At 49.0% G+C, this 143,182-nt stretch overlaps 4 protein-coding genes and 3 non-coding genes across 8 annotated transcripts in view; 4 read left to right on the forward strand and 3 right to left on the reverse strand.

The window, feature by feature from the left end:
- Nucleotides 1-13,669: 13,669 nt before the first annotated feature.
- On the reverse strand, nt 13,670-13,743 carry Trnat-agu (transfer RNA threonine (anticodon AGU)). Its single transcript has one exon. It is a non-coding gene; the product is annotated as a tRNA-Thr (tRNA).
- A 1,158-nt stretch (nt 13,744-14,901) lies between these two features.
- On the forward strand, nt 14,902-29,309 carry LOC144174901 (alpha-tocopherol transfer protein-like). 2 transcript variants are annotated; one of them, XM_077703879.1, is made up of 6 exons: nt 14,902-15,258; nt 22,572-22,755; nt 23,452-23,694; nt 24,779-24,972; nt 25,660-25,770; nt 28,963-29,309. In XM_077703879.1, exons 1-6 carry the CDS (start codon nt 15,250-15,252, stop codon nt 29,146-29,148), a joined length of 927 nt encoding a protein of 308 aa, XP_077560005.1. In that variant the 5' UTR covers nt 14,902-15,249; the 3' UTR covers nt 29,149-29,309. The 2 variants fall into 2 exon arrangements, with proteins under 2 accessions (XP_077560005.1, XP_077560006.1); XM_077703880.1 differs by having other exon boundaries at nt 14,907-15,258; nt 22,572-22,749.
- Nucleotides 29,310-46,071: 16,762 nt separating this feature from the next.
- LOC144174902 (alpha-aspartyl dipeptidase-like) lies at nt 46,072-47,165 on the reverse strand. The gene has a single exon (XM_077703881.1). The coding sequence runs from the start codon at nt 46,911-46,913 to the stop codon at nt 46,155-46,157; it is 759 nt and encodes a 252-aa protein (XP_077560007.1). The 5' UTR covers nt 46,914-47,165; the 3' UTR covers nt 46,072-46,154.
- A 6,103-nt stretch (nt 47,166-53,268) lies between these two features.
- LOC144174903 (uncharacterized) lies at nt 53,269-112,660 on the forward strand. Its single transcript, XM_077703882.1, has 21 exons — nt 53,269-55,054; nt 65,265-65,663; nt 67,379-67,621; nt 70,048-70,290; nt 72,246-72,552; nt 75,593-76,068; nt 78,029-78,154; nt 79,210-79,383; nt 81,639-81,788; nt 82,814-83,068; nt 84,897-85,169; nt 87,399-87,560; nt 89,321-89,707; nt 91,893-92,060; nt 94,131-94,397; nt 97,076-97,378; nt 100,334-100,419; nt 102,485-102,779; nt 102,973-103,111; nt 109,395-109,555; nt 111,219-112,660. The coding sequence occupies exons 1-21, from the start codon at nt 53,459-53,461 to the stop codon at nt 111,396-111,398; spliced, it is 6,390 nt and encodes a 2,129-aa protein (XP_077560008.1). The 5' UTR covers nt 53,269-53,458; the 3' UTR covers nt 111,399-112,660.
- On the reverse strand, nt 93,096-93,168 carry Trnav-aac (transfer RNA valine (anticodon AAC)). The gene has a single exon. It is a non-coding gene; the product is annotated as a tRNA-Val (tRNA).
- Nucleotides 104,393-104,466, forward strand: Trnat-agu (transfer RNA threonine (anticodon AGU)). The gene has a single exon. It is a non-coding gene; the product is annotated as a tRNA-Thr (tRNA).
- A 12,521-nt stretch (nt 112,661-125,181) lies between the features above and the next one.
- LOC144174904 (solute carrier organic anion transporter family member 4A1-like) overlaps nt 125,182-143,182 on the forward strand; it is a 119,446-nt gene continuing 101,445 nt past the window's right edge. Inside the window, exon 1 of the mRNA XM_077703883.1 lies at nt 125,182-125,959. The gene's annotated coding sequence lies outside the window, so the exon portion shown is untranslated. The remainder of the gene's footprint in view (nt 125,960-143,182) is intronic.

A 143,182-nucleotide genomic window follows, 5' to 3' on the forward strand; every position in this document is an offset into this window, starting at 1 on the left:
CTAGTGCCTGCAGCGTCAACTACCGCCACGGCGTAGCGGCTGCCGCCCGCGTATTCTGCAGCGTCGACGAAGCGAGCGCCGGGGTCCTCGCTGAGTTTGTCCGTGAGGGCCTTGGCTCGGGCTTGGCGCCTGCCTTTGTTGTGTTCTGGGTGAACGTTCCTAGGTATTGGGTCTATGCGTAGGGCTTGGCGAACTTCGTTGCTGAGTGTGCTCTTGTTTCCTTGCTGTCGGTGGTATCTGATATGCAGTTTTTCGAGGATTTTGTGACCTGTCTTTGTTGCTGATAGCCGTTCGAGTTGAGACACTCTCTGTGCTTCTGCTATTTCTTCGAGCGTATTGTGGATTCCTAGTTGTAGCAGCAGATCGGTGTTCGTGGTATCCGGTAGGCCGAGAGCGATCTTGTGAGCCTTGCGTATCAGTATGTTGATCTTTTTCCTTTCACTTTGGTACCAGTGGTGATATGCAGCCACGTAGGTTACGTGACAGATCACAAACGCTTGAATTAGGCGGACTACATTGTCCTCCTTCATGCCTCCCCGTTTCGAGGTTAGGCGTGGGGGCGTCTTCACAGTTTACAAGTACAAGCGTCGGTTTTGCACGTCTCCTCTTCGCACCCATCATGGAGGGTTCTGGCCGAGGATCTTCATAGAAAAGGGTGTCAACTGTCTGGACACCAGCTCACGCTTCCCTCTGCGGTAATGTCTTTGCTCATGAGACTGCTCGAGGTCTAACCAGCCGAGCGCCGCGAGAAAGTTCGCTAGAGACAGCGACCCCCGTAACTTCATACCAGGAGGTGACCCAATTCTACAGGCTCATCAGGCTTATGATACCCGCTGGCCACCCCTCCCTCAGCAAGGCGGAGGAGCGCTCCTGGCGTCTCCTCCAAACCAACACGTTCCCCAACCCGACCAAACTCCACTTATTCTGTCCAACGATATACTACTCACAGTGCCAATTCTGCAACGCGCCCTGCACCTTGTATCACATGGTGTGGGAGTGCCAGCTTAACCCCTCACTTTCCCCGATATCTAATCCCTCGATTGAGCAGTGGGAGGAAGTGCTGGCCAGCTCTAGCCTCGAAGAGCAGCTTCGTCTGATCCACCGGGCTGAGGCGGCTGGACGCTCCGACGGGGTCCTGAAGTGAGGAAATTACCCGCTTGACTCCTCTCATTAAATAAAGTTTATTCTCTCTCTCTACCATCATGGAGGATGTTTTTTGCCACTGCGGTGCCATCTTAAGGTCATCCTAGCAATGGGGGGGGGGGTGGCAATGGTAGTGGGATGTTTCAGGGGGATTCACCAGGAAGAGAGAACGCTCAATGAGCTAAGAAATAATGGCCTTTAAGATGCTGTTGAAAATTGTTGCGATGAGATTTAGGTTGGCCCTGCCGCATACCTCACGAATGAGTGCTATTAGGTAGGGTTTCGTACTGCCCCAATAAACCCGACAGCTACCCTATATCTACCAACATATATGCCCAAACTGAAGCGAACATCTCACACTGCACCTCACCACCTGAGTGTGCCAGAAGACACCAGCAGCCCCCATTAATCACACCCAAACCCCTGAGGTCGCGCTGACCAGCTGGGACCCGAAGGACCAGCCACAGTTGCTTGACCGAACACGCAGTACAGCCGCTGCAAAGGAGCCCAGGAGCGCGGAGGGCTTCTCCCGCTTTCGACCGCGAACCTCCTCTCTCTTGAAATCAAGTTTCACGACCAGCACCGGCCCCATCCCATTTGTGGTGCCGTCTCAATGCCTTCTGCGACACCTGAGTACATGTCCCTAAACACGTCTCTAAGTCGAAGGCCCCAATGCATCTTCTACGTTCACATTTAGTTAGATAGAGCCAAGAATCAGCCGCGGTATAGGGGGTAAGGGATGCGGCCTGGACTCGCACTCCTTATACAGGTCCCATGAACCCGAACTTACCAAATTATATTTTCTTCCGCTATTTTAGGAACCATCATTAGGCCACGCCTACGCCGAATTTTCACGTAATAAGGCATACGTTGCATTCGCGTTGAAACTGAGTATTTCGCAATGTTAGTGGTAAACAACGAGATTGCTGCTTTCGTGGTGCGTGACTTTTGCGTAGATCAAGTATATGAACAGCGAAGTTGGGTGCGATAAGATGTGCGCATTGCATACACAGAGTAGCCCATATTCAGAAAAGTGGATTGGCCAGCGGTTAGTAAAACTGTTAATTAAGTATATAATATCAAACAATCGATCACTATCAGTTTTAGTTCACGACTATACGTCTTATCAACCAGTACGGGCCAATAATTTCATCCCAAGCATAAATAAGTAAGATGCCTGCAGAGGGGGAGAGTCCCATATTTTAAATCAGATAAACCAATAAACCATTAAACCATTTCTGTTAGCAAATGATAAAATTTAGTAATTTAAAGCTGTCAGCAAACTCTGACAAACTTGAAAGATTCGTGGAACGGTCGGGGATAATTTCTCTTAAAGTTAGCCAATGTAGTTATTCGAACCTTTGGTTCCGAGGGTATATAGCCAACAGGAGTCATGTCAGGTCCATATCGGAGCCATATGTTGACCATTTACAGTTCAACTGCTTTGTTCTTGGGGAATGATACCCTGTTCCATCGGTCGAGCAGAGGCAATGCTCAACGTCCGACAGTGAATCCACTTGAGCGCGAGATCAGTGAGAAGGAACAGATGAAACGAAGATCAACGCTGTCCAAGAGGTGAGCCCGATGCGCACAGTGCATAGTTGCAGGCTATACCTGAATTGGAAACGCATCTTCTGCAGTCTGTCTCAAATTTTGCGAGTCTTCCGAACCCTGTGAGTCTCTGTAGACCCTCCAAACAACACCAGCTCGTCTGGTGTTCCAGACAGCAACACACGTTCCCCAAATTGACTCAGCTGCTGTCGACCAGCCCCGTGTTTGTTCTGTATGGCCCTGTTAAAACAACAGAGCTCTGGCGTTGCGTCTTTTGCGCCAAATGTCTCTTTTTCCAAACCAAAGGCGAATGATGTGCCAGCAGGCAACAGTCGAGCATAATTTTAATCATTTAATGAATGAATTTATCAATCAATCAATCAATCAATCATTTCAGTCACTAGTAACTTTGGCTTTGGATTACTCATAAACTCACAGCAAATCTGAACGGTTTTTCTTTAGTTTTGTTTGTCGTAAATCATGAAACTCTAGCTTAGATGTTCTATATATGCCTCCATGCAGCATGAACATACATGCGAACCGGCCAGGGATATGACCTTTAATCACCGCAAAGCGCAGAAAAAATTCATCCAAACTTTTTGCCATACCCGTGACACGGAGGTACAAAACAAACGCTGCGTTTTCAATGCCTAGGAAACAGGAAATTCGACAATACGCACACAACACGGGATTGGAAACGTTCGCATGTCGTCCAGCGCCTTTCCTCCGCGTAATGCTTTAGGGCCCAAAGCCAGACACAATAGCCTACTGCCACGTGAGGAAGCCGCTTAAACCGACACCGCGTAATGCCCAACGGGTGACCCGGAAAGATCCGACCTTGACCTCGAATTAGGAGCCCCTGGAATGAATGCTCGGCGGTTATCGCGGTGCGGACGCGAGCGATGATCTATGACCGGGCCAGGCTCAGTTGCCGATCGCCGACAGAAGCAGGGGGGGAAGGCTGGGGGAGGGTTCAATCTCGGGGTGCACTTATCCACCTGCGTGCATTAGCGCCCCCCTGCTTATTTCCGCTTAGGTAATCTGGCGAGCTTGCAGCGGCAACGGCAGCAACATCAGCGGCCGGCATGTCCGCCTGCTGCTATATAAGGGCGCCTCGGGTAGCGCAGCATCCCCTCCCTCCTAAGTGGGTCAATGGTAAGAGCCGCCACGGGCTGGAATTTCTGGATGGAGCCAGTCGGCGGGTCGCTGCCGCACCGGCCAGCAGCGACTGCATGAACAAGACGCGGCCCGCAGGCTGAGGGCAGATGTGGGTCAGCCGTTCCTCGTGGATGCACCCAACGGCGGCGGCGGCGGCGGCGGCGTCTCGCCCGCCGAGACACCACCGCGCCTACGACGTTCGGGCAGGGATTTAGCATCGGCACCCCTTCTCCCACTGCGGCGGCACCCGCAGCCCGTTAGCGCCGGTGATCAACACCGATTTGCGGCTCACACCGTCGCCCAAGAGGAGCAGCCTGGTCGTCGGAGGAGACGGCACCTCGTTCTCCGAAACGATATCGGTGAGTTTGCTTCCTGATAGTCGTTTCTCTTAAGCAGATGTGTTCGCAGTTCTAAACAAGTTGTACCGTTGGAGTAAGGTTCATGTAGTACAGCGAGGGTCGAATCCGGTACCACAGGGCGACAAACTGACAGTCATGCGGGGATGATCGGTCTGGACGGCATTGTCTTTCGGCCGTGAACCGGCGTTGTGGTTGGCCCGCACACCTTTCACTTTCTGTGTTGTTGCCAACTCGTTATTTTTGGTACCTTGCGCAGCAACATCGATGTGACAGGAAGTTGGTGGGACACGTGACACATCATGTGCACCGCAGTGGAAAGCCCCTTCCCACCCCCCTCCCCTTCCCGCAACCACCCGTTCAAGCCACTTACTTAAAAATATCACCTCATACAGTTGTAGCCAAAAAGTTCAGAAGCCACAGCGCAGTCAGCATGTAGCTTGTCAACAAAAATTACTGTAAATTCCTCACACCACGACATCTCTCGCGTCATCATCACCATCATCAGCTTATTTTATGTCCACTGAAGGACGATTAACCATGAAACAGTATACTATCTATATTTCTAATTATTGCACGAGATATTGTTTCTTTTGTTTGTGTTGTGAGCTGGATTTTTTTAGCATAAGCAAGAAGCACGCTATGCCTTGCTTCTCGAGCTGGCAAAGCAAAGCGAAAGCCTCAACGACCCGAAATTATTTCCGTTCGGGTATCTAAGGGCACTGGCGTCGCTTCGCTTTGTTAACGCGGTTCCTTTCCGCAAATAAACCATACCGTTATATTCACTTTCGGAACTAAATTTCCAACTGTACGCATTTAAGTTCTGTTTCCCTTTTTGTTCCCCGCTTCATATTTATTTTTTCGATTACAGCAAAGGGTGGCTTTCTCAGATTAAAAAAAAACGTGGCGTAAAGAAAAATAATGCACGGATATTTGAGCTTATCAACATGCCCTCGCAATTCCACGTGCTTTGCGAAGCCACAAAGCCGAGATCATTGCCCGCGGTTAACCAAAAGAAAATCTGCGAGTCATCAGATCTGATACTCCAGCGGCGGCCGGCCGCTTTTCAATTGGCTACAACGCGGAAACTGTGCCGCCACTGTCAGTATCGAACCTGCGCTGCTGCGCCGTCTTAGCGTGGTTATCGTAAATCGCCAGAACGATGTCCTTCCTGATCGCTGGTGTCTGTACGACGGCGAAAACGCTTCGAGTGAACGGTGAACGACCCAGGCCTGTATCGCCCGATCAAGGACGGTGACTTTCACAAGCTGCTGGACTGAGCTGTGGGTGACCTCCCGTGCCTTCAAGAGGACTTTCACGATTGCTGTCTTGATGAGCAAGCAGCATTGAAAGCGCTTACGTGAAGACCGTGGCACGAGTTTCACTTCTTCCCAAGGTCAGAAGCCAGCTGCGATTTAGTTGATGACCCCCGAAGCACCTCAGTCTGTGGCGAGAACCGTTGAGAAAATACGTGGCTCCCGTGCACTCTAAAAAGACGGTCGGTGGCGTCGTACTGGTACATGAGGCAAGGGCAGTCAATAATGCAATAAATCAACGGTAGCAGTCGATTGCAGGCGTTGGGAGGAAATTGGTAGGCGAACTTTAGCACCGATTAATGCAAACATGAGGCCAAGCTGCGCTGATGCTCCGACGACATTGCAATGAGGCTGCGACATTGCGAACAAGATGTCATATCACAAGCACGTTCAATACCCGCCCCCATGTCTCGTGCTGCCCACCGTTTTACGCATCAAGCAGCGTATTTGCATGAACCGCAACACGTAATGATACAGGGTGTTCGCTCGCAATGTTCAGGGGTACGTGGGTTCATTCTCCCTCTAGAAGCCGGGCACCTTGCCGTTCCGCAATTAATGCAAACATATATTGCACGCACGACATGTGCTCACATCCGCTTTTTGCATGCGAACGACGCCTTCAGCCTAGGATCGACACATCTTGCGACAGTTTCAGATCCTCACGGAACCAAATCCGGTCACATACAGTACATGAATATCTATAGTTGACTGACCCGGAATTGCTTCTGAAAGACATTGGTCGATATATGTTGAGCGATGAGGACGCCCAGTTTTTCTACAACATGGGAGAGCGTCCGTTCCCACTCTAACTCCGCGGAACGTTGCCTCTGACGTCTTCGCGATTCAATTCGTTGTGTTATCACTAACCAGATCCTCCCGACATCGCTGTCGCGAATCCTCAGCCGGGAACTGCAGCTTCCAAGGGGTCAGCGCAGGTCGTCTACCCTAACAGCCCTGAGAGATATTTCAATAACTTCCACAATAATGGTTACCAGTCAGCGAGCTATCGCGTTGCTTGATAAGGTGGAGTAAATAAGATTCATATCCAAGTGATAAGACCTAGAGGCTTGATCTCTATATCATGGTTTGAATGGCGTGTGACTTTTCTTTTCTATGAAAAGAACATAAACTTCACTTCACTTCACTTCACTTCACTTTGGTGGTGACCGTGCGCGTTAACATCGCACACACACCGGCAAGTTCCGTTTCCGACGCCGCGTGCTTCAAAAACACGCGGAGTCACGGGAGTGTTTGTTCTCGGGCGTGAGAAATACATAAAACGCTAGCCATATGCTTCAATTAAGAGCAGCGAGAGCACCCTTGCGACAAGTTCTTTAGAAAAAAAAGCTCCTAGAAGGCTAATTCGCAAGCTCGTGCAACGTCTGTGACAGATTAAAGTCTCTGCCCGACGTCACAAAGGCGCAGTCGAATCACTTCGACGCTCTTCGTGAGCCATTTCCGGACGCTTCAGGATAAATTAGGAGTAACGCAAAAACCACAAAAGAACTTTGTAAATAATGTAAAGTAAATACAGCATCTGCCTAATTTAGAGATGCACCTTCCCATTTGCATCCCGCCAAGTTCCTCTGGAAATTTCGATGATGCGTGAACATTGCTACCAGACTACCAGTGGCATTTTTTTTTTTTTCGTGCTCTCGTCTTGTACCTAGGCGTTGTAAGCGAACCGCTTTCGAAGTTCTCACCATTCTTCGGCTGTAGTGTGTTCTTTTCCATTAAGCTGCACACCACGGCATACGACAAACACCAGATTCCTAGCAAGCACTCCGCATCATTAGTTTTCGTCAGTTTCTGCCCGCTTTTTGCCTATAGAGCATTCTCTCGGGCGGTGAGACTGCTACATATAAAGAGTTGCAGAAGGACAATTTTTTTTTTTCCACTGAGAGCATTTAGAAATGCTTCGTATTTGAAAAACGAAAGGCCACGAGAAACGGCAGCAGCTCACGTCAAGGGCATTGATGTCGGCATCCCGAACGGCGGAACGAGTCGCGAACGGTGCCGAGAGGCGTCGGTCGAACGAGACGCTCGCCGGGCAGCGTCTGGTAAAAAAAAAAAAAAAAAAAAAAAAAAAAAAAAAAAAAAACATCGATGGGCACTTCAGGCAGTGCGAATATGCACTGCGGACGAGAAGGAAATTCCTGCTTGAATTAAATAAGAGGCACGTCGACTTTGAAACACGGTTGCGACTTTAGCAAGAAATATATAAACTCCAAAAGGAAGTTCAGAGGCAGTGGGGAGAAATTCTGGACGGCTGCCTGTTCAACACCCGCAGGTAGCCGGGCAGGGCCTGCTAGAGGAACAATCTAAAGGAAACATCGGTGTTCTTACACTCTACGACCAGGAATGCCAAGACGCCCTGCGGCCGGGACGGATATTTCACCTGGAATTACAACAGAGGCGCGCCGGTTTTGAAAGTTTGCCACAACTTTAAGAAGTGGAGAAACTCCGAAACGACTACAGACGGTAAGAAAAATCCTAGGCAGGCAGGCAGGCAGTGGAGACGATAACTGCATAAAAACTGCTTTAATGCATCGAGTGCTGCAGATTGAAATCACCGCAGCAATCCTTTGACGTGCCACATCGTGCGCAACAGCAGCACTGCAACAGAGAATCTGTTCCGGTCAATCGCAAGCACCGAACCACCACAGTTCGTTCACTGCTCAAGCGAGGCTAGTGCAAACGCTGGAAGACACCATGGTGTAAATGGTGATGCAACCGAAAATCCGAACACCGAGGACCCTTCGACTTTGGTTAACCAACTCCTGCAGACACAGCACATATATACAGGTGAAGCAGCAACAAATGAACGAGCAGCAAACCACCATCTAGTTTGACGGCTCGCTCGATCAGGCACTGCAATTGGTCATGTCCCGTGGGGTAACACGGTGAATTGTGCCTATGACACTAGTCCTACTAAGTGTTGCAGCGACAGAGCAGCAGCCACCAGTAAAGCGTAGACAGGAGCTCGACCAGTGAGCAGCTGAGCTCTACGAGCTCTTCAACAATGTCGGCAGGCCGGCAATATCCCTGCTGTACGAGAAAAGGTAATTTGCGCCTGGCATTTCGCGATAAAACCGCCACTTCCAGCCCACCATGAAACATCAAGAGCCAAGAAGTCAGCAATAATCGGACATGGTGGAAGCAGAGTCCGCTTTGAGCGTAAGGGCATTCTACAAGCGCAAATCGATACACGACTCCTTTACTCGCTCCAATCAATGGTTCAACGCTGTTCGTTCTACTCCGCTAACAGTTTGAGTACCCTGCGCACTCCTCGTAGGTCTAAATCTATACTTGCTGCTATTGCAGAGCGATCGCGAGTGAGTGACAAGATGCGAGCGACAGGAACAAATGAGGTTGCTCGGCTGTTTACGGAAAGCAAAATCCGACTATCTCCAACTTGTTTACCCAATCTGTGTAAACGGCATGTTGGGGTATACATTGACGCTGTGTGCATCTCCCTAACCCCAGTTTTCCAATTTCCTCGTGCAGTGAACGTGAACCCGGGCGCAAGCTTGTCGCGTTACCGTTTATTATTTGTCGCAATTGCCATGTTGCTGAGCGCTGAAGGAATTTGACGTCGAAAGATGATCCAGATTTTTAGAACCGACGATGTCCCGTACAAGAGCCATAGCATAACACACTGATACGCGCGTGAAATAATGTAGCTTTTCCCAGTGAGCCCCTTAGTAAAGTACTATACAACAGAACCTTGTATCTTAGCGTGGGCACCACCCTTGGTTTTTCTGCGACTGTCATTCCAAATGAGAGAAAGAAAAAAAAAAAAACACCCACGGCGGGAGATTCAAAACCGCGTACACTTTCTTTCGAGTGCGGCCTCCAAAAATAAAACTGTGCGTTTAGGATTCGTGCCTAACCTTCCTTTTTCGGTGTATTATTTATGATTATGCAAGGTTCGAAAATAAAAAAGAGTGCCGAGGTTAAATAAGTAAGTCGACAAAAGCTGGACTCAGGGGGCCAAGAAAGCAAGCCGCGGGGAGGGAATTCAGGGCACGCTTGAATTCGCGTAAATGCGGTACACGCGCGTGCGCCAGTGAAGGGTGTCCCTCACGCACAATACAGCTCGTAGTCCGTAGCGCCGCCGAGACGCTGCAGCTTGATGTGGGAGAGCCTCGCATTCGCGTCATGGTTTTACGTAACCCAGTTTGGACCGCGGGCGACGCGAAAAGGACGGGCGCTGAAAATGCCGAGGAAAATAGGAGACGAGTCGCCGTGGCGGTCGGGAATAGCAATCAAGGGCGGCACCCCGAATGGGGTCAAAGTCGTCCAGAAACAATTTCGACCAGATCGGCTCGTCTGACCCACGCGGTTGACAGCACGCACACCCGCACGCATACACGCATGCCCTAAAAATCCCCCCCACGTCAGTGCTCTCGATTCTCAGGGCTTTGTTTCGTCTTTGCTTGTATGTGTGCACCTTACTCGATGTCTGCAGGCGTAAAAGCGTATGCCTTCTTCTGACGAGTCATACGTGATTGAAGCGGCGAAGGTGTGATGCATGCGCTGCTTGCCAACACTGACGAGCCCGCTCCGATGTTTCCCGCACCGGGAAGACACGTGTATGAACTGTAGGCTAGCGAGCGGCCGATGACAGCAGCAGGTTGCAATGACTCCGTTTACATGCGTACTGGGAGAGCATATTTTGCTGAAGCAAGGTGTCTGTTGACTGCGTGAAGGACTTTTGACAAGTCTCCGAAGTGTTATCCCTCCTTGGCCGTAGAGGGCGTTCAATATTTCATCTACGTGAGGGTGTAAGAAAGCGGGAAGCACATTGAAGCAAGTCTGTGCTTGTATTCGCCAGTCTAGAGGTCACTCGAGAGCAGTTGGGGCTCAGTTTTCAGTCCAACGTTGCAGGGAAAGTAGTTTTGCAAACCTAGCAAGAAAATTATGAATTTTCAACAACGCTCACTGGTAGAATGACCCACTAAATGTGACAAAACAGCAAAGAGCAGTTCAGAAACGCATGAATGATTGAATATGCATGGTTTACGATACGTCCACTTCATCATCGTACATGGGAGCCAGGTGTTTGACTGGTGCAAAGTGTCCATTGAAGATGACTCCCTCACTGGACGGCCTGTTGAAGCGGTGTCTACAAGAATGTGCAAGAAAGTTGAGGCCTTAGATTTTAAAGTCGATAGTCTTTCTTTGGCTACGTAAACCCGAAGGTGTCTGTCTGTCTGTCTGTCTGTCTGTCTGTCTGTCTGTCTGTCTGTCTGTCTGTCTGTCTGTCTGTCTGTCTGTCTGTCTGTCTGTCTGTCCCTCTATTTATCCTTCCGGCGAAAACTAAAAGAATACCGGAACGAGAAGTTTATATATGTAGAACTTTTTTAATCCACTAAATCGGGAAACACACTTCATACTTCTGAACATTATTGAGCAAAAAAAAAAAAAAAAACACCAGGCGTATACTGGAGGCAAAGCATCAATATATAAGTGTTGCGGGCAATGTTCTGTTTTTAATTGAAAATAAATGTGTGTTGGATATTTGCGATAGCAAGTAAAAAATGTGCACGGAAAACAATGTATTGACGAAATATAAAGAAAGAGCTCGCGGCCGAGCATAGGCCACGTGGCGCCATTCCAAATCCAACGGTAACAAAAAGATTATAGATGGCATGTGAGCAGCCAAACGCGGTAAAATTAAAATGACTTTGAGAGACCGCCGCTGTGTTTATCGTGGAACGGGACAAGAGGGGGAAGCATGAGAGGGGGGGGGGGGGGGGGGGGGGGGGTGCGGAGAAAAGAAAGGCATTTACGCGGCAGGAGCGGCAGAAGACTACCGTCTAAGAGAGAGTAGTTTTAGCATATCGTTACCGCGTTTGCGCTACCGTTTGCCGGGTTTGCAGGAGTCGACTGCGCATGCGCGAGAGTTACCGTGAACGGTAACTTACCGGCACAGGCTTCACCGTCGCCAGCGAGCTTCCTGAGCAGACGAGGTTTACCTTCGCGTATTGATTACAGAAAATGCAGTGCGGTCGGCGCTTTATGCTTGGTACGGCCGAATAAAGTAATCTTACTTGATGCTGTTTATTACGTGTTTCTTCCTAAATAATGCCCAGGAAAGCGACAATCGACCATTTTTCTCGGATGGGTGAGCAAAATGGCCGTCCCTACTGGTTCTAAGCCTTGCCCGCCTCAAATAGGTTCAGATAGGTTTCTGAGCTCGCAAAGTGCTTTTAGGCCTCCAAACTGTGCTAGGCAAGGTAGTGTAGGCTACTGAGTAATTGCTACGACATATTTCACTCATTTCTTGCCTAAATAATTAGCGCGGGGGCAAATTCTATTTCACCTTGATTCTAACTCTCCTCAGTAGATGGCGCCACCAACTCGTTTTCTTTTTAAAGCTCTACAGGTGATGGCTACACTATTCTCAAAACAACTACAGTTAGTGTGAATGCTTTACCTCAAAAGTGAAATATTTAAGTTATTTTAAACGAATGCAAATAGATATGAGCAAGAAAATTAGGCAGTTTTTAGCATATCGTTACCGTGTTTACGTTACCGTTTACCGTGTTTGCGGGAGTAGACTGCGCAGCGCGAGAGTTACCGCGAACGGTAACTTACCGGCACAGGCTTCACCGTCGCCAGCGCTTCCGGTAACACGGGAAACGGTAACGCAAACCCGGTAACGATATGCTAAAATTGTCTATTATGAGCAGAGAGCTTGCTCCGTGATTATGAGTGATTTGCTTTGAGACTAATTCATCAGATGGCGCTACCTGCTCCTCGGCGGCCGGAATGGCCGGAATACGCAAACCGCAAACGGTGCGCTAAAACGTGCCCTACCGTTTTCAGCGGTAAACGGAAACTCAGGCTTCCGATAACGCGGTAAACGGTAACGCAAACACGGTAACGATATGCTAAAACTGCCTAGTTTTAGCACTCCGCATGTTCCGTGTTGTACGTAGTTACCGTGCTGACCGGGACCCGTCTGGGCACTTGCGCATTAGTCGCGATAGGGGGGTTAGTTCCGCGGACCGGCCCTCGCCATGCCCGTACATTCGTCACAGTGGGGAGCGCCTCCTCGCCCTTCCCCGCGCGCAGGCGCAGTCGGGTCCCGGTAAACACGGTAACTACGTAAACGACAGAACAGACGGACTGCTAAAACTCTCTATATTCAGCGAAGTGAGCAGATACGCGGCCAATTTAATTTTTATACTAACGAAATACAGACATACAGACCAAAATTTTCGCGTTTAAGTACCCAAAGGAAAACTATCGTCTTTAGAATGTTCCCTCAGACCCCTCGCGTTTGGGAACCCCAAGAAAAGAAAGTTTGAGGGGTGTACTGTCAAAAGAAAGCGAGTGTGTCGTGTGTGCGTCATCGCATTTATTAATATGCCACCGTGCGTCGGCGAAAATGGGGTGGCTCGGTAAGGCGTGAGCTGTAACTGGTTTTTTTTTGTGTGTGTGTGTGAACGTGAGCAGGTTCATGAAGTTCACTGCCCAGAAGGAAAAGCAATATTGACAACATAGTTGCGTACGCAGGATGTCATTGGGGGAAGGGGGGAGGAAGGGGGAGGAAAGGTGTAAACAACAAAACATACAAAAATAAAAAAGTGAGAAAAGTACTAACTTTAGGATGACGCCGCACTCTGCATAACATCCCGATTGTCTTGTTCATTTCGCAAAATGGCAGACCGTCCATAGCTCTGTCAAATAAAGAACTGAGCTTCCTACGCATCCGCCGCTGATTAACAAGTAGAATACACAATGCTACTGCGCATATTATGTATGTGTGTATTTCGTTTTAATAAACCGTTGGTCAGCGCTCGTGTGTAAATAGTCGTCGTGTGCCAGCTGCGCTGTCTTTCCCTTGTTCTAGTTGGCCTTGCGCTGTTAGACACCGACCATCATCATCATCATCATCATCGTTGTGTTGAGGGCATACATCGAAGCTGCATACGGTTGGTGCCTAGCTCGTGGCAGATAAAACAATCATCCGATAATAGGCACAGTTATTGCCCTTCTATCGTTCTAATTTTGTCTGTCTATCATTGTATTCGTTAAACCGCCCGGCCAAAAACACGTAAAAGAATGTTTGAACACACGGTATATAACATAGGCAAGACCGGAAAATAAAGCGGATTCCTAAATTTAAAAAAAAGGCACCGGTGAGATTCGAACTCACGATCTCCTGTTTACTAGACAGGCGCTTTAACCAACTAAGCCACGGCGCCGACGTGCCGGAGTGTCAAATCCGGCAAGGCGGAGTGTGGCATGCCTTGCTTGAACCGGTTCCGTTTGTGCTGTATTCCGTCGGTGTGCTTCGTTGCAGCTTATGCCGTTTGAGCCTGTTGCACGCGGAGTTTTCTTTTAAGTTCCAGGTACCAGCTCTGTCTACATTTCTTTCTTCGTGTACCCTACCGGGAAGAGAATACGATATAGTTGGTCTGTCCGCCCCCCCCCCCCCCCCCCCTTCATTAAGCTGCCCGGCCTAAGTGAAAGAATCATTGAACGCAAAGTGTATGCAGACAGGGCCGTTTCGAACTACTAAATCTGCGGGCATAGCTAATACGCGCCCAAATATTTAGCGCAGAGGCAACCTCAGGCATATTTGCAGCAAAATCTGAGTGCATAACCGAGGGTACTTGCATTCTTGCAGAGAGGCGAGAAAACAACAAACACTGAAACAAAAGATGTTGCCACACAACGTTGCTACACAGAACAGAAGCAAAGGGTACCAACAGATGGCTCGCGAGCAGCGCAAACGCGGGAAAATTGAATTAGATTGAGCAAACCTACATTGCATCTATCACGGGTGGAATGAGAGGGGAAGGAAACGGGGAAACGGCGTGAGGGTGGGAGGAAGATGGCGTTTTTTGACATTTGCAGTGAAGCAGGCAGATAGGAGGCCCTTTTTTTTTTTTTTTTTTGCCTGCTGACAGCTGCAAGGGGTGACACATGGTGTCTCAGGCACGCGGCGTAGCCAGTCTGGAGTGCTCTGAGCCGCGTAAGTCAAAAGGAAAACCGGTGGTTGACCAGGGAGCCGAAGATAAACGACGCTCTTGTCACACAGCCTTCTTAGATTTGCATGCCTTCTGCCTTGAAACAGCAGAGGGAAAGGGGTAAGAGGGGCGGGGGTGCTAGGGGGGGGGGGGGGGGGGGGGGGGAGGCACTGCATAGCTTGTGTAGCACATATAGACAGCGTATGGCCTGCGTATCTACAATGACCTCGCCCTTGAAGGTGGCATGAGATAAACGTTCAAAACAGGAAAGTATAAGCTAAAACGAAAAAAAAAAAAGATCTCTGCTTGGACACGTGATTCCCTGTAGAACCCAGGAAACTAGCAGTGGTTAGAGGGTGGCTGGAAAGTTCCCCTTTCCTCATCCGCTTATCTCCCAAGCTTGTGCCTCTGTGTGCGGCAGCCACCGCCACAATAGAAGCCGGAGGGGGCGGCCGCTACCGGCCCTGCGTTTTCTGCTGCGCTTACTTCTCGGCACCTGCTTTCAGGCGGGTCCAAAAGCATGAAACGCCACGTGGGGACAACAGCGATCCTTCCGAGGAGTGGCGTCTTCCGGCGAGCAGACAGCGACAGAAGCTAGCCCCCTCCGCTGTTGACCAGGCCTGAAGTTTGGGCGCACTGCTCCCACAGCCGCCGACGCAAGACACCACACGCCCCGGTGTGGTCATCCACACCGTTTCACTGCCTGGTCGGGATACCTTGTCTGCAGCTGTCGACGTCATGACAAAAGTAAGTGTTTTCACTTAAGCGTGCTGTCCACCATTGTACTCGCGTGGTTGAATTTTGTTTCCTTACTTTTTCCCGCGCTGAACTTGTTTTCCTTTTGCCGTCGTAAAGCATTCGGGCCCATGAATTTCAAGAGCACTTGGTGACTGAGGTGCTTTTTTCGTCACGTTCGAATCCTAATTACCAGGCTGGCCCTACGTGCTTTTCTATGCCCTGGTTTATTCGCGCTGTAGTTTGCAGGCTTTCGTGAATACTTATTGCGGGAAGAAAACCGAATGCCCTTTAGGGTACCCGGTCTGTTGACATGCTTTTAATGCGAAAGCATTGTCGCAGTATGAGTTGAACCGGCCGTCGGCTCCTGAAGGCAGCTGTAATCATAATTGCTAGTCTCCTTGAGTGGGTATGTGGAAACACTAGGCAATTCTTCAGCCTTAACGCTCACCATACCGACGCTCGAAGAACGTCACTGATTGTATGCCAAGCTGCGGGTACCACGACGTTTGTCCCGGATGGCTAACATCAGCAAATCGGATACCAAATTGGATTTACAGGCCACCCGTCGTTGGGGCGTGTTTTCCTTCATACTCTTTGGTTACCAGTCCTAATACTATTCGGAAGTCAGTTCCGAGAAACCAGTATGTATTATGGCAGCGTCATGGAACAGCGATGTAGTGGTATCTTACCTTCGAGGGAGCAGTAATGCTTCCGCTTTCAAAGCACGTATGCAGACTTGTGCGTTTCAAAAGCAGTGTTCTGTGTGGCGTAGCGGTACAGCAGGGGTTACACCTTCATCGTGCCTCCCCGGGTTTGGTTCCTGTTCTGGTAGCGGCTTTATTTTTCTGCGAGGTCGTGTAATTTGACGGCCACGCTCTCCTTCTAACGTCAGGTTTATCGCCTCGCAGTAGCATATAAGAAACTCAGCTCACGACCACTTAGCAGTTGTGTGCCTCACTCGTGCCACGCGCTGAATGTTGGGACTCTGCTTGGTGTACTACATACGTATACCCCTCGATTTTGTGCTGCCGGCGTTGCTGTTTCGGGGGTGTGCAGTAATGGCTGTTAGGAAGCGTGGCAGATGGTGTCCCAGTTTTTGGCTCTGATCTTTTCTTTTTTTCTCTCTCTGCATGCTCTGTTCGTGCCTATCACGTGTTTGTTTAAAAAACTGAAACCAAGGTTGGTCGTCTACGTTCTGATATGGCTCACTTCTTTAAGATGCCTTCCTGCAGTTGTGGGCGTCAAGCGAGGCTGGGAAAGGAATTTTAAATTCATATTTTAGCTGCTTCGAGAGCTGCTGTAGTTTAGCAGTTCTGTGAAGCGAAACCGGTCTCTAGAGGCGTCGCAGAAGAGTTGGTCGCACACAGAAGCTTCCAGCCGGTTAAACTTGCAGCGCTCCGTCCCCTCCCTCAGGGGCGTCGTCGAGAACAAATCCGACAGGAGCGCGGACGGCAACAATAACAAGGTTTTGTGGGCCTTGTCGTGACTTCTGTCCCGTTTCGCCCCCAGCCACCGGGCCCTGTCAGACCTGCTGAAGGCGGCGGGACTAATCCATTTTTGAGGCTTTGAGTTGAGGGGAAGGGGGGCAAGGAGTCGTATGACGTGGCCGTGTAGGCTTTTGAAGCCAAGGCTGGAATCTTGTTTGGACCATTGGCCGCTAATCTGCTCCTTCCCTGCAAGCCTCGTGGGATGGAAATAGTTATCTGCCACCCCTGTCACATAACACGCTGTTCCCTCCCTCCGCTCAGTCCTCCTGTGATGAAGGCAGTGGAGGTTTGATCAATTTCTTATACCTCTCGCCCTGCCGTGCAGCTTGGTCCGGCGGGTTCATTTTTATTGGTTTTGTCTCGCCTTTCTTCGGCACAGATTTTTAACGCATCTTTTTTATCTGCCTGTCTATAAACTAATCAAATTGTGTTAACTAATGCTGTGTTCGGGTGGTCGCTTTAGAGCGCTCTGGAGCACTCCGGAAAGCGACTCAGTGTTCGGGTGGTCGAAATCGAGCGCTCGACGTATGTTCGGTTGGTCGTCTCAGGGCGTCGTCTTCCACTCCGAGCGCCTCCGACTGCTGACTCCGAAGTGGGAGCGCCGCCGAAATCTGGAGGCGATCGGGTCACGTGACCCCGCTCGCCCATACTCGCCTGCCTAGTCGGTGCCGTTCCCTGAGGCCTAGCCAGCGGTCTGTTGTGGGAGTATTTCGACGTTTTTGCTTCTCGTGCTATTACTGAAGACATCTCCGCATCATGTCGAAACGGAGACGCCCATTGAGTGTAGGGGAACCGTCTCCGCTGCTTCTGCAGCTCGAACTCGACGCCGAGGAGGACAGCAGCTCAGACGACGACGACTCGCACGTTTACGCGACAAAGTTCGCCGAACTGTTCGCCGCACCGCTTCCTGTGTTCAAAGTGCAGGAATACGTTCGCAATTTTGGCTTGGAGCGAACGCGTCCGATCTGGAGGCCTCAATTTGTTGGAACACCACAGAACAGGGAGGAAACACCTTGGCCGGCCTGGCTGTTTGCAGTTGCCGTGTTGGCCGCGCCACGGTCTCGTGCTGCTCTAAGATCGGGTACGCGTTCGGTTGGGAGCAGTGACTCAGCAAAACCCAGCAAATACATTCAAAAGTTTGTGATTTTACAGCCCTATTGGGTAATAAAAAAATGCATTATCCTCACGTCTTCATACTTACAGACGCTGCGACGTGACTAATGCAGCAGGCTAAAGCGCTTTCAGGGGGTGCGCCCGCTAAACGCACCAAGTGCGAGAACGCGCTAGCCCCTCACCAGGCCTCACTAAATCTATTGATCGGCAGGCGCTCCCGTGTTTACTGTCGCAAAGCTTTTGAGTGTATACGTTTTCTTTGCAGTCGGCGGCCGAAACTGACTCCATGGATGAATTACACGTACTATCGCGCCAAATTTGACCCGCAACACGCCAGCGACGGCCAAAGCTGCTCCTAGGACGCCGATAGCACCGTGCGGTGAAGCACTACCGAACTAAAGAGGGGGTTCGCTTTTCCCATTACCACTGGAATCCCCCGCGGCTTTTGTAGTTTTCGAACGACCGAATGCGCAATGCTCGGATGCGCCCAATGTAGTGTAATTGCGCGCAGCTTCGTGCAGCCGATCAAGAGTTGTGATGCATCGCACTTTATTCGCCATTATCGCTGAACTACTGCAGATCGGCTGTCATACGTTTTGATTGCTTGAAGTCGTTTGTGTATGCTTGAAATTTTCGTTTGTTCTTTGAGCTCCGAAGTGCGGGATTTCCAGCTCTATTGCGTCACTGATGGCCCACTATTATCCGTAATTTAGCTTCTCTTCAGCCGTGAAAACGTAAGGCAGCCGATCAAGAGTTCTTTATGCGATAGTAGCAGGGAAGCCACCACGTATCGCAATGCTGCGCTTAGCTGAACCACATCGGCCGCATCAGAGCGTCGCGCATTGGGTAGGCCATAGGCAGTACGACACAGAGGGGTGCTGCGCCACTTATCACAAGAGCTTTACTCCCTCTCTCGTTAGGTCACCAATGACTCGCTGCGCGGTGCAACAGCCGTTCGGGTAGATTGAACTAGGATATTCTACTTCACCCTAATTCGGGAATCAAGCTGCGGCCGCCACTCGCTTGTTGCGAGTATATTTCAGCGCGATAGTACTCGTTCAGGGCAACATATACATAGCTTGCACTGACGTCACTGTAGCGGCCATCTTGGAGCACCGCTTGCACGGTGGAAGGCCGTGAACTTATCTCCCCCTCCGATCTCGAGTAGCAGTGGGAAAGTGGAGAGCGGTACTCCAGAAAGGGCTGTCGGGACGTCACATGCAAGCTATGTATTGACCGCTCTTAATTCTTGAATTATAATTAACGGGTCTAACATTGACTCGTAGAATACAGCAAAACGTTTAGGGTTCCTGTTCTTTTAGGCCAGAAATCGGTTACTATAGCTTATCACGAGTAGTAAAATAGTGCGCCGATAACGCTTGCCTCTTAAAAAGAGGCGCTCGTCACTGCACGGCTGCACAATCCACTCCTTCCATCCTAAAAAGGACACGGCGAATAATCGTCACTAAAACTGTCGTACAAGTTTCCTCGGAAATACCCCCCGAACTACAACAGACCGAAAAATCTGCAGTTATAACTGTGAACGAACTGCATTGACGCAGTGTCAGGGTGTATTTTCGTACCTTTTTCCTTACGAGGTCAACTTCCTTGCCCCGTTTCCTTTGCCTCTCGATTTGCGCTTTCTTGCAAAGCAGGATGCTTTGAGTGTGTCGCGGTCGTACTCTGCCCATTTCCCGACGAGAACCTTTTCCTGAGCTGGCCGTGTCCCTCTGACCCACCGTGTTTATTTTCCTCCGCACAAACAGGACACCGCTGTCACAGCAAACTCCGTTGCCCTTGAGCCCCAGCAAACAGCCTGCTGTCTCGCGCGCGCGCCCCTTCCGCGAAAGTTTCCGGGCGGTCTTATCAAACAAGGAAGCTGTCGTGTACGAACAAGCGGCCCTAGTCACGCTTCCTGCTGCAAAGCGCGTGTCGCGGCGCCCGGCCACTCTGGCCGCACGCGCAGCCGTGCATACCATCACACCTGGCCGGCGCGCGCGTGCGGCCTATCCTGTTCATCCATCACCCGTTTTGCGCGGAATGACGGAAGTCCTTTGCTCCCGCTAGCCGGTTTTGTGCACTGCCGTGCGGGGGCTAAGTGCAGCGCACTGACCGTACTTACCCGGAACAGCTGATCAGGGCACGTTTGGACGCTTGCTCCCATTTTCGCGGCGTCTTTCGAGATTTGTAAGGGCTCTTCGAAGCGCCCTCTAGAGCTCTTTATGGCGACTCAGAAAAGGCGCGTTTTTGTTTGTTTGTTTGTTTGACCAAAGCTTCTTTGGAGGCAGTTCGGTGGCCATTCCGGTAGCCTGCCGTGTCAGGAACTACGCTTTCCAGCAACGGGCATTCAAGAGCATCGGTTTAACATGTCATACAGTTAGCGTCAAAGAAAAAGAAGCTATTTTCTAACCGTCGTGGCAGCTGGGAAGTTGCGGTGCTGAGTACGATGGATTGGTTCACTGCCAGGAAGGCTGTATGCTTCCAAAGAAGACAAAGCAGAAATGCGCCGCAGTGGTCGGTTCAATTGTAGTCGCACTTCAATAGCCCCAGGTGGTCTTAATAACCCCAAGCCCGAGGTGCCGTCTCGTAACGCCGGCCAGCATTGAACGGTAAAATCCAAAGAGCGTTTCTTTCAAGCGATGTGGGCGTTAGGCTACTTGATAACGCATCAGGTTCTCTTAAAGTGCGTCAAGCGATCAGATTCCCTCCGCACGAAACGCGCTGCATACAGCTGAAAAACGTGAAAAGGAATGCCTTATTTATCTTTTTCTTGAACTGCGCTAAGCCCAACGATCTTTTTTTTTAAAAAACAAAATAGGATCGAATTGTTTTTTGAGCGCTGTCACCTCGCTTTGCGTAAATTGGCGTTTCTATTCATTTGAGCGCTGGCACTAACAAAGCCAACTCTTTGTACAGAACCCGCCGCGGTGGCTCAGTGGCTATGCGTTGCGCTGCTGAGCACGAGGTCGCGGGTTCGATTCCCGGCCGCGGCGGCCGCTTTTCTGATAGAGGCTAAAAGCAAAAAAACGCCCGTGTGTACGAGATTTCGGCGCACGTTAAAGATCCCCCGGTGGTCAAAATTAATCCGGAGCCCTCCATTACGGCGCGCCTCATCGCCTGCGTTGCGTCGGCGCGTTAAACCCTACAATCAATCAACTCTTTGTACCTTTCGGTTTCGCTTCGAATTCCGTTTTCAAGCCTCGCACAGACGGAAGCTTTGACGCTCCAAATACTTTCAGATGTGAGCCTCCGCTGTGGAATTGGTGCAGCCAATACCAGGGCTAAATTTTAAAACCCTGCTTACCTTACGCGTCTTCCTTTCCTCGTATGGAGAGGCCTTCACGTTTCCTTCGATTAAACACCGTAGGAGGAAGTCATCTAACCTCAAGGTAAGCGCAGGGAAGGGGTTCCTCGAGTAAGGAAGCGCAGTAATAAGGAACCGCTTGTGAACGTCTGGTGTCGAGAATGCGCCTAATAATGGAAATAAATCCGCCTAAAGCAAAAAAAAAAAAAAAGCAAGCACACATCTCCAACGTCCTCCGTGTTCTGAGGTACGCGTGTTTGTTTATGTACGCTCATTTCGCGTTTTCCGCATTTTGTGCCGATACTCTAGATGTCTTGGCGGCAAAATAGTTTGTCTGGCAGCGTTCTATTGCATAAACTGCGGCAAATGCGAATGTTTGTTTGGTTCTGGAACTTTCCATTCCAGGTAATCACTCCTGCCTCCATTGCATCTGTACCGTATAGAAGCGAAGCCCAATGAGCAGCTTGAGCAACGACGAGAGCTGCTGCCGTCGAGTCGTAAATCCTTCAATAGCTCCAGCGCCGATCTTTTTAAAGATCCTAATTGAAAGAAACTCTATCCCTGTACGGTTTCATAGGGTAGCTGTTGTCACTAAATCTGGCACCCGCCGCGGTGGCTCAGTGGCGAAAACGCCCATGTCGAGATTCCAGTGGACATCAAAGATCACCAGGTGGTCAAAAGTAATCCGGAGCCCGCCAGCGCTGCACGCATCATAGCTTGTTGTAGCCATTCAACGCCCCCCCCCCCCCCCCCCCCCCTCCCCACAATTTAAAAAAATACCCATTTAAGCCCAGTATTCCCGCAGTGGTCCTCTCCCAGTTCTGATTAGACAACAACCAGTTACCAACCGTCGAAAAGGTTTGAAGCGTATACGCTCTGTGTAGTTGGGGGTGATTGTATTCCAGGGACAGCGCAGATATTCTTCCTTGGCCCGGCAGTTCCCTTTGCGTTGTTTCGCACAGTCTCAAGTGAAGAGATTATTACCATGCTTAGGCTAGGAATAATCAAACCACGTGACCGCTATAGGCCGTGTACTCCAGTCATTTTTATTTATTTATGGGTGAATTCGGTGTTTCGTAGACAAGCGCATTTACATTTGAGTAGGCCGTGGCACCTGCACGCGCAGGGTGCCGGACCTACGCAAACACGCAAAGAGAAAAGTTCGGAAGCACGCAAAAACCTACAAAAATAAATTTCACGGATTATCGTTTAGTTATACTTCCGGGGCATTCAGGGAACAAGCTTTTGCTGCAGCTGCAAAATCTCGCCTCCCCGTGTCAGACTTGTCATGCGGTCGTTCTTCCAATGCGTCCGTGAGAAATCGCGCTACATCGTAATTTCAAAAACATGCACCAACTAAACAAGTTCCTCGGCTGTCACGGCCACCCGCGTTAAGTCTCTCCCTGTCTCCCACACAGACGGAGAGCCAGCTGCTGGACCCTCCGTCGACGACGACGTCTGACGACGACGACAGCGGCAGCGACTACCCGAGCGGCCTGCCCAAAGTTAGCGTGTGGCAGCTGGCCGAACAGGAGCTGCGGGAGACCCCCGCACGCCGCCAGAGGGACCTGCAGATCCTCAGGGACATGATACGCTGTGAGTGTAAGGACACCCTTTCCATACAAGGCGGCACCCTGCCGCCACTGCTCTCCAGGAGTGTGCGCTGGCAACGGGCGGGCATGCTATTGAGCCTGAATCTCGTAGAGTAACGTTTGCCCAACACGCCGAGGTTGCTGTGAGATACCTGCGTGGCAATTTACCCGATTCATTGTGCGTGTGGGCTTCGGTTTGTTCGGGCACAAGGCTTTTACATTTATCATAAGAAAAAAAAAAAAAGGCAGCTAAGCGCAAGCCGCTGAATTCGCGCCAGTGTAATCAAGCGCACAGGGGATAAGGTGGCCGGAAGCCCACTTTACCACAACGGCAACATGGCATGGTCGTTCACCTGTACTTCGTCGGAGGTTAACGCGCCTGCAACAATTTCCTTTTTGCTTGCTTGCTTGCTTGGAAGGTTTGCTTCGGCACAGTTTCATGCAAGCGCCTACTTTCTTGAGGTAAGACCAATATCAAGTTGCTGAACTACATCGCTGACAAAACAAGAGTTCACCTTTTCTTAATGATGTATCACTGCGGTCTATTCGGTCCTGTTGGGCGAAGGAGTGGTTGGGTTAGGTGGCGTGCCTACAATGGCGGTGATTCTCTTTCAGGTGGCTGAAAGCGCTAAACCATGCGGTACTAAAATAACACACTAGGCAATTTATAACTACTCAGCTTTATTCGGTTTGGTTTGTTTCGTAGGCGACCGCGACCTGGACTGCCGCATGGACGACGCGTTCCTGGTGCGGTTCCTGCGCTGTCGCAAGTTCGACTGCAGCCGCGCCCACAAGGTTCTGCGGCAGTACTATCGGCTGCGCCACAACAACACGCAGCTCTTCCGCGACTTCTACCCGACCTTCCTACGGGACATCTTCGATCGGAACCTGCAGACGGTGCTGCCCGACAGGGACCCGAACGGGTGCGCCGTCTTTATCTTCAAGGGCGGTGAGTGCTTACACCCGCGCGGTGGAACGAGCAAGCGGCGGCGTGTGGATCCGTACGCTCTCATTTTATACTCGGTTACAACTCAAGAACGGCACCACCTCGTGTAATGTATCACTCCGCCAAAGCGCCGGACCCGTGGCGTCAGTGCGCGCGCGTTTTGAAAGGGGTTTGCTCTGAATGCGTGATATCGTCTGCCTTGTCTCACGCAGTTTGTTTGTCGTCACTGGAGTCATTTATAAGCATATTAAGTCCAAAAAAATCACGGGAACGGCTCACGCCATGTTCAAAATATTCCCAATAACGCCCTACTTGCGCCGCGCGGAGAAACATCCGGCTACGGTGATAAGGCACAGCGGCAGCTTCCGGTGCCGTTCTTAAGTTGTCACCGAGTTATAGAAGATTGTATTGCCTTTAAATACTGCTGCCGCGTTGCTGCTTCAACGCTCGTCTAGTAAACATTCCACGTAGAGTGCGTGCTTTACCCGCAATCCCTTGCTTGCGAGGATAGAAAGGCCGTATGATAACTGTCGCCGGGATCCAAATCAATCCTAACCCCCATCGCGGCGCACCAGCCGTTGTACATACAGCCGCGTTTTGTGGCTAGCTGAAGCCGTGCAACAATCGTGGCCGGTTGGGCCGACTCTTTTCCTGGAGTTATCAATAAAATACCCTCGTTTGTGTGAGATACATATACGAGCGGAAGGCTAAACTTGCGCAGCACAGGGCATTTGCTGGGTAGCAGCCTTTGTGCATGACGTACGCATTGCAAGAGTCCGACACGGGAGACTTAGAGGACGCGTTTATTGAGGACGGAACCTCGCCGAGAGGCAGTCACAAAAAGGCATGATGATGAAGGAGGGAGAGTGGGTGTTTAAGATGGTGTAGCTTGCAAGCAACATGCTGATGAGTTTCTCGGTGGGAATGATCACTCCAGTAACAGCTTGGCACCAACGATGACGCCTGTGCTCACACTATACTTGTTTCCACAGCCTGCCTCTTTGAACGGTGCCACCTCATTTGTTCCAGTTAAGCAGTCAGGGTCGTCGTTTCGCTCACATGCCATTCTCCGTTCTCCCCCCCGCAGGACAGTGGGACCCGTACACGTGCAGCTCGGAGGACATCTTCCGGGCCAACGTCCTCTGCCTGGAGCAGGCCATCATGGACCCTGTGACGCAGGTGACGGGCCTGGTCGCCATCATGGACATGAAGGGATTCGGTCTCACGCACCTTCGTTTCTGCCCGCCCGGCAATCTCCAGAAGGTCGTCTCCCTTATACAGGTACACTACGCGCTGCGACCAGTGCGACGTCCGTATGACCTCACTGCAGTGGTATGGGCTATTGTACCGACGGAATTTTTGCGTACTGCTCGCCCTCAGTAAGGTTGGGTAGTGTACCTAGAATTTAACAATGGTCTTAATTCCGAGTTGGCAGGCTTTTTTTTTTTTTTCGAGAAGATTGCCGCTAATATTCTGAAACCCTCCCAGGTACATTGAATCGCATGTCCGGCGATGGGCACGTATGAAAGGAAGTCGTTGGGAGGATGAACCTCGCCGCATTTATGCTGAACCTCTGCTAATGATTTCGGGATGTTTGAGAGTAGTAGTAGAAATGGGGGAGGGGGAAAACGAATGAGGGGCTGTGCGGCTAAAGATAGTTAATTGCAAGTTGTTGCCTGTTTTTTTCGCTGATTCCTTGCTGAGGCGCATGTCATTTAACGAGACCGTCACGATGTCATTATTTCCACAGGCCATGAAGAGATTCCTGACAGGCTACCATATGAGCAATACTTTGGCCGTGACTAGAAGATTGAATAGCTTTGAAGTAGTTAAGACTTGTATCTAGCAGGGTATCGCACCTCCTCAAAGATTAAAGGCTGCCACGAGCAATACAGCCGCTTTACAGGCACCCTGATAAGTGCCGATTGCATCTATCTTAACGTCTTTCTTTTCCCCGCCACCAAACAGGATTGTTTCCCCGCGAGGTTCAAGGCGATTCACATAATCAACGAGCCAGCTGTGTTCGGAATGCTGTTCAGCATTGTGCGGAGATTCCTGAATGAGAAGCTGCAACAAAGGGTGCGTGTTCCGCCTTTCTCTTTCTTCTTGCACAATGACTGTGCTATTGGGGTCCGGTATGGCTACGGAAAGCTGCACAACACCGAGTACTCGTGTAGCAGCAGGTGTTTCCCTCATCTTTCCGCCCCAAGCACCCGTCTCTTCTCCAAACGAGCGTTCTCGGGAGGTTTAAATTTAAAGGAGCCATGAAGAGAAAATACAACTTCGTTTAATTTGGAAGAACTAGGATTCAGTATCTCACTCAGCTCCATTACAGCCACAACAGGTTATTTTTTAACGAAAAAAAAAAAGCAAGGACTATTTAAAAACTTTCAAATTTGGCGCCACAGTGACGTGTTTTGAGCAAGAATGACGCCATACGGGTCAACAATAAAACGTAATTTTCAGTGCGTTAACTGCACGTTAGCATTCAAGTGATGCGGTCAAATGGAACTAGAGGCCCCATTACAGACGTCCAGTCATGTGTCGTCGCGACAGGTCAGTTAGGCGGCCGCCAATCGCACAAACAAGGTTCCGTCATGACGTCATAGAAAAGTTGCGGGAAATTGGCTAGGGGGGGTCGCGACTGCTTCACACGTTTTCTTTAACATCTCCGTTATCTGATTCACTCGCCTTGTTCTCCGGCGTCGTCGTCGGCGTTGTCCGCCCCTCACCCATTCTCCTCGCCGGGCCAGCTGCGCTCTCCGCCGCTCACCCCCACTGCTCTCCGATAGCGAACACTCTCTCGCGAGGGGCATTGGATTGGATTGGCTTGGATTAAAGATGATTGTGTTGGATTGTGTTGCGTCATAGCCGCGGCAGACGCGCTGGGGCCGGCGCATGTGCAGTACTCTCTCTTCCGCGGTTTCCTCTCCTTCGGGCGCGCTGCGCATATAACCGGTGTGCCGTTCTCCGGCGAAGCAACATCCACGCTTGGCTCAAACACCTACAGTCCACGCCGCTTTACAAGTACGCCAACGTCGTCATCGACTGGGACCGGCTTACGCAGTCCCCTCAACGTTATGCGCGCTATAAAACGCGGTCCCTTCGCCGCTCCGCCTATGCGTCGCATCTACACAGGGGTTCCCGCGAGGGGAGGTGGGAGTTTTTGTTCGAAGATTGGGATGATATTGGTATCATTGTTATCGGGGCTAAGCAGTCTTTCTAATAAACCCAACTTGTATTTTGTCTTCATGGCTCCTTTAGGGCCAACTGCAACGAAATTTTAAGCCGCTTAAAGGCACTGTTTTCCGGTAGTCTTACTTTAAAAGGTTCTACGTGTTAAATGAAGACGGCGCGCATTCGATGCATTTCAGGTCGTCCATTTCCTTAGAAACTTCGTGCAACCGTAATTGCTTCACTGTGAGCGGCTGAGAAGTCATCCATAGAAGGGAAACACGGGCATCACGAGGCGTCGTTGTGGAGCTGATAGCTAAGAAGTAGGTGCTCATAAAGCATTGTTGAGCACTAGATGGGCGTGGCACAGGGTAGATAGTCATTTTGCGTTTGAGAGAGAAGAAAACAAAACAAAAAAGCTACCGTTGGAGGAGAGCGCTGAAACATGCCGGGTAGCGTGTAAAAATTGGTTTCGCAGCACATTATCGAAGTTCAAATCCAGAATTTTTTTTCTTTTTTACCCGGGCAGCTTTGCTCCTCTTTTCGCTAATGATGCCCGCCTAAATACAAAGCCGCGCAGCGACGAAGGCACTGCAGTTTCTGCGCTGGCGTGACGAAACAGACGAGAGTAAGAGCTACCTTACCTGAGACTCAATGTACCCAACCTAGTACTTCCCCTTTCTGCGAAATGTGGCCCCCTTTGTTATTTTTTTCTAATGTTGCCAACAGAGACTGGTTTCTATTATTTTGCGACATTGTTTGAACTGGATCAATACCGTGCGTTACGCCGTGTAGCTGCTGCACTTCGCGCCCCGACCGGCCGCGACAACAGCGTATGGTCTCGCGTCGGCCGTTCTCGCGCATTGCGCACTCGTAGAGCCGCCCGGCCGTAAGCTTGCAGTACGGTCCCTATGAGCATACTCGGCAGACCGTACTTGCAGTGCGCCAACAACGTATCGTCTCGTGTAGGCCGTACACACATCTCGCATGCTGGTAGAGTCGACCGAGAGCCTGCTGCCGCCGTCGCGACCACGAATTCAGCCGTTGTGCAACTGCCGTAGTCGCTCGCCGACCACGTATCGCCTCGCGTCGACCGGCCCCGGCGCTCTGCTCGTTGCAATCCAGAGCTCCATCAGCTCCTCGCATTACGGAAACGCGTGGAAGCAATTATTCATTGAAGAGGCACGAATTACGCTGCTCACTCGCGTGAAACCGCACGTAGAGGGCTACTGGGGAGAGACGATGGCAACGACGGCCGCACGTGAGTCCTGAGTCTCACGTTGCACCCTGAAGTCAGCCCCAGTGGCGACCAGTTATGGCGACGCTGCGTCTGCTGAAGTGGCGTGCTTTCGAACTGTACTAATTAAAGTACTGCGCGCGTGTGGAGTCTAAAATTAGGCCACAAGAGACTGTTGAAACATGATTTGGGGCAGGTGAATTTTCGTTGCAGTTTGCGTTTAAATTTGACATTAATAAGTGAGGCGGTGTTAATGTGCATGGTTGCGAGGATCATAGGGGTGTTTTGTTTTCGTGTGGATTAGTACTAAGTCCTGGCGAAAGAAATTTCTTGCAAAGAGACGGTAAGGGCATATAGCAGGAGCTTACTCAATGCGTCATTCCTCGGTGGCCGCCAGGTGACCAGTATACGGGTTGATTCGAGTGACAGACACATGCGTAAAGTTTCGCGTTTGGGTAACCCAAAAAACGCGTCTTCAAGAAACGCGTACGGCTGATGCCATGTGCTGCTGCTCTCTTGAGCGGTGCCGTTGAATGCGCTTACCGATGTCGTGCGTCACGCAAAAAACGTCCAAAATAGCTGCGTCCCACCTTTCACCGGTTTTGGGTGCAAATCTCCTGTCGGTTCTGCCGGTTGGTCTCCTCCAGCTTCAAGTTCGGGGATGCTTGGACGCATGTTACGGCTTGTGGAAATATTGGAACTTGTCATATTTCCTCTACTCAACTTATCGAAGTTGACTATTTCTCACGGCGGGTATGCTAACGTGATTGAGTAAATGTAGCCTGGCAGCACTTTAACGACCCTCGGAGTTAACTCTGAATGTGTTTATCCTTCCCGATGTCCCTTCCGTTCTTTTCCAGATACACTTTCACGGATGCAACCCCGCATCCCTGCACAAGTTTGTTCCCGCCGAAATACTGCCCGAGGAGTACGGAGGTTTCGGTGGCCCCATGGACAACTCCGAGTTTGTGGCGCGCATGTGCAGGAACGACGAAGTCTTCAAGAACGACGCCGAGTACGGCTACAAGAACCGCATCAAGGGCTGACCAGTCGTCGGCGTTTGGACGTTGACCCGCCGCCCGACAGTGTTGCCTGTGCCCTCCTGGATGGTTGATGACAGGTCCACCGAGTATTTATTTGACGTGAATGACGAGCTAGTGTACAAATTAGCGAGTGAAATAAATGTGATTCCCTGCGGGCTGCCTTACATCGCGCCATACCTACGAGTTCTTTTGTATCTGCAGCGTAGAATTCGCCAAACTGTATACCAGTATCGCAGCCTTCCGTGAAAATACACCTATTCAACAGAACGAAAGAAGCAACCATCACCAATTCAGTTCGTTCTAAAATTTGTGCGAGCACCCAAGTGAAGGTGTTTATAGCGCTCCTCCTTGGATGCTTTTCCTAGGATGTTTTCTTAGTCTTGTCTTAGAGAAGTTTCCTTAGAAACGTTTCCGCTTAGATGCCTGTATGTGCTTCAGTAGCAGCTGAACGCTTCCCGTTTTCGTATCTGAATTTAGCTTTAGTGCCCAAATGAGTCTAGTAAAATGCAATTTCGCACAGACCGCAGCAGCTGCCCAGCGCATGCACAATGGAACATGTGCACGCTGTGGCAGCCCATTTCCTGCTCCGCTATATAGCACACAACCTGCTGCCAAGCGCTACAGGTGATCAAGTTTGAGGGCATTCACACCGTACACGTTCCTGCGTGAGCGTTGTTACGCCCGCAGGTGGCGAAAAAAAACGGCTGGATATAGGCTCTCGCTGTGCGGCTGTGCCCAAATCCTTGCGTCCCAGCAGTAGGCTTCGGTGACCAAAACTACGTCAAAGTTTACTTCAGTTTAGCGATCAGCCTGTCTTAAAAAGGAATATCGAACTCGAAATAGCTCGAGCGTCTTGAGGGTGACGTTGGCTAGGCCATTGACCGTTCACACAGCGAGTCAGGAAGGGTGGTCTGACGAAGAAAAAAGGTTTTTTTTTTTTTTTTTTTTTCTGAAGGGGTATAAGGAAACAGTTTAGGCTGAAGGTGATTTTTACAGGCAATCATATGAGTACAAGAACATTCGCGTCAAAATGGCGAGAAATACTGCATATTTTGCAAAGGTTACTGTTTGTCTTCAAATATCTTGTGCTGCGGTACCTCACTTACGGCGCAAATCTTGCCCAGCTGCATACGTGCGCATGGAGCTAGCTTTCATTGGCCCTCGCGTTTTGTTGGCATCAGACAGACCCCACGAACACCAACTGTTGGCGTTTAACTATGTTATTTGCGCAAACTCCGGTATGTGCCGGTATATATACTTGTATGTAAGCAGCACCCGTACGTCAGACCCCGTTACACATAAACATTGGCTTATGAACCCGGAGGAAAAAGTGAAATAGGGGGAGTGTGTGTCCCTTCCACTTCCTCAACCCCTGAAAAGCACACTGCACACAGGAAAGTATTGTGCGCGTTTCGTATGCGCAATGTTTACTAGGTGCGGAGCACCTCAGGACCTCGCAATGTCCGTCCGCGTCCGTGCGCATAGCATTTACAATTGCAAAAAATCGCACAGGCCCCGGCAGGATTCGAGCCTGTGTCTGGTAGACCAGACATTGTTAGTGTCAGTTGTCCTACCCATTGGGCTACGACCGCGAGTTAGTAGCCGCGAGTAAAACGGCTTACTCCCTCGCCGTTAACGGTACGGAGAACCTTAGGACCTCCCAATGTCCGTCCGCGTCCATCCATGCGCACACCACCATCAAACGAAAATCAAGCGAAATTCGATTAGAGCCGTGAGTTGCCGTTTCATTTATGGAATAATTAAGGTGCGACTCACGGTTCAAATCGAATGACGGTCGGGGAGCAAATGGGATGTCACTCGGGGCGCAACTTGGATGTCATTTCGACTCCCCGTACTCCGCACCCTCACCATCATCCACGGAGTTGATGCTGCCATTTTTTTTTTTGTCTTCTGTGTGCTTTTGCGGTCAAGACAATAGCCATCACGACGCCGCAAGGCGTCTCCGACGGCGACAAACGTAGTAGTTACGAAACAGAAGTAGTGGCACGACTTTATAGAGCCTCAGTCCAAACTGTGCCAATTAAATAAATCTGCAAACTAAACAAAGGAGGAGAAAGAAGAGCTAAAGGAGTAACGCTCAGAACCACACATTGTTGTGGTTGTGCGTAACCACGTAAATGAAAACGTAACTAATGTAATTAACGTAAATGAAAACAGCTCGTAAGAGATTGAACAAAGAAGTGCCTGTGGACCCGGGACCCCCTCGTTTGAGAGCTGAAGCAAAGCAAAGGACCTGAAGCCCACCCATGCTGAACGGGGCCCTATAATCCGCCTCTTTCACAACCCCACTGCGCATGGCCAAGTCCCTAAGCAGTCCAGTAGGGGCAGCAGACGACATTCCCCACAGCTCCCGCACAAGCGGGAAGGGGTCGTGGTTGTATTTACATCGTTTGATTTTTTGTGTGTGCTCGTTGTGCGCGGAACAATGCCCACAACTTGTGCTGTGTTCCGCTGTAACTCGGAGTGCCGAAAAGGGAACGGTGTCGGCTTGTATCGCTTCCCGTCGGCCGCACGCGATCGGCTACGGCGGCTTGCGTCGCTCGCGTCGGCTCGGGTGTTGGGAACATTAGGCTTCGCATCCTGGCGGATATTTGATCGCTGCTATCTGTGCAACTGCGAATAACAATCCGCAACACAACTTTTCACTACACTGTCATCCCCATTCTCGCATGTGGAACTCTATTTAAGTTATAACTGCCGTTTGAGCGATCGGCGACCAAGACATCTGCGTAGCCTGTTTCGATGCTCCCGCGCAGGTATCGCCATCTCTCGGCCGCTCGGCGCAACGCGCGCCGCGGCGACCGGTCAGCGTATACGCTTGCATCGCGGCAGATATATCTGATCGCCGCTTTTAAAATAAGCCCTGACAACAATCCCTAGCACAATTTTTCACCACACTAACACCTACTTTCTCGCATGTGGAACTTTTTAGCGATCAGATTGATTCAGAAGAGCAGCGACAAGCGCGGTTGCTACCGTGGTCTGCGCCGGTTCGAGCCGCTGAGTGCGCCGAGCTGGCAGGCGCGGCCGGCGTGTGCGCGGACTGTTTCCGAAGGCAGAAAACGCTTCACGATTGCTTGCTTTATCCATTTCTTGCGAACAAAAGCGCAGAATCTACAAATTCAGCTCAGCGATCATCGTAGTTGACCGTGGAGCAAAAACAGTGGGCGGAGCGACGCCGACGACGCATCTCATGCGCGCATCGGGCCGTCTCAAATTCACGCGTACGACTAGTCGTGGCGACAGTCGTAACGATCAGTCGCATGCGAATCGCGTGTACCAATCGTACATGTGTCCAGCGCTTAAAGGCATTTTGCGAACTGCCGGCCTTTGTTGAGCTGGCGATCGCACTTCATGCCAGGCGACTCCAAGTACTGCTCGCTCTGCTACTCGGACGGCACACCGGGCACACGGATCTGTCCGAGATTTCTTTGCCAGCCCTCATTCAGTGATAAGAAGCCGCCTGGTATTATGTGATGACCAGGGGCTGTCATCTTAAGGCGTTATAACACCAACACAGAAGAAAAACTTCGGCTGCTCCTCGCCGTAATGTGGGATTGCCGTGCATACAACGAGAACGCAGCCGGAGGAAACGCCGGCAAACCCTACGGCTTCAACTTCCGCTAGGCACGCTAGGTGGCAGCACACCGCAATGAAAGAGGCGGATTACCTCGGTCACGGTGTAATAATATTCCCTGGGTCTACGCGCGTAGGGAAGGGAAGGTGCAGGGACAGAGCAGCTTCAGCCTCGTCGCTTGCTGACTTCTCAGTCTGCGTGTAGTATCACAAGGCCCACTGTGCTCCTGCCGTTGTTACGTTCTCCCCCTTTCGTCCCTTATCCAACTGCTTCTCATGTAGAGAGCGGCACCCTTCATCAATCTCTTGCTGAAGTCACCGGCCTCCTTTCCTCAGGAATTCATGCTTTCTTCAGACCACTGCTTGTGATGTCGGCACTAGGGGCATTTTTTTTACCTGAACTGGTGCAGATTAGTGCAGTGTCGTGCAGAACAGTGCAGAGTGCTACTGAGGATATCAATTAGTAAAAAAAATGAACATATGCTGCACTGCTTGCACCAGTGCAGCCAGTTCAGGTAAAAAAAATGCCTCTACTTTTGCCTTTCAGCGATTGCAACCCATGGATGTGCCTGTCCGCGTGTGCGCGCTTGTATACGGGAAGCGCCTTTTCAAAGGGTGACCATAGTGCAAAACTTTAGACGACTTCCTCCACATTCGGTAACAACTTACCTTCGCTGGAGCGATCGTGGCCCCCCTCCCGCCCCATTTTTTTCTACAGCGCTAGTCGTGTAACAACTTTTAAAGACGATGCATGGTCTTGGGCTACTTGAACGGGAAAATTTTGTTCTGTCTGTATGTCTGTCTGACTGTCACTCGATCCAGTCAGCCGGCCAAAGTGAAGCGGATGCTGCGCAATATTCTTATATACCCACAGGCAAATCTAAACGTCTAAGTCCGGTGGCAATGTTCATAGTTGTCAACATTGTTGAACAAGAACAAAACATTACGCAAATAAGAGGCAAAAAATCAATCCACACGCGATACTTGCAGTGTTCCTTTACGGATGCTTTATTTTCGCGATAGCAAATGAGATACTATGTGCGCTGCAGAAAAAAAAAAAAAAAAAAACTTCCGTCGCCTGCTGTCACCCGCGCCACTATAACTTCTGGCGGCATTTGAAGAAATCAAGCGGCAACCGTTACAAAAGGTTCCACTAGACCGGTTTCCACGTTCCGCTTGGAACGCACTTGAAGTTAGGAAATGTTCTCTATGTATACGTTGAAGTTGGCCCCTCGATTCACGCGCGTCTCCGCCGTACGGCAGCGCTGAAATCGAGACATTCGACCTGGAGCAGTGAACGCGGTAAATGTAAATTGACTTGAGCAAACCTCTGGCGCGTATAGGCTCCGGACAGCGCCCAGAGGGCGACACGGAGCCCGCGACACCCAGCGCCCCCTTCGGCAGTATGCGCAACACTGGGTCGGTCCCCGCAAGCCGGTACGCTGCTGTCTCGGGGGCGCTCTTCTTTTTGCAGCGCGGATTAAGCATATTGTCACCCCTTTTGCGCTTAAAACAAAATAAGAGATTGTAAAGTAATCCTGCCACATAGTGCATGTGAATGGAGAAGGATTTATTCGGTTGAACTCGCGTATGAGAAGGCATATAAAGGCCGCATAGGCGTGATTCTCAGAAGAGAAACGCTTGTACAGCCTGCCTGCGGGGCAAACCTTTCTCAAGATCAGCATGTTTCGCTTCAAAAGAAAACGTAATTTATATTTTTGACTCCACAAAAGAGGAGGCTTTGTCTGCAAATATATCAGACGTTGCACGATGTTTCCGCGCGGGGTATTCCATCCATGTGAGTGCACTTGCATGCGACTGCAGAACTACGAACTGGACCACACGGGAGTAATTACATATAGGTCTTTGATCCGAATGTGATGCTCCATACATATAACAGTATGAAATTCACGTTTGTTGGGGTATAGCGAAAGTGCGGACGTTAATAAGTGCCCGCGCTTCGCCGAGAAACTTTTGGGCTTCCAGTTGTAGCCCAGTACGTTAGTTGCATTTAAGTAAACACGCCCCCCAAAAAGAAACTCATCACGAGAAGGCTATCACAAGAAATTCCTTTGGGCAGGGATGGTATGGGGAGGGGTAAGCAGAAAATCTAATAGGCGTATCGGAATAAATTACGGAATATTCATATTCGGGTATTTTTTTTTCTCTCCACGCCAACGGGTTCGGCAGGAGACCTCCGTTAGGAAGGAATAGTAGCGCTTTTATTACCATCAACAACTTTTGCAACAAAAGTCATGGGAGAAAAAATTTAGTTCCCTGATTACACCCCTCACTGGTCCGGAGTGACCGCAATCACTACGGATATGATAAATAAAGTTAGTCCTCCTCCTCCTCCTCCCCGAACGCGAAAATTTTTTCCCTGTGTACATATTGTTGCAAATTTGATTGCGGCATGTCTTAGCTCTATTTTTCTTTGCTTTTCAGTGGCTTAGACAACAATTTCATTGTTTCTTTTGCAAGAAGAGGCGGTGATTTTATGCTATCCACATGCTCGCGAAACATTTGGGAACATTAACGCCTATAAGTGTCCGCGCCCCATATGAGGTTATATGTATTTAACTCGGCGGTATAAGCACGTGGAATATATGAAGCAGAGTAGAACCGCTGGGTGATAAAGCTACAGTGCTATAACTGTGCTTGGGGGCCCTCTTTGTTACCAAATTCAGAGCGCAATTATGTGTATTGACCGCATATAACCAGCCTACTAACAAGCTGATCGTACACCACGGCAGCATGTAATCCGCTTGCTTAATGTGGGCCTTTCAAAATTCAGTAACCATGCTCGGTAACTGCGAAAAAAAAAGCAGAGAAGAAGAATCTCGAAAGCGAGGCGACAGCATTTTATCAGTGCCCCGTTCTATTTGGAGGCTTCCCCCGACTGTATAACACTTGCATGACTTTGTTGCACTATGTAGTACATATACGCGCAAATAACGTTATAACAAACGTTTTTTGCTAAGTTGCGTTCACTGGCGCTGAAGGCGGTCGGCGCGGTGGGACCTACCCAGAGTTGCGCGTGTATGTCGCGGCTGGCGCTGCGCTCGCGCGGCAAACTTCGCTGTCCGGAGCCTATACCGGTATCTTGGGAGCAGTGCGACGGGAGAGGAACAGCATGAAAGGTGAGCGGGAAAGCGAAAAGAGGCATTTACTTGTCAAAGGTCGACGAGAGAGAGCGAGAAATATTGTTTATTTACATAGTGGATTAGGGCGCGGTAGGCCGGTCGAGTCACGAGCTCCTTCTGGAGCTGGGGGTCCGAGCGGCCCAACGCCTCCATCCACTGGTCAGGGCAATTAATGGTAGGGAATGGGTCCTCTGCACAAGCCCACATTTGGTGTTAGACCGTCGACGAAAGACTTCTCTTTCGTCAACATTTGCAACGAAAGGAGCAGATACGCGGCCAATTTTTTTGTAACCCCCGTGTCGTCAGACACGCCCTGCCTGTCTTCAACCTGGACCCGCCGCGGTGGCTCAGTGGCTAGGGCGGTGTGCTGCTGAGCACGAGGACGCGGGTTCGATTCCCGGCAGCGGCGGCCGCTTTCCTAATGGAGGCGAAAGGCAAAAACGGCCGTTTTTGGCGAGATTCCGGCGCACGTTAAAGATCCCCACATGGTCAAAATTAATCGAGAGCCATACGGCGCGCCTCATCACCTGCGTTGCGCCGGCGCGTTGAGCCATACAATCAATCAATCAATCAATCAATCAATCAATCAATCAAATGTTTTCGAGATGGGTGAACACGGCTCTTTCTCGCCTTGGCTGCAAGGCACGGCTTACAACACTCCTGATCGCATCAGAGACGTTGTTAGTGGTGTGGCGGTTGACGCGGACGTTCCATCAAGCGCAGAAGCTCCAGCGCAGAAGCAGAGACACGGTTCTACTGATTGGTGATGACTGCCGCGCGAGGAATGAAACTGAGAAACTCTGGTGAAACTAAGAGGAGTGAAATGAAGATAAGGAGTGAAACGAAGTGAACATGAGCTGAATTTACGGTCCTGGCTGACTTTTAACCGAGTCACGGGTACGCTCTGACAGTGAACAAACGTATAGACAGCAACAGATTCCACCTGTCTACTCTTGTCCCCGAGGTCTCGCAAGTTCACTGCAGGGAAACAGCTGCTGCTACATCCCAATAGTGAATGGGCACAGTGACGAAGTAGCCATAGTTCTTTGTTCCAACTCGAGCTCAAGTTATTGAGCGGAAGCGGTGCGAGAAACCAATATGTTCAAAACAATGTTGAAGCCTCAGAATGTGATGATATATGCGTCAGTTTTCAATAAACCTGAATGAATGAACGACTTTATTTACAAACACGGCTGAGGCCCAGTGGGGTTATTGGAAGAATTAGTTTATGAAACCCATTAAATGACGCATATTGTCCGTTTGCGGGCCTTATTAGGGCTGCCAGACCGCTCTCTACACTGCATTGTAAAGACCACTGGTAAGCGAATAGATTCCAATGTGTTCGAGCAGAGTAGCATGGGATCGAAGGAGCTCGAGGTGCGCCGTATTCATCTAAGTCACAAGCATCACGAATTAGGTGCACAGCCTTTGTCAAAATTTTCTAGGCCAAGCCGAAAGTGAGCAGGCCACAAAAAATTCATTGTACAGGTTTATGTCCCCAGCGAGGCTAACGCTTTATGCCGGAAACGTAGAGAAAAACTAATTTATTTACACTAAAAATTCATTTTCCTGTATTTAACACGCATTCAACTGACGTGAAAGGTGTATTTAACTGACACGTTTAAACCTCCTTAGAAACAAGCACCAAACCTGGAACTAACAAATGCCTTGTACCGGGAAGGTATGGCAGATGTTTTCCATGTCAGAATTTTAGGCGTCCGCAACGACGCCGAACGCTGTAGCTCCTTTTTACACACACACACACACACACACATATTTATATATATATATATATATATATATATATATATATATATATATATATATATATATATATATATATATATATATATATATATATATATATATATATATATATATATATATATATATAGTCGTGAAGTGGAGTCCTTAGTTGCTGCAGGAATACGCACAAAGTAGAAGTACGCTCTTCGGAGACTTTATTTCCAACGTTTCGACCTGAGACAGGTCTTCCTCAGGAATCCTCAGGTCTTCCCTGAGGAAGACCTGTCTCAGGTCGAAACGTTGGAAATAAAGTCTCCAAAGAGCGTACTTCTACTTTGTGCGTATATATATATAGCCTGTATTCAATTACTAGGCACGCATGCAGGCAACCATCTGAGTGCGCCGTCACTGGTTTCTTGGGGCTCCGCGGGATGGCGGTACTGGTCCGTGCTACGCGCATGATATGGATCTGACATTCCAAGCTCTAGCCCGCCGAACGCAAAGTAATGCCTCGACTCCAATGTGGGTGCGATTAACAAGTCTGTTGACACCACCCTTGAGAATCGGGTTGAAATGGAGGAGACGACGCACGCCGGTGTTATTTTTTTCTTCGGCGTGCGGCCGCAGTGGCACAAGCCGCGCCATGTCCGTGGCCATTTCAGTGTTGCCAAGCGAAGAAATTTACAGCTAAACTTTTCAATGAATACCACCTATATATATATATATATATATATATATATATATATATATATATATATATATATATATATATATATATATATATATATATATATATATATATATTGCCACGAGCCATGTTTTGGGTCTGTTTGTTTGTTTTGTTTTTGCCGAACGGCTGCGACGGGCTATGTTATCTGTGTTAAGCGTGGGCCAAGTGAAGCGAATGTTCTATTCTTTATGCCGCACGCGTTATCTCTTTTGATAGAGAGAGTGTCGCGAACGTCACCAGCCTAGAATAATCTTCTGTGATCTACAGTGTTTTGGATGCAATTCGACTGTTCGAGAAACCCTCACGCCGAGAGATAAATGTCCGCAGAGCAGACGCTGCGGCGTTCGATTCGCCGACACAAGTCTGCACACGTCACTTTGTTGACTGCTGTTTCGCCGCCTGTGTATTCTCTGAGTTGTTAGGGGAGCACAGTTCGCTCCAATAAACTTGTATTTTTTTTCTTCAAGACAGCTGCGTCGTCTTTGGCTACGTGACAATATACACACACAGGGCTGGTTTCAGGTGGCGTGAGGGGTTAAAAAAAGTAAATAGGTATACACTGAAAAGCACAAAAACGACACTACATTATGTTTAGAAATGCCACGCAAATTTAGATTTCACTCATATTGGAAACAAATTGCCCCGTCTCTGATATGCATCTGCGGAACTACACACGTGACCACTCTGTTGCTTGCGTATACCTGAAGTTACAATGCAAGCAGCTGGCATTCGAACATGGCGTTGAACCCCTCCACAATACCACTTTTGTCGATAGCACAAATTTAATTTCCTGCTAAACAAAATAAAATGCGACATAGAGTGCCACGGCGTTTTTGCTGCCTCGTTGAGTAAAGGAAATTTGTCGTGGGTTTTAATTTGGAATATCCCCGCTCCGACCGGTGACAATGCATGTGTCTTGGCGGGAACAACAAAGTGCCAGGCTCAAAAGCACCTATTCGCCAATTGACAGGCACGGAGTCTGTGACCAAATTAAGGCGGGAATGTAGGTAGAAAGTTTATTCAGCCAGAAATTGAAAAAAAAAAAAGAAATCCCGGGCCATCTCTACTAACGTCAAACTTGGGGAGAGGCGAGGCATGCACTGTATAAAAGTATTCTTGGGCGCCTTGGCGTTTTACCCCACGGAGATGAAACCGTTGGGGGGTAGAGGTATACAGCCTTGCTGTAAGTCTCGTGTCTGATGCACGAAGTGTTCAAGCGCTAGGCGTCGGAAAACGATTGTCCCGGTCTATTAGCACCGTCACTGCATGATCCTACGACGACATGACACGCCGACAGCCCGAGCCCCTAAGGGCTTGGTTCCTAAGGCTAAAAAGTGGGAGGCCTGCTCCGTTCAGAAGGCGCCGAGGCTTGGATGGTCGGATGGGGCAGGCTGCGGCGATCCTGCAGCCGGTCAACGCGCATTCCCGCTGCTCTGGGGTACGTGAAGGGAGAGGAATAGGGTGTTGGGGGCCCAGGAAGACGAGGTGGGCAGTGGTGGCAGGGGCATAACAGTCCGGGAAGTGACAGGTGAAGCGTGAGCAAGAGATGTGGAAGGGGATGGTAGAGTTATGTGCTAGTTCTATTCTTTGATAATATGGGAGATTTCCCGTCAAGCAGAGAAACCCTGAACGCCCAAGACAAACCCTTCGAGCCCCGCTTGCTTCTCTGTCATCCCCCACAGTCGATATATACTTCGGTTCGTTCTTGACCCGCCACTGACCACCCTCCAATGACTGTTTCCAAATTCTACATCAAGGAACTTCTCCATACATTCCGAACTGGGACCCTTAAGTCTGCTGATTACTTCGTATCTTCGTCGATGAGCTGCATTCTCTACTTCGCGGAGTTCCTCGTTTTGCTGCGCGTGACGTTCGCGGTGGCCTTCGTGTGAAAGTGCGTTCATGTCCCTGTGCTGCCGAACATGACGGAAGCGCTCGCAGGAGCACGACTTCGCTCCGTAGCACGATCACGATGTCGTCAGGCACTTGCACGCCTCTGTTCCACGTTCTTCGAATGCACGTTCTCTTCGGGAGTGCGCACAATACGTGGCTACGCCGTATCACAACCCGCGCACGCAAACACATACAAACTCACTCTCTTTCTCTCTCACACACACAGACAGACAGACACAAATGCAGTCGAACCTTGTTATAACGAAGTAGCATCGGGGCAGTAAATTCGTTATATGCAATATTCATTGTGACCGTAGAGGTAAAAAAGGGGTCTTATAAATCGGCATTCTGGCTCGCGCAACAATCCTACACTCTTAGGCAAAAAAGACTAAAAGTTCGTCCTTTCGGGGACTAACGGCCTCTGCCACAATCATTAGTCCCTTTGGGGACTAACTGCGAGGGGACGAACGGTTAGTCCCCCACCCGGATGGTCCGTTCCGATACTCCCCAAGGACGAACTGCGTAGAGTGCAGAAAAAAGAAAAAAACTCCAGGGATCGAACCCCTGACGCCCGGAAATATGCACAAGGAACCCGACGCGCTATCCGCTAGACCACGCCGCCGGGTGCTAGCGCAGGTAGATAATATTCAAGTGTACAGCGTGTAGTTCTGTGCATTGCAACTGCAACAGATCCATTGCAACTGCTGCCTGAATTTCTATCTGTGCAAGCGAACGTGACCGCGTGTCGCGCCTTGCACTTAGCGCTTTGCTAGGTTTAGGGACTATTGCTCAGTTCGATTCGAAGTAGAGCCTCACAACCATAGTTTTTTCTCGTAAATAACAATCAACTCGTCGTCGCCTAGTTGAGATAGGTAGCTGGGCGATCGGACGACTCATTTGTTTCCGCACAAATTAGCGCAAGCTAAGTGCTTTCTTAGTGTTCGATACATATGTTAAGTGCTCTATGTAACGTATGTGAAAGGTGTCGTCTGTGTGAGTGTCAGAATAAGGAAACATGCCATATTTTCCTGCATCGGCGAAAGCGAATTCGGTATTGCTTAGCCTGAATTCTTCAAATTCGCGTCGCTAGACGATTGCGACTGAGAAATGCAAGCGGGTTTTACAGCAGTTGCAGCATTGTCATAGCTTTGGTGCCCAAGGCAATTATGTAGTGTAAAAGATAACTTCGAGACGCTTACCTGTAGCGAGCATTTTTGTTTTGCAGTTGTCATCAGCAACATGCGTTTTTTCTCATCTGTTAAACATATACATATTCATTACGCTCAGGAATCCACTTTTGCTATTGTCACTAATTTTTGCGTTACTGTTAAGGCGCTTGAAAGCTTTAATTGTCCGTTATTACCTTGCACGAATCGTATGCAACACAGCGTATCAACATAACCTCGCCGAGAAGCGTATGGCAATCGCGCTTCGCCGCTCCTTGCCATTACCCGCCGCTCTACTAACCCTAGGCGATTTTCTTATAACTAACATCAATAGTTTCTCCCGTGGCACCATCTAAAGCACCCAGTGACTGCAATGGCTTGTGTTTTGGAAATATAAAACTGTTCGCAGACATATGCGCGAAAGGGCAACGACGACGCCATTAGGGGATTAACGACGCAGCAAAGGGACTAACTGCATGCGTTTCGTCTTCCCGTTACTCCTTATAGATCGGCGGGGACGAACAGTTAGTCCGCATTTATGCACACGGCACGTTCTCTGCCGCAGATACTCCCCTTGAAGATGAACGGTCACCCGCGAAGACTAACGGCTGTATTTTAGTCCCTATTTTAGTCCTTTTTGCCTAAGAGTGTAGATAAGAAAACGTAATGTTCTAGGCTTCGCACCCACTATAAACGAGGCAATCCTTATCTGTCTTCTTGTGGCATTTTAAACTAAACAGACCGGAACGTGAGGTCGTGAAATTACAACACAACAAAGTTCGTTCGGCAAAACAGGCCTGCGTTCTTGTTTACTTGAAGGAGGATGTGGCCATCACCTGGTGGCTTTTCACAGTTTGAGTGGAACGAAGTTTTTCAATGTCCACGCAATTAAGGGCCATTTCTACTTCTGCAGTTTTTCAAGCTAGTAAAAATGATTGTTTTGTACTATTTTTTTCTTAAATTTTGCTATTAATATGCTAGCTGTCGAGTTTTGAGCCTCGCGGAAACCACATATTTCTTCGTTACAGCCGATATCGCGTGGCTCTCGAGGTTTCGGTTTCGTTATAAGAAGAGTAGGTGTCATTGAAATGAAGCGTGAACAACAAACTTCGTATTTAGTTCGCTATATCCGATAATTCGCTATGTCAGTGTTATCCATTACCAGGTTCGACTCCTATCGCTGTTGCGCTATGCCCTTCACTGTTGAAATTGCTCTTTGTTCAGAAGGTCCCGCGAATAGAGCCGGGATTGCTGTGTTCAGCCACTTTCGAGGAAGACGAAGTTTTTTGTGGCGCATGATTTTTTGTACGCGGGAGCGCTCCTTTTCTGGCCAATCCCCCCCAAGTTGGTATGAGCCATATATCTTCTGGCCCCCCCTCCACGGGCACGATTGTATCATTGTGAATGCTCGGCCAGTGGCTCCACTGCGAAAAGGAATAGTAACGGTTGACCCTGGGTTACTTAGAGCGCATTTGCGCTCTGTCCCCCGGCGGAGGCTAGTGTCGCTGCCTCGCACACCTAACGCTGACCCTGCACGTATGATAGGCGGTTCCGGCATGCTTCTCAAGGGGAAAAAATATCTTGCCGAATGCAATTGACCGCCACATTTAATAACGTGAAATCCACCAACCGGTTTCACTTAAATCAAACTATGGGTATTGCTCACGAATTTAGCCTTGCCGTATCATATCCAGAGTGCGTTTGTGCAGATAGTTTCGTTTCTTCCTGCAGCATTATGTTCTTGTTTTGTTGTCATAGCAATGCTATACATGCCAAACTCAAATATATCACCGGCATGGTCCGCCTGTCAGAGACACGGTACGTCAATGACAAACCAAATAAAAGATGACTTCGCGTGGTGCGCCATGTGTAACGCCGAAGTGCTGTATTTATCGTTGTAAACTTGAGTGGGATGTACCCGTACCGACCGCATGATCCCCAACTATTGGGCGCCCCTGTCACCACCCCTGGAGGTATACCAAGAGCTGGCCCATTCTTTCGGCATTCAACGAAACTTTAGAAATTCTCTGCACTTTACAGCGAAGCCGTAACAACACCTGGCGGCGGTCGATGTCTATCCGTCTACGCGTCGCCCGGATATAGAAAAAAAAAACAATTCGTCTTCAGTCTGTTGCGAATGCTCTGTCGCTGTCAATATAAGTAGGTATCATTAAAAAATGCTGAAATTGGCGGCTGAGACGACTCTGTCATTACGCCGAATTTCATCTCTTTGTCCTACATCACTGGTTCCCAGTGAAGTTGCAGATGTTACAAAATTCTTGGCTACTCTGAACAGTTGGCCGTGTACCGAGAAGGAACAGTTGCAGGAAGGCTGCGTCTAGAGTCCCATCCGACGGCACTATAACCACTCCACTAAAGCGACGTCCACTGACTTGTCCCAATAAAATATCCCGTCTGGCACTACACCGCTTTCCCTGACGTAGCTTAACGTAATCTAACAAACGAACCTTCACGAACAAAAGGCAACCATTTAAAACGCCGAAAACTAACCTAAGCATGTGAAAATTACAATTCAAAGTGAAGATGTAAAAAAAAAATAGAGGAGGCAAAAGCCGGGTTCGAGCCACCGTTTCCGGTATCAGGAAGCTAGGAGGGAAACCTCTACATCACAACAGCAGACACTTTGGTCGGTGCTAGCATAATCCTAAAAATTCGAATGTCGGCGGACGGCAATCTAGCCATGGCTGCAGCACTGAGTTAAAGTGCCGTCGGACGGCCCTTTAAACACTTCGTTGCAGAAAGTTTGCAACTCTTGCTTTATCGAAACTATCCTGGAACGAATAATATGACGATTGGCCGCTAAGGCGACTCCACCGATAGGCCGAGGTTCATCTACCTTTCGTAACTACGTAGTTCAGTGAAATTGTAGCTATACCCGCCGTGGTGGCTCAGTGGCTAAGGCGTTGCGCTGGCGAGCACGAGGTCGCGGGTTCCATTCCCGGCCGCGGCGGCCGCTGTTCTGATGGAGGCGAAAAGCAAAAACGCTTGTGTGAACGAGATTTCGGCGCACGTTAAAGATCAGAAGGTGGTCGAAATTAATCCGGCGCCCTCCACTACGGCGTCCACTACGGCGCGCCTCATCGTCTGCGTTGCGTCGGCGCGTTAAACCCTACAACCAATCAAATTGCAACTATTGTGAAATTCTCGCCTGCTGTCAACACATTGGCTCCTTTGGGACGGAAACGGACAGCCCCAGGTTTGTCCCACAGAATAATACCTTAGTCCTTCCCAGTTTAATGCAATTTACTCGAAATAGTCAAACGCAAACTACAAAAGAAAAGTTTCGTTTCGTCTGTAGATGCGTCGAATAAAGCAATATACACCACAGCTTCGCTGTTCGTCCTTCTTCACTGAGTGGAACAGCTGATGAAGTCCCCGCTTCCCTTTCCCTCCCTCTCCATTAGTTTTTTTTTCCCATGGCAACCAGTGGCCCCCCTTTTCGAGTTAAAATTTCTACCACTCTACTTCGTTGAGAACCGTCAGTTAACGGATAAATAAAGTGGGCGTGGTAACTCCTGAGTAAGGAGAAAAAAAAAATACCCATGGTCCTTAGTGGTGCAGGGTGGTAGGTGATTCGGTCGTCAGTAATGACATAACATAAAAAGTTTACAATTAGTGAACGAAATCTCAAAGCACTGTGTGCGCATTACCCTTATTGTCGTAGCTTTTAAGCGTAACGAAAATGTAAAAAAAACACACACCAATACGTGAAAAAACATGCAGTGCGAGGAAGAAAGGGAGGGATGATGCGCAGCTGTTTGCGGATAATTAATGACTCCAAAACCTGATCGTGGTGCGTGGAGTCAGCTTTTGACGCGGATGAAAATTATGGGCTGCGACCTTCTACTCAAAAGAACATGCATACTATTAACACCAAGGGGAAAAAAAGTGCAGACCCAGGTGCACCAGCCTAAAGAAAAAATGGGGCCACTGTATAAGGCAGTATGAATTGCATGTTATGTCTTAAAATCAGACATAATGCAATATACATTATACAGTGACCGCCTAAGCCAGTAGATCATGTTAAGCAAGCTGTCAGCAAAAAAAAAAAAAAAAAGGTTTGTCAGAAGCACCGAGAATCATTACATTTTCAATAGGGCGAAAAGCGAAAACGACGGTGTGTTCGAGATTTCAGCGCACGTTCAAGATCTCCAGGTGGTCAAAAATTAATCCGGAGCCCTCCACGACGGCACGCGTCATCGCCTGCGTAGCGTCGGCGCGTTACACCCCACAATCAATCAAATCATTTTATATCGCTTTCTGAAGAGTTATCTGCGTTGCAGGGTTCCAAACTCACAACTGGCTGATAAGTTTTCGCATTCACTTTTTACATACCTCTCTCACTAAAGCTTCATTTCAGCGAACGTATGATTAGTTCAAATACTCATTTTCACGCAGACCGGGTATTTTCGAGAGGCCGCAAGCACAGTGGCTATTTAATAACGCGAATAAATCTCACTGCAGCTGCTCGTGCACAGAATAAGCATCGCAAAAGAAACTACACGTCGCCGGAAGCACAGCGCGACAATAATTTTTCAACCACATGCAAATAGGAACTATCACCTGCTATCACGCACGTTAAACACTACGCTCACTGACTCGAATAAACATTTGCATAAACTAGTACGAGCATGCTGTACTGCTGCATTTATTCACCAAGCTCGGTTTTGGATAGGATAAAAAAATAACCGCCCACTTTTCAGAGTTTTCCCTCTAGGCTTTCTTCGCATCGGTCAGCAGGAAGCTCATGTCAGAGCCGGGCTTGCAGTACACCGGATCGGCGTTATCGGTGAACAACTTGGCCGATTTGTTCAACAGCACAGCAGTGTCGCCTTCGACCCTCAGGATAGCGCCTTCCTTCATACCGAGCACCGGCACGTTGTTGCCCACCTCGAGGTACTCCTGAATCCTCTGATCCCTGGTCTCGCCCATGTGCTTGCTGTCAGGGTCGGTCTCGGTGTAGTGCGGGTTGATGTTGAATGGGACCAGCCGCAGCGCGACGAACGTCGGCGGGTACAGGATCGGCATGTCGTTCGTCGTGCAGATGTTGATCGTGGCGACGTTCGTGCCGGCGCTTGCGCCCATGTACGGCATCCCGTCCTGGAGGCAGCGGATGCGAATCGCCTCCGCCGTGTTCGTCTCGTACAGCGACCTCAGCAGCCTGAACGTGTTTCCCCCGCCGATGAAGATGCCCTGGGCCATCTTCACCGCGCTCACCGGGTCCTGACACTCGTGGATGCTGTCCACCTCGAAGCCCAGGTCGCCGAGTCGTGCCTTCACCTTGGAGGCGTAGGAAGCGTGGTCCTTGTGCGCGTACGGCACGAACAAGATCCGCTTCGTCTGCGACTTCTTGAAGAAATCCTTGACCTGTTCGGCGGCGAACTCGAGGAACTCGCCGTTGTACATGGTCGAGTTAGAGAGCAGGAGGAGCCTACGTGGGGAACCCATGGACGAGGATGATGACGACGACATTTCAGGGCAGCGCACGCACACACACGATGGCGGGTCGTCGTCGAGGGGGCGTTTAGCGGCAGCTAGGATAAGTGATAGCCTGCGCGCAGAAAATCTATTCCACCCATATCACTCGCACCAAACAATCGGCCGACTCGGCACTCCGAGAGGCACGCCCGCCGCGCCCGCCGGGCCGGCAGTGGAGCTCGGCCGAGACGCTCGCAGTAGATTGATCAATGAGTGGACAGATGGCAGCACCATACCGTCGTCTGCGGTCTGCGTCGTTTGCGAAGCATTTGGGCGAGTGGCAGCACATGCACACTGCATTTCTCTACCGCTTACTATTTCCACTGCTAGGTGACGCTAGTCATACCGTGAGACACAACGTTGGTGAGACCGTGGTTCTAAACGTTCTTTTCTAACGGCGGCCTGAAGAGAAATTTGAACAGGTTGGCGGTAAATGAATTTCGGCGGCCTGTACCATGTTTCTTCACTCATATGCACACTTCGAAGCCGTACAACGTGTAAACGGATAGAGAAAGTAATTCACTGCTTCGAATCGAATCCTTGCAGCAATTATATTTCCACAAAAGGCGGTTCGATTATCCACCAGAGTGGAGGATCGGCGCCCTACGTGGCTGTATATAAAATGGCAAAGGGAGAGGGCTAACGAAAAAAGAATTGATGCACAGAACAAGTGGTTTTCAACGGTACGGATGCTGCAGCATTTACCCTTTCGGAGAAAGAAACGTAAAAAAGAAGAGAAAGATGCCGCACTGGGAGAAAGCGTCGAGGTCTCTTGCTATAAACAAAGTAAAGTTCAAGAGCCAAAAATGTGGTAACCTATGCCTTAAGGCGTACATGTCCGATAAAAAAAGAGCAAAATCGTGAAACATCACGTTAAAGTCTATTTCTTCACTTCAGTGTCTGTATTTTGAAGCGAATTAGTTGGATCGGCTTCTTGGTTGGTTGGTTGGTTGCTGGGGGATTGGCCAAGTCATATTTTGTGAAATGGTTAAGAAATCAAACTACGGGTAAATAAAACTGTCGAGAATATGAAAGACATGATGTTAACAATTTTGAGAACCCAAGGAAAAGAAAACTATAACATACTGACGCAAAAACCGATACTACACGTACCAGAAAAAGATAGTACGATCGAGATGTGTTTTAACAGGGCAGGCGACCTGATTGTGAAATAAAAGCGTGAAGGGTGCGACAGACATCCCCGTGGCAGAAACCTAAATCCGATGCCCCAAATGACAGCAAATTCGAACCGACAAGGAAAGAACCAGGCGCCGGAGGGGAACCTCCAGGAATGGATTTCGGAGAGAGGAGAACCGCCGGCAAGACAGCAGGAAATGTTCAATTGTCTCCTCCTCTTGACAAAACTCGCATATGGACGAAGGCACTATGTCTGCGCGGTGAAGGTAGAAATTCAAATTAGGCACTCGGCAGCGAAAGCTGGTCAATGTGACCTCGCACAATCGCAACTGCACAACGTCACTCTTCCACGAATACCGGAGGTGCTCAATTTCGGGGCAGCCAGAGATACTGTCGGGGGGCAAGCTGTCCAGCGAGCTATACCTGCGAAACCGGGATTCAACAACTTGGGCTATGGGTGACACAGCATCAACCAGTGGTCCATTCAATGCCACACCTGCCAGATAATCAGCGGTTTCATTAAGGTGGATACCCCTGTGTCCTAGAACCCACACCAGGCGGATTTCTTGTACATAGGATGGTACGAGCATCGAGAGCGTTCGGCGAAGAGGGGTAAAACTTGGAGTAGATAGGGTGGAGCAGACTGAAAGCGAGTCTGTCACAATAAGCACTTTCGAATGGTCTCCATTGAGCTTTCTAAAATCAAGGGCAATCGCCAAAAATTCTGCGAAGAATACTGTTGTGAAATTGGGTAGCCGCAAAGAAAATGACCAGTCAAGTACAAGAGAAAAGATACCTATACCAGCCTTTATTTCCTGAACACACGCATCTGTGGCCACAACCACGTGGGTGGAAAACTTCTCTAAATGGGTGATTAGAAGACCAGATATCGTCTTCTCCGGCAAATATTTGGAATTTGAGGGGGAAATTTTATCAAAATCAATTTCCACCATCGCATTTCGAGGTTCAAAGGAAGGAATCGAGAGAATGTTGATGTTTAATGTGGCCAATAGAGACTGTGCAAGCACCACCTGTGGGCGTTTGTACCTGGGCCATGGCTGAGCGAAAAAAGACGATGGGGAGTGAACGAAGACCACTTGCGACCTTGAAATAGGCAATTCCATTGCACGAAGGTATGCCTCTACTGTTAACACCTTGAATCTGGGAATCAGAGGAAGGATGCGAGCCTCCCAGTATAATACCCGAATAGGGACGCACTTCGGTAATCCCAAACACAAGCGCAAAGCTTGTCGTTCTAGTTTAATCAATGGACGTAGCTTATAAAACGGACAACTTGAAAAAAGGATGGAGCCGAATTCTAGAATAGGTAGAACGTATTGTCTGCTACGCCATGTTCGCGCGTTCTTCACTTTTATTTCTGCATCTTACGGCACGAATTGCGTCAGCAAGCAGACTAGCACACGTCATGAAATTAGGGGTGTGTGCGGGGGTGTGCACCTGTCCTACTCCCGTGTTATCACGTTTAAATGTGACGGGGTGCGCACTATTCCACGGCATTTTTGTTTCCAATTCCTAGTTTCGCGAAATTTATGAAGCGGGCAATCTAGCCCCTCAAAACTCCCGATTCTTGCGCAATCCCATATGTAGGCATGTTGTACGAAAAAAGCATTTTTTTTTTTGAACAGGGCCAAAGCACTGTTAATCCGGCCCTGGTTATATGTCTTTTATCTATTGATTTATTTACTTACTTATTACAAGTGCCCGAATTGCTAATTAAGCACTGTTGTAAGGGGATTGCAGTAAACAAATACAAGCAGCAAATTAAACCAAACTAAAATCATACATGATAGAAAATAATTTTTAACTAAAATTATACATAATCGAAGAGGAACGTAAAAACTTACAACACAGCATTGTAAGAAAAGTACAAAACGCAAGAGTAAAACGAAAGCATACATAACCAAACATAAACCACAAAGGGAAGTACAGAGCACAGGGAATACATGTAAAATATATGGGTTATTTCATCTACTCAAAATCTTGGTAATCTTATTTATTTAGGCGACTGTAACCCACACAAAACATCCAGCTCTCATCTCTTTTCATGTCAAAAGGAATGGGTAATACTCACAGGCCGGGGGAAGATTTTTTGTACCCTTGCGGAGCGCTGCATCCGCTTCCTCTTAAATGACTTGCAAGTTGAACTTGCGGTATACAGCAGGACCGCTGGTGGTTGTGGCTGGCTTCACCGATGTTGATGCGATGTTTGATTGTGATTGCTTCATGCAGTGAGCGGTTGTGAAAATCTAAAATGTATCAATAACAAGACAGCAGATGTAGAAGTTCGCGGCCATGAGCTGTTGTTGATAGGTCAGTAGATTTGTTATCGTGGTTGTTGGAATGGTCAGGAGTATCGTGGACGGTCATCGCTGAAACGTTGTAGACGCCGAGACGGCAAAATCGTTGCAAGCGACATACCCTTCGGAAGAAATAGCGACTGTAAATCAACCATGATGAAGGGCGATTCAACGCGATGGCCAGTTACCGTGACGATAGTGTGAAGGAGGGCCGCGCTGCGTGTCAGTAGCACGTCAACAACTGCGGAAACCCCTGTACGCCGGCCGTAACATGGAAGCATGGATCAATGGTGTCCAGGTAGAAGACTTGCGCTACCTGGACACTGCTGACCGAGTATGATCAGCGGAAAAGAAGCGTGGCTTGCTAACAATTTGTCGATGGTGAAAGTCGCTTGATGTGGAGTACACACATACATAGAAGAAGAGAAAGAAGGCTATTTATTGAAAAGCAGAGTTTTGCCGGCGTTTACAATCGCCTACATGCTCCTCTGCTCAGGATTGCAAGTGTAGGGGAAAAAAGGTCCTAAAAGGGTGGGCCGCAAAAAATCAACTACCTCTCCGTCGAAACGAGAACGATGGGAGAATGCGAAGCTTTCCAAAATCAAGTCCAACACCAAATGGACCAACCCATGGAAGCGAGCGGACCCTATTTGAATGGTGCTTACATTATAATGAATTGCACGTTCCGTCACGGCCGGGCTATAGAGCGGCGGCGTGCGCGAGTTGGTCACATCGCGCGCCGCCGCTCCAGCCCGGCCGTGGTTCCGTCTTATGTGGCTTGATCTACCGCGCGAATCTCCTATTGGTAGAGAGTATGACGCAAGAGTGTGTGCTCTTTATGCGAACACCTGTTTCTTATTGAGACGGTTTGCTGCACTGCGATTCCGCTCTCTAGTGCTTTACTGACACAAGCATTCCATGGCTTTCCCTAGCGTTCAACCATCGTCTTCGTTTGACGGAGGGTTGCATTGTCTGTCTGCTTTTGCACGTCCATGTACCCCTCTCCAAATACCACTGATTCGACCATGCCGGAATGGCTTCTCTTCGAAAACAAGGCCTATGACGCGGCGGCCATCCGGAAGAGTGCCACTTCCCCCCATAGAGGGTGGCAAAGGATGGGGCTAAGTTCTTTGCGGAAAGTTAAGTAGAAGTTTGCGACAACTCCTTGCTAATTGTCTGTTTTGCCTCAGTTCTTGCTAATTGTCTGTTTTGCCTCAGAGGGTGTTATGGGCGTGTTTATTGCTTCCTTAATACCCTCCGACACTTTCGGAATGTGTTGCAGTATTTTCTCTGGGACGGGTTCGGGGTCTTTGTCGTCGCTGCAGAACCTGGAAAAACAGTAGGAGAAGGTCAAGCTACTTCCCCACTCCCGCAGGCAAGCACACCACGGGGTTCAACTTCGGAAATACTTTTTTTTTTTTTGAACAGTGCACTCCCTTTCAAAGGCCCGAAAAAAGTTTTGATAGTTGTTGCCTCGCGCTCAACCTACAACTCTCGACTACGGACCAGAGATACCCCGAAGCACCGCCCCATCTCGTTCCTTAGTTCTTGTTTTTACGAGTTGTATGTCTTTTGGCGATTCTCCGCGCTGTTCCTCTTTGCTCTCGATGAGACCGCGAAGGGTGTATAAAAGATTGCGCTCCTTGGCTGTGCCTCCATTCTGCCTATGTTTATTGCCACATGCTTGACCCTTTTCTTCAACTGTTCTCAGGCGGCAGTGTCTAGCAGCTAATTTAGGATTTTGTATTTTTTGGTAATTTTTTCGGTAAACAACGTATTTTTTAAAACAGTGCCATTCATTACCAAACGCTAATTTGAGTTTGGAACCGCAGAACTGTGGCTGAGTTGGACGGCGCAAGTAAGGAGACCGTGGTCGGAGAAGAGGTCTGGTGTGACTCGTCGCTGAGCATCTGCGATAACAAATCCCCGTGAGCATATACGCGGTCCAACAAGGCATGCAACCGGCTGCGCCAACCCGTATAGTGTGCTACGTTCAATGCCTGCTTTAATCCACCAAGTCGCAGCTTTGCAATACGGACTTCAAAATTCGCGCCGACGGCTCCACCTTGCCTCTGCTTCCCAACCTGTCTCTAGCATTTAGGAGCAGTCGAAGTTGCCCCCAAGCAAATCATTTTCGGGGACTGACAGGAGAGGCCGGAGCACATCAAGGAGAGGCAAAAGCATTCTTTCTGTACCTGGGGCCAGCGAGAACTGAATAATCAGCTATCTATTAAATCGAGATTACTAGGTAACTAAATATTGATGCCGCAAAATTGAGCTGCACAAACCTTTGGAAAAAAAAAAGCGCTACGATCTTCTAGATGGCTTAAGAGTTCAGTGAATTCGCGATCCCAATTCAGCTCCCAATGTCGTAAAGGCAGCCTCTTTCCTTCTTTCTCTTATTACCAATGTTCCCATTCCACTTCCGATGCTGACGGCCTTCCCGTGGCCCAGGAGAGGCCCGTGACGATTTAGCAACCAAGCGACAGGGAAGTGAAGCTATAATCAAGCGCCCTCCAAATCGCTTCCTCCCATATGGTTCCTCTCAGGCGCCCCTACATTACATCACACTTCGATCTGCGTCGACGCGTGAAGGCGCCACGCCGAGCAGCGAGAGTACACGTCGTCGCGGAACATGACGCAGCCACGTCTCCCCGCTGTGGCCAGGGCCAGCCGGCGACGGGGCGCAATCGCAGCATGCCACGGAACGGCGGGCGAGCGTTTAGAGGGCGCTGGCATCGCCGCCCACTGTCTCTTCCATCCATTGAGCAGGCCGCTCGAAGGACCGCCACCGGGGACTGATGCAGCAGCACTGTGCTGCCACCGCCGCTGGCATGTCTGAATCCAAAAATACCTCGCCTCCTCGGCCGGTCCTAGGGCTGGTATTTATGGATCCCTTCTGCCAAGGCGTCCTGCGCGCAAGCCGCGGCTTCTTCGCCTTCCCGTGCTGCAAGCGAAATGGTGCCGCCTTCTCCGCGCCGGCGGCGTGGTGCGGAACTTGCAAATGTGACGATGCGTCGCTCTGTGAGCACGTGATAGCCGTCGGTCGTCGCCGGTATGATGTGAAAGTGAGGCGGCCGAACAATGAGTGCCGGGGAGTGCCCCGGATTTGTGCCCCATTTCGCCAAGGCCTCGAGGTGCAAGCGCTGTTTCCGCGATGTATCCGAGCACGGCAAGTCACCGGCGGCTTCGACGGCTCCACCAGGGCCTGCTGGCAAGGCGGCCAGTCAAGCGGGGAGACAGCCCGTTCAGAGTGGCAAGGACAGCGGTTCAAAGCCCCAAAATACACCTGCTGCCGCTTCGACGACGAAGCCGAGCCCGTCTGGCGCAGCAGCGGCAGCTGGAGAAACGAAGGCCGCAAAGGCAGCGGCGGCGCCAACAACAGGAAACAGCCCGCAGGACGACGCTAAAGCAGCAGTGCGGCGCAGACGTACCGTGGACGAAAATGCTACCGAGGAGGGAGAAACAACCAGTGTCAAGCTGAGAAGGCGACGGCCACTTTCCGCTGGAAGCAGCGAGGACGTTGAGAACGGCAGCTCCAAGCGTAACTCTATCGGGTCGTCGTACAAGAGCGATTCAGAGTCGTTAAGCAGTGACAGCGACCAACGCTCGACAGCCGCCAAAGACAAGGAGCGAAGACGCAGCAGCCAGCGCATTAAGATTGTGGAAGCGCAGGAGGTGGAGAAGAGCTCATCCCCCGCGCTGCCCACGGACACCGCGACGGTCGCGTCTCCGTCCGCCGACGTGGAGTTCATCCTAAAGGTAAAGACGACCGCTAGCCAACAAAAGGAAGACCGCTACGATGACGATGACGATGACGACGATGACGGAAGCGTGGCGCTCACGGAAACGACCGAGACCACGGACACCACGTTGGCCTACTACGACAGCTACGAGGACATGGAGAACAGCGTGGCCAAACTCAAGAGTCAGCTGGCCGCGGCCGAGGACAAGATCCAGAGGCTAGAGAAGGAGAAGGTCGAGCAACAAAAGAGAAGATCCGAGCTCACCGAGTCCGACAAGAAGACGTTAGAGAAGACAGCGTCGGAGATCCTCAAGCTGAGGTCTAAGAACAACGAACTCGAGGCCATCAACGAGGAACTGAGGGACGACAACAAATGCCTGAAGCTAGAAGTGAAAGAATTGCAAGAGGAGGTCGACAAAAAGAACGCGGACGAGGATGCCAAAAAGGAGGCCGAGACGCTGAGGGTGAAGCTTCAGCAGGCCGAGAGCCTGTGCGAAGAGCTCATGGAAGAAAACGAGGAGATTAAGAAGGAGGTCCAGGATCTGGAGGAGCAACTAGAGGAACTTCAGGATTCATACAGGGAGGACCAGCAGTCCGAGTACCAGGACCTCAAGAAGGAGCTGGAATCCACGTCCAAAAACTGTCGCGTGTTGCAGTTTAAGCTGCGCAAGGCCGAGAGGCGCTGCGAGCAGCTTGAGTTGGAAAGAGGGCAGCTGGACGACAAGGTGGCAGATTTGCAGAAAACGGCGACAATCGAAGTCGACAAAACAAGGATGAAAGTGCTCGAGGACGAGCTGCACGTTGCCAACCAGTTGTCGGTTAAGCTCGCTACGGAACTGGAGGTGCTCAAGGATGCTAAAACCAAGCTGGAAATGGATAACGCGTCACTCAAGAAGCAGCTGAGTGGCGGTGCCAAGGGCGTAACTGTAAGCCAAGTAAGTACACACGACCAAGTGCTCATGGTATTGTGTCCCCGCCATGCTGCGTCACAGCGGCGCGTGCGAGGCCAGCCCACTTCCCGCGTCTAACCCAGTCTTCCGCCAGGGAATCCCCATTAGCGCTGGGACCTGTGCCAAAGGTTGTTCCTCTATAGGATTAGAGCGGCTGAAGGAGTGTCGGGCGCATGCGGACTAGATGAATCGGTTCATTACGGAATTTTGCTGGCTCGTCATACTAAAACTTGCAAAAAGAAATTTCAAGAAACAAACCTGGAATTATCACAGCGTGGTTGCTAAGGCAGCGTGTTAAAAGGCGCAAGCTTATCGGAACACAACCCAACTGTCAATACAATCTGTTGTTAATGGCTGGCGTACGATGTTTTGAGCAGCACCGTTGTACATTTGTAGCACGGAATGGGCAACTTTCAATCTAGCCCGCAGTAACCTACGTATGTTGTCAGCTAACTGTAGCATAACGACAGTAGTTACGTTGCTTAGAAGAAAAAGATATATTAAAACACCAGAGAAATAGATACTGCACGTTGCGGTTCCCATAAGCGTGAAACGCCTTTCTTGGGTTTATGTAACTATCGCATGTTAATCTTATATCTTTATCTTCAGTCCAGGAAAGGGAATAATTTTATAAGGAAAAAAAGAAAGAGAATAAATAGATTTGTGAAGTTAAGGAAGGAAAGACAAAGCCAGGACTTGTTTATGTACGTCCCCGTGGTTCCTCGCAAGAAAACCGTAACTGTATCATTTTTGTTGTTGCCAATTTTAATGTTTATAAAAAAAAAATCATTGGGCTGTCTTTTCGCACTGGGGTACAAGTACGAAAATCATATATCTTAGGATACGTCTGACGAAATGAAGAGATACTTTACTGAACTTTTATAAAAAAGAAAATTTTGGTGTCATCTCGAAGTTTTCCTCTCCTAAAACTTAGTGGTGCGCGCGGCTAAACTGAGCAGTACCACACAACCCATTGTGTTGAGGGTTGACAAAAACTGAACAGGTGACTGAAATTTAAATACTTTGCAGCCAGATAGTATAACTATTGTGGAATGTTGCTGGTTGTGGGGTGGTGACTTTTTCCACACGCGTCGGCGGGGCCGTTCTTTACTCCAGAAGGCCAGCTGGCATCAGCTTAATGAATTTGCCGATCCCCCACGAAGTAAATGTGCACATCAGTTCACATACATACATACATACATACATACATACATACATACATACATACATACATACATACATACATACATACATACATACATACATACATACATACATACATACATACATACATACATACATACATACATACATACATACATACATACATACATGCATACATACATAGAGAGAGAGAGAGAGAGAGAGAGAGATAGAATAACTTTAATGAAAACCAGCGATGTTAGCCGAGCCGTCGGGCTGGCTTGCTACGCTAGATGAGAGAAGAAAAACATAAAGGAAAAAAAAGAAAGAAAAAAATGTGAAAACGAAATGATGTCATTTGATGCGGCCAAAATTTTCAATCACAAAACTCTGTCCAGTTCTGTGCTCCGAAGAAACTCCAAAAGAGCTTTGATTGCACGCGCAGCCTGACTGGGACCCGACCATGGACCCAAAACAGTCCTCAGCTCAAGTCCCGCACCAAGCTGCCTGCACAAAGATAATATGAGTTTCTGTCTGTGCACGGTGTACTTTGGACACACGCATATAACATGATGGATGTCTTCTCGTGAGTCACATTTGGAGCAAGGAGGTGAAGATGCCTGCTGGATTTTGTACAGGTAATGTCCCGTGTAGGCCACATTCAAGCGCAGCCTATGCAGAATGGCTTCGTTAGCCTGCTCAGATCCACTGCAAGACGAAGGCCTCCCATTTACCTTCAATTGATCCTGTCGTGCGCCGCTCGAGTCCACAGTTTACCCCCGAATCCCCTTATTTCATTCCTCCATAAGATTAATGGAGTTCCTCTTCTTCTATACCCATCTTTTGGTATCCACTCTGTCACCCTAACTGTCCACCAGTTGTCGGTTCGCCTCACCACATGACCATCCTAAGTCCATTTCTTTTTCTTTGCTTGAACTATAATAGCTTCTACTCTAGTTTCTTCTCTGATCTAGGTAGCTCGTTTCCTCTCCCTGAGTGTTACTCGTAACATCATTCATTCCATGGCCCGTTGAGCCGACCTAAGTTTGCTTTCTAGTTATTTAGTAAGGCGCCAGGTTTTAGCTCCGTACGTCACAACCGGTAGTGTGCACGGTCGTATATTTTTCTTTTGAGTGACTGAGGTAGCTTAATTTCCGCCATACATACATACAATTTTTTTTTACTATCTGCCGGACCCGGCGTGATCCACGAATTATTTCCCTCCACTGGTTTCACCCGATCGGCGCGTATTGCACTTGGCCTTGGCTCAGCTCCAGCCACTCGAACTGAACTTGTTGCGGCCCTTCCGATCACCCCTCTTCGCGCTTAACCTAAATAAATAGAGAAATAGCCGGACTAAATTTGTTTCCATCCACACGTGCTCTGATGAACGACTGTGAACAGCTGGCGTCAGGCTTCGTTCATGACGGGGCTGAACGCGGTGGAAGCAATAAACTTCCGCTGCGCCAATGTCATGACTTCGAACCTTTTTCTTTCAACAACGTCAGTTCTTCTGCCCCGGTCAGCCATGAAAATTAGCAGCGTTCCAGTGGAGGTTCTTATGGCGCGTTGCCAAAAAGTAGCAACCACATATCTCCGAAATCATCGTGACGAGCAATTCCTTACATTACTAAAATGTCACCGCAAAAAACAAATTCATTCCAACATTTATAACGACAAAATGTAATTTATACTGTAGATTCGTTACACTGAAGTAATTAATGCCATGTATGCAGCTCGGGTTCGGAGCGCAGTTTGTGCGCCGACCGTTTGCACGCACTGCATGGGGAAAATTCTAGTGGGTGCCGGAACACTTTCTGTGCTATTCAATTCTCGTACGGTCTCGCGTGATTGGATGCGCGCCCTAAAACATTACGAAATACGACCCGGGTAGCCAATTACGCGAGACCGCACGAGAAATTGATAGTACCGGGAGTGTTCCGGCATACAGTTACATTTGCCCACAGGACTCACAGTGTTTGCAAACCCTTTGGCACATTTCAGTCCGGAGCCCCCCCGGAACCCTCCACTGCGGCATGCGCGTAGTGGAAGGTTCCAGATTAATTTAAACCTCCGCGTCTTCAGCGTGCGCCGAAATCTCTGCCCATACTCGCCGCGGTGGCCTTAGTGCACTGAAAAAAAAAGAAAAAAAGAAACCAGTCGCTGTGGCTCAGTGGCTAAGGCGCTGTGCGGCTTAGCTCCAATACAGGGATTCCGTCTCGGAAGCCGTGGCCGCTTTTCAGCCTGAGCCGAAAAGCGAAAACGCCCACGCGCCGAGATGTCGGCGGACGTTAAAAATCCCCAAGTACACGTGCGCTTTTTTCTTTGTTTCCATCTGAAAAGGCCGCAGCTGCCGGTATGAAAGCAATGATTCGGACACCTTATATGCGAAACGTATCTTCGCAGTATTTGGTGGCATTTCAGATGCGGAAGAGTTTCTATAGGGACTGAGCGAGGAAACTATTATGTTCGTCTGTAACACTTTATGTGTTGCACTTATGGCCGCATACGAAAATGCCGCAAACAAATATTCCTTGGGCCTTTATATATTTGCACAAGACCACTTACATCGTTCGTGGGTCCAGCAGTAACCACACAGCCTTGAAGCAACACACTTTCATTACGGATGGTGGTTCAGTTAATATACCCTGAGGCAGCTTTATTGTCACATCCAAGTGGTACAGACACCGCATTATGTGAGGAACCCATACAAAAGGCGCATGCGCGCAATATATTGACGCTGCAAAGCATCTCTTCTCAGCAATACATTTATCTAAAGAAATGAAGCAGACTTTGAAGGGACGTGGTATACAGCGCTCGATGGGACTCGGTGGGTTTTGTGGAGGTGTTTATTGTGAAGGCTCATGGATATTATGTTTTCGTATCGCACCTCCCATATTAACCCTGGGAAGGTTGTTTCCAAGCAAAGCACGCATGTAGAGTTGTGAAGCGAATTTTAAAGGTGTTCGCTATACAGCGCTTCTTAGAGATAGATGGAGTCTTGAGGAGGTATTTAATGAAAGATCCTAGGGACTTCCTTATTTAGTGTCAGACTACATATACGGCGCCTCCCCCCCCCCCCCCCCCCCAGCAATACATGTGAGTGCAGTAGTGAAGTTTACTTTAAAGAAGCTCGGTGTATAGCAGTGCGACTAAAGCATTTATTCGACAATTCCTGTTTGTAACTTTACGCATTTTTTACGGCAAAGCTGTAAACCTCTACCCCCTAACTGTTTCATCGCCGTGGGCAAAAACCGATCTCCGTGGGCAAAAACGCCAAGGCGCCAAGGCCTAAGACGCTGAAAGCATGTCTAATCAGGTATACAGCATAGAGCACAGAACTCGTTTAAGGAAATCACAAAACAAGAATCCAAACTGCATTGCGGATGATAAAGCGCCTGCGAACAATGGGACCCCCCTCCCGTGTGTTCCTGGTAAGGATTATGTTTGCAGATTATTTTTGAAGGCTAGGCAGGCCTAGTGTCACTAAACAGAGCAGTTCTTGCCCAAGATGCCGAGCGCGCGTCAGGCTATAGGCAGGACCCAGCATTTGCCGCCAAAGAAGCCGAGCGTAGTGCAAGTAGATAAGGAATTAGAGTACCGCCTTTGAGGTACGCAAGTAAGCAACGGCTCCTATTTTGGCTCTTATCAGTGTTGCGAGCCGCATCTACGGCCTCGCTGTTAACCTCGACCGGGTCGATTGTTAACAACGCCACCGAAGACGCAGCAAAACGGCATCTCTGGACACACTTCTGCTGCTAAAAAGCTGATACACTAGCGTTATCTTTGATTCGCGTTCGGAACGAGGCCAGTCGCGCGCAGCCGCGGAGCAGGGAGGACAAGCCAAGCCTTCCAGAGTTGACCGACTAAAACGCACAAACAACACAATGGCAGCTCCTATGAACCGTGGGTGGTGTTAACAAATGTCACGTAATGTGAACTGACCAAAGACCATGTTGGCGGCACTGAACAATAGGAGAAAAGAGTGCCGATACTCTCTGTACTCTTATCTAGTGACACTAGCCGAGCTTAAGCGACAAGCCCGCCGAGACGTCGCGAAACATTTCATATCCACCTCCATCACCTTTTGTAGTGGTCTACAACAGCGTTGCTGGACATCCACTTTCGCAGGGCGGGATGGCGACCAAATTTTTTTTTCACTTCAAATTGAATGCGAGCTCTGAAAAGACGGTGTGGTGAACAGGCTCTGTTCCGAGCTGCCGAATCTAAAACGGCAAGAGTCCGCTCCGCCGCGGGCGGTATGGGGTGAGATATTTATTAGTGAGTTTTAGCATACCGTTACCGTGTTTGCGTTACCGTTTACCGTGTTACCGGAAGCCGCTGGCGACGGTGAGGCCTGTGCCGGTAAGTTACCGTTCGCGGTAACTCTCGCGCTGCGCAGTCGACTCCCGCAAACACGGTAAACGGCAACGTAAACACGGTAACGATATGCTGAAATTCTCTATTATGGTTGGCAATAAAATACACCCTGCTGTTCCATCTTTACGCACTTCCCTACCTCTCTGCACACTAATATATTAGCTGGCTTTCGGAGTGAAGCTTCACTTTCTTATTTTTTCTAATTCCCCCTTCTCTTTTCAATCAAGAAGGTGGCAAATACATGAACACCGGTTCTAAGATCCGATTCTCAAAATCGGGTAGTTTCAGTGTTGAATACGTGCTCAAAAACAGTCTAAGTAACAAGGCTGGGCTAATCGAAGTAATAATTTTTTGGTTCAAGTGCCGTGTCAGAATGCGGGCAAAGAAATCGTAAGCGACAAGATAGATGAGAGGGATTATTCTGAGTATGTCAGCTGGAAGAAATTTAAACTGGTGTCATCGTGTTTCGGTATCGCTGAGGGGTAATATAGAAGTGCAGCGACAAGAGCCATGAGCGATGGTAGCAGGGACTTTATCCCAAGAGTCTTAATTTCTGCGATCGTAACAAAGTGGACACAGGTAAATAGCCCACTTCATCTTGGCACTGATAAGTTGTCCCATTCCTATGCTTGCGGCTCGCTCCCGCCAACCATGAAGATGAAACAAACAAAAAATTACACCATCTTCCTGTGGGGAACCATGAGGAGGATGCGAAGCATCATGAGGGTTCCGTGTAGGTTCCATTGTGTTGCCGGTATGTTGTTTCATTTGTCGGAGCACGAATGGTAACGTAGTGTGAACCCCCATGTAGAGACAGAGAAATGTAGAGACAGCGAAGAGACCGACACACGCGTTGCCTGATCGAACACCTCCTAGTTCTCGTCTTTCTTTATTGCGCGCTCACACGCTGCCCGCCCTCTCCGTCCTCTTCTCTGGTTGAGCTGCAAGGCGCGTGGCGCTTCCCGCCACAGCTTTCCCACGGGAAATTCAACATCCTCCTCTAAAGTTTTCAGTTCGTAGTTTCCGCTGACGTTCAGCTTCGCGTGTCTTCGTTGTATCAGTAGCTTCTTGGCGTAGTTTGAATGAGTGAAGGACATAAGGCGCGTTCGTAGCACATGCTCCCGTCTTGGTTTGTAGCGCAGTGGGAAGAGCGCCACGTACCTCCTGTTGCGGCCAGAGAGTCGTGGGATCGAAACCGGGCGCCGCCTAAGAATTTCTTTTTATGGTGGACTGTGCTGACGTCAGGCCAAGCACTGACGGGGCTGAAGAGACGCGCATGCGCAGTAGAGTGCGGACGGCGGACAACAACGAGGGAGAAAGGGACACAGCCCCGAGCATGAGATGCTTCGCATCTAAAATCAACTACTCCTCCGCCGAAAGGACAACTGTGGGGTAACGCGAAACTCCCCAAAATCCGCCTATGTGGCGTGATCTACCCTGACGATCTGCTATTGGTCGAGAGTCTGACGTAACACTGTGCGCTCTTTATTGGAACAATTGGACGGTTTTCTGCACTGCGACTGGGCTCTTAGAGCTTTACTGATTCGGGCATTCCATGACGTTCACCCATTGTCGTCGTTACGCGGAGGGGAGAATTTTACGGGTAATTTTGAACGTCCACGCACCCCTCTCCAAGTCCAAACTGCTTCCACACGCACAATCGGATAGACGTCGGTTTCATAACGCGAGGGACCCAGGCTCGATACCGGCTACGGGAAGTGTTTTTAATTTTATTCGCTTCACTCACGATCATCATCATCGTCAGAAAAAGTTGGCTTTCCTGCAGCGTGGCTTGGGTGGACTACAGGCGACATCAGTAAGAGGCTGGAAGCTTCGCTTTAACCCCTCTCCACTTCCGGAATGCACCGTCAAAACGTGTTTACTTCGCGCGACAAGAGCATTCATTAAACATCACGCCTTTCGCTCCAGTGCCAGCTAGTCGTCCTGACTCTTGATGTCGCGCCAGAAGTTTGTCACTCGTCCGTGTGTAGCCTTTTTTGCCGCACGATGTGTTGCCCTCTTCTAAAGCCTGCAGTGCTGGCTTCGGCGACGAAAGGGATTAGCATTCTACTGTGGCCACATAGCAAATCAAGGCATGTATTGTTTCGCGGCAACAGTTTTTTAGGAATTGATCACAGATTAAGCGCTCAGTGTGCCTGTAACAGTTTGCTTTGCCATAAATTATGCAGTCGGTGTGCTCTTATTTTTCAAGCATTATACGTCCGGCGCTTCTCATGCGCTGGAGTTGGCGCTTTGGCGAGTTGGTGCGTCATGACGGGAATACGCACAGCGCTAAGAGAAACCCCTCTCGTCACTGTTTGTAGCCGTTACGCATACATGTTATAAGACCCTGGATAGTGGCTGTGCGGCCAATTAGAAGCAAAGCACGCGTCGTTAGGATGCTTTGTTGGGTACGACGATATGGTAACAAAGTATCGACTAGACCATGGTTTCTCAAAGTGGGTTCCGCGGAACCTAGGGGTTCCGCAGGCCCCTCCTCGCGGTTCCGCTAGCCAGTGATAACTTTTCCCTCGTTCCGCACTCGCCAAGTAACTTAGTTGGCGAACCCGAGGTGCGATCGATCTAAGGGACCTCCATTACTCATGCCCGAGTGTCAGTAAGCACATCTCAGTGCATAACACAAAGGCGCGAGCTGCGCAATAAATCCCGCCAGCAGCTTGTAGCCAGCGAGACTCTCAAAACAGGCTGAGTGGTTAAACTATTGCACTTGAATCTCGGCCTTATATTACCCCCATGCGCATTTCTCCTGTTTGGAGATAGGTGCCGCTAGCATACGCGCTCGCGTAAAGTCGACATTCACGTGCAATTAATTCAAAAGCAAGCAAGCTTGCCTCCTTTTGAATTTATTGCCCGTGAATGTAGCGTGAACGGGATGAAAAATGGTGGGGCTAGGGGGGGGGGGGGGGTGTTTCTTGGTACTTAATGGGGTGTAGCAGGGTTCCCTGGGACCGACGTGCTTGAGAACCCACAGATGTCCCATAGCACCACTGTGGGGTTGTTGGGGATAAACGTTCTCCACTGGGAAGCACAGGATTACAGTGGCGATCCTGATCATGGATTCAAATAAATCTAAGTTACAAATATGCCCGGTTGAAATGTAGCGTTTCAAATCCAGAAACGAGAATCGGTTTTACTTATAATCGATTACGCAGGTTTTAGGAATTCCAATTGCGTTTCCCGAGCTTTTATGGCAACTTTTTTCCAACCAAGATTTGCAGCTACTTGCTGTTTCCCGTTGTTAATACCACACAGTGTGGACTGAGTCCAATGGAAGATATTAGATGCGACTGTCCCTCCATACGGCGTCGTTGTCCGTCCGTACCCCTCCCCCATTCTCCTCGCCGCGCGAGCTGCACTCTCCTCTCTGATAGCGAACACTCTCTCGTGAGAGGCATAGGATTGGATTCGATTGGATTGGCTTGGCTTGGCTTGGATTTGGATTGGATTGGATTAAAGTGGATTGTGTTGGATTGTGTTGCGTCATAGCCGCGCCACGTTGCGTCATAGCCGCGGCAGGGGGTTCACGGCACGTTTCACGCGATGGGAGAATCAACCTAACGGAAACAACTACGGAACCCCTATGCGTCGCATCTACACAGGGGTTCCCGCGAGGGGAGGTGGGAGTAATTTTTTTTTTTAAAGCCCGGGATGGTTGCATTCGGAATGCAATGCGTTCTATGCCTCTGTGGTGTGCTCAAATGTATACACACATAAAAACATTTGGTATGCCCCAATGTATGCATACATAAATACATTTGACTACCATATATACATGGGGTGGGACTGGTCAAGGCCCGATAAAGCTGGTCGTCCAATAAATAATTGAAATGCAATTATTAAATTAATTCCTTTCATACAGACAATGATTTGATCGACAACTTCGCCCCACGCTAAAATTCCAAGCACCTCAGTATGAATCATCCGTGAAGCGCACCTACATTTTATCATGTACCAAAACAAAAACTGGCCAGTGCCTAATCGAACATATTATCAAATAAACCATTTCACTCAGTCAATTAAAATCAATCAACAACTTGAATCGATGGATAAACTAATCAAATCACTTTGTTTCGATCAACCAATAATTTTATTACATTATAAGCATCTAGCATCAGAATATTCCTATTTTTTTCAGTGCGACATCTGTTCAATAAGAATAAAATACAAAGTTAGAAGTTAAAAAAAATTCTAACACTTAACCCAGACGAATTTTGTAAGGCAATAGCACCAAATTGGTCTATGCGTTCTTCAACGCTAGAATGAATTAAGTCATGTGGTAGCGAATAGTACAAGCCATTTACATCTACTGAAAAAACCTGGGAACTCCGGTCGTCGTTAGATTTAAGATGGTAATAATTTAATCAGAATTGTTTGTGTAGAAGGGATCCTCAAAACCTAGTCCATTTAACTACTTCGCCAGAAAACCTCCAACTGCCTTTTGCCACGTGCCTGGCTCTGTGACGACACACGAAGGGGAATTTCTGGCTGAGGCGTTTTCACAGAAGATAAAATAAAGCAAGATAGCATAAAATACGCTCGTTGCTCATTATTCCTTCAATCACTCCGGGGTGACCCCAAGCCAGGGGTACGATTTGCGGCTTGATACGATTCTACACCCCTCTTCATTTCTCTATCGCTTCCCCTTCGACAGGCTTCTAAGAGCAAGGAGTCCGTGATGGGCAAGGACTACGAGACCATGTGCAAGGACCTGTACGACTCCATGGAGCGCGAGACGGACCTGCGCGAGCAGCTGCGCTTCGCCGAGGAAGAGAGCAAGACGATGCGGCGGAAGATGAACAACATGGAGCAGGAGAACGAGACGCTCATGCTGCAGATCCGCAAGCTGAGCGCCCGCCGGGATAGCATCAGCTCCTCGGGCCCCGCCGGAGGCGGCGGCGACGACGACAGCAGCAGCGACGAAGAGGCCTCGCTCGAGGAGCTGCGCATGCAGTTCGAGCTGCAGGAGCAGGAGACCAGCGTGCTCAGGCGAAAGGTCGAGGAGAAGGAGCAGCAGATCGAGGGCCTCGAGAAGGAGGTCAAGTACCTGCAGGTAAAACAAGCCCCTTCACCCTCCTCCACCTCCTCCAGCACCTTCTCCTCCTTCTCTTCATCCACCCCTTCTTCTTCTTCTTCTTCTTCTTCTTCTTCTTCTTCTTCTTCTTCTTCTTCTTCTTCAGGATAGTAGCGGTTTGAGTGAGTTGGCATACATGAATGCCGATGCTTAAAATCGCTGCACAAAGACAAGGAACCGGAAAACAGAGACACACACAGCGTCGTCTTTGCATTTCGGTGTCCCGTCTTTGTGCAGCGATTTTAAGTGTCTGTAATTCTTATTCTTCCTCATCTTCTTTTTCTTGAGCTCCGTAGGACTAATTCGTGCGATAGGTCAATTGTTGTGAATTTAATAGGTCAAATCGCAACCTCCAGTATACACCTTCTTCAGCACGTGTTACAGCTCCTAGCGTTTACACATTTCCTTTTCTATAGAGGTGCCTGTAAACACCAGTCATTTTGAGGCAGGGAGCACACACTTCGTAATCAGGGGACACCTTTTTGTTAATGAGTGTTCCAGTGTGTACACAAGTGTCAGTATCCCGTAGACGAATGATCGCGGTCCTGTTTTGTACGGGCGTGTCGCAGTGTCGCTAGCCCCTCTATAGTACCTGCTTCTCTTTTGAACCCCTCCGGATTTTATTCGGAATGTTCTGTGAGGCAGTCTAACAATTGAAGTACATTTCTTTCCTTAAATTTGAAAACGATGTAGTGTTCTGATTGTGGATGTTCACAAGCGGGAGTGATTGCCCTTCTTGTACCTTGCTTGCGCGGTATGATCGAGGCTCTGCGATAGTTGTAGGCTTAGGTGTAGGTGGTTTCCGTTCAACTTTGCTCTGTTTTACCCGCAGATAAACGTTAACTATCGTATGAATTTTGTTTGTTTAGTATGTTTTATCACCGTTGAATAGCGAATGAATGTCAGCAACGCAACTAAAATAACCTTATCCTTATTGTCCTGTTCGTGGATGTCCATGGGTAGTTCGCATCCTGAAAAACGTATATTCGTATACAATAAATTTAGTAAAGTTTTCCTATTTGTCTCACGACTGCATCAACATCTGGTTCCCTTATGCTCGTAACAAAAGTGACGATTCCGCACAGATTCCGTTAGATAGCTTCGAAAGTTTCAGAGGGGCCACGCAGAGCGCTCTTGAAAATAGCCCTTCCCACTTAGTGCTACTACTCATTAGAACGCGCTTTGTCATCGAGTGCTCCTTGAAATATTTGCCTGAAATATAGGTAGATTTATAGAATGAATTCTATGAGGCATAGTTGGAGCGGCAGGCTTCCCTGTGCTCTGAAAACCTGACAGACTCCCAAGCTGCAGTAACCGAAGAATTGGGACCCTGATTCTGATGAGACTAGTCCCTGTATTCTGAATCTCTCCTCCACTCAAGCGTGCAGACAAAGAGATCCCTGAAAACGATTTTTGCAAGGCATTGCGGCATACTCCATTCAGTCGAACTGAGGGAACACATGGAGTGGAGGACAGACTCAGAATACCCCCATAGGAACAAGAACTATTACAAGTTCGAGGAGTGCATGTGCCTGGGCAGAACAAGACTTTTGCTTACAACCTTGGGGTCCAATGTATACGGTAAAACGGTTCAGTGCGCACGACGAAACAGCAGGTATCTATGCTGAGCTGTACCGGACGAAAAACGGTGGCATACAGCACTCCGCTTCGTTTTCCCCTTGTGGCCATTGCAGGACAAGCTGGTGAGCCAGCCGTTCACGAAGATCGACCTTCCGGCGCCGCCGAAGAACGAGGCGGACGTGGACGTGTACCACCGGCAGAAGGCCAAGCTGCTCGAGTACGAGGCCCGCGAGCTGCGTCAGAAGCTCATAGAGAAGGAGCGAGAGAACGAGCGGCTGCAGACAGAGGTCGAGGTGCACCGACGAAAAGCCTCCAAGGTCATCGTGCGCAGCCGCTCCTTGGACAGCGAGCTGCAGGTAAGAGTCTACGGTTCATTCCGCAAGGTACGTGCAGCACTGGGGAGGCTACATTGTTGTCATCAGTCCGCCCAATGAGGGTGTCTAACTCACCGTGAAGCGGGCCTTGAAAGGACGTTCCCTTCTCCCTTCTCGGCAGGTGGAACTGCAAGGCCCCGGCGCCTTTTGTCGCTTCCTTCACGGTGAGCTAGGCGCCCTCAGTGGGCGGACTGTTGACAACAATGTAGCCTCCAAAGTGCTGCATGTAGTATGTGTAATGAACTATAGGAGATGATTCGGCCCTCAGACGTACTGAAAGGCTATGTCTAAGGTATCTGATAAATTTGCTGCAATTGCTTCGAGATAAATTTCGAAACACACCAAAGGTCAATTCAGAAGTCTTTCTAGCCATAACAGGTTAACAAGCTATTTGACACCTTCGGAGCTCGTGGCTAAGCAGAAGAGAGAAAATTATGCTTTCACCGCGCTAGGAGTTCTCCTCCCAGCTAACAATAGCCGGGCCGGGAAGCTGTATACTCACTCCCCAATTTGTCTCATATTTTTAGGTGATTGCAATCAATGTGCATGGGTTTCGAAACGTTGATCAGCCGACTTCAAAGCACCCGTGCGAATTGATCGCATGAGGCTGCTTTCTCACGCATTCATACGCGTTTGGTGTGCTCTTTGTTCCCTACGTTCGCGTGATGTCTATAAGCTGGTGCGCCCGCGTCGTGAGAAAGCAGCCCACAGCTTCCGCATCCACGCTGCAATGCAATGTGAGTCGTTCCTCGATCGCAGCTACCGGACTATGCTTTCGCCGAGCTGCTCGTCGCGGTCGCTGCGAACGCACGGTTGCGTTCGCGTTTCTGTCCTTGTTTTAAACGCACACAAAAACCATCTGCGTGTTTTTCTATCACCTGATCAGCTAGAAAAGATACCCGTTGGTCTGCCCGACATAGTGGCACGCTCAGATTGGCGCTTCATCGCCATCATCGTGCTTGCGTCCCCTGCAGTACAAAGACCTGCACCGAATACTTTAATCCACTTCTATCATGAGTTAGTGACTCTTTACAGAAGCATGGATTACTTTGTGGAGCACTCACCAGTAATAAGCAATCAGTTACACACTCTCAGGTCAGCGGCTAGGAAACCGTGGGCTACTATTTACTGATGAACGACATACGACCGTACAGTGACCCGCCTATACCCATGGGTCACCCCGGGGGAAGGTGAGAATAGGAGAGGATCCGGTGTGAGGGGGATGGAAGTGGAGTTATCTGGCAGGGGTTGGAGGAACACTATCGTTTTCGACGTTGTTAGCACCGAACCAAGCGTACACGCGCGGCCGCTGCGGCCGCTGTTCTGATGGAGGCGAAAAGCAAAAACCCCCGTGAGTCAAAAGATTTCGGCGCACGTTAAAGATCCCCAGGTGGTCGAAATTAATCCGGAGCCCTCCACTACCACGCGCCTCATCGCCTGCGTTGCGTCGGCGCGTTAAACCCTGCAATCAATCAATCAACCGTACACGCGGTCATTTTATGTGGAATATTTGTGGTTTATAGTCGGAGGGGTGCACGCAGCGTTCTCTTGGGGGGGAGGGGGTGTGTAAACGGCAGCTCGTGACACCGAAGTCCGTGATCAGCGCGATTACTCGACAGCGTTTTTTACGTGCTCCGCGTGAGATATTACACCACAATTTCAGTTTCATTGCCTAGTTATCGACCTATACTTAGCGAATCGGCTCGACTGATTGTTTTAGTCGAACAGGAACTGAACTACAATGAAGTCACCTATTGAGGGTTTGTAGCTGGTTCATTGCATGAACTCAACACCGTTACGACGGGACAAAGTCCCGCCTTCGGGCCGCAATAGCGATTTTCACTTCATGAAACTCACCTAAACCTGAACAGGAATTTTCTTTTTTTTATTGTTATCCATAATGACAACACACCGGCAGCACGTACACCGGCTGCACGTACACCGGCAGCACGGGCTCCTCTTCAACATCAGGCTACAATCAGAGTCTAAAATGAGCAGAGAATGCTGTAAGTACGCCGTCACAAGTACTCTGCAAAAGAAGACCGCGAAGCAAGACATTCGAAGCCGGACACTCGCCAAAGTAGTTTCCCGTAAAAATGCATCTCCTGGGGGATTTGTAAAGGCTAAGCACCTAGAACGCCTTTGGGAGATACCGAGAAGCAATCCTTTTTTCGGGATTTGAGCCTGTCTTTAGCTTTATCGTACTTTGCGCGTCTTTACACGCCGTTGGTTGTTGTGATACAGGTGCATGGATAATGATTTTAGGAAGCACCCGTGACAGAATACATGAGCCGGCTTGTTCCAGGGGCCATAGTTGCGAGGCCGGGCTCCCCGGCCAGCCTTTCACTACAGCGAGGCTATGTATGGTGCCACGCTGAGGACGAACCCGCCTGCCCGCTTTTCCTCAGGTGGACCTGAAGCGGCAGTTGCAGCTGGTGGAGCAGGAGGCGGGCCTCCTGCGCCAGAAGGCCCAGGACCTGGAGGCCGACAACGACCGCCTGACGGCAGAAAACAAGCGCTGCCAGCTAAGGCTCAGCCGCAAGCCGCCACCGGGACCGCAGGAGCTGCTGCAGCTCGACAACATGGAGCTCAAGGAGAAGCTCTCCGACGCCGAGCGAAAGCTCAACGTACTCAAGGAGGAACTCGAAAAGGTATGCGAGCGGGGCCGGTGGGAAAGAAGCATCTGTATGCAGCGGGCTACGGCGTACGTAGTATTAATAGTGTACTCACATGGCGTTCCTTTGGAAAACGTTCATCCATCCATCCGTCGTGTAGCAACAACATGGCAGACCATAGCTGCGTGACTCAGCCACCACTCGGATGAACAGAACGGCTACTTCCACCTGGCACAGAGAGGACCCGCACCTAGCTTGAGCACCCAGGACAGCATCTACCTCCCTAGAAAGCTGTTGCTGTACGAAGCCGCCCGTAGAAATCTATGGCTCGCATGTGCACTCGCACAAAAGTGCACAGGCTGCCCCCATCCCCGAGACAACCGAGGAGGGTTACAAGTATGCAGGGCGGCGCCGAACAGCGGCCGTTCACTTAAGCCGATAAGGGAATGCGGTGTTAATCCCCCGCTATGGCCTAAGGAGATAATGGTGGCAGGACCAGTGTTCCGATGTAGCAAGAAAGCAGGCCATAAAGAGGTTGGACGTCGCATTGGGAAAGTGTTTAAGAATGGTTAATTTAAGAGCTTAAGAATGGTAAATGATGATGCTGAAAAGCACGCCCTAATTCAAACACACACACTCACGCGAACATAAAAGCCCACTCTGCCGCGATATTATTGCCCTTCCATCGTTAAAACGTGCGTCCACGCAGCTCAATCTCCGTCCACACACGGCATATGCTAATTAAATAACCTCAGTGAATTTCAGAAGGCTGTAGTGGCCGGGTTGGTGAGGGCAACACAGGACCACCGATCCTGACTGTCTTGTCTGTTACTCCTCTTTATTGTAGTCCCATTCACTACATGTAATATGTCAAAGTTCGCTTCTGGCCTTGGTGGTCTACCTGTTAAGAAGGAAGATTAAAGCGGGGGGGGGGGGGGGGGGGGGACGCAGAATTTTTGGGGGGATGGATCAATTCCGGGCAACGCACACAGCATAGCGACGTACTTTTGCATTATGGCTAAGGGGGCTCGGCATGAGTCGCTTTTCCTGCGATAATGACAACTACGTGTTTAGTGACAGTGATTCGGTTCAGTTTTGCATCAACATTTTGCCGCTTTAACTGGCCTGACAGCCAATTTAGCTGCGCTATTTCACTCACTAACAACACGACATGGAAGCCCTTCTGGTATCGATATCACTCAGCGTATCGATGTTTTAATTGCGAGAGCGTGCCCTTAAAGAAAAATCGATGTTTTCTGTAGCGGTTTCTAATACCTGTTAAAGAGAAATAGTACGTGGCAGTAAGGCTGCAACTGTTGTCTTACCTTAGACAGCTGCACGGGCCAATACTTTCTACAAACATGTATGTGGAAATGCTGTCGGCAAAGCTTTTGCCCCGCCTTGACCATTTCATTTGCAGACATTCTGACCCACCATATATATAAATGCGCGATGTGACAATTCCTTTCTGCTTCAGAGAACAAGATGTCCCGTCATAGAGCCCAAGAACCAGTCTTCAATTCTCTTCCGTCAAAGTTGCCTCCACGCTAGCGTTTAACGCTGGTGGCTTAAATTAACCCCCCAAACTCCGATTACGGCGTGCTTCATATCTAAATCCTTGTAGCGAGACGGTGCCCTTCTGGGCTCTGATACCGCGTCGACCGACGGCCTTCTGCCGAACTGTTCGACGGTGATCGTTGAAGCTTGATTATTTGCATCCGTTGAGCAAGGATAGTTTTCTCTAGAATACAACGAGAAAACATAGTCAAATGCACAGTACAGGGGTTAATGAGCCGTTAATCAAGGGTTCCGGTATATGAGGCTTATTTTCATGCGTGGACAACGAGAAGCCTTTCATTTTCAAACTTCCCGCGCTGTTACTACCGAGTGAGCGCATAAGGGTGGTTTTATTCTGCATCCCAGATGGCTGTCCTTCACAGATCCCTTTGTCTGTATTCAAATTATTGCTCCCTCATCCTCTGCGGACGCAGGTAGCCGCGGGGGCCGCGCCGTCGGCGGTTGTGATCCAGGAGTACGCGCCCAAGAAGGAGAAGCCGAGCGACATGGAGAACGAGCTGATCGCGGGCCTCAAGCGCAAGGTGCGCGCCAAAGAGGATGAGACGTCAGCGCTGCAGACCAAGATCGTCCAGCTCGAGGTCGAGAACAGCCGGCTCAACAGGGAGTTCAAGAAGCTCAAGGAGGCCGTCAACTACAAGAGGAAGACGGCCCGGGTGGTCAGGGAGACGGCCACCAGGGGCGAGCTCAAGGACATCATCAGGGACCTCGAGGACGAGATCAGTGAGCGCACCTTCTACTAAGTTTCTCCCGGTAGTGCTGGCTACATTCTCGTGTAGACTCAGTGTTACATGTAGGGTGCGCAGTCTTCGGTTCAAACAAGCATACAAAATTCAGGGAAGCTTGCACTCACGCGCAAGACTTTAATTGCGGAGCTGCTGTAAGTGGGCATTGCCGGGCACATAGTTAAGTTTCAGTATCATTGCTTATTGGCATAGTTGCGGTTTAGTAATACCGTCGGCTTGTGCATGGTGACATTTTTCTTTGCAACAGCAGCCATTTTGGTACCATTCGTGTTGTCGCCGACGACAACTGCGGTAACCTTTCGCGTTCGATTAGACATCTAAGGCTTTTGCCTTAAATAACCACGGTGACGGGAGCCATCTAATCTTGACTATTCGGCTGGGATAAAGAAGGTCAATACATCAGGGCACGGCTACCAAACTATTCTTACCTTTTGACTCAGTGTAGTAGCACAGTAGGGATATTTAGTAGTAATAAGAAAATAGTAAAATTAGAGCGTAACCACGTGGGTTTTATACAGCATAGCTGTTGTCACCCCCTTCCATTCTTGCAACTCTTAATATCGCTTAAGGGCCGCTTCAACGTTCTCGTGCCCTTTTGTCAATAACCCGCTGTGGTGGCTCAGGGGCTAAGGCGTTGGGCTATGAGCCCAAGGACGCGGATTCGAATCCCGGCCGCAGCGGCCGCTTTTCTGATGGAAGCGAAAAGAAAAAAACGCCCGTGTGTTCGATTTCGGCGCACGTTAAAGGTCCCCAGGTGGTCAAAAATTAATCCGGAGCCCTCCACTACAGCGCGCCTCATCGCCTGTGTTGCGTCACCGCGTTAAACCTACAATTAATCAACCTTTCGTCAACACTTTGAACGCCCTCGCAAACTCAGCTGTGAGTGGTTAAAAAACGTCAGCCAGCTGCTATCACTTTTAAAAAGCTCACTGTTGGAACAACGCAAAAAGATGAGACGAAGAGTCACGCCGATGACTGCCGTTCCTCGTCCACCTGCATTCTTCACGCAATGAATCCCAACCAACTACCACAATTCTCCCTTCTGCCAAGAAAATCAAGTAGCAATGCCCAGAAACAGTTGTTTCCGACAATTTCGTGTAGCTGAACAGTATAACCAGACAACAGCGCAGCAAAGCGGGCGCTGACATATGAAAGTGGACGTGATCAAATTAATAGCAGAGAAACAGGTATGTTCGTGAAATGTGGTGTGTATGTGATAACGGTATAGTCCCAGTTACGTTCTTATCCTGGTGAAATTTTCCAGTGAATCTTGGCTGACAGCTGGCCCAAAATCGGCCTTTTTCGGTGCAATATTGAACAAATACCGCGGATGCTTGACAGTTATTGAAAGCTACGGTGACGGGGTTTCCAATATTGACCAATAATTGACCCATCACTGATTCATTGTTGGGTTGTGGCCGGCGAATAACTGTTGAGACAGCTGTGGAATTTGGTTAAAAGCAGCAAAGCTGCGCATCGGATGCAAATTACCAATGCTTAGAGCATACGGCAGTAGGATGAAGTGTTGTTCAGGTTGAAAGCCAACACTGATCCTCCCCGTTATTCGAATTATCGGTCTAATATCGGTTCAATACTGGCGTGGGGCCCAGGAAGGACTCGCTTTAACTGAAGCGAGAAAAACACTGAAAGCGACATCCGCTAGGTACGAGCAAAATGCGGCTATCGAAGGGAGGTCTGGTCTCTCTTTGTAAGTGCTTTGTTAGCGTGCAAGTGTTTCGGGCTGGATTGTCATACCCCTTTTGCCCCCTCTTAGGGAATGCTTTCCTATCAGGCGGCAGTCCTTAACGTTGGGAACACGGCCGTTCGTTAATTACTTCTCTCCGCTCTCATCTTCGTGTGTGACCCGGTCGGCTTCCACTTCCTGCTTAAAAAGGAAAAAAAAAAAAAATCCGCTATTTTTTCATCTTGAGTGAAGTATTGCTTGAGCTTCCCGGGAAGATAGCGGGGCTGGGAGATGCTTCGTTTAAGCTTAATAGATGGGGTGTGCTATCGATCGCACGAACTTAATTTCATGCCAAGTTTTGTACCCACACGAGAAGAGGGCAAGCCAGTAAAAGGATAAATAGAAATTGATTGGCAGCTGAATGTAATTTCTTCGAGCAGGCATGCCCCGAAGAGTGCGCAGAGCAATTTTCGAAAGGGTGGCCCGCGAAGGCTTATTTCACTGCATGGAGCGCGTCGTGTGAGAGCCTCATTTCGAAAAACACAATAAACCTTCAACATGCAAGAATTTTCTCCATGGGGATAAAAGCTGCATAAAAGGAAGTACGTAACAATGAAGGAGATGATTTTCCGTGTTGCCACTATAATTATAGAATAGGAGCATGTCGAGATGAGAACCCGCGAAAACCCTACTGTATTAAATTCCTCGAATGGTTGGCGTACACAAAACATTTATCTTTTGCTGTTAAACATGTTTACTTCATATACGGCCTGAATTATTCCTCTTTTCCTTTTTGTGCCTGTCTAGAAGAATTCAGGCAGGCGCTACAACCATCTATTCGAATCAATTTAAGCGTAAGCGAGAAAGGACAAAACTACAAAAAAATAATGTATTTGTTTTAGTCCGGCTTAATTTAATACATGAAATACCTTCGGCACGCAGGGTATTTTATGTTAGGTGGACAATCCAAAATTGTCGCAAGAGAAAGTCGCAAGAGAAAACGGCAATTCGTGCACTCTTACCGAATTGTACATACCTTCGTGTCTGTTCTGAATCTGGCAGTAAATTCCACATCGTACCCCATCGTCATAATTCGTCTCATTGGCCCTACCATCGCGCAAAAATATAAGCGTGAAATAATTTACTCCAGTAAACCGATAATAAAATGCGCAAAATTACTCCGTGTGTATAGGCGAGTGGATGTCGGTCTCCTCGATATAAGCGATATTTTAAGATATCTAGTTCTAAATATCCGTGCTCGACCATGTTGACATGGTGCTGCGTAAGACATGAAAGCGTTATCGCTGTCGTTCTTGTTGTACCGCAAACGCAGGCGAGCTGCAGGTGGCGCTGAGGAGCCGCGAGGTGACCCAGGAAGGCATGCTCGAAGAGGTCGAGTCGGCCAAGAAGTCCCTGGAAGAGGAGAAGCTGAAGGTCAAGCAGCGCGAATCCAAGATGGCGTCCGAGCTGGAGTGCCTGCGCAAGAAGAAGGACCAGTTGCAGGAGGAGCTGCAGAAGGAGCGCAAGATGGCGGAGGCGTTGAAGAAGCAGCTGGAGACCATGATGAAGGGTTCTGCGGGAGGTCCGCCGGGAGGTGCGGCTGCGGACGTCATCGAGAAGATCGCCTCTCTGCAGATCATCGAGGAGAAGGCGGCCAAGAGGGAGAAAGAGCTGGAGCAGAAGCTGGCGCAGGAGCACACCAAGAACAAGGAGCTCGAGGAGCGCATGGGCGTCATGTCCAAGCTGAATGAGAGCCTCGCGGCCAGCGTCAAGCTGCTCGAGTCCAAGGGCAAGGAACTGGAGGAAGAGGTGAGCTCCTGAGTACACACACATGCGAGGGGGCTAGTGAACGAGGCTTCAGACTAGCCTTACTTTGAACATGAGCAAGAGCATGGAGAATATGGTGGCTTTTTTTTTTTAAATCATGAACAAATAATTTGCAAGTTCTCAAACTGGCCGCTCGTGAGCAACGGCTCATCTATCTGTGGTTGATGCCCAGTGGCCAAAGCGCTGGGTTACTGAGTACGTCGTTGATGATTAGATTAGCGGTAGTTGCGGCCGCTCACCTGATGGAGGCGAAAAACGACAACAAAAAAAACGGGCCATCTCCACTAACGTGAATCCTGGGGAGGGGCGAAGCAGGCAGTGTATAAGGGTATTGAAAGATTGTAAGCCTCTCTCTTGCCACATGGTGAGCGCTGATATACGCGACATCAAGTTACTAAGACGGAGGAGAAGTGAAATTCGATGTGAAGAACTGCAAATATTAAAATTAAAGCGAGTGTGGAGCGAAATATAAGCAAGCAAGCAAGCGCGAAGGAAAAACGACCGTCCCGGTGAGTTCTTTTAGTACGTGTTTTTGCCCATGGAGATGAAGCGTTCTAGAGCAAAACGTTGGAAAACGAGTGTCCCGGTGTTTTAGTACCGTGACCACATGAGAGTACGACGACGAACGACGACGGCGACATCAGGCGCCTGCAGCCCGAGCGCCCCTAACAAGAAAAACAACGTACTTTGTGCCGTCATTTTTTTGGCTCGGTCTAAATTCATAAGTTATCTTCCAATACTGCATGCCTCATTTCTCTGGTGCAGACACGGTGCGTAAAACTGTAATTTGAAATTTGAGCAACTCCTCCTCTGTGCTCAATGGTCAATGGCTAAGACGTTCAGCCACTGAATAAGAATCTACTGGTTCAACCTCATGCCCCACTGGAAATGTTTTTATGAAAGTAAACTTTGGAAAATTACTGCAGTATTTAGATCAATGTTAATGTGAAAAATGCGTCGTAGCTTTAATGTGTATAAAAGCGCTCACCGGGGGGAGACGGGCGAGCAAAAAGAAAAATGGCAAGAACTGGATAGGCCCTGCCATATGGAACTCCGTTTTATGAGGTCTAGCGTCGCTGCTTGTGAACTGTGAAATTTTATTCTTTATATGGACCAAATTATTGAATTCAAGAGCACACGTACATGCCTTCTTTTTGTTTCCTTTGCCATTGAAGATTCTATGTGGCGACTGGTAGGCGACTGTGATGCTATATTTATGTTGACATTTTGTCCAAAGCGCCTTTCGCCTAAGGGTTAACTCACGAGGGGCCTCATAGACATCCTGTTACATGTCTCCGAAAACTTCATGGTTATTTTTGTTTAACTTGTGCGGAGTTTAATCGTGCACACATCAAAACATCGTGTGAGAGGCAAAGTAGTGCCATGAAACGAAACAGCCGCTTACTCTGAAGTCCTAGTCCACTTTATTTCGTGCTTCGCAGATATTTAAAATGACTGCAAAATATCAACGTTATATAATTGAGTTCAGTGTGGCCGCAATAAAAAGCATTGCTCTTGGATCTGAGATCTTAGGCGGGATGCTATGTATCGTCTTCAGATTCCTTGTACACGACAGCCCACAGACAGCCCGAAAAGTCGCGTGTGTTTCCGCATGTTCTTTTTTTTTCTTTATTGCTTCTACTTTCTCACGTTTACATGTAGAGCATGTTGTGGAAAATAAAGACAAAAGCTTGCTGATAGTTCAGTAAAAAGTCTGTACTCATGTCCCGGTTCTACATTGAGAATCAATCATAACATAGCCCACCATTCGGATTACGTGATATCCGATAGAGAACGCGCAGGGTATCTATAAGTGCAACTATAAATGTGTCTAACGTCAGCGGCACCTTTGCCGTTTCAGCATAGAAGTTAGTGAGGATACATACGCCACACAACGAGTATTGATTTTTTTTTTCGTTTTTGTTTCCTTCCTCGCCTTCAGCTTCAGCAGCGCAAGAAAGCTCTTCAAAGCGCCGAGACACAGGCCAAGTTGCTCAAGGGAAAACTGGAATCAACGGAGAGTGGCTACACACAGCTCAAGAAGGAATGCGCTCAACTTCGTTCGGAAGTAAGTTTGGCCTCGTTACTACACTAGAAGGCAGAGGGGTGTCGTACCTGGAAAAAACCAACGGAGAGCGCGGGTCCCTTTTGCGATGAAAAAATTATACGGAGCGCAGGTGTTCTCCAGAGAACTGCTGTTGCAGCCCCCTAAAAGCTTTTAAATCAAACTCAACAGTTATTTGACGGGTTTTATAAATCTTTTTACCATAAAATGAAGAAATAAGACTATTTAGGGCCATAAATAAGGATTAATTTAACGAACAAAACTTCTAAAACCAACTGCAAAGCAGCAGCCCCCAGGGGTGCTGCTTACGACAGGAGTTTCTTTTCTTTTTCTTTTTTTTGCGAGGTAATTGTACAGTGGCGTTACGACTAAGGGCGCTGTGCAACGCCACCTCGTCACAAAGGCGAAGCCCCTAAGCGCCATAATCATCATCATCGTTCATCAGCAGAAATTTTCATCGCAAAAGGCACCCCCAGTCGGCCCCGAACGGCGCACCTCTGTATTGTAGTGCACTTAATAGTTACCCCAAGTTCAATTCTGGGAAATTTAAAATTATAAGGCTTGTTTGCTAGCTTGTTGTGTATAATTAACGCTGTATCTCCGAAATTATCCCGATGGATTGAACTTTTATTGTCAGCATGAGCTTTCGTAAAAGGAAATAGAAGTTAATTTCTGAAAGTTAGTGAGAGCTGCAGAGGCGGTCGTCCTGTAATAAACGCGCCACTGTAAGTGCCGGGGAACTGTCAAGCTACGCACGCAGCTTTTTTTCCTCTGCCCTACCCACTCAAACTGGGCAAAACAAGAATCTTGAATCTCGAATCTCATATGATAATTTTATTCCGAATTTCATACTGATTCAACTGAATCGTCGCTACTTCGAAAAAATCATCCGGCCAATGGATGCAGTATAGCGTCACCGATGTTGCTCTCATCCTATAACAAAGATTGATTTATATTTTTAGATATCGGCATTATCGCACAGCTCTAACTTTCGTATCAAATGAAGTCGTCCCCGATTGTTAAACGCTTGCCGTCCTCTTGTTTCTCGCTGCGTGCAGTTGCAGGAGGCCAAGTCGAAGGACTCGAACGCGCCTCCCGCATCGCCGGCCCAGGCCGGCGTCACGTGGACCAAAGAGAGGGAGGAGCTGAGGCGGAAGCTCGAAGACATGAGGCAAACGCTGGACGTTATGACTCGGAAGGAGGTGGAGAAGGACAAACAATTCCAAGAAAAAGTGAGTCCCGTGTGCCACATGAAAAAAAAACACACAACATTAGGAGTAGAACTTTGAGGAAAATGAAGGAATCTCACACTATAAAGCGTAAGACTTAAAAAGGTCGCGAAGCTGTGCGTAGCCTTCCCGAATATCACGAAGGTTTAAGTCCACGATTGCAGCCGATGTGCTTCTTCTTCGCTGCCGCAACAACCTTTACTCCACCATTGTTGCTATAAGTGTGAGCTACCTTCATTTTTTTTTAAGTGATAATCACTGGACATCACCTTGGAGGGGCGTACGCTATGGCGTGTCTTTCTCGTTCCGAGCAAGTGTTGCCATGATTACTGCGAACGCTGAAGCTTTTTTTTTTATTTGCCAAGCTTGACCAACCTCCCTAAATCGGTATGCCTGGCTTGGCAGACGGGCGCCGTCCCCGCAACCTTGGCCAATCACCCTAAGTGTGTATGCTTGGCTTGACAAACGTCCGCAGGGGACACTGGGCGGTTTCCGCGAGGCCCGCGCTCACGTGTGCGCGCTCGGCAATTTCATGGTATTATTATCTGCGGACACGAAAAATTACGATTTTCTAAACAGTTTCGCTGTTAAAAGTAGTTTTCTAGAGGTTTGCAGGAAGTGCAGATACACTGAGGGGAGGACCCATAAAGATCAAAATGGAAATTTAATTGACCTACATTGTACTGCCATGGCCAATCTTGGCACGTTGGCCGAAAAGAGGGTAACGTAACAGACTTCATACCTGTATTCCGCCAATGCCCCTGAATGCTGGGGTAAAAAAAAAACAGTAGGAACCCAGTGACCTGGGTAATTTTGGACGTTCTAGCGAACCACCAGAAATGAATCATTCGTCATCCCCTGCCGATCTGTAAACGAAAAATTACGAGGGCATCGCACAGCGGCTAGTGACTATCGCGGGCAGCGAATTTGGGTCATCGCGGACGCCGGTGCATGTGCAAGGAGAATTGCGGGTGAAGATGTTGTAATTTCAGGCAGGGGAATTTTTGCCGGATTTTCGCATAATGTAGTAACGCTTTAGTGCGCGTTAAACAACTCATATTAGAGGCTACGTTTTATACCTGGTGTTTTTATGTTGCGCTTAATGAAATTGCGTAGCACCGGTAAAAGGGCCTCTGAAGACAAGCCTATGCAAAAATTGCATGCGTTCCAGTAAAAATCTGTGCTTCCATTCAACAGACTTAGGTGCACCTGAATCAGCCTCGTGTGGCGTTTTCATGATATCAGGCGTGGAGTGAAACACTGGCTTCCCGAAACGAGACAAGTGAAACTTCTGGCAGATCACTTTCTTAACGCCCCCACGTTTACACTTCTTTGTGCAAGAGCATGTTTACCCACCTCCACTGGCGTTTCTAACGGAAAAAATAAGTAATTACATAAACCTCTTCAATACCGCTCCTGGAGGACGCGTCATTATTTTGCCTCTTGAAAACAACACCAATTAATCTCCTCACGAGCAGAAGACAAATGGCGTTACTGAAGGGAGGGGTGGTCTTGGGATGATTTTAAGGTGACTTTAAAGTAACTCTGGAATAACTTTATGGTGACTTTACAGTGACTTTATAATGAGTGTCACTGGATTCTATGGTTTCTATATTGAATTGGGATTTTTCGAGAAAGTCATGGGCGGCCTCTCAAAAGCATCATTTTCGCACGGGTGTCAACGGTCATCTTATTTTAGGGCGCAGCCCTTTGGCGGCCGTCTCTGGGCTGATCCGGTTGTCGGGGTAACCGAGGGAACGATGGCCTGGACCGACGAGTGAACGAAAGAGCGAACGATGAAAGAAACCAAAGGAGGAGAGTGTCGCGAAAATTTGGGAGGGGAGGGTGGTTCGCCGTGGCGGCGCGAGCCAGCGCTCTCCGAAAGTGTGCAAGGGGGGGGGGGGAGGTGAGCGGCAGTATGCTGTGCCTGCACGAGGCGCTCGACGGCGCGACGCTGGGGCGAAAATGTGAGGGGGGCGTGCGCGTGACTATGATGTGCGTTCGCTTAAGTCGCAGTTCGCGGTCCCTTCCTGAAACGCACTTCGCGCCGCCGCCGCAGAAGCTCACCATAGCTGCCATCGAAAGAACCCACGAGAGCTGCCTCAGCGCACTGCTGAGCTGCGCCCAAATATCGCATTATGAAGCATCGTAATCGCCAGTTCCTTTTTTTTTTCTTCTAAAAAACCAATATCCCGCGTGTCTTAAATATCACGCCACACATTCTTATCTTTTGCTTCGTTTTCCGTTTCTCTTCTCAGGAAAACAGGCTCAAGCAAGAACACGAGAAGAAGCTCGAGAAGAACCTGAAGGATGTGCGCGAGTTTCTGCAGGCAGAAATTAAGAATCTCCAAGAGGAGCACAACTCCATGAAAAACCGTCTCAACGAAACCATCGACAAGGCTGAAAAGGTATGCGCTTCGTCCGTTTCACCATCGGCAGCATTGGAAGCTTAATATCTGAAACTGTTAACACCATAGCATGCACACAATTTTAGGGTGTAGCGTTTCAATAGAAGTTAATTTTACATTTGATATAAACATTCCCATCAGTACAACTCAGTTGTCAGGTGATGAAGAATGTTGTGTAGCCGATTGTTTTCTACTTTCTATGCTTGCGCCCAGTGCACGCACAGTTTCTTTTTCACTGCTGTTTGCTTCATCTCTGTTCCAAGAATCGAACCAGGGGCTAGAGCGCCCGTAGACAGCGGCGGAACCACTACACCAAATCCCAGGCTCTCCCCTTCAGGGTCTTAATAATGGCCTCCTCAAATAAACAGCCAATCAATCAATCAATCTTCATCTCTGTTGCGCAACTTTTCTTCAGTATAGGTTCTATGAATGGACCACGTGCCTTGAACGCTTGAAACTAATAAATCAACTAGGCACTGCTTTCGTGCGATTGCTACCGCTGTGGGATAATCTTGTGTACAAGCATTTCTCCGTATTATCTTGCTATTGAGCAGCAAGTAAAAATTTCCGTGTCCTGAACTTCGCAAATGCTACTTAACCTACCGTTAAGGCGTATTAACTCTTACATTTGATTTACGAAACACACGACTGTAACACCCTTATAATCTGATCTGATATTCTTCAGTACGTTGGGATTCAAAGCGATTAAAACCCGGCACCCTTCCCCAACCAACAGTAACAGTCATAAACAACTTTATGCTGCTGGCCGTAAAGAAACAATGAATGAAATAAATGTGCATTGTGAATTCAGTCCTCAGCGTTCTCTTTAAACAGATTAAGCTGTGCTAAAGTTGGCTACGTGCCATCTAGACAACACTTGTTAGCATGCATGCGCTTATATGTGCTCCGCTCAAGAATCTGGTGGACACAGAAACAATCTTCATCTAACATACACATCATGTAAAAGTGCTTTGATTAAAGCTGTAGGGCGATATTCTGGCCTCGATCCTTGTCTTACCCTGCAGAAAGAGAACGAGCTGAAGGCGGTTTCGGACAAGCTTCGCCAGCTGACCAACTCCCAGCGGCGCGAGAAGGAGGACTGGCAGCTCAAGATGGACGACCTCGAAGAGAAGCTGCGGACGGAGCTTCGCAAGCGCGAGCGCATGGAGCGCGAGCACGAGCTAGACTCTAAGTCCAAGGCCGAGAACGTGCTGGCCGCGCAGAACAGGGTCGTCCAACTCGAGAGGGAGCACCGGCGACTGGTCGCCAAGCTGCAGGAGGTCAGTATAGTATAAAAAAAGAATTGAGCTATCCCACTGTCTGCACGTGGATGGCCAGAGAAGCTCTTTAGCACACGACACAAAGGTGACACAAAATTCAGGCGAAAGGTAGGAACAAATTTTAATTTTGTGAGCGTTGACGGCGGTCATCGCTAAGTTTTGCTTCTGGGACACGATACATACATGAAACCGTAGCCATATATTTTGCCGTGGTTAAATGCGGCTTAACCAAATTTGTCGAGCGATAGCTCGGTTCTGGAGAAGCGGCTGCCAAACAGCCGTTTCTGTTGCAGCAACTACCGCATCTACAACTGCGCCACAAGCAACGCTGAATGCTGCTCGCCGCCGCCGGCGCGAACGGCAAGTGAAATGCGCATTGAACGCGCACAGTTAGAGTGAAGCCAAAGTTTGCCGAGCGATAGATTGTTTTCGCACTTAGAGGGCACAAGGAATTTGCATATAATATGATGACACGTGCCCTTACTCTTTCTTCTATTCTCCTATTCCCCTCTCCGCCCCCACCCTTTGGAACGAACGAGCGATTATGCGCTTCCACTTTGCCCAGCCTAGCGAGGTGCCAGCGTAACCTTAGCTGAGCTTGAAGGTCAGCGGGACGTTACGATGTGTTTATTGGGCTTATGCCTGGAGGAATAAGCTTCGCTTATTACAAACGCATCTCGGCGCAGTACCGCAGTAAGGGGTAATGTGGAGGGAAGATTGATGCAGCCATAGTCAAATTGTATTATTTTCTGATGCCACGCACCCGTACTCTTTTTATTTCCCTCTTTGCACCCCTCTCCTTGGAACGAACGATTGGACGCTTTTCTGCGGAAGTGCACAAAGCGCTGGCTCTACCATGGCTGAGCTTTCTCTCACTTTTCCCCCTCAGCAGTCCTTCCCTTCGAACGAAAGGGTGATTAGACGCTTTCACTGCGGAAGCCGTCGACGCCACGACTTGATTGGTTCGGTCAGTGGCCGAAGCATGGTCGGTGGCGCTTTCGACGGCACTGCGAAACAGCACGAGGCACTTGCTTGACTTTTACTGCACGAGGTGCTTGCTTAAAAGTCAGAGGGACGCTACCAGGCGTTGCCTGTGTTTGTACCAGGCTTCGATATACAAAGTTTTCAAATGCCACGGCAAACGCACTTATGCGCGCAGGGGCTGCTCTTGGAAGTCATTGGGAAGTGACGTCTTTCTGCCGTAGCATTTACCATAGCGTGCTATAATGGTAGGCGCAAGCAATAATTCAAAGGCCTCCACTGAGCCTTTGAAACTTCGTGACAAGATTAGCACATCAGCATGGCGTCAACCCAATCAATGCTTTCCCATTTGAGTTTTACATCTAGGCTTGACCTGGTTGAAATTTTGAATGCCGGCGAGTGTTGCAGGTCACAATGAGAACGACTGCAGGCCTCGTGGTACATTTTAAGCCTGCATCGTACCGCATTTTCCAGAAACATGATGGCCATCCGTATTGACAACCACCTTTGGCTTAAAATAAACGGTTGTCGGAGACAAACATTGGAGTTTTCGCTTCTTCATGTGCGTAAAATGCGTTAAGCTAGTAAGGATTTAGATATTGGAAGTACTTATTACAAGTTGTGGAGAAAACCTGAACGAAGACTTGTTCTCCGTCTCACTACTTTTTTCCGCGCTTCCATAAGCATAACCACGCTCCAAGATATCTTGTTCTCGGCGCTACATTTCCGGTCACTCAGTCATGCCCTTGAGTGACATCACAAAAAGAGGCGCTTTGACCATACTACACGTAGCGTGTTATTGTACCAGTCAACACCAACTGGGCGCTCATCCGGGGCCTCTGCGCAGATGGAGGAAGAGAGCGCGGAGCAGCGCAAGCAGATGGAGAAGGACGCGGCCAAGGAGCGCGAGGAGTACGACGACCTGACGACGCGCTACGAGGTGCTCGAGGAAGAGTTCCTCACCATGAAGAACAACCTGACGCTGGAGAAGGACCAGCTGGACGCGGCACTCAAGCAGCTGCGCAAGGAGCACGAGCGCATCAGCGCCGAGCTGCGAAGCGTCAAGGAGACGCTCAACGCCCGCCAGGAGCTGTACACCCGCGAGAAGAGCGAGTTCCAGGTAAGAATCTTTGACAACGCACAAAATTTTCCATTTGGTGTGAACAACAAGGAAATAGAGGTGCACGTAGCTCAACATCAGAGAACGATAACTGATACTGTACAAGGAAATATGTGCTGTAGGCTGCTAGCGGCGGATAAGAGTGGCGAGGGGGTGGGAGTGATCGCCTCTCTCAAGAGCCTTCTGAGTTAGCCTTCTGGATGATAAAGCTTGAGCCCGTATAGTCTCCACCTCTTGGCCATGCTGCAAGAAATCTCGTCTCCCATTCTGCAACCCCCTCCCCCCACGCGTTCCCTCCTAACGTTACTTTGGATCCGTCCCCGAAGTCTGGAAGTGAAAACTTTAAACCTCAGGTGTCCAGTACCGTAAACAGAAAAAAGGGTTCTAATTGTAGCGGCGAGTTGGCTGACCTGTAATTTCTAGATATCTCGTGAGTTTGCATTTGAGCAGTAAACAAAGAGCTCCGTGGGCGTGTCTGTGGTCTGTAACTTTCTGCGTTGCGCCTAAAGAGGCCATGAAGTCAAATGACAACTTCATTCAATTAGAAAAGAATTAACCCTCGGTAACTCGCCCCATGGTATACGTCCGAAAGTCGTTTCATTCACTGAAAAAAGTTCAAGGCATATTGCAAAACATTCAACTTTCGCGCTACATGGTGGTAGCAGTGGCGTGACAGAGTTAAGAAAAAAACAAAGTTATCGTTGTGTTAACTGCACCTTGCCATTCAACTGGTATGGTCATTTTTATAAGATGCTGCGAACTACAGTTAAACTTCGCTGCAACGAACGCTTCTACTACGAAATAGCCTGTACAAAGAAGCATTCCATATGGCCTGGCTGCACATTCCTACGTTCCCTATGTATTAAAAACGCCACTACAGTGAAGACCTCTACAGAAAATTTGCCTGTTCAACAAAGAAGTTAATGAGTTCCCAATCGCGGAATTGTAGTTTGATAGCGAATACGTCTAGCCGGGCACGTGGTAACGCGCAGCTGATTGGTGTGCCGACGGGCGTGAGTCATCCAGTTCGGCCCCGGGGATGCAGGAATCAATGAACACGCATGGTGCGTGTTGCTCCGCAGGATAGGTTGTGACGGCTGACGATTACGTCTCGGCGGACGACCATGGGTCCTGGTTTGCTCTGACCTGACAACTGACGACATCGTGGAGGCCATCACAGAGAAAAGGGACGCCAAAAATGATCAGACTATCAGTGATGAAGCGTTTGCACAGGAAACAAGCGTTATGAGTACCCGTGAAGCGGTAGCGGCATTTGACGCGTTGCAGATATATATCTCGTCTCTCCTTGACCTCGCGCCGCAGCACACCGTTAACGTCTACAGCATCAGCTCGGTGGTGGTTGCACATTCAGCATGTCATACTACTGTGCAGAAGAAAATTGTCGACTTTTTTTTTTGCCTATTTCAGTTTAAATCTGATTATTCTTTCTCTCAGTATGCTTATCTGCTTTATAGAGGGTCAATGAAGTGGGCGGTGCATATAATTAAGTGAAGTGTATAACGAACAGTTATCGCGGTCACACGCCCTTTGTTATTCAGGCATTTGACTGTATACACATCGGAGACGACAGCACTTTCGCACATTCTTGTACATTCGGTCCCGCATTCTCGACCGATAGTTAAGTCATGCTGCTCTCGATGCGGCGCTGCCGACATCGGACACATCGTTCCTAAAGATCAAATTGAAACTAGATGATGGCCTGATTGAGCGAAGATCCCTCTAAAACGAATAGAAAAAACTTCGCTACAAGTTAAATATACCCTGTGTCAATAAAGTCACCAATCAGACGAACGAATTGGTTTTTCTGATTGGTTACTGATTGGTCTAGTTGGTGTTACGTTCTGTCACACTGTCAGTCCCTCAATCACTCATTAATGCATTTCTTCAGTGACCATCAATGCACAAGTCTCTGGGTCCGCTCGGCCATCAACGTCCACATTAAGGTGACAACCGTAATAGTTTTTTCGTGCAATATGACTGCACCGAAAGAATTTTATTATTCTTACTGTACGCCTACTGCTCTCTTTTAGAGGTACCACGAAGGAAACATGTACTGCTGGTAACGGTCATCCTAATTTAAACCAGTTATTTTGACACTGCAACGTTTTCCGGAGCCGGCTGTGACGGTATAACAATGGTGCATATAGCCATGCGTTCAAACCAAGCTCAGCTGCTTAACATGGATCCGTTTGATTTTCGTTCATGCAGAATTTGATACGCGAGCTGGAGGCCAGGGTGACTCGACTGAAGGACATCGAGGCGGAGAGGAATCGAATGCGCTCCAACCTGAACGAGCGAGATGCCATTATTGAAGAACTCAAGAAAACTGACCGGTGCTTCCGGGAAGAGAAAGAAAAGCTTCGGAGAAAGGTGAGCTTTGGAAGGCACAAGCCCCGGCTTAACAAGCAGCTTACCGCTTTTTAGACCAACATTACACTTGTCTTACGCTTAGATCTTCATAACTAAATAAAATAATTGCACGAAAAAGGGGGGACACGGACGAAGCGAAGACGGACACACACGGCGCACTGTGTGTGTCCGTGTGTTGCGCCGTGTGTGTCCGTCTTCACTTCGTCCGTGTCTCCCCTTTATTGCGCAATTGTTTTATCTAGTTATGGAGTACCAACATGCCCAGGATGCTACCGTAGATCTCTGTTGTTCGTTGATCTAATTGCGCAGATTTCTTTAAATATTCTGAGAATATGCAACATAGTAAGTCCGGAAACACATGACTTGCATAAAGTAGAAGATTAGCTAAAATGATCCGGTTTGACTGATGCTTAACTTATAACGTCATTATTAACTTAATGTCAAGCCGTAGGAGGAGCAGTGGCTTGTTCACCTAACAGTTGTTTATAACATTACTAGCTTGCGGTACTTGTATGACTGGTCCTTCGGTGGAGTGAATACTTTAAAAAGGCTTTGTTTCGGAGCTTATGTATTTTGTTAAAGTGTACTGAAAGACGCAGATGTGATCACTCAGGTTCCAAAACAACGACGATCACGGTAGTTGCCTACCTTTCTCATCACCCTCTAAGGGTGGTTTTTTTGCATGTCCCTGGTGGCTGCAGTGAAGTGAGCCCTTCTACTCCCCGCCACGGTCTTGCCGCCTTACAGCAGGCCAAGAAGAAGAAGAAGAACACGCCCAGTCCACTAGGACGCCGATAGCCACTTTTAAACTCTGAGCGGTCTTATTCACCTTGACGATGTCTTAAGTAGCATTTCTCATTGAATGTATTTTCCTCGCAGGGATACCGGAATGTTGCGGATATCTCAGCCAACTGTCGCTGTATTCTCAGTACATATCTCAGGTCACAGTCTACAAAAACCAATCCGTAAAACCACGCTTTCAATACTTTATTTCAGTGGGCTTGTGAGTGTGAGTTGGCGATATAAAAAAAAAGTGAAACTTTGGAGTGTAACCTTCGAGCATCGCTGGAGACACTTCGGCAGGAAAAATAGTATTGACCGTTGTTTAGTTTTGCTGCTATTACGACTGGGGGAAAATCCAGGCCTACTGTCACGTTATAAAAACACAAGGTTATGGGCATTCGCGTTCCAATTGGTAATGTAGCCTAGAATTTATGATAACTGGTCAACGTTGCTCTACTGACGAATGAAGGATGTTCCGACCGGTGCCGAGGGGAGTCAGATGCACCCGTCACTTCAGAGAGCGGTGTCACCAAAAGCGGTATCACCAGAATTAAAGTAAGGGGAACAAACCTCACCATCCACGTTGTCACCAGGGGCGTCAGGGTAGTGCAGTTAAGTAGAAGTGAACGCGAAAATTATCAGTCATGACGCCGAAGAGAGAACAAAACTTTCTTGGGAGACACGTAAGCGCCGTGAAGAAAGGGCAAGCGGCTCGATACAGTGATCCATTTCAAAAGAACAACGTAGCATTATGGCATGCTCGAAGCGACGCTCAAGTAATTTTGGAGTGGTACCATTACCACATTCGCACGAACAAGCATTGTACAGAGGTTTAATTAATTGCCGTTGGTTTATCGCTGTCCCTGACTCTCAATTTGCTCGGTGACATTTGCGGGGGATCTGTTTCACTCCCGCTTTCTCTCATATTCTATTTTGTCCCCCCCCCCCCCCCCCCCCCCTGGTGTCTCTCATTGCAGAACGAGGAGCTGATGAAGCGGGTCGCCGAACTGGAGCGTTCCGAGCGCCACCTGCGCACGCTCACCGTGGGCGGGACCAAGGCGGACAACGCTCAGCAGCCGAACCGGCCTCCGGCGACCCAGCAGCAGAGCATGCAGCAGCAAGAGCTCCGGGCGCGTCTCGAGCACTCGGGCCACGTGCACAAGGCGGAGCAGGCGGCGCTCAGGGCCGACTACGAAGGGCGCGTGAGCTTCATGAGCGGCGAGCTGCAGGCGCTGCAGGCGCAGGTGGCCTCGCTGGCCCGCGAGAGGGACCAGTGCCGGGAGAAGCTCGACGAGGCCGCCAGGGAGATCGAGCAGCTGCGCAGCAACACCGCGCGGCGGGAGCGCTCCAGGGGCAAAGAAGCGGTACGGGAAGGCTCGAGATGGGCTTTACTGCAGCGGCTGTACAATGGCCGAGCGCCAATCCTTACTCTCTTAACACCGGACAGGCAGTACCAGTCATCCAGAAAAACGATAATGATGACGGTTATTCTTTCTTTTAAGCACAATGGCGCAATGTCTTGTCAAGGCTTGGGAAAGCGGCTGGTGGGAGCATCTACATTCTCTTTTTCATCCCTGTGGTACTGGGATATGTTCAAAGGGACATTAAAGACTAGCAGCACTACTTCACAATCCGACGCCGCGTTATTAGTACCGTTTATAGTGTGGTGTGGCCTTCCCGAGGTTCCTGATGGGACACTTAAAGGGGAATAGTGATATTACGCAACATATGGAGGGGGAGGAGTGGAAACGTACTGACGAAACTCATCGTCCTTTCCTTTGTATCCAACATCCGCCTTTAACATCCTTACAATCAAAATAGGCTTCAATAAAACTGGAAGTACCATAGATAGGGAATCAAATAGCAGGCGGACTGTTCGCGATTTGCCCATCACGTACGGAACTTGGCCGCAGAAGTGCCCGTTGGCAAAGAACCCCTTGTCGTCGTGCTCGAGGGAGGACAGCCGGGGGAAGTACTGACTTGCGTGGTCGAACACAGGTGTGCCCAGGAAGAAAGATGCGTGTCATGGAGTACCGTTAGTATCCCAGCTTCGCTTCGAAGGTTCAATGTGTCTTCCCAATGAACTGTCCGTGGGAACGTAATGTCGTGGCCTGCACGTGGAACTGAAGCATTAAGGAACCAGAAGGACTAAAGAACACGAATGTGAAACGATCTGAAGCCATATTGTCCGATAAATTGTCGGTGGTTCGGCAGGGCACCAGCGCCCTAATGAAAAGGAGAGGTAGTTCTCTATGGTTTGTCGAACTTAGCTTTACCTAGAATTTGTGAACGCATTCCCTACACTCAGTGCCCCCCCCCCCCTTTTTTTTTTGACATTCTGTTCAAAGGCAATATAATTTTGTGCGAAGCTGTCCGCTGTCTTAAACGCGATATCACTCGCAAAGTTCGCCCGTATTACTTGATGCTGTCCGCACGTCCACATGTCCTTTACTTCTCCATTCACCTTTTCCCCCTTCCCTCCCCCAGATTGCCGTCTTGGTTGTGCCGCCACAAAATGGGCACGGCGGGGGTCTCCGTGTAAAGAGAGAGTGTGAAGTGGCATTAAAGGATGTGTTTCTTCGACCGCCCTCTCCTCCTTTCCTCCTATTATAAAAATGGCCGCGTATATCCTCCTTTCGTTGCAAAGGTCGTAGGAAGACGATAGTCGGCTGGTGCCCCTGCCAAGCAAAGGCTTCCCTTCTCTTTCCCGCTCACCTCATGCTGTTCCTCTCCCGTATCGTTCCTCCCAAGATAACACGCTAGAGGTTTGCTCAAGTCAGTTTAAATTTACCGCGTTCCACGGCTCCAAGCCGGCCTTGATGCCGGCGCCGCCGTACGGAGGAGACGCGCGTGAATCGTAGCACCCGACTAAACATTTATAGAACCACGTTGCCCCACTCCACGAGTGTTCCAAGCGGAACGTGGAACCTTACTAGCGGAATTTTTCGTTGTTGTTGCCGTTCGATTTTTTTAAAATGCCGCCAGGCTGCGCGGGCAATTGAAGGCGACGGTTTTCTGCAGTTGACGTAGTATTTTATTTGCTATCTCATAAACCAAGCATCCGTTAATTGTTTAATAAAAGAGCACTGCAAATATCACGTATGCATTGATTTTCTGCCTCATATTTGCGTAATGTCTTGTTCTTGTTCAACAATATCGACAACTATGAACATTAACACCGGTCTTAGACGTTTATATTTGTCTGTGGGCATAAAAGACTATTGCGCAGATTCACTTTCAGTTTGGCCTAGTGACTGAATCGAGTCACAGACAAACAAACATACAGGCAGACCTAAATTTCCGCGTTTAGGTAGCCCAGGAAAGACTATCGTCTTTAATATTCCCTGTCCTCTCCACAGAACCTGCTCCACTTCTTCCATCTATTGCCGCGAAAGATACCGCACTTAGAGTTATGGTCACTCTGTGATTTCCGAGGAGTTCACCCCCGTTTCCTCCTTGACGTACAATAAAAGCTTTAGTGCCGGAGCCCTGACTTAGAGACTCCCGAAGGGCGAGTAACCCAAATGCGCCCTTTGTACCTGGTTTCAGTTCGACGCTATGCATAAGAAGTCCGAAGAGCTCCGGGCCTACGCCGACGACCTCAAGAACCAATTGGAGGAATCGCTGACGGACAACCGGAAGCTGCGCATCCAGATGGACGCCGATAAGAGCTCGTGGGAGATACAGCTGTCCAACCTCAAGTCCAAACTGAACCAAGTGAGTGCGCTCGTATACCGGCTCTAGCACCGTCATGATTGTTCGATAAACCCTGAATGACATCAGTGAAGCCGAGACGAACCTGTTTTGCCCATAAGACGGCGGAGGCTTTCTCCACTTCGTCTAGGGTCAATTCCGTTCCGCTCCACAGATTACGAGGAAGGGAACGGCATCTGCTCTTTATCTTCCGAAAGAATTTACTGCCTGATTCACAATTTTATCTCGGCCACCGCAAGACTCCTTTGTTAAATCGGCCTTTGAATGATGTCTCCTCGCGCCCCTGCTGGGTGAGTCTCGTGATGTTTTCTGTCTGTCTTTTCACTCCTATTTTTATCATTGCATTCCCTTAACTGGATGCTGTCAAGCCATTGAACTGGACGCTCTGAAGCCCTGGGAAATCCTTTACTGTTGTTATTAGCCAATGCATTCAAATAAAAAGGAACCCAGGGAGCTCTACCCCCCCTCTACCCGACGGCGTGATTGGCACACCTGGCCGCCTAGACGCACCCCCCTACCCTAGCTCCATCTATTGGTTCGCTTGGAACACTCTATTGTTTTGAGAGACTGCTAAACAGCCTTTGTTGTTGTCGAAGACCGGCCATGAAACAAAATCATCTGGGGTCTAGGGGTTTTCAATGCTAACGGCCCGGGGAATTCGACAGCGAGTGGCTCTAACTTCTTTCGTAGAAACGACTTTTTTTTTTGCTGCGACATATTCTCTTAGGTGAGTTGTACGCATTATTGTCAATAATAAGGAGATTTTGGCATATTTTGGGTCTTTGTAGCCTATAGCAACACGTTTGTAGGTTATGCGAGTCTTCTAGTACGATGCAATAAAGAGGCGAACGTAAGATGCGTGTATAGGCGGCTAGGTTTGCCAAATACGCGACCCGGCGACGCACCTCTTACCTGCTGAAGTGCGCTGTAATTGACAACGTAAAAAAGATAAAATTGACCAGCAACGTGCACATCGATATCCTTACGGAAGTGGAAATAAAATGCAAACAAGTAACGCAACAAAGCAAAAAAGGTTTATGTGCCTGCCAGGGATCGAACCTGGGACCTTCCGCGTGTTAGGCGGATGTGATAACCACTACACCACAAGCACAGCTGCTCCGGAGTAAATGAAAGGAAGCTTTTTTTTTTTTTTTTTTGTAACAGTAAATGAAAGGAAGCACCGGATGAATTCTTCATTCTCGTGTGAGCAACCGGTTCTGTGCGTGACGCGCTTCGTAATGCGGTCCATCTATTACGGCGGGGCGATACCCGCTGAATGTAGAGGTGAACGCGGTTTTAGTCTACAAAAGAAACTACGCTTCGGCACTTTTTATGCGGTTATTGTCATCATTGCCACAATGCGTTTTAAGCTTTAGGAGACTGTGCTACTCGCTACCGTAATCGTAAATCAAAAATTACGGCTGAAACTTCACATTGGCTTTCGACCCAATTTTTTTCACCAGCACACCAGGGCCTCAGGGCTCTTCCTGAATAAAAGTCATTCATTCATACATTCATTATCAGCAGAGCTGTTTAAGCTTTTGGTTCCGCCGTGTAGCGTTGCCGGAAAAAAGTACCAAGAAAAGAGACCGAGCGCACGTGAGTGTGCGCCTCGTGAGGAGCTTTCCGCGTCGGCCGGCTCGACCTTCGAGATATTCTGCCCAACGTTCCTGGCGTTATCTCTCGCGTCCTCTTCTACTCGCCAGTTCACATGCGTTCGCGCCTGAAGCGGGGAGCACAGACGCCGAGTTCGCGCTGCAGAAACCGAGTTCGCAAAGCCGGTTGCCGCGGGTTCTAGCGCGTGCTAACGCGGTCCACTTTGGGAGAAATGTGGAAAGCTGCGCGCAAAACTATGCGGGCCTGCCAGTCATGGAAAACTTCAAGCGGCAAATTCGGAACTCCATGGTAGGTGCAACAGCCGGGTCTCCGACGAAAGGAGCGGGGAGGCCATCCTTGGTGTTTCTCCAGCCTTGCACCACTAATGCAAGTTGCGCCACCTTGTTTAATACGCTGTGATGCCGTGTTCACTCGAACGGACTCGGCTTCAGCCACAGATCCCTCTCGTCGTTGCAGTACGAAGAGCGGAACATCCTGGAGGCGAGCCGTGGCTCGGCAAAGCTGTACGCCAAGACGCGGCTCGAGCTCGCCTGGGAGAAGGAGCGCACCGACCTGCAGAAGGTGCTCGCGGACACCCAGACGGCCCTGGCAGAACTCAAGGAGCGCTTCCTGAAGGCTGAGGCCGATCGAGAGGCGGAGCGCGAGGCCTCGTCCAAAACCATCCAGGACCTGCGCAAGAAGGTCGAAGGAGGACAGGACGACGTCTCCAAAGACATCCTCGAAGTAAGTACCTTGTTGCCGCCTTCCAGTGCGTATTAAGAGCACCACCAAACATTGTAGTGTACGTTGCTTCGGGAAAACTAATCAAAACCAGTTTAGGGCACAGTTGAGTAACCTTAGGGGCAAGAGGCTCGCTGTGTAGCAGCTCAGACATCGTCCTTGAGGAGACCTAAAGAATTTTAAGGTCCTTCTGCAAAAAAGTGACAAAACACAGCTATCATAATAACAACATAAGTGCGTGTGCGGCAAAGGGGAAAGGGTTGATAGAGGGGGGAATTAGGACCGATTCTCACAGAGCGAGACATGATTGACCACCTCATTGCCCCGGTGTCCAACGTGCCAGTGTGCTTGGTGACGTCAGATATTTTTTAGTGGACTGCCCAATGCGTGCGATGGAGTGCTCAGCTTTATTTAAAAAAAATTACTTCCAAGAAGAGTCACCCCGCGTTCTCCTTTCGCCGACATAGCATTTACGAACGGACATTGAATTGCTGGGCGACATTCTGCGCCTTGTCCAGAACTTTTGTGACTTGGTGATTGGCCGCGAATAGTTTTAAAGGTGCCACTAGGGTGCAGCAATTGCCGGAACTCCTCGCGAGGCTATAGGTCCGCCCGTTTGCTCACTCACTCACTCACTCACTCACTCACTCACTCACTCACTCACTCACTCACTCACTCACTCACTCACTCACTCACTCACTCACTCACTCACTCACTCACTTACTCACTCACTCACAAGTGAGCTTTCTCAGCCCGTTTTGGTGATGATCCGATGCCTACCTGCTGCTACTTCACTGTACGGACGCGATAGTTGATAACGTCAGCGGCAGTGGTTTTATAACCGCGATCGGGGTTGACAGAACTTCCGGTCGAGACATCGACAATGGCATTTGATTCTCGTTGTGACGTCATGTATATCGTTAAAAATTCCAACGGCCCCCTCACCCAAAACAGACGCTTTTCGAGCTGAGGAGCTTGCAGCATCCTTCCGGTAGCCTTAGAATGTACTAACCTGTGAGGTCAAGCACGTTCTGCATGGTGCGAATTTACCTGTGAATTCGCAAGTATATTCGCACCATGTAGAACGCACTTCACACGACTGCAGGGTCGTGTCGGTTGTGGACGTTGTTGATTTGATGTTAGCTTCCGCAATAAAGATGGCTTTCTTTTGTTTTACATTCATCGTCCTTGCTGACGTCACCACTGGGAGGAAGTATGTGCCATTGGTGTGGGCTAAGCAGAGGGTCTAGAAGGGCGCGTTCTTCTGAGCTTTCTGTCTGAGTTAACGATCGACTTGTCACGCACAAAACTGGAAAAAAGTCGCTTTAAGCTTTCCTATACAAGAAAAAGAAAGGCAGGCACAATGAGCCGGAGGCTTCCCACACGAATGACATATAAATAGTTGCTTCAGGAGCAGGTCTTTTCTGCACAGAGGGCCAGCTGAAAAAAAAAATGAGGGAAAAAGTAATTTTTTTAAAAAAGGACGCAGGTTTACATTTGCTACCGTTGTTTGTTGTTTTTGGGCGGCCGAGAAATAAGGTGAATCACCCGCTTTGCAATCAGCTCTCAGTAAAAAGGAGTCGTCTCGTAATCGCCGGTAACAAAGCGACGAACCGGTTCTTGATGCTTGTATTCACGTGCCTTGGATGAGTAACTTAAGCTTCCCCGCAAAACATGGTTAAGCAAACCAACTTCTCACTAAAATTTCGCAACTTCTTTTCTTGGCGAAAATGAACGGATTCGGCGATTAGCGTCTACGTGAACTAAGGGGCTGGCTACTCGTCAAATACCAAATAAACGATCATGAGTTCAAAGGAGTGGTCATGTGCTAAGCTTGACGCTACCAAAAAGTACTTATGATTAATTTTTTAAGAAAATTTCAATTTTGCTGCCTTATGCTATTTTCGTTGTGTACTCGACCACTATTACCTGTGGCGCAACCAATTACAATAGCATACCTTTGTCTTATTACCGTCGAAATCTTCATTTTGGGCCCGGACGCGCAGTAGCTTAACTAGACCGTTGAGCAGCTTCATTTCTTTAAAACGTGGCTACGAATAGGTCCATGATCACAGTCAAAATATATGTAATATTAAATATAGCTTGTATTCAATGGCGTGGCACGCGTGCAGGCAACCATGTGAGTGCGCCGTCACCGGTAACGTCGGGCTCCGCGGGATGGCGTTACTTGTCCGTGCTAAGCACATGATCTGCGTCGGACGTTCCAAACTCTACTCCACCGAACGCAAAGTGATGCCTCGAGTACAGTGTGAGTGCGATTAATGACTTCTCTGTTGACGCCACCATTGAGAATCGGGTTGAAACGGAGCAGACGACGCACACCGGTGTTTTTTTTTTTTTTTTTCGGCGTGCGAGCGCAATTACACAAGCCGCGCCGTGTCTGTGGCGCATCGGCCATGTCTGTGGCCGTTTCCAGTGTTTCCAAGCAAAGAAATTGACAGCTAACGTTTTCAAGAAACCTACATAATACTGAACGAGCGACGCAGTCAAAAGCTTTCTTCTTTCTGCTTTTAGTCCACGGTTGCTGAAAGACACCCAAGCTGGTGTCGGAATTTCTTCCGTGCTGGTACTCCTTTACAAAGCCGGCTTCTTTTATGCACGTGCGGGCTCCGGTGCAGTAGCACTACTGACTTAATTGTGCTCTCTCTCTCCTCCCGCAGCTGCAGACGGACCTGGAGGAGCTGAAGGACACGCACGAGAGGCTCAAGACCCAGTACGACCGTCTGAGGCGAGAGAAGGAGCGGCTGGAGCGGGACCGCGAGGACCTGCGGTACCGGGCCGGGGCCACGCAGGACGTCCAAGCGCTCGTCACGGACCTGGTGGAGGACGTGAGGAAGATGGGCGAGCTGGTCAGTCTCGAGGGGATCTTCGCCGCCGACCAGGGAAAGGCCAAGGCGGCCCAGAGACCGCTCCGCACGGGCGGCTCCACGCCCAAGGATGACCTAGTGGCCACGCTCCAGAAGGTGCGGCAACAGCTTCCTGCATTACGGCATGCATCTCTCCCTACCACCCCTCTACACCCGTTCCTTTCGCGAGCTGTGGGAGACACTGGGTGCGTTTCAATTTCCCCATTATACGGCTTCGTTACCGCCTTCGCGGACAGTCCGCCATGTTAAGCCCCGTTCCGATTCGAACGAAGCAGGGATCGAAGACTGCTTCGTGGAGACGGTGGAGACGGCCTCAAAGGCAACCAAGCCGTCTAAAGGGGAAATTGGGACGCACCCAAAGTCAGCAACGATGCAGGCTACCTTTCTGTCTAAACTATTAAATGACGCCAGCGCCACCTTTTGCGTATTAATGTTGTAAAAAAGCATTTGTTCTTTTATTCAGATGATTAGTATAATTCACTAGTGGTGAAAGTGATTTTGCTTAATGTTTGAATCACGTAATGTTTCTACTTATAACGGTAATATTATTTTTGAAACCAGCGGTTTGTGTTGCTCAACATCTCTGCTACGAGATTGTCGTCTGCGTTGGTGTTGCGTTCGGGACCGCTGCACCGTTCCAATACATATTTCTTTAGACGTCTAGTTAGACTGCGTCGTAAGCTGTCTACCAAGCTGTCTGCGAATCAGAACGCAGCCACTGTTGATCAGCTGTTGTCTAAAGGACCGGACTAGGGTCACTAGATAAGATACAGAGTACCGCTACTTAGTCACGCAAGTTAGCAATGGCGGCCATTTTGGTGTTTATCAGCGTTGCGAGATCGCCGCTTCTGCGGCCTCACCGTTAACTTTGACGAGGTCATTTGTAAACAACACTGCCGAAGACGCAACAACACGGCATCTTCGAACACACTTCTTCTGCTGAAATGCTGCGAAGCGCGTTATATTTGGTTCGCGTTCGGAACGACGCCATTCGTCGCAGCCGCAGAGCAGGAAGGACAAGATGAGACTACCACAGTTGACCGACAGAAAACGTATAAACAACAAAATGGTGGGGCCCATGAACCGTCGCAGTGTAAACAAATGTTGCGTGATGCGAATTGACCAATGATCACGGCGGCGGCACGGAACAATAGGAGAGAGGAGTGCCCATACTCTGTACCCTTATGTAGTGACACTAGACCGGACCATTCTGGTGACCCGGACGAAAACGGTTAGGGTAAAACATGGCATCCCGGACTAGGGTTCCACTCATACTTTCTAGCCAATTAAAATATTTCTTCTCTCCCTATTTGTCTAGCAATGACTAACGTAAATTGGAATCACGAGCTTCCGCAGAAGGTCACACCCCAAACTCGTTTCATAAGCACGACGCAATGTGTTTTCCTATGCGATGTTTACCTCACATTTTCCCCGCATCGCCAACCCTGACTGCGACGTGCGTAAGTCGGGAGTGCACTGGAGTCCGCCCAAAGGCGGCGTTAAAATGCAGCCAGACGAGTGGGGATTTGAATCTCTGGCGTGGCGCCCATCACGCAGCCGGCCCCAGACGAGCGCGACCGCCATCTGTGTCGCTCACACTGCGTCGGCTGACAGAGGGTGCTGCTTGTGCCCGACTAACCTCGGCGTCACATATATTTCGAGCAGCCTTTCGTCGGCCGTGGACGATGACGTCTCGTGAACCGCGTCTTGCTGTCTGCGATTCTGCAGCTAGACCAGGCAAGCGCGCTAGGTAGCCCGAGTACGACGTCATCTGTAAACGGAGCTCAAAGCGGAGCTATGACGTCAGGATGGGTTGATGGCGTCACTTATGCGAGCTGGTTTTATGGCTTTTTTTTATTCGGATCTAAACGGGCTGAAGTCATGCACCTGTTCTCCCTCCCTCATTCTTCGAACTCATGAGGGCTGGCTGCCCCACGTTTTGTGCGCAGTTCGGCGCGTAAAGTCAAGCAGTGTTGAAGTTTTGGCAGTAACACTGACGTCACAGCTGAAGTGAAAGAAGAAGACTTACGGGAACGGGCTTCTTTAGGACAGGTTGCAACGCGTGTGTCGATAACAGGAAAGTCTACCTCAACAGGCAATTTCTGAAGAGTGCCAACGCAGAGGCGTCAAACCACAGTATGGATTGGAGTAGTCGTTTTATACTTCAGTCATGGTAGTTAGTTGCCCCTTCATTAGTTCGGGAAAACGTGCCGTAGTCCAGAGGTACAAAAAGCTGTGTTTCAGACAACTTTATTGGCTTTTGCGCGTTTCACACTTGTCGAATGCATTAAAAAGCGGCGGAAGCAACATAATATCGCATATTAGGGGATGACAGGCAATGGGAGAGTTCTCGGAAATCCGCAGAGCCTTGCAAAACTCGCTCACGACTTCGGAAAACTGAAACAAAGCGAAATGCGAACTCTGAATTAAATTAAAGTTTCCACGTACGCGTACGTGGGATGAATGCTAGCCCCGTATAAGAGGAACGGTCCCCAGCCGTCCAAGACATGGTCATCTAGCTGACTTTTACTGCACTATTGCTTGCGGCTTGTATTCTCCTTTTCTTTATTTTCAAGCCGGTTAGTTAATAACGGGGAGTGTCGCGGGTTCGAGAAATAAAAATCGCGAGGTAGGTGGGATCCGCAAATCGACGAGAAGGTGCGTTTTCAAAAATGATCGTTTCACGCTCGGAAGCTCTGTGGGTCGCCGGTGGTACGGAACGCGTGCACTTTTGCGGATCGAGGAGCGTCTCTAGTCGAGCACTTAAGTTTTATGCATTGTCTTGAGACCTGAAACGAGCAGCAGAATCAGACACTTCCCCACGGCGAACTTATAAAGTGGTAACAATTTAAAGCAAGACAAAAAACTAGTAACCTTAAAAGTGTTTGGGAGATGCCTAACAAAAAACTAATTTCTACCTTTTTTTTTCTTTTTATTTCCTTATGCAACGCAATCCGTCAGATTCATGCTTCAAAGCATCATCTTCCAGGGTTGCAGCGTAACGGCACACCTTTTTTTAAAAATTTTTTTTGTGCCTGTATCCCTGTTCAGGTCACTCAGAGGACGGAGCGGTTGAGAGAAGTTTCCAAGCCTGTCAGGGATGAAGACATGATCAGGCGAACCACATCATTCCGAAGGTAAGCGACAGGGGCGTCCATCCGTTTCTTGATTTTACAAGTTTTTTTCCCTTTCCTCCTGGGTATATCTTTTTTCTTTCATTATATCTTCCTTTCTTTTCTTCCGTCTTTCTATCTTTCCTTTATTCCGTTCAATGTTACTTTCTTAATTTCTATGAGTAAGCCTGCTGCTTGCGTAGTAGAGGTTTACGGTTGAATATATACTAGCGGTAGGATACCCAGGATTATTTCGATGGCCGCCGGGTTCCTTATTAAGCTCCAAACGCTGTGAACACTACAGCTCTTGCTTTTACGAAAATGGCTGCCGCCGGTGGAAGATGTTGTATCGGTCAGGTGAATATTGCCTTTGCCACGGAACCATCCATTTTCAGTTGTACTAAAGAAAATCGCAAATAAAAATAAATGATCGTTAAAATCTGAAATAGGAAGACTGATTTTAACCATTAACCTTCCCTGCCGACAAGGAGAATAGGCCTGCGCAGAACAAAAGGACAAATGCCAGAGGACGCAGGACGCCGTGTCCTGTTTCATGTCTACGTATCAGGTCGTCAGAGAGAGAGAGAGAGAGAGAGAGAGAGAGAGAGAGAGAGAGAGAGAGAGAGAGAGAGAGAGAGAGAGAGAGAGAGAGAGAGAGAGAGAAAGAGAGAGAGAAAACTTTATTGCATAACAGCCTGTAATCCTGGATGTCAACCAAGAGCACTCGGGCTCTGGCAGCGTCTTCGGCCAGCTGAATGGCCCCGACTTGATTCGCTGGGTCTGAGCTGAGCAATACGGCCTCCCATTTCTCTTCACTAGCGATGTTGCGGCCTAACGTTGTCCCCTGGGCCTGTGGGCAGGCCCACAGCATGTGTGCTAGGTCTGCCCTGTCCTTGCATTGGTGGCGCTTGTCAGAATATTGCCCAGGATGGTCGTACGCAACCGGGTTGGGGTACGAGTTCCGAGTTCGTTTGCAGAAGTCGCCAAGCAAGAAAGAAAGAACTAGTTCCGCAAGAAGGCTTTTTATAGTTTTACAGGTATCATGAAAGATAAGTTTTATCTACCTCTCGCTCACACAGCCGACTTGTCTTCATTGCTAACAGAACTTCAGTTCACGCAAGCTACTTCTGTGTGTCCTACAAAAACAGCACGGAAACACGAGTGAGACAAAAAAATAAATCAACATCATAACTGCGCTGTCGGCTTTGCTTTTCTGCGCCGCGTTTTTACAATGCGATTGTTGCAAGTTGCCGACCTTGCGGTAATGACTGCGTTCGTCTTCCACCTAATCACTGTTCTGACATTCGTATCGTTTACTTTTTTTAGAAACAGTTGGAAAGAGCGTAGAATACAATAACAGGTCACTAATATACGCTCATGATCACCACTGCCCCGTATGTGGAGAGGGTTTTTCATCCCGCCCCTTGTGAGCGACTGAACTGGTTCTTTAAATCCTTATTGGTTAGTGAGGTACATGTGATCATGATGATGATGATGCGGTTGACGAGGTTGAGGGCACCTATGTTCTTGTTGATGATGGTGGGGGTAGTGGGGTTGTGGTTGGCGATGACAATGCTGGCACCAATGTGGTTGTTGTTGTTGGTGGTGGTGGTGGTGATCATGATGATGATGCGGTTGACGAGGATGAGGGCACCTATGTTGTTGTTGATGATGGTGGGGGTAATGGGGTTGTGGTTGGCGACGACAATGATGGCACCAATGTGGTTGTCGTTGTTGTTGGTGGGGGTGGTGATCACGACGACGACGATGATGATGGTGATGATGATGGTCCGTGACATTTATTTATTTAAGAGAGAGAGAGAAAAACACTTTATTGGTGAGCCACCGGGTTCAGGTTGGGGGGGTGGCCTCAGCCCAAATTTGAACAAATCGGTCCGAGCAAAAAGTACATGCGTACTTTTCTTCGAGCAAGTTATTGCTATAGCATCCAGGCACACCCAATGGTACAACTTGCTCGTGTGGCTTGAAACCTAGCATGCGCCGATGTAAAGCCGCACGTGCAAGCGAGCGTTGCGGTTCATATCGAGAGGGACTGCTGTAGTATGCGCCTATACGTACCACTGCGCAGGGCGCTGTCGGCGACTGACATGGCGAACCAGGCGGGCGGCGGCGGCCTGATACCCGTGATCCGGGCTCCCCCGCGCACCCGCGGCGGCACCATGCACTCCAAGGCGCTCTCGCTGGGCCACGGCATGACGGGCGCCGAGCTCAAGATATGGGGCTCCGGCGACAGCCTCGCCTACACGCCGTACGGCTCGCAGAGCAGCCTCACTAGGAGCCGGACCGGAGGCACGGGCTACGACTCGGACGCCTCCGTGGTCTCCGAGCCGCCCAGGCACTGGCGCTACAGCAGGCCCACCGCGGTGAGTTGCGGAAGGGGCACTGTGATTTGAGGGTCCATTTGTTGTCTGTTCTTTGCATCACGTGCCCGGCCCAATGCAGCTAATTTCCCTTGCCTGATTTTATTAATTCAAACCTTCGTTGTATTGCCGAACAATTTATTCGCCCCGCGTGTGCTTTGGAAAACTGCGTTCAGCAATTGTTCCTCCTTCGCAGCGAGGAGACTCGGAGAACGACTCGAGCAATCCGGGCAGCACCGAAGACGTGACTGCGGCGACGAAACACCGGAAGACGCTCAAGGAGCGCCTCAAGCTCTTGAAGAAGCCGTCCACCAATGAGCCCAAGCATGAATCCGGTACGGGTGAAAAGCGCGGCGTCAATTCCTATCCCTCTCTCTCCCTTGTCTCTTTATTTCTCCCCCTCTCTCCGTCTCCATCTCCCCCTCTCTCTCTCTCTCTGCGTGTGTATGTGTGTGTGTGTGTGTGTGTGCGCGCGCGCTCGTGCGTGCGGCCGTGTCTGTGTGACTGTATGCGCTTGATTGATTGATTGATTGATTGATTGATTGATTGATTGATTGATTGATTGATTGATTGATTGATTGATTGATTGATTGATTGATTGATTGATTGATTGATTGATTGATTGATCTTTGTTAACGTGGAGGCTAGCAGCGCAAGGAACGTCAGGGATTTTACGAAGGGGATAGCTGGGTGGGACGCCTTCGTGCCTTCAGTCATGGGTGTTATTTTGAGGGGTTTGTCAAGCTCGGCGTAAATATTTACTTAGCCTTTTTACCTATTCGCCTACCTCGCAACGAAGAGGGGATATTACCAGACCCCAGAGCGCACGGCATACGCGGATGACCCTGGCACTTTTACCGAGAAATTCGCTGTGATGACTTACGTCAGCTCATAATATAAATGTGCACTTCATCTACTCCCACTGATCTCTGCGCATGCGCCGGACGTGTCGCTATACAACAGTATGTCTTGAATTTATTCAACTGGACCAGCCAGAGTCTCTGCTAATTATTATTATTTACTATTTTTTGCTCTGGCTTATGTTTCGTCCAGACGTGGGAATAATTCATAGCTACTCTGGCGGGTTAGTGAGCGGTAGCAGTTTGGTCGGTTGGGAAAAAAATGCAAAAGTTGCTATCTTGCAAGATACGCGGTGCGTGCCCAAAGAGCTGTTTACGGGTGAGATAAAGGGCGAAAACCTCGCCCTTTTCGGGGAATCTCGACACGCACACCTTCCAACAAAGGGCAGAATAGTTCCTCTTCAGAACGAACAGCAGGACTCGTAGAATTCATTCCATCCACTGAAACAAACTGTCAAAAGTTGCACTCAGAGAATTAGGCAGGAATCTCGCCTAATTAGTGAGGTTGCCACCATGGCATTTTCCTGTGTGGTGGTAGAGCTCCGGGAGCGCATTTCAAAAAGGATATACATAAAGCTATGATAAAAAAAAGCACCGTGTGTAACTGTCTGAAATAGCAGTGGACAGAGCGCCATTATCTGCAGCCGGACACAACTTCGCGCTCGCGAAGTATGCCGGTGGAATACAAAGCGGGAGCAACCGGTTCAAGAGCAGATACCGTGTTTCGCCATATCGCTTCTTCCGCTCTGTCGCGTCGGCGCCGTGGCTTAGTTGGTTAAAGCGCCTGTCTAGTAAACAGGAGATCGTGAGTTCGAATCTCACCGGTGCCTCTCGTTTACTTTTTTTTCTTCTTTGCAATTCCTCCGGGACAGTTGGTTTACGCCGAAAGTGTGTTGTCCATTTGTTCGTGCAAATGGCAATACTTTTGTTCCCCTAGCTGCTTTGACATCCGGGTGGTGCTCCTGGTCCGAGTCAACGCAACAATAATCTTCAGACCGCAAAAACGCACACACACTTCCATCTCTTAAACGTGTCACAATTTAAGTGGATAAACGCCTTTAAAAAGTTGGATTTTTCCAGCCGTCCCATTCAATAGGAGTGATTTCTTCTCAAGCGTTGCAGTCCCGCACAAGGTCCGAGTGCCAGGCCGGGAGTCACTTGTACCTTTTTTAGCGGCAGGTTCCCGGTGCCACCAAGGCACACGAATGCACATGATGACTTCCACAGCCACGGTGGACGCTCAACTCGGTAACCGCCTGTGCCGCCAGACTCTTTCACCCCCTGGCAATAGGGTGTTGTAGAAGGCCATGGAGCCCCACCAGTACCTGCCATGAAAGTGTGGCAGGCACTTCAGTACCACTCGGCACCAACAATCAAAATTGGTACAAGCTCCCCAATACAGGAGATATTGTGCTTGGGAATTTACTTGACCTTGTAGGGAAATGCCCATGTGGAGGGGATCTTAACGTTTTCCTGCCCCAGGCGGTAACCGAATTGAGCGTCCACCGTGGCTGTGGAAGTCACCATGTGCATTCATGTGCCTTAGTGGCGCCGGGCACCTGCCGGTAAATTAGGTACAAGCGACTTCCCGGCCTGGCGCTCGGCCCTTATGCGGGACTTCAACGCTTGGGAAGTTGAACCCGATTATACGGGAAATCGCCCCTATGGAATGGAGCAGCTGCAAAAATGCAGCTTTTTTTCCGCTTCTCAAGAAAGAAATTCAGGTTCTGCGGCAGACATTTATATACACTGTGCGCAGTAAAACGTACTTGATTTATACAAAAATGCGTAGTCCTGATGTAAGAGAACATTTTTGTACACACAATGAAGCCGTTTTACCAAAAATGAAATATCGGAATTGCGAGGGCTTGAACCCTGGCCTAGAGTTGCACATGGCTGCACTGCCACACCAGAAGGTCCTAACGCCGAATCATTTTCAGCAGAGTTGTTATCAGAGCAGTTGTCATCGTAATGTTCCAGGCGAGTCATTAGACGGCGCTTGACGTATGCGGGAAGTACTAGTCAACTGATTGGTGAAGACAACACGGAAAAGTATGGGGGCGGCAGCACTTTTGATGGTGTCTAAATGCGATAGCATCACTTGTCTCTGAATGTCGCCGAGTTTATCGTCGCGGATCTGCTCCCTATAGCGAAGAAAAACTCAAAATTGAAGGAAATCGAAACGTGGCTAGAACGAAACCTAAAGCCCGGGCCCGTAGAGAAAGGTTTTGCACTAATGTATAGAGGACTGAAATCTGGCGCTATTGTCAAGGCGAGCCGTGCTTCAGCGAGCGCGCCGTCATGTACCGTGGAGAAGCCATGCCGAGTAAAGGTGCACCTTTACTCGGCATGGCTCACCAACAACTCAAAAGTTGCCTCTGGCTGCATAAACCGTAATCATTGTTCTTAAAGGACTAGTTAGAGAGCTATTTTATTAGAATAAGGTTACGACTAACACAAAACTTCTTTGACAGAAATTTTTAAGCGCTTCTTGCTACCTTAATTAACAAGAAAAAGAAATGTTGCCCATGTTGTTGCCCGTGGCGTCCGGGGCCACAAGAAGGCAAGTTGCAAGCCAAGCCAAGCACGAGAGGAACACTCCCAGCTGCTATGGCGGTGTCCATGAGAGCACGCGACTGCAGCGACAAGTTTTCCCTCCTGTATATTTTAGCATGAAGCTCTATGCCCTGCACGATATTTGGGAAGGCGTAATGATTCTAGGGCTCACATTTGCGAAATCAAGGCGTTGCTTCAAATTAGACACCTTATGCGACTTAAAATTAACTAAGGAAAGGTAGAATGCCTTGCTGGGCGATTTGGTTCATGGTCTTTAAATGAAAACAGAATGCAAAAGTGTACGGAAACCGTGTGCATGAAGTAAAACCACCAATAAGTAATATTTTATTGCGATATTTACACTGGGTATACAACCAACTGCACCGCCGTCAGCCATGACAGTCGTTGCATGTGTACAGACACTCGAGAAATTCCAGTAAGGGCTATAAATATTTTATTCAATGAGCACTATCTATATTAAGTAAAGCATGGTGTCGGACTACTGTGTAGAACATCGTTGAGGAGGCGGCGCTGGGACTTTTACGGAAACAGTGTACGCTTCTGGGACTATAGACACAGAAGCGTACACTTCGGCGTGAAGACGGCGCGCTTACAACTGATTTTATTCATAATAAGGCAAAAACACATTCACTACAGGAATCACGAGAACAATAGCAATTCCCGGAAAATGGAGAAGGGGAAGATACAAGGGTTGCAAGCGAGGCTAGAGAAAGTCATGCGGGTAACACGTGCTGCAGTTGCAGGTATTCTTCTAGCAACTGTATACCTCACGCGTACTGAGCGTGATAGCAGGGGAGCTCACACAAACATTCTTCTGATATCTCCAGGGAAATTTTATCTCTTGAACGAAACAAAACTGTGGTCGTGTCGCAGCTGTCATGTTTGAAGCCGCTTTTGACAACTTTATCTTTTCTGCGTAACGAAACTGGAGTCGTGTCACAATTGTCAAGTGGGAGGTCCCCATTGACAAGACCACAATTTTCTTATGCAAGAGATAAAATTGCCCCAGAGATATAGGAAGCCGTTGTCATGCTTTCGGGGCGTGAAGGATGTAGGAGCGCCCCCCTTCCATCTCGTTCAGAATGCGTGAGATACAGTTTTTAGAAGAACCATTGGGACTTGTGCACGTGCAACTGGCATGACCTTCAATATCTGCCCTTCTAACCCTTGTATCTTTCCCTTTTCCACATTAGAATTAGGTGCGGTGTACCTTAGTACCGCACAATGTCCGTCGCACCCGTGCACATAACATTTACAATCGCAAGAAATCACACAGGCACCGGCAGGATTCGAGCCTGTGTCTGTAGACCAGACAGTTAGTGTCAGTCGTCTTACCCATTAGGCTACGACCGAGAACTAGTACCCGAGAGTCAAACGGCTTACTCCATCGCCTGTAACGGTGCGGAGTACCTTAGGACCTCCCAATGTCCGTCCGCGTCCATCCGTGCGCACACCACCATCAAGCGAAAATCAAGCGAAATTCCATTTGAGCCGTGAGTTGCAGTTTCATTTAGGGAATAATCTAGGAGCAACTCGCGGCTCAAATCGAATGACGGTCGGGGCGCAAATCGGATGTCACTCGGGGCGCAACTTCGATGTCATTTCGAGTCCCCGTACTCCGCACCCTCGCCATCATCCACGGAGTGGAGATGCTGCCATTTTTTTAATGGTTTCGTGTTTTTGTGGTATTGTGGTACGTTATCTCGCCTGATTTAGAATTAAAGCAGCTGGAAGTAGGCCTTCTTCACGATGCCAAAGTGTGCGTTTTTTACTGCTTCATTTTAAATACTACAGCACACCACTCTCCAGGAAAACCTGTTATTTACGAGAATAATAAGATTTCCTCCAGTTCCCCCCTCCCCCCAATCAGGAAAAAAGGAGCGTGTTTTGGGAGCAATCGGGGCAAAATTAACAAGCCTCGGGAATAATGGGATTAGCACGCTGCCATCCTGTATCGCGAGGCCTAATAAAGCGTTCTCACCTGGTAATTACGTTAATTATTATACTCAAAATAAAGTATTTAACATGTTAAATCGCGGAACTTGCGTTCAATGTCTAACTGCACTCATTCGTCATCGCCTCGTTGTCGACCTTTGTGCCGACTTCCGCATCTAGCGAGTCGTCCCTGTACCAGGTAGGCAAAATCACTGTGGCTTCCGGCGGCGATACTTAGCAAAGAATTATCTACTGATACAGCCTGCTTGCGTTTCTTTCTTCGCTTTCGTTTCTTCATTTCTTGGCAGGAATTACTTCGACAGATAGACTGGTGACAAGTCACGCCGCAGCTTCCCCAAAGTCAGAGTTCTCCGTTGCTCGCGCTCTACTGTTCTGCTCACGTGCAGTCACGATCAGCTGTCACGCAGTGTGACGTCAGCGCCGCACGCACTGTGTTAACTCTTGCTCCGCCGCTCGCAACGTGTTGATGCGGTGCGGTGATAACGCATTCGACTCCTGCACTCCAGAACCGATTTCACTTCCAATACGATCTAAAGTCTGTGTGTGTGTGTGTGTGTGTGTGCGTGTGCGTGTGCGTGTGCGTGTGTGCGTGCGTGTGCGTGTGTGTGTGTGCGTGTGTGTGTGTGTGTGCGTGTGCGTGTGTGTGTGCGTGTGCGTGTGCGTGTGCGTGTGCGTGCGTGTGTGTGTGTGCGTGTGTGTGTGCGTGTGCGTGTGCGTGTGCGTGTGCGTGTGCGTGTGTGTGTGCGTGTGCGTGTGTGTGCGTGTGTGTGTATGGGTGTGTGCGTGTGCGTGTGTGCGTGTGCGTGTGTGTGTGCGTGTGTGTGTATGTGTGTGTATGTGTGTGTGTGTGTGCGTGTGCGTGTGCGTGTGCGTGTGTGTGTGTGCGTGTGTGTGTGTGTGTGTGTGTGTGTGTGTGTGTGTGTGTGTGTGTGTGTGTGTGTGTGTGTGTGTGTGTGTGTGTGTGTTTACATTTACGACGGCCATTTTCTGTCCCAGACAACAGCAACGCCGGTGTTTGACCCAATGGGCCATTTAAGACTTTCTCTGTAAAAGCCTGGATCATTCCTTTGGGGCTCAAATCTTGGTACGCGCGAGTACTTCTACGCCTGCATGCAGACACCGATCCACACTCCATTAAAACCAGTAGTTCGACATCTTTCCTTCTTTAAGAGTGAACAACTAATTATCTTTTATGTTTTCTTTTCGCTCCCTCCCGTGGGCGCAGACAAGGAGGATAAGCGCGGCACGCTGCGCTCCCGGCTGAGCAAGGCCTTCCGGTCGAGCAGCAAGGAGAAGATCGACAGCCCCTCGCCCACTGCGTCCGAGAGGAGGCCGGTGGTCGCGCAGCAGAAGCTCGAGCCCGTCAAGGAGCGCTCGCGCGTCGAGGTACGCCCCGACGAGAACCGCGGGTGCACAAGGCACGCACGCGCGCACTTACTCACCCAGAAAGAAAGGCGAACGCCAAGGAAATCAAATTGGAAGTTTGCCTTTATTAATTCTTAGCATTTCTTGGCGGGTGCCCCCACCACCAGGGCCGTGTAACGCCCTGCATTTGCACAAAAATGCAGGATTGGAGGAAGCAACACATTGAATCATTATATTAGTTTAAATGCACATAATTCGCCGAACGGAATTTTGAAAACCCCCAAAATACATAAACAGAACAAAAAGGGACTGAGAGAGAGAGAGAGAGAGATAGAGAGAGCGAGAGAAAACGTTTATTGAAACAACAGGGACGGGGTAGGGGAGAAAAAGAGTTAGGAGCTGCGGGCGGCCATCCTATTCCGGTAGGCCGCGTGCCGCGGCTGCCTTCCTCGCCCGAGAGATCAGGGCCTCCTGGTCTACGAGCTGGCAGCTGACAAAATTAAAAATTGCCGCCTTACACATCTCCAATAAAACGAATGCTAAAATAACAAGCCCGTAAAAGAAGGACGCAAACACGCATAAAAAATCTCGAAAATAGACCAACCCTGCACAACAACATGCATCTGCGGTAAAATAGATAATTGGCGAAGTAAAGGCCCTTCATCGCTATAAATGTGTAAATTGACATCGTCGGCGAAAGAAGAACAAAATAAAACTTAAAAGCAGCAAATCAACCCAATGTTTTTGACTACTCATAGTCAAATCTAGCGGTAAATAACTCAGTGTAGACAAGTGGATTCTCTGAATTTTTGCAGATTTTAAGGTTTATGTTAGGATTTGTGAAGTTAGCCTTTTTATTTTATGCTAGACCCGAAAGTTTAAAAGCACACGCGTCTAGTGTGGGGGCCGAACCCATACCTTCCGATTACAAGTCAGATGCTCAGAAGATGCCTTACCGATTCGGCTGTCTGGGCGACTGTGTACCCCGCCACATTTTGGGCTATTTAAGGTTGCTACGACTGTATCCTACTCTCAGCGGATATCCGACGACTTGAGGATCGATTCGACAACTCGGAGTTGTCGGATCGATTAATGGAATAACATGAACTGGGCAAATTGGAAATACCTTGCACAAATGTAGGAACCGCATCAGGGAGAACCTCTTTAAATAATCGAACATTATAAAGTATGAATGCTTAACCTGTTCATTAACTGGACAGGATTCATGAACGGCTTTCCAAAATAAAGCGATTCTCAAATTATAGAACTGGAATCGAACCATGGCAAAACCACGGACGTGTAAGATCGTTCAAGCCAAGTTTAATTTGTAATTCAACACATTTAATTTACCTGGCAAAGGAAACCCCCGTCGCCCAGTTTTTATTTTCTCATTTTTTGGAGAGCCATTTTGTTCCACTATATTACATGAGACATGTGGTTTCATTGTCTTTCTGAACAAGCAGTTTTTTTTTTCTTTTACTGTTGGTTCAGCGCCAATTGAGCTTAACACAAGCGCCAAGAACGTAGACGTTGCCTCTCGTTCAGGCTCGTCCATCGAAACGGTTCGATGTCTCCGCCGTCCGCGTGGCATGTTTAGCTACCTATACTAGTATTCCATTAGCCAAAAAGGTGTATTTAGTGGTCCATCCTAACCAATTACAACGCGTTCCTTTCGATACCGTAGCGTTCGAGTTCCCTGTCGGCCAAGGCGGATAAAGGCAGCAAGAAGTCTCTGCTTGGTCGCCTCACATCAAAAGAAAGCACCAGCAAGGTTGTGACGTCGGAGTCGTCGGCCAACGGCGCAAAACCGCCACCCACCCCGGTCAAGGAACGCAAGGGTTCCTTCAACGAGACGCCCGTTTGAGAGCCGCTGCGGCCTCATATCCCACCGCACCCGTCGTCCTCTAACGAACAGCAGTGAAAGACCGATGTTTATCTCACTTCAATCCAGTAACGAATTCCACCCGTGCCGTATGCGTGTGAAGAAAGGAAGATAGATACCAAAGTGGCTTGCATGTGTTCTTATTGCATTTTTTTTTCGCAGTACGTGTCGCCAGAAACTGTGTTAGTCATTCTCCCAACCGTTGTGTCGAACCTTTGTTGAGTGACTGCGCAGATTAAGCGATTGAATGTGAACACTGTGAAAGCACCGTGTCTTACCCCCTTCCTCGCCTACTCCTCTTTTTTTTTTCGCATGCAAGTTTCCTGTAGGGTGCGCCGCATGGTGAGTCGTCGTGCTTTAGATAAACGCCTACTGTTTGATTCGGGTTGAGTTAGCGAGTGACCATGTGCGTGTCCATCATGCCGTCTGTACCATGAGAGCTGTAGTTTATTTATACGTCATCGGTGGTTCTCATTAGATGATGAACATGTTCAGATGCAATGTAACGTGCGCGCCGTAGCGATACAGCAAGCTTAGTGCACCGCATTCTCACTCTCTTCTGGAGAAAGCGTAATTAGAGCCCGTATTCGTCTAGTTGGTAGCAGGCGTTGTTCCTTCTTGGGCACTGTCCTTTCTTTCTGCTTCCCCGAGGAAGCTCGATTCCTATTTGTGTATTTCCGCTCGTTTAGGTTCGCTAGTGTTAGTAATGAACGAGCTCCTACAATGTAGAGTTCGCCCAATATGCCTATCACCCTGTAATTGAGACCTCATCATCTACCCCACCCTCCATTGTGGCTATCATAGAAAGTAAGTGGAGAATGAGGAGGTCAACGAACAGTCCTATATCCGGTTCCAATCTTTTGAGCCTAACTCCCCTTCGCCTGGTTTAGTAAGTTCCTCTGCGCGAAACATCCGCCTGCGCGTCACCACTCCCTCAAACTCTATCCCAGTTAGAGCTGCTGGAGTATTTAAATAAAACTGGGGCGATTTTTTTGTTTCATTGTGGATTGTCACACGTTAAAGGTCCAGTGCGGGCAGCCGTTTGTTTATTTTCTCCCTGCCATTACAGTATGACCACCTTTTTCCGCTGCTATCGGGATTATTCAAGACATAGGAACGTGTTTTCAACTGATCGGTCCCTACTGGCTACTCAGTGCCTATAACATTGAGATATGTAATTTTATGTACGCAACCCCAAAAACAGTCACTAATGAACATATAAATAAAAAAACGTAATTTGAGAAGCTCTGCTTGGTCTCATCGTGGTAACGTGGGATACAGAAGCATGGCGCTTGCGCGATGGCCCACCATTACAAAGTGCCTTAACATGTGTGTTGCCTGGTGCTTTGCAAAGCTTGTAAAAGCCGTGTAGTTCCGTCCGTTTTACTTTACCTGTTCGTACCCTTTAAAAACGTCAATGCGTCAGTGACCACGACTCAGCTGGTAAAAAAAAATGTTTATGAAGAGAGTAATACTTCGTATCTACATACTACCTAGCGCATACTTCCAAGTATACTTACTTTCTAGTGCTGCCGTGCAGTGCAACTAGAGTCTTTCTCCTACAACATTTCCACCAAGACTTCAAGAAACGTTCGTGCCCCCCTTTCCCTTCTTCCGATTGCACACGTGGTTGGAGCCAACGACGTTTGGATTACTCACGCTTCGATCAATGCACCTCCGCAGCGTTGAGTTGCTAAAGGTGGTCGCATGACTCGCCCTTCCTCCGGTTTACCCGCTCTCCTCCTCCTCACCCACCAGCCGATCAATGCACAGCGGCGTCACCGTCTATCGAACATCCCCGCGTCTTCTTCTTCTTTTTCCAGATGCCCTCGAACGTCCCCCACCCTCCGTCATTACAACATCTATAATCGTCTCAACAAACGTGAAAAAGTGAAAAAGCAATAAACGGTGCGCAGGTTACTTTCGCAAAGTCCGACGTCGACCGCATTCGGTCAGAGTGAGCACTTGCGAACACGTTTCCGGCACTTGTGCGCGCTAACGCATCTGCAACGCGCTTCAATGCATTTCCCAATTACGTTTGTGTAGGCAGATGTGGCGCGGGAGGATTGAGTGGTTGATTGACCAAACAACTTTTAGTTTCCCATATTTGTCGTTTAGACGTCGGTCAGGAGCCCTTGGTTCCTGGAGGCGGTCATGGTCATCTGGACGAGCCGGGTCTGGATACCCGGGTAGGAACTGAAAAGCGCGTTCTCCCACTGCTCCTCCGAACTTATGTTGAGTGTATGCTGTCCTGCCTTAGTGTTATGCGGGTCATTTCTGCAGAGAGGGCACGGCCATATTACGTGATATAGGTCAGCCCTGTGTCCCCGATTGGGGAAACAATCAGTCTGCAGCCGTCGGCACGCCACTGACTGCCATCTGCTTAGTGTCCTGTCTGGGGCTGGGTATTTTGCCCTTTCTAGTTCATAGTGGCCAATTATATCTCGGTAGTAAACCAGCCTGTCCCTGCCCGGCCATCGTAACGAGTGAGCGTCTGTCTTTCGAACGTACTAACGTACGTTCGAAAGCGGCTCGGCCAACGAAACCTCGAGCTCCATCGTGCGCACTCGCGTTCCCGACCAGGCCATAGTGGGCCGGTGCCCATATCAGTTGTATTCTCCCGTCTGACATCGAGCAAAGCCGGATTTAAGAATTTGAAACGCCTCGGATGAGATGCATCCCATCGCGTAGTTTAGTATGACCGACTTGGAGTCGCTTACTATAACTTTGGTCTTGGTGGACGTGACCATTGCCAGTGCAATGGCCACGTCCTCGCCAACCTCCGGTTCCGTCGTCCGGACCGAGCCGGAGGTGATGCAAGGCCATAGCGCTGAGGCTGGCATACTTGGCGGCGTACACGTACATCACGTCCTCGGATTTCACGAATATTTTGTGCAGAGTCTTGGCTCTGGCCTGTATTCGCTCCTGGTTATGTACCGGATGCATGTTTTTGGGGAGTGGCGGGATATGTACGTTGGTCGGCGTCTCCGCTAATATTGAGGCTTTCGTGCCTTGCGCACCTCTGTAATTTATTTCAAGAGAATCTGGAAATTGCCTCTCTGTCTGACTCTTAGAAAGCAGTTCCTTTTGGGCGGTTCGCTGGGCTTCTGTAAGCAGACTGAGGGTGCACATGTTATGTAGGCCGAGCGCTTCAATTAAAGCATTCGTTCGATGCCGTTACAGGTATCAGAGGGCTTGTATACAGAGGGCTTGTTTGTACGCTCTCCTTATCAAACCGTTTATTTTGTTCTCCTCATCCCGCTTTAGGTTCATGTAAAGGGGTAACGTATGTAATCCTATCTTAAAACGAAAGCTTGTACCAATCTCATTAGGTTATGCCCTTGCATTCCGTGGTGCCTCTTTGAGATGCGCGAGATGAGGCGAATTGTTTGATGGACGCTTTTTGTTGTACCTGTTGGCCTGAATTATGAAGCCGCTGCGTACCACCTGCAAAAAGCTGGATGTTGGGGGTGGTCGAGTCGGTTTTGCGCCCTCTCCTAGTTGGACGGTATATTAACAGCTCTGATTTTTGTGGGGAGCAACTCAAGCCTCTCGGTCTTACGTACCTTCCAAAGCCTCGATCGCCCGTTGTAGAGTGTCCTGTACATGTCCGTCGCCACCCCGCGGCCACCTAGAGCGTGATATCACCGGCGTACAGGTACAGGCTGTGACGTAGTCCCTCTATGTCGTCTAGGATTTTGGGAAGTCCCATTATGGCCCCGCTGAAAAGGAAGGGCGAGAGGACCGATCCCTGAGGCGTCCCTCTGCTGCCAAGCTCGAACGTGGCCGATTTTAGCCCCCCTGCGGCAAGCGTAGCCTTTAGATCCGTGAGAAAGTTTCTGACGTATTCGTACGTCCTGCGGCCTATTCCTAGTTTGTCCATGTCCTCTACGATCGCCGTGTGTTTTATGTTGGCGAATGCCTTGGTTAGGTTGGCCCCCAGAATTTCCCTAGTGTCCAAAGGAGAACAGTTCTCTCCGTCGATGATATTGTGTTTAAGCCTGAGCATGACGTCTTGCGTCGATAATTTTGGGCGAAGACTTATCATAATGAACGAATTTCTGGGTGTAATGTTTACAGTTACAAGTGCCTGCAATCTCGTGGAACGTAGGCCCAACGGAAGTTGTACCATTGAACAAGAATCTACTAGAGTGTTTAAGAAAATGGAGATCGATTCCTTGTTTGTTTACGTGAGAAATAAAGTTGTGCTGCTGACAGTTGGTGACCCCTCGGGGCGTTCACTTTTAAGTCCTATACACGTTTTGCTAGTAATGTAGTTTTTACTTCTATCTTTCCAATAAGTTAGGCAACTGCGGCCTGAGAGCCATAAAGCCCGCGTTGAAATATTGACATATAACAGAGACAATATAACAGAGAAAGGAAGAGAAAGGGGTAAATTAACGAATAGAGATCAAGGCTACAATTCCCAATGTTGATATAATAAAATTAAATTATTGACCCTTGGGAAAGAATTAACTTATTACCCGAATTCGAGTAGTTTCCGTTTTTCATTTATTTCAAAATACTGCAGGCATAATCTTTACCCAGGCTAGAGAGGGCTACAAGAGGTGTCTTTTTAAAACATTTTTGAAAGCACCAGCACTCGCACATGCAATATTCGAGGCGAACTGACAATCCCACTGTTCAATTGTTATCGATACAAAAATAAAGACTTCTAAAATATATCAGCGCGGGCGAAGTATGGTCGATCGTTTTAAAGTGATTTTTTTTTTTTAAATTAAGTTAGATAATCTTGGCGTGACAAGCCTTTTGATATTGTGCAATAGGCAGAGGAAAATGTGCCGGGCGATATGCCGGCGCAGCTAAGCCGAGTTGCCGTATCATGTTTCTTTACTGATAGCGACGTTCACCAGTTATCAGACAAAACGAACCAAGCCGGAAGGCGGTGGGTTCGCTCCACCTTCAATGACGCATGGTGCGAAGTTATTTTTAGACACCCAGGGTAAACGAGCACTCCGTGTGATATGCGGCAGTACTATTAGCTCTTAAATGTTATGGAAACAGCAGCGATCAACCTTCGCATCGCAACCTCGCGTTGTCACATATTCGGCACACCAGATTTAGTCCCGTTGTAGTAACTTATCTCACCGTCTGGCACTTATAACTTACTTTTACGTCGCTTTCGCACTCACAGTAGTGCGGTATACTTTCTTAGCATCCGTCCCTTCTTTTTTACCGAGTAGTAACAGGCCCCTTACCACTATAAATCCCACATACTACCGCAAAATCTCTCAAATTCCACAATGCGAAAGCCTCTCTCTCTCTTGCTGGCAGAACTTTTAATTTTGAAGTAACCGATGACGCCGTTTTTGTCCGTGGAGCCTCCTCCCCCAATGCTTCTCAGTCTACTAGCCTCAGGTGCTGCTCTGTTTTAGAAACAACATGCAGAGCTTTCAGCCCGTAATGGTTACAATTACGGGAATATATAGAACGATCTTGTCTCAGGTAAGCCCCTCGCATTTAGCTGACTAGTATCTTATTACATAACTGCAACGATGTTCCTAACAGTTAACATCAGCCTTCTGAGATCACTTCTTTAACCTATGGGAGCCTCTTTCATTCTGCTTTCAACCCTGGCGTGCGCGTTTCCGCTATACAAGGCAAGCGCGGGAGGATAGCGGTGAGTTTGCCTCGGGGAAACGACTTGACGTTTACTTGCGTGATCGCATAACAGTACCGAATATACTGTTTTCAATTCCCTCGTCTGCGACGTCCTCAAAGTGCAAATGCTTATGCAACGTAGAACGGTCGCCTCTCTCTTCCGCACGCTTTCAGAAATCGCATTGCACTATTTTTCCCCTAGCTTCCCAACGCCTCCCCCGCCTGAACAGTCTTCCAAGATTGAATTTCACTCCCACTTTCATCCCATTACCAGACACTTCAGAAGCGATTACGCAATACGCGTGACGTATAACGGGATAGATAGACTGCTTGTGTGTGCGCGTGTGTGACAGTGCCCGATGTGTCCGCTTAATGTCAACCATCCATTTTTGTTTTCTTCGCGGTACGATTACACTTGTGTTGCCAGAATAAAAGGTCGCAACGGAAATGAAGTTTCCCCCATGTTTTCACGCCTCTTTCTCGGACGCCTCCTCCTTTTTTTATTTCTGTACACCCACGCGTGTTCTTATAAATAAATGTGTAATGCTTTTTCCTTTTCATCCAAGGAGAACTGTTGGGAGCGTCTCTACTTTTCTCTACTGCTCGCTGGTGTAAATGGGAATCGGGGAGAATTCGCGAGCCTCTGTCGGAGGAGAACGGGCTGCTATGTGCTGAGAATTGAGTTTCGTGTCCACGCCAGTGTCAAATCGGTTCCCCCCTCTCTCTCTTCTTTTTCACCCGGGAAGGCCTGGGTTGACGGGAGGCCTGCTCGGCTCATTTTATTCCCCGCACGAATGCCTTTAAAGACTCCTGAATGCTCTCCCTTTCGCGTCTGTCACCGCCTAGTTTCCGCTCCTCCTCCCGTGCCCTTTTTTTCTGTCTGTTTTCTTTTCTTATTGTCCTTCATGTATCTCCTTCCGCCTTCTTTTTTTTCTTCAAGCGCCAAGGGCCGGGAGTGTTTAGCGACCTTTGACTTGTCATGCTGTTGCTTTTACGCCTCCTCGCATAGCGTTGCATCACTGATCGACGTTCGACACCCTGAAAAAGAAAAACAAGTGTTCGACGGAAGCGTGGCAGTTGGTATCTGTCTTCCGGTCCTAAATGGGACCTTTCAATAGACGAATGCAAAGGAATGGGTGCATGCTCAGTCCAATAGTAATGACGGGCTGCAGGCTTTTCTACTGAAATGTGGGAACTGTTTTTTGTAATACAGCGAGAGAGAGAGAGAGAGAGAGAGAGAGAGAGAGAGAGAGAGATAGATAGAGAGAGAGAGAGAGAGAGAGATAGATAGATAGAGAGAGAGAGAGAGAGAGAGAGAGAGAGAGAGAGAGAGAGAGAGAGAGAGAGAGAGAGAGAGAGAGAGAGAGAGAGAGAGAGAGAGAGAGAGAGAGAGAGAGAGAGAGAGAGAGAGCACCCGGTTGGATTTCTCATTTCAAGATCCCGTTGGAGACTGCTGCCTTCTAGGCGCGTTCCGCCTACAGAACCTGAGTTCCACTGCTGGAGCTGGATAGTTATCTCTCCCACTGCTCATGAGAATGGTTCGAGATGAAACGAACTTTGGATTTTTTTTCGGCAGGCCCACACCATGTAGTAGAGGGTACATATCTTATTGCAGTGTGGGCAGATGGGGATAAATGTCTGCCGCCCGCTATAAAGCCTGCTACCAAGTTGCTGAAGGCACCAGAGAAAACAAATAAATTTATCTCGGCACTTCTTTATGTTCTATACGCGATCACAAGGCGCGTGGAAATACGCTGGCCAGGTAAGAAGGCGCCGTATATACCTGTGGCAAGCGTCCAACTTTCAAACAAATTATCGTTACCGAACAAATTAGAAGGTGCAAAAAAAAAAAAGTGGCTGCACTTGACCTGCACATCAACCTCTTCCCTCCCCCACACACGCACACATGCGCGCACACACACACACACCACGCTAGCGCTGTGGTAACGCACTCGGGTCCCAATGTGAGCACCCAGGTTCGAATCCCATCGTAACTCAACTGTGGTTTTTAATTATAACTTGCATCAGCGGCCATTTTCTGTACCGGGAAGCAACTACAACCACGACCGTTACAACCACGACGCAGGACTAAAACGACGCAACCGAACGCGACCACGAAAGCAATCGCGATCGGGTGTTTGCGAGGCCTGCAGTGGAAGCTATGATGCCTTCTGCTTCGAGCACTGGCACATGCGTTATTCTCTATTGCACCAGTGGTCTTGTTTACGCCCAACTAAAAGCAAGGAGGAGGAGGAGAAAACTTAATTGAACAGTGAGATTGAGCTGGTAAGTGGGCGCGGTCCTCAGTCCAGGACTCCGTTGGTGCGGCCTGCCGTCTTCGCCCTTTCAGCGAGCCAAAGCTGCTTACTTAGGTCCGAGCTGGCAAGTCCAGGAGGCCTTGGAAGTGACCCGCTTTCTCTGTCCTCCCTACCAACATGCGCCTGGTAGAAGGGCCGTAGCTGGCCCACCCACTGCTGTGTGGTAATGTTGGGGGCTGGTGGTTGAGGTAGCTGTGTTGAAGCCTCCAACGACGATGTGGTAGAGAGGTCCCATGTTTGGACAAAGCTGGCATGTGACTGAGCCTTGGATATATCTGTTGGGACCGTGGCGCGGTAGAGTATGTTGTGTGGAAAGGTGTTTGCCTGTAGCTTGCGTAGTGTAACGGCGTCGGTGCTGGAGAGAGTTTGTGAGGAGGTGGATATTTCCGTCGTTGTAGCGTATGTGTTGCGGGGGTATATTGGCGTATGTGAGGAGAAGAAAGGATGGCTTTGAGGGCGGGGCGAAGGGTAGGGGGCCACTTGGGCAGTCAAGGCAATGGCCCGGAGCATATGTTCGCGGGCCGCGGCATGAGGCGCTTTCTTGCCTCCTTCTAATCCCATGTGACGTGGAATCCACGCGATGTGTGCGAGGGACAGATGGAGATTCTGTCGTAAAATTTGTAGGGCTCGATGGACGACAGGTGAGGTAGTAGCGACTGGCTGATTGGGGATCTGTGAGTACCGTGTTGTTTTCTGTTGAGGTTTGTAAAGCGAAGTCAATGGTTGTGTGGTGCGAATTGTAATGGCGGTGATTTCTTGTCCCCGGTGGTTGCTTCCGCTGGCGACAAATGCATACAAGAACTTAACCATTTTTTTTCTTTAAAAAGCCGAGAGAAGCGCAAGGTTCTCTCCCATGAAAACTGCACCAAACGTGCGTCAAAAGCTTCGTTAAAAGTGCATCCAACCTTCGCCGAAAGTGTGTCAGATCGGTCGTCAAACATTCGAAGAACTTAATCGCAAACGACGAACGAGCCCATGCGACGATTTTTCGCGCACTAAGTAAACGCTTCTATATATACGAACGATCTAAATGCATACCGATACGTGGTTTATGAGATAAATGTACACTGTTGTACTCTTTTTTTGTGATCCATACGTGCATTGTCTTATCTAAACCCGTTCCCTTTTCACGATTTTCAAGTAACCGTCCTTACACAATGAAACCCCGGTGCACCGTGTGTCCGGAGATCTTAGAGATTTTCGGTCGACCAACCGGTCTATGGGGAAATGCATTAGTTTTTCGTCAGGACGCCATTGATCCCACTAAGAAAGCTTTCTCTTCAAAAATCTAAATCCGTCGGTGCATCACCCATTTGGCGCGTTGAGGCTGCGCCCTTCTTGGCCTTATTGCAAACTTTCTGCTGATTCAACGGCGGGCAAGATCTCCATAAAGTTCTTGAACATGTTGAAGCACAGCATAGATAATTCGATTGTCTACTGCGCGTTTTAAGTTCGGAGACAGACATAACAGTAAAAAGCCTCTAGTAGGTCCCTGATATGAATAATTTTCTTGCTATACAGCCTAGCCATGGCTCTCTTTCTTTTTTTAGCGTGTTCAGTCAACTAACGTTTTTTGTTGAATGTAATGACACACGTAATAATCCACTGCCAAAAAGCTCTTTTTCTGGCTGTTCGTGATTTTTGCAACAGCGCCCCATTGTGCCAACTATATACGCACCTCCTCTCCGTTCCCCTTCTGCGCCCCCTGGCACGATGCCCGTTGTTCTTGTAAAAAGGACATTTGGTAACGATACACTGGTCTTGGGGCCCAGTCACGACATGATAACGATTAAAATCTCCTGGCGGCATGTCGTACGCAACGCCATTTAACCACAAATAAAAAATATCTAAATTCGTCAATGCGTCAGCACCCCCTCCCTTCACCCCCCCTTTTCAGCATTGACGCTTTCGCACTTCCTGCCCCTTTTTTTTCGCCCCTGAAATGCATGAATGATTTGGGTGGGTGGGAACGCTTACAAGCCGTCGGAAAAGCCAACTTTCGGGTAACCCCTTGCACATGTCGTCTTTAGCCCTCACAGTGGGCGGTCCACATTGGCGGGGCGATGTGGAAGTTTGCTAATTTCGTACAAGAAGGTCGCCTCTGGCGCCTGTAAGCCAAACGTCTGACTTAACGCTTGGATGGTTTCGGGTACTCATCCACGGGTGTAACCTATGCTGACATATGTAAAAGGCCTGCGGTGCATAATTTAATTCTAAGGATACTTTTTTAACGATTTTATTTAGCCGATATATCTTTCTCAATCTGCTCTGAACTAAGCCAGGGAATATCTCGCACGGTCTTGCTTCTTCGAGTCCTGCTGCTATACGCACGGGGCGTGAAAATGCGAGGTTCAGGTACCCATTGCGGAATACAATTTTTCAGCGGCGCTGTTATAGGCTAGTTTCTGGCCAAAAGAGCATGCGTCGCAGGAAGTCGAGTGGACAAATTTGACAGCAAAGCCAACTTTCGTATGAATGCATTGTATCTCTTAATCTAGAGTGGGTATCTTGTACAAAACCTACTAAAATTGGCCGCCAGGACTACTGCATAATTACGCCGAGTTTCCTTTGCTTGCAACGACTAGTTAGTTCACGCTGAAGCTGTAAACGTTACAGAATTTCCTGCTGCTGCCAATACATGACATTTTACAAAGGTGGTATGGTTGCAGAAGACGGCTGTAAGTCATGTTTGGTCGACGCTATTCCGAAAAAAGATTATATGACACTTAGCCGCTAAGATGTCCCTAACATTACGCCGAGCCTCGTTCGCTTGTCATAACTACGTAGTTCACAGGGCAGTTGCAAATACTGCGGAATTCCAGCCTGCTGTCAATATATGGGCTCAGCCCCATGTTTGTCCCCTAGACCAGAAGTCTAGTTCTTCCAAGTTTCCTTCAGCTGATTAGCTGGGATGTATCTATGCTCCATCCCAAGTTACAAACAAACGTGGTTTGCTTCCTGCACTCCTTGGACGGCGCTCCGGTCAGCGGAGCCACACACAGCTCCGATGGTTGTCCGCTTACACAGGAGTAGCACTCAGTAATTCTTTAATATAATTTTTATAATTTGCAGACGAGACCCCAGAGGAGGCTACAGGTGCGCAAAGGTGTGTCGCAGCTGTACGTGTGCGAAGTGCGTACGGCTGCTTTGTCTCTTGCTTGGGCTGCAATAAGTACTAAAAATAAATAAATAAATAAATAAATAAATAAATAAATAAATAAATAAATAAATAAATAACATTGAGCAATGCTGCAACGTCTACGCCTGCCCCTACTCTGACCGTACATTTCCTCGATCCCCCCGTGACTTCAGTTAATCTTTGTCTTCGTAAACCCTGTTTCACAAGTTCTATATTTTTTTAGCGGCCTATCTATCAGTCCGTTCAGTGGGTTGTGCTTCACCTGGCGTTGATATTGGCATCCGTAGTTTCTCCTTACGACCCTAATTTGCCCATCCAGTTTTTAAATCGAAGCTTCCTATGTCTCACAATGTCGCCCATGCCGTAACAGAAACGCGGTGCGGGAAAGGCAACTTTACGCAATGGGCTTCACAAAACTGTGATGACGATAAATGAAGGCACACCAAGAGTTGTTGGAATCGAACCTCGGTTCCTCGCGTTATGAAGCCGAAGTCTACCCGATTGAGACGTTCCGACACAGTCGAAGCGGCTTCGATTGTGTCACTGATGGCAACCGTCCCGTTTCGTCCTGTCACCAAAGCTCTGTGGCCCTATAACTCCAACGACAGTGAATAGATCCCTCACGGTAAAGCTGAGCGTTTCAACCATCGTTGCCGTTAGACGAACGGGCGGTAATTTTGTTATACCCACTTGGATTTGCCGTGCTTTTAGCTCGCCATTGTATGCTACTCCGCCGGTTTACCGCGTTATGCTGCCCCGGTTTTCTCCCTGAATAAATTAACCAAGTGTTGGATGAAATATACAGTCAGTTAATTAGTTTCGTTGTAAGAGAGAGAGGAAAAAACGTTTATTTGAGCTTTCTGAAGTGTGAGTGGTTCCTTTGTTCGGTTATCCATGAGGTGAGCAGAAAGCGGAGAGGCGGAAGGTTGGGATTGCGCTGACATTGCGTTACAATATGAGGCAGACAGAGTTCCGGGTTATGAACAGAACTGGCATTCAGCAGAGTAGTGACTTGGAAACGTACGAGGCAGGTGGACTGGGCGAGGAAAGGTATTTGTAGTCTGCGGAATAGCGATTCTTCTTCCTTGGAGATCGAGTGCAGGGTGAGGAAGGGGAGAGCCTTGTCGGTCGGAACGATAATACTGCAGAGTATTCTATGCCATCTGGTAGTCAGGAGAATAATAGCTGAGTCTGATGAGGCGCTAAACGTGCTTTTTTGAGGGATTCCAGTGACTTTTTTTTTCGCAAGAACCGCTTTTTATTTGCTCGCATGATTTTTTTACATCAAGCGTTTATGCCATTTTTCCTCTGATTTCTGTGTTTTGTTCTTGTTACTTTTCCTTTCCCCCTTTTATTTGAATCGAGACACCCGGTTTGGTGCAGTGGAACGCGGGAAATTTAAAATGATTTAAGCAAACCTTTGTCGTCTTTACCTTGGGAGGAGCGGACGCAAGAGGAACAACATGAGAGGGGAGCGGGAAAGCGAAGGGAGGCATTTACTTCGCAAAAGCCGATAAAGACTATCGTCTTTTGACGGCATTTGCAACGAAAGTAGCAGATACGCGGCCATTTTTTTCTTCTGTTATTGCTCGTCATCAACTGGCGTAAAACTGACAACCTGCATATTTTTCTTTCATTATTTTCGTGTTCGGAGTACATAAAAAACAAAAAAAAAAAAAAAGAGGCGGTAGGAATTTATAATCCAGAACCAGCTTCGCCTGTAGAAATACGCGACAACTGCCGCGGCAAACTCAGATACTTCGGAGCCAAAGATTTTTAGATAATCGACTGGAATTCAACGCACCCAGGTAACCTTGTTCCAGATCACGTTATATTTCCAGATAACATTGTTGTTACACAGCTTTCCTAGGGCATTGGCCTTATTTGCAGCGGCTCATTCCCGTGACGTTGGAGTTGATGAATGACTGTCTGGAAACTCGGTGTTTGAAATATCAGAGAACAGCTGAAGAATGGCTCGTCGGGCTACTTGGTAGGTTTTAGCGACGCGCAAGCGTTGAAACATGTGCACAAGCGATCGAAAAAAAGCAGTAGTGCGCGTCGCGAATCTCGTGTCTGTGCTTTTGTTTGCTGTATTAACGAACTTCAGTGACGTACCGTATAAATTGCCATTTCAGAACAGTGGAAAAGATGCGCCCACTGATTGTCCCTGACAGCGTCCTCGACGTTAAAAATACTACATCTCTGTCTCAAGCGACGTTTGTGCGAGAAGTAGGTCTGATTTATACGCTCCCACCAGTGATAACCCCCTCCCTGGTCGCTCGAGGTCTAGGGACAGCATAAATCACGCCGCAGGGCTTACTCGCGGAACTTACGGCACAGTTTATACTCCCAACGGGTTTCATTTTATTTTCCCAGCCTGGGCGCGGCGCAGGAGCGTAACTTGGCAGATGTACTCCCGCGCCAGCCAGCCACAATACCGTGAATGTCAGCCTCGACGCACCCGCAGAAAGAATCACGCGGCAGGCGACGTCACGGTGACGCCGGGATACACCCCCCGCCAGCGGGACTATTCTAAACAAACTCCCGGAGCTCTTCTCTCTTCGCGGCCGCTTCTTTTTTAGGTGCAGCGGCGACGTCGTCCAGGAGGGGAGGAAAGACCTGCCGCCGTAGCGCGGATTATCAAAGTAGGAGAGCACGGGGAAAGCCGTTCGCTCGAAAACAGCGCAAGGAGAGCCCCAGTGAAAGCGCGCTAGCGCGGGCGGAGCACTTGAGAGAGGAGGAGCGACCTCCTCTCTCACGCTCCGATGCCTTGCGAAGCCGATCGCGCCGGCGTTCTCCCTCGCCCACCCTCTGCGCCGGAGCAACGCCACGCACTCGCCGTGGAGGAACCAACTTCAGAATCGCTTTTTTCCTCGCGTGGGCTGGTCCCTCCGCGGCCGCTGTGGTAGGTGGTGGTGGCTTGTTGCGCCACGCGCCGTTCTTCGTCCCCGGATCGTCCGAAGGACGTCTTCTGCCGGGAAAGTGCGACCAACTCTCCTCCTTAGAGGGGAACATCAATCTCGGAAGTTTATCCGTGGTGCGGGCCGTCCGAGTCACGCGCGGCAACAGGTGAAACCTGGCGCGACAGGCCACGACGGAAGGAAAGTCGATCTACCTGAGTCTGCGTGAACTGTGATCGTTGCGAGCCGGCGACGGCGGTGCGCTGAGCCGCGTCACGTCTTCGGTTGGAAAGTTGGAACCGACGTCAGACGCCGGCTGCGACGGCGAGCTACAACTGCACTTTAACGGCGATTTTGTAGTTTTGTTCCGGCGCGCGCGCGCGCTTGTGTGTTCAACCGGCGTCGTCCTCGGAGCGAGGACCACGTGTTCGCGTCGACGAGAGGCCGGCTATGCTGACAGGCGCCGGCGCGTCTTCTTCACCAGAGAAGCTGCAGGAACGGCGGAGCGGCGACCTGACCTGGATTTGAGACACGTTCCAGCAGCCCCCGGCTCTGGCCGACCATGTAAGTGGCGAGGGGGTGGCTTTGTTTTCCTTTTACAGAGTAAGCGGCAGCGGCATTTCGCTCCCTGTTCTGTGCCTTTCGACGGTCGTAGCAGCGTTGGCTCGCGATAGAGCGGTTTTGGCGACAAGGAATCGGTCATGTCACTACCACATCCGTTTTCTCTTTCGGTGCGGTATTTATGGTGGGACCGAGCCATAGGCGCTCTTACATGTATATGATTTACGGAACCCACTGAGGGGTTCACTTTCGGGCTGAGAGAAGGAGCTTTGAGCCCAAGTGAGTGGAGAAAAGTAGATGACACTTTTACACAGCGGTTTCAGTAACTTAGCAAGATTGACATAAAATTGGGGGCTCTTGTGTGCGCTGAATTCCGGAATGAGTTATGTGCGCAGTTCAATGCAACTGCGGTCACGTTGGGAGCGGAAAATCGCCATAAGCAGCATGTGTGCGGCTATTTCGTCTTGTCCGGCGATTTGGCGAGATGATCAAGGGTAATCTCGTGCGAACTTTCGTTGGCCAGCGCATCGATGCCCTTGCGAACGATATGCCCCGAAATTCCGTTGTTCGGCAAGTGATTAAACGTGAATGAACTTGATATTGACATTTACACAGGTCGCCTTTAAACGCAAAACGACTGAAAGTTAAAAAAGAAATCGTACGGACGCAAGGACTACTTACTTCGTGTCGTGAAGTTTCAGGTGCTTCGTCGTTCGCATGTGTGTCTGTGTGTATCGAGTCAGTGGACCTACCTGCCGCGTTTCCCTTGTCGAATATGTCCGAACCTGCGATTAGCGAAATTTGCGGTGTAAATAATTATTCATTGTTAATCTTCGTTCTGCTGGAACGTAGGAATCTCTGTTCAACAAAATTCGTAACTTAGCCAAGTTTCCGCCTGCCAGTCCAACTTCCCTTTATCGGTGTTCAACGCGAGCACGACTCGCGCTTCGGTTCCCTCGTGCGCGTATTCACGATGCGTTTCTCGAATGCGAAGACAAGCTGGAATTCGTCGTTCGTCACGGCGTAGGAAGCGCCGATGTGCGTCCTGCAAAAGTTGCTTTTTTAGCCTCGCTTGTTCGCTAATGACTTCGTGCGTCCGAGCACGTCGGCACGTTTATGCAATCCCCGCTGACAACGGGCAGCCGGTGGTGGCAAGATTTTCTTAGAACGCTCACGGGAGATTCATTAGGGGTGGGTGATGCATAAGCGACGCTTGCTACCGATGAGTGGCTCTAGCTTTTCACTTTAGTTTCGTTTTGTTTCTGCCATTAACCAAGCTCCGTAGCCTTGTATCCGCGTTAATCGGAGTTTGCTACGTTGAACATCGTGCGATATATGCAGAATTTTGCAACGAGACCGTTTACGACCACGACTGAAGCGCGAAATAATGACTACGTAAAGGAAGACAGAGAAGGGCAAAACGTTGGTCGTCATTATTTTGTGCTTCCGACGGTCCTAAAATGTTGAATGGTGCCTGGTAGGCTTTTACTTTGCGGCCTTATTTGCGGGTTTCCGCTCAGCGTATACTCGACCCTGCCTCTTTTTTTCTGAGACTATTCTTCTAACGCACAACCGCATCCCATGTATATCCTCTTGTCTGGACGGCCGAAGAAGTCAAGGGCGCGTTTGATCGTGCCAAATCATTATGACCCCAGCCAAAACAAACGAAAAAAATCGTGAAGGGCAAATTGCGAGGTGTTGCAGACGCCTTTCGTGCGGCATCGCGTAAACTTCGCACTGCCTCTAAAAACAGCTACTAAAAAGTTTATTCGCAAAAAAAAAAAAAAAAACAGCAAACATCGTTTATGCAACCAGCAGCTATACAGTATCTTGCTCACTTAAGGCTGCGTCGGCAGGCGGGGTTTTTAAAGGTGTTTTCATATGCTAATCCCAGAGATTTTCCTACGGCTTAGCTGTAAACAGGACTCGTCATCCCGTATACACCCGCCTAACTAGTCCACCGCGCCGCGTGGTCGCTTTTGGGACATTACGAGAAGTTATTGCGACAATACCTCCTGTACACCGAAGTATAACGCCAGCGCAAGCAACGCAGCGGTGATTAGGACTTTTCGAATTTCTTTGACCTCGGCTTTGAATTTTTAATTCAAGCCAGGAGCAAATACATCCAAATTTCTTCGCATTTGCACTCCGTTCGTTTGTAACTGTTATCTTTGTGTGGACTACCCCAGGCACGCTCTGTTATTTAATATCGGATACCACTAGCGATTCAGTCTACACCTTCGAGATTATTGTGGCGGCCAGCCAAGCTATAGGATGCTAGAGCGAGTGGCACATGTGAAAGGGTTTTGGAAAAGAAGAGCGCTCACTTAAAGGGACATCCATCCGATTTCTGTGGAATATGTGCTCTATCCCAAATAAAAAGGTCATCACTTAAAACACTTTGAATCGAGAAGGTTTTCCTAATAGAGCATTTGATTGCGGAATCGTTAATCTTCCAACATTAAGTTTGCTGACAAAACAACTACTGGCACCCATGATGCGATCTGCGCGGCGACTCACTGTAACGGTACTGAGATTGATTGATGTAGGGTTTAACGCGCCGACGGTACACAAGCGATGAGGCGCACCGTAGTGGAGTGTTCCGGATTAATTTCGATCACGTGGGGATCTTTAACGTGCGACGAAATCTCGTACACACGGGCGTTTTCGCTTTTCGCCTCCACCAGAAAAGCGGCCGCCGCGGCCGGGAATCGAACCCGCGTCCTCTGGCTCAAACTGTGCTGAGATGTAAAGAGGTATGTAAAGACTTGTCTGCAGCTAACACAATAATTAAATGGCGTCCTTCCTATTCTTTTATGCGGTTATTGGATCGTGCATTTCAATCACGGTGCTGCTTGCATACAAACTACGGTCCTGCCACGTTTAAGCACTACATAACGCCATCTTTCGGATTTAGAAAGTTTAGCGCCAAATCAAAATTATTTCTGTCAATTTATTGAGAAATTTCTCGTGTTTACCTCGCTCTGTAAACCGCTGGCTTTCATATGAGCTAAGAGAACATGCCGTCCACAAACAGCGGTTGGTTGTCCCTTCACTACGAAAGAGGGGAACAGAAGAGCGCAAAAATGGTACCTGTTTTCAACATTGCTTTTTTTTTTTAGTCCCTCCTTTTGTCTTAGTTCGAGTTATTTCAGTTTCTACGTCATGTACCAACTCACACCACCATGTGTCTTCCTAATGGAAGTGCTCACTGATAAGAAAAAAAAAACGTTTTTTTTTTTGTTGTGGTTAGCCCTAACCCTCACGGACGGTCTCCGCTAATTCTGGACTGTTGTTTTTCCCCTGATAGTGCGCGTGATTGCGACGGGCGAGCGGGCGTGCCTCACCGTGTTCTGTTTCGGGACGCGTTGTTTTTGCAACTCGTGTTTACAGAAGCAGTATCAGTCATCGTTCTCGGCACCGATTCTGTCTGCGCATGAGTTCACTTCGAACAATGCTGTCGTCAATCTAGAGAGCCCATTATCTGAACGCAGTGTCGAGAGCTGATCGTGCTCAATCCAAATACTGCCATGCTTGTTCGATCTAACCCGCTCAGTTAACCACGTAATTGTTGGACAATATACTTCAGTTGTGCAGTTGAAAAGATGCAGCGTCTGTGGCACTTCATTGGAAACTTTCCCATATTGCACTGCAGTTACTGCCATATAATGAAATGAATGCAATAACGAAAAATTCCTCGGGTACTGAAGTCTGCCAGTGTAGTTTGAAGGCGAAAGTCTGGCAGTTGTGAAGGATTTCGTTTCTGCTGTATCGGGTTTGCGTCTCTCTCTTCGTCTTTTGGCGCGCGAAGGCCGCACTTGACGCTGCAGCTTCATCAAAGCCAGAGCTCTCCTCCGCGTGCACCTGCTTTACCCACGTGCCGCCACGTGCAGGGTGCCGGGTAAACGCTGTGCCTAGAGCACTTGACAGCTGCTCCGGCGACGCGGGCTCGCATCCCACACCAACCCGATTAATCCTCTCTTCACAGCGGCGGCCATTTTGGTACCATTCGGGTTTGACGCTGACGACGACTGAGGTCACTTATCGCGTTTTGATAAGACACCCAAGGCTTCCGTCTTCATAAGGGATATTCCTATTAAAGCGAAGATTTCTCTGTCTCGCTGTACAGCATGTGTCGCTTCTAAAGTGCATGCACTGCAGAAAATCAAACATTATCTAACGATGATTACCGTAGGTGAAGTGTAAGAATAAAACGTTCCCCGTCGTCAGAATCTAACTTGGGCCCCTCGCGTTATGAAGCCGACGTCAATCCGATTGCCGCGCCATTCCGACACGGTTGAAGCAGTTTGGATTTGGAGAGGGGTGCAAGGAAGTGCAAAATTTGAGACAAAAGTCATGCACCCCTCCCTCCGTCTAACGACGACGACAGTTGAACGCGAAGCCTGTTTCCCGCGAAATCAAATAGCGAAAGGTCGAAGTCGCTGCCATCAAAATTTCGAACTTCGTGCGAGTGAAAGTCAAAGTTGAACGAGTCAATGCCCAAGTCGCCTGCGACTTCAAAGTTTAAACTCGGACGACATTCCCTCACTAGAAAGCTTCGCGGTCAACCATCGTCGTTATTAAACGGAGGCGTGCGTGATTTTTTTTGTTCGTTAAAAGCACTATTGAAGAGAGAGGCGGCAGTCAGGAGAAAACAAAACATACAGAAAGCTGGCCCAGAGACGCTGAAAAAAAAGTGATGTTGCCAACTCTCAAAAGACGTGTCAGATCGAGCTTTAAGTGGAAGGAATGTTTGTTGAAACGAAGTAGAGGGAAATTTTGGAAGCAAATACGATGAACTGGACGTTAGCTTAATCAATCAATCAATCAATCAATCAATCAATCAATCAATCAATCAATCAATCAACCTTTATTAAAGTGCCCAGGAACAGCCGAAGCCTTCGTGCTGGCGCACTGAGAGGTAAATAATAATAATAATAATATTCGAGCTCATTAAGTAACTAAGCGCGAAAATGAACGATCTGATCGAGTAAGAAAGCGGCTGGTTTGATGGTGCACCAACCACCGATTGGATGCAAAGAAACAAGCGACTAAGAGGGCAACGAAGCCTGTGTTCGTAGACTCGTATTCGCGGCACCAAAGCCATAAAAACAATACGGCAGTCAAGAGTCCAGCCTTTACGACGCTGAAGGCAATCCGCTTCCGTGGGAGCGTTGGCGCTCGACCACGGAGGACTCCTCTCCAGCATGCTTTCGGGGCACGTGCCGCACTAGGCTCCCAAAATAAAACGGCAATTAAAATTCAACGTGCGGCGCTTGCGCAGTTGCTGTATCAGAAGATACGCCCCTTAGGCGGTTTTCTATTCTTTACGACGTATGACTTGATAGAAGTAGCTATCTGGCAACAGGCTGTTTTTCTTCATTGGAATGAATGAAACAGCGCTCTATCCCGCTCGAAGCAAACTGAACACAATCCAAGGTGAGCTAATTATCCGTCTCCTTGATTTTTTAAGTAGCCTGGGAAGCGGCGTGTATGAAGCCCTCTGTCGCACCGCCAGATCAGCCGTCGAGTCACGCATGCCTATAGCTATAGTTGATTGTCGCTTTGTAAACAGCGGCGCTTGGGTACGATTCTGAGTGCCGATCATGAACTCTGTGAATTTCATTTTTAGCATCGGCGCTTGAAGCGACCACACCCATCTGCACGTATAAGAATTGAACGATACGATTTCCCCAAATTTCCAATACTATTCATGTACCAAGAGTGTATGCATGTCCGTGTATTCCTTGCCACTGTTCTTAAGGTTTAAAGTATCGTGTTGATTGACAATATTTTATGGGCGAAACCACCTAGGGGCTGGGGATGTTGGCGTATCCTCTCGTCGTCGTCGTCGTAATCGTCGTCTCATGTAGTCAGGGTACTAAAACACCGGGACACTCGTTTAGAGAGAGAGAGAGAAAGAACAACTTCATTTAGCCACACAAAATTGCGGCGACTACGTGCCGGATGGGGTGGTTCCCTCTTCACGGGACCCATATATGCTTCCGCGGCTGCCTGGCCCCTGGAGATCAGGACGAGCTGGTCTTCCAAGGCGGGGCTGGTTAGCAAGGTCTCCCATCGCTCGTTAAGGGGTGTGGGAAGGGGGATGGAGGGTTGGGTAAGGGGTGGGGGGATTGCCTCGGTGAAATCGCACTCTCCGATGACGTGCCGGAGCGTGCCCAATTGCCCGCAGAATCTACACTCTTTCTCGTATATCTCGGGGTACATTCTGCTTTGGAGATAGGGGTGCGGGAAGGATCATGCTTGTATTTGGCGATAGATCGTTTGCTGTGCTCTGCTGAGCGACTTGTGCGGGTCAGGGTACCGCCGTCTGCCTTGTAGTGGCTGGTGATGTCCTTGTAAGTCGTTATGGCCTGCGGCTCGTGCTCGTCTGCCCGGTGTTCAAGTTCTCGGGCAAGCTGGTGGGCGAGTTCGTTGCCCTCCAGCCCTGAGTGAGCCGGTGTCCATATAAGTCGCCTCGCTCTAGAGAGCTTCGTGCTTCAAAGACGAGATACTTTTAGAGCAAAGCTGTATACCTCTACCCTCAAACGGTTTCATCTCCGTGGGCGAAAACGCCAAGGCGCCATGAATACACTTACACACTCCATGCTTCGCCCCTCCCCAGGTTTCACGTTAGTGGAGATGGCCCGAGATTTTTTGTACACTGCTGTCTTATGTGTAAACGCGAGGCATTGGCCCCGTCAGGAGACGTTTGGATCTCCTTTTGCTTTGCCTCGTGGACATATGTAATTATGTCCAAATGAAGATTTGATTTGAATTAGGGTGTTTCGCTGAGGGCGAAACACCTAATGTCAATGACAATGCAATTAAAAATAGAAGTGTGCGCTGTACTGAGCTTTCTAGTAATACAATTTCATTCGGCTGTCGAACTGCAACAAGCAATGCGTGTGAGCGCAATGCAAATTTAAATCATGAAATCACTTCACTTGGCACTGTTCGCATTGTTGCATCTCTACACCGCGTCGGTCCCAAAAACGGGCGCGGTATTCAGAGCGGGAAGGGCGCAGCCAACGAGTGAGTTTGTGAGCAACAGCGGAAACAGGAACTCCGGCGTTTCCGGCGGCAGTGGGGTGAGCGCTTGAGGTATGACATCACGATGAGATCGCGCCACGGTCTCCTGGCGTGGTGCTTCAGCATGGAGGTTACAACGGCCTCCAATCGTCATTCCAGATATTATGGAATGCTCCTGGCGATGGCTAAAGAGTTGAGTGGTCACCGGAGGGTGCTGCCCAAGGGGCTGTCACGTGGTGACGAGCGTGGCCGCAGTGGTCACCAGGAAGTCAAACAGCAGATTAACAAAAGGTTCAGCTATACGCTTTCGCTTCACATTCTTAGGAAGCTCCCAGTCGAAAAAGACAAGAAAATTTTCTGTAGTTTGTCGTATTTTCGCGTGTCGGACTGTTGTCTTGTGGTATTCTTGTCATGTCGTGATTCTGATGTACTGTCGTGTGTGGTATTCCTGTCCTGATTTTGATGTTCCGTCGTGGCGAATTCCTGTCTTGTCGTGATCCTGATGTTCCATCAGTAGTTGCACATTGTTTGAATGCTATTGCCCGTTGTGAAAAGTATCGTAAACGGCACTTCTGTTGTGACTCCAGAAATGCTTGTTTTTTGAGAAAATACTTTGTCATTACGACATATATGTGTGTCGTAACAACACATGGCTCTGTCATAACAGGATTTCTGTTGTCACGAGAGTTTTTGTTTTCGTACGACAGGAATTCTTGTTAGGTTTTAGCGGTATTCCTGTTGTGATTTTAGACAGGGCTCCAAGTATCCCCCGTTGATTTCTTAACGTTCCGGTCACATTTTCGTGCAAAAAGGAAATACAGTGGCGCATTTTCTAGACTTAAGAAATGTTCAGTGTTTAGATCACTCCCAAAACTCTGGCCGGCAACATGCAATTGCGCGGGGAAGAATACGCGCCGTGGTATACATAACGCGGTGTCGACTTTCTCCGTCTCGTTTTTCCAGTCTGGCCTATCCGGTCGCTTATTGTTCCAGTGGCCCATTGTTTGATTCGCATCGGCAGCTGCGTGTCCAGCTGAAGGAGATGAAAAAGAAGCCGCGGCTTTCTACACGTACCGTAGGCGACACTGCCGACTGCTTCGCGCACGACAAGTTCCTTCGAACGTGAATCCCGTGTACTCCCTGTGACATTCACTGCTGTGGTGATACTTCTGGGCCCGGGCAGAAGTTATACTGTTTGTTACACGCCTCGAAAGCTAACAAAGCGTATTCCGTTTATTTTTTGTTTTCCTGACCACGACGTCTGCACGCACTTTTATTCGGAAATACATGGCGGCGGATGCAAACGCTTCCCCGAGCCTCAAGCTTGTCCCACATGCTGTGGAAATGTCCCAGTAATCAGAGACAAAACTTCGGCACAGGGCGGCCAGTTTTTCATGATATTTTCATGGTTGCTGGCGTTTATAGGACTTCCGCTTGTTTTGGGCTTCCTTACACGAGTCGCGCCGTGTTTGTTTTGTTTTGTTTTGTTTTTTGGCTTGTTCTGGGACGATTTGCTTGTTTGCTCGGCCGTAGCAGGCCACCGTGCTTCAGCAGTCAAAAATGGACATTTATTATCGCCATTAGGGATCAGTGGGAGACCGTGCTACACAACGAAAGCCCTGACATCCAACAGTGAGCCGTCCAACTAGAGTTCCTGTATATGCTCCCGTAGGGAGCATATACAGGAACTCTAGTCCAACGTGCCGAAGGCGCCGCCAGGGGCGAAGGCATCTTGGCGGGGGCTGCTGCAGGCCTTAAAAGACTTCCCTTTCTAACGCAATGCATTTTCCTCGTCCTCCTCCTCCTCCCCTAAGCATGGCTGTTGAGCCACAACGATTGGATCTGGCATTCACGAATAAATTTCGAAATGAAATAAAACATCCGCATGTTAGTTGCTCCGCAAGTGTTTGGCACTTTCCCCGATCTTGGGCGCATTTTTTCCTACCGATTCTGTTGGGCCAATCAGCGTTTATATCGCCATCACCGTCACCAATGAAGCATTCGGACTAAGAAAGGGCCAAACTTTGTTTCAACGCACTGCGTGTGTTACACGCTTGGTTCAAAACAAATGTGTGCGTTGCAACTCCCAAATCCTCAGCTCGTTAGTGTAGAAGTTTGGATCGAACTTACTATGTGCATCCGCTCATTGACGTCAATGAGTTTTGAAAAAGCGCGGTATTTCACGCGGAAATTTGTCCCCAGACCTATAACTGGAATAGTGCATCACCGTGAGGCGTGTACGACATGGATGTATTGCAGGGATTACATCTTTTTGTTCGTTTCCACGTAACGCGGGAGCATACGTTCTCTGAATTTCTCTCACTGCTCCTTTATCGCTACTATAATCAATTCTGCGTTGCCGGCGAAAATGCGATAAGCGTTGTTCTCACCCGTGACCGATTACATGATTGCATTTAACATTCAAGTTCCGTTATCTCGCATTCATGCCTGTCGTTCGCGCTCACGAATTCGATGAGGACACAGCACCGGCATCAGCTCCCGCTGGCTTCAAGCCTGTGCCTGAAATTTAATTACACCACTACCCATTTTAAAGTGGGGTTTCGTTCCATTTGTAGCGCTAAAATCATGTCGCAAAGTACGCACCAACTCGCCCAGCAGCAAGTCCTTCTCAAGTGCACCTTTATATGTATGCCCGTATATTTGTTACATGTCAGCAATGTTTCAAGAAGGAAAAAAAAAAAAAAAAAGCCATTACTGGGGTTCAACGGCACGCCACCCTCATTGCGATACAGGAATCGTATAACTGCGGTGGTGAGTTCGCGCCTGGACTACAGTTGAGCAGAGTTTGGCATATCGATGGCTCCTCGTAGACAGCATAGTCGTCTATACGGGGCGGCGCCCTCGTGATGTCGCGACGCGCTGCCCGTCTTGTTGTTGCTTCTCCTCCCGTCTTGTGGCACGATTAATTGGTGGCACAGTGACAGGCATTTCTAGCAAAAGTTGGGTCGAATGAGATTTTATGCATTTAGAATAGCGCTTGATTGGTTAATTTAGATGCATGGGAACGTTAATGACAGCTTTGAGGCTTTTCTGAAAGTGTTTGAACGCAAATGCGCGCTACCGTATCTATTCGAATACCAGGCGAGTTTTCTTCCCAGAATCCGTAGCCTCAAAGTCATACCTCGCCTCATATTCGAGGCTCAGTTTGTATTAATGGCGATTTGTTTCTCTCCAAAATGCACCCACGCGCCTTATAATCGTGACGGCCTTATAATCGAATAAATACGGTAACTTTGACTTAGGTACACAACCGCTTTACACCAAATTGTATTTAGGTAACGGAGTACGAAAATAGTCGTTCTGTCTTCGAATCAGACTCACCTAGTTGCATTTCAAAAGAACTCGATAAGCCATAAGTTCTTGCTATCGTTACCTATACCAGAGTCCTTCAATGCTTTTCTGGTCACGAAACTTCGTAACGCTATGGGAGAGCTTCATATGGGGACCAACGCTCCCGCGCGGTGGCGCTACGAGTCTGGTGAAGGCGGCTTGGACGGCGGCGGCCGTATTTGCCGTGCGTTGGAGCGCGAGCTTGCTGGTGTTTGTTGTGTGATATAGCTCTCTAAACTCATCACGATGGGCAAACTATGTGAACTACCATGCCTCTGACGGGCTGTGTACCTGGTTGCCGCTCTGGCTATCGGAATACAACGGAAAAGGCTTCGTTGTTCTGCCTCCCAAGCGACCGCGAACAACGCGACAGGTGGAAGCGAGCCATTCCACGACAGGAGACGGACGCTTTCAGCTTCGAGTGGAAGGCCGTTCGTGTGTTCGGGAAATATTTCGACCCCGCGGACATTATTCGAGCCGAAGAGTTCAAAATAATTGGACAACCTGTGCTTCTGCAGCGAAGCTCAAGCTCCGCGTTGCCCTGGATATTTGAAAACCTGCCGGCGTATCTTACGAAGCCCAAGCCACGATCGCGCTCACAACGAGAAAATCCGTCTGCTAAACGTCGTCGCGTTTCGTCGCCGCGTTTCGTCGCCGCACAAAGATCGGACTGCAGCTACTGTGATTTTGGTTATCCAACCAGATATTTTGAATTTGGAAAGCGGAGCATGGCTATCTTTGCCTGCATATATATATATATATATATATATATATATATATATATTTTTACTTGTCCGCCGCGCTTGCCCAGGGGCTAAGGCGTTGTGCTGATAAGCTCAAGGACGCGGGTTCCCAGCCGCTTTTCTGATGGAGGCGAAAAGAGAAAACGATTGTGTGTTCGAGATTTCGGCGCAAGTTAAAGATACCTGAGTGGTTAAAATTAATCCGGAGCACTACACTACGGCGCGCGCCCCATTGCCTGTGTAGCGTCGGCACGTTAAACATCATAATCAATCAATCAATGTTTTTTAACTTGCCGTTTGGGTGGGAGGGGTGTGACAGGCACTGAGCGGGCTTTTTATCTGTTGACACCCTATGCCTATCAGAACAGCCGAGAAAGTAGCTCAAAACTGTAGCATTTACTCCTACCCTGGCCCCTCCGCGCGCCCATTATTCTGCTTCCATTTCGTGAGCGTTTTTTTCCCTGCTGTCCACGCTAACTTTCCGAATCTCGATTATAGTTTTACATTAGTAGCGCGCTATAAAATAGCGCAAACACAGCGCTAACCCAACGTGCTGTACGTTTGCACAGCTATTTGCTCAGCGCAGAATGTCGCGCCCAGGGGTAAATACAAATTTAATTCTGGCGCTAGTTCACTCAAATCATGCAGGCGGCTGCAAAGGCTAGTCAAAAATTGAAAACGCCAGATGACCGCCTTTTTGAAGCGAGGATGTAGCGGTGCTTGCCGGAATGAACGAACACTGCAACATATGCGCCTCAGTAACACCCGTGGTCTTGCCTCAGTTTCACAGCTGAGCTACGGGACAACAAATGACTCAAAAACAACAACTGACTGACTCAAAAGCTGAGTCAAAAACCTCGCTCGCATTTTTACTGGTGGAAATGAAGAACAGATGAAAGTAGGCGCGTGCCGGCGGAGAAACAGCCGGCCCGCAAGCGTCGTCGCCCGCCGGCGAAGCCTTCACGTTAACAGGGGCGATCCTAGCGGCAGCTTTTGTCCCTGAATGAAACTTCGGCCGGAGTTTCGTGACCAGAAAAGCATTGAAGGACTCTGCCTATACCATGAGTAGTGATGACCCCCATGTAGTGAGGTTTTCTTTGTTGCCCGTCCAGCTTCACTATGTTGACGCCCTAATTTGCAGTAACTAGAGACATAAAAATATAGGTGCTGTGAAATGATACGTATTACTTAACGTGTTATTTAGTCGCACTTTTGTGAGTGACGTGGAAATTTTCGCGTGTACAGCATCAAGCAAGGAACCACAAGGGCATCAAATGTTGAAATGCTGTCTCGCGTGATTTAGAAACCATCCAACAAAATTAGAACCGTGTGTACCTCGCATCTCCAGTCTTCGCAAGAACGATAAGCGTGTGAGAGGTCCTATAGTTTGGCGAATCTCTGCGAAATCAGTATTATCAAGCCAATGTTACGCGTAGTACCTTACTCAATCCAGACTGCTACTTCAAACACATCAGCACTTACTGCGGGGAGGGAAATTTGGTGGAGGCACTTGACTAGGACGACAAGGAAGAACAACGGCGAGCAGATTTTGTAGTGGTGCTCGCTTTCTCCTGTAGGCAAAGTGCGTGGTCAGCTATGCTGTTGTTGCCGGTCACGATATACCTCGGTCGCCTCAGTGGAGAACCCTGGGGTTGTTCTCCATAGCTTTATCTCGCGCGACTGTGCAGCTAGGTCACTGCTTATCACTCCCACCTGTTTCCATCAGGTCAAGAGTCCTGGTTATCGATTCTTACCTCGTTTCGGATGTAGGCCGCGCACTCATTCAACAACCTCAGCCCACGCACCCATCCTCGTCTCTTTAGCGGTTCGTTGACAGGGAATACGTCCCGAAAGCTGCATGAGGCGCGTTAGACCCTAGTGGTTCATTGACGAGTGAGACGTTCGCGCGGAAGCCTGCCTGCGGTTTAGTAGAAGGGAAAGTTAATGACGGATGTTCATTCCTCATCTTACACACGAGCTTCCGCTAGAGCACTGCACGGGCACGATTTTAAAGGAGTACTGACACGAAATTTCAAAGCTGAGATAACTATGTAAAACGCTTCCTTTTTATCAGGAGATATCTCCCAGCAAGTTTCAACAGCAACCGTTCAGCAAAACATATTTAAAATCCATTTTAATCTTCGCCCGCACGAGAAAACCCAAAGCGGGCCGACATGACATCATGTGCTACTTGCCCCAAACTGCCGACGTCGGGGCTCCCGTGACGAAGCCGACGCGCTGGCTGTGGTTGGCGCGCGCTGCTCGGGCGTGTGTACACGTCATGGTTTTGGGACTGACGTCATGCTGCCCGGGCCTGTGGGGACGGCGAAGACTTCGGCCAGTCTGGGCGCGCGCTCGCGCGCGCTTCCAGAGAGGCCGCGATACGGCAAGAATGGTGACGTCACGTGATACATCCTGTCATGGCGGCCGCCCGGCGTTTTTTAGTAGAAACCGAAACTGGCACGAATAAACGACGCCGTAAACGAATGTTTACGCTGCGCTCGACCGTCTAATCTGTCATTCTATGATTAGTGGGCTGGTAGGCACGCATAGCAGCGAAAAAAACGTAACCCGAAAATTTCGTGTCAGTACTCCTTTAAGGTCCGGGCCCGTCCTAAGCCCGCTTTATGAAGCCCGAGCCTGACCCGGGCCCATAACAACTTTCCCTGGCCCGTAACATTTTGCCCGACCCGGGCCCGGGCGCCCATAAGTCAGCCTGGCCTGAACCTGGCCCATCGTCTCAAGCCCACACCCGGCCCGGGCCCGGTCATTTATTTTGAAGTCCATGTTGGGCCCGCGCATGCGTGACCAGGCCCGGGCGTAGACGCTGAAGGACATTTGTTTGTTATATTTGGTGTAGTGTGCTTGTAGCGGGCAATCAGACAAGGCATCTAGTCTGTACAGCACGTCATGGATTGAAATGCAAAAATTTAAGTAAGGCACGCACTTTAGTTTACATAGTCTTCGGTTCATGTCACATAGGCGTAATAATAGCTCGTATTCTAACATCAGAGACGCCATCACTTTTGATGACCAGATTCTCACGTGGTTGTATCGGCCACGAGTTAGAGTGCTGAAAATTTTGGTGTATTAAAATGTCTTATCTTCACTGGTTGCTCGGCAGTGCTGTTTCCCTGGCACGCTTGTTCGATTCCCGGCCACGGCAGCCGCATTTCGATGGGTGCGACATGTAGGTAGATAGACATGGGTGCAGAGCTCCAGGTCGCCTGAATTAATCCCTTCCCCGATGCACCATTTCTTGCTGTCATAGTTGGCACTTTATACTCCAGCATGTAAGATTTTGATGCAGCGCATGAACGCCTCTAAAATTAGTGTAACTATGATACCTAGCAAAACGCGTTTTTAAAACAATGCGTAGAACTAACACCAAGGAGCATGTGGAAATAAACTCAACGTTCCTTTTAATGCTGTTTTCTACACTTAAAGGGGCCCTGAAAGGCATTTTGAGCACACTAAATAAACTAGCGCAATCGTTAGATTGGGTCGTCAACGTCAGCTGTGCCAAGTATTACTCTTTAGGCGCAGCGGAAAGCTCACACTATTGTTGCAAAGTTTGTCGCTTTTTTCTCACCCTTCCCTTCGTGTTTTTGGACGCCGCCATCTTCACATGTCTACATCATCGATTCCCATATGTTCGTCATGAGCTAGACATCCTGCTATTGGGCGGCTTTTTCACGCACTTCCGGCAAAGAGATGAGTCGTCTGCTCAGCGTCGGCTCGCCGGCTGATCTGCCAGCGGAGTGGAGTGCTACATTTTACGACAAACGAAACAAGTGTAAACAAACGCTTAACCGTTCGTATTGAATGCAACACGGCCATAACACGACATGGGTATTCTCTTACCTGAGTACGTTCCCTAAAGAAAGCGTTGAAGCCCCGTGGCACTTCTTTCGTGCAATCGCAGAGAACGCCCTGAGCCGAATGCCCGGGTTTGACGGATACATTTTATTCAACTTCAAAACAAACCAGAGATGCGTTTCGAACGAACACAACGTCACAACATGCGTTGCAAGTCTGAACCGCGATTGACAGACGATCGGTTGCTTCCTCCTGCCCGTCGTAAATTCGGCACTCACCTCGCGCCTTGTTTGCGGGGACGAACAGCAAGTCACTGAGCTCTGGCACGCAAGCGAGAAGGCTTTTAGCCAGGCACACTACACATACCCCATGCGAGGTTGAGTCGTTCGTCGTTCGAGAAAGATAATCCAGACCATGGGAAGCACTATCCACCCGCAGAAGTACAACGTCGCATTTCATCGCGAAACGAACGCTACACACAGGAGGCGATGCACACACACACACACAGCTTCGGTCGCTGCTTTGGCTTAGCTGCAAGGTTCGTTCGGACAGTCAGCGATGCTACGACGATACAGAGCTGCGTGAGGGCGACGTGCTAACCACTTCACGTATTTAAAAAGACATCCCCCTCGCGAGGGGCACGATCAAATGCACAGCATTTCCGAGGGGGTGCGCCGGCAAGTCGTATCTCTCGATCGCGGGACCCGTGTCGCCATTTTTTGGAGGCGCGGGACAACTTGTGGCGCTTTCGAAACAAACGAGAAATGAGTGAAGGATATAAGGCGCGTTCGGTGCATCGAAATCTGTGTCGGTTTCGTGGCTCGGTCGGTAGTGCGCCGGGCACCTTGCGTTCCGCCCGCGGCGTCATGGGTTCGAAACCGGGCACCGGAAACTTATCCTGGCTGCGGACTACGACAAGGCGCGCATGCGGACTACGACAAGGCGCGCATGCGGACTACGACAAGACGCGCATGCGGACTACGACAAGGCACGCCAACGCCGCGTGACATTGTGAGTTACTAAAATGCTATGCATTTAAAACACAGGGGCAAAGAACTTGGTTCATCGGAAGCAAAAGATCTTTCCTCCATTATTGTGCCTGAAATATGCTGGCTAGTGTTGCTAGTGTGCCGAGGGCGGTCCCCAGGCGGGCGCCGGGAGCGATGTACGCGGCCGGCTGCCGCTTGGGGCGCTGCCGTGCGGGAGTGTGCGCGTTCGTCCGGCCCGAGCAGATCGCGCGGTTGCCTCCGCGCTGCGTAGCAGACGGCAGCGGCAGAACTTTCCAATCCCGCTTGCGACGAAAGCGAGCGAAAGCGACGGGAATTCTGTCGCGTGACGAAAATTTCTCCCGACAATTCGACAAACACGATCGTCGCGCGACAAAGCGACGAAATTCCCATCGCTTTCGCTCGCTTTCGTCGCAAGTGCGAACGGGCCTTTATGCGCAATCTCCGTCCCACATAAAATAATATCTTGCTTGTCGCCTGAGCATACGGTTGATATGTGACTACGTTACACTGTGCTTGCGAGTGTATTTAAACGATGTCACTAGGTTTGAAACGTAAGCGCTCGGCGTGCAGCTTTGTAAACGCAAGCAGCCTCACGTACGCACGCTATTTTGCTGCTAATAGAGAGTTTTAGTACAGCGTTTGTGCCTTTGCATACGCTAAACGCTAATTTTTTGCGTACCGCTACGTAAACATCGCGAGGGGAGTTTTAGTAGAACCAGAGTCCTTCAATGCTTTACATCTTTACATTGAAGGAATCTGGTAGAACGTCTCATCAGTTTTGCGTTGCGACATGCTAATGCATACAGCGCCATCTGTTAAATGTTTTCCGAAATGACTCGCCGGCTGATCTGCTAGCGGAGTCGGGCGGAGTGCCGGAGTGCCTGAACATTTTACGACTATCAAAAAAAGTTCAAACAACACACGGGTGCAGCTTGGCAGAACACGGATGCTCGCTGCTCGAGTGCGGCGTTGGTTTGCTCTGCGCCTTCCCGTTCATCGCCACTGATAAAGCAATCCGATCCGGCGTGCACGGGTTCTGTGTCGGTTTAAAATGTCTTTTTTTCACATGCCGCCGGTAGTAGGAATTACAACCGCCGCAAAATAAGACCCGGCACGAGCGGGCCCACATCTGAGACCGCGCTTTTTGGATAAACAGTGCGCGGTGCACCAAAGGGAACGAGCGCACGATTCTCCCTGCGCGGCTGCGAGTTCGCCGCCGATACCAACTGCAGCTACGTACACCGCGAAAGGGCAAGGCCAGGCCGCACACA

Source organism: Haemaphysalis longicornis, unplaced genomic scaffold (genome assembly GCF_048455015.1).
Source record: "Haemaphysalis longicornis isolate Haplotype H1 unplaced genomic scaffold, Haemaphysalis longicornis Haplotype H1 scaffold_3, whole genome shotgun sequence".
NCBI classification, from domain to species: Eukaryota; Metazoa; Arthropoda; class Arachnida; order Ixodida; family Ixodidae; genus Haemaphysalis; species Haemaphysalis longicornis.

Coding starts and splice junctions, on each gene's coding strand:
- LOC144174901 (XM_077703879.1), top strand. Junction 23,695..24,778: donor CGTCTTTATCTTCAAGGGCG/GTGAGTGCTTAC, acceptor TCCCCCCCGCAG/GACAGTGGGACCCGTACACG. Junction 24,973..25,659: donor AGGTCGTCTCCCTTATACAG/GTACACTACGCG, acceptor GCCACCAAACAG/GATTGTTTCCCCGCGAGGTT.
- LOC144174902 (XM_077703881.1), bottom strand. CDS start 46,913: ATGTCGTCGTCATCATCCTCGTCCATGGGTTCCCCACGTAGGCTCCTC.
- LOC144174903 (XM_077703882.1), top strand. CDS start 53,459: ATGAGTGCCGGGGAGTGCCCCGGATTTGTGCCCCATTTCGCCAAGGCC. Junction 55,055..65,264: donor AGGGCGTAACTGTAAGCCAA/GTAAGTACACAC, acceptor CCCCTTCGACAG/GCTTCTAAGAGCAAGGAGTC. Junction 100,420..102,484: donor CGAACCACATCATTCCGAAG/GTAAGCGACAGG, acceptor ACCACTGCGCAG/GGCGCTGTCGGCGACTGACA.